This window comes from Tasmannia lanceolata, unplaced genomic scaffold (genome assembly GCF_043159265.1).
Source record: "Tasmannia lanceolata isolate RefF3 unplaced genomic scaffold, GAP_Taslan_0.1 ptg000048l, whole genome shotgun sequence".
Lineage (NCBI taxonomy): Eukaryota > Viridiplantae > Streptophyta > Magnoliopsida > Canellales > Winteraceae > Tasmannia > Tasmannia lanceolata.
Window position 1 is genome coordinate 2,397,945 of NW_027518725.1, and position 129,368 is coordinate 2,527,312.

The window sequence follows — 129,368 nt, forward strand, 5'->3', positions numbered from 1 at the left end:
TATGCTCTCTCCACTCCTGCTAACTCAAGTCTGTCACTCTCCTTCTACCCCTATCGCCCAATTGGGCTTCCTAATATTCTGTGAAATAATTTTCGATGGGTGCCAAATATGGCATTGACTCAGGTGAGAACTCGATCAAGGTAAAAAGGAGTCGACTTGGGTGAGTTGCTGATTGACTCGGGGAGTTTTTAAACAATGATGTACACATCAAACTCTGGAGGGTCATTTCCTCTTAAATTGACAATTGGGATGACAGTATGGAACATTCATCTGATTGTGCCTACATTCGCGATGTTTTTTAGCCGAAAATTATGAACAATCCCTACAATTTGATTGGAGGGCTACAATCGGTGGTCAGGATTCTTCGCTTGTTCGAAGGGCCCGCAGATCAACAGTCCAAATCATGTTGATTCCAGGAAAGTAGCTTAAGTACTGCATCTAATGAGAAGTCATAGAGAAAGTGTAACATCTCTTGAACATCGATTTCAAATGAGAAAAGCTTAACTTCTCTATGAGAAAGCCTGCATCCTCGGACATTTTATCCTGAATATCGTCAGTCAAACGGGGTTTTCACACCCTCTTGTTTGTCTTTTTCTGAAAGTGAACGTTTTTAGGAAAAGACAAATAAAAAGCGATGGAAATATCATTTCCTTAGTAAGATGATAGCCAAGTACATGTTTGGCATCTTTGATCTTAGTCCCATGCTGAAAGTAGATCTCCTTCTCGAACATTGAGACTTCAAAAGAATCAATGGCTTAAAGACATCTTAAAAGGATGTCTTTCTCATCACCCTTGATCAAGGGCCATGATCATAGGATCATGGACAACAGAAGGAAGAAAATACCAATCATAAAGATAGGGAAATGTTATCAGCACTACTGTATTTTGATGAGGGCACTCCTCACTTTCTTCAAAGTACGGTGTGGTCCGCAACATAGGATGATCTAAACCGTCTCCATTAGATGGGCCACAGTCTAAATAGGCTATGCTCCAAAAATTAATTCCATAGGTTGATTCTAACCCTCCGATCTAAAGAGGGTCTCTAACATTCAGATCGGAGGGTTAGGATCAACCTATTGAAATGATTTTTGGAGCACAACCTATTTAGGCTGTGGCCCATCTAATGGACGGTTTGGATTATCCTATGGTGGGGGGTTTAATAAAGTGAGGAGTGCCCCCATCAAAATACAGTGGTGAGTATTTTAAGTTGTTAGTGTTCAATAGTAAGAGTGCCTACGTCAAGGGCTACTCAATTCGAAATATTACTCCAAATCATGCCTCACCCAGAGTTTTCATATGGTGGTAAGGCCATACAACTATACGTTCTCGAAAAGATAGATAACCAAAAATCGTCTAACCCAAATTCTTGTCAAGACTCATTCATTATTAGGCTCATGAAAATCAACTGCAGCTAAAGGTTTTGTTTTCCCTGCTATACAGAATGAGATATCTATTGATCTCACAAACCCTGTCGCAATTCTAGCATAAATAGGAGATTACTTGACATAAAAAAGAAACATAAATTCATAAATGTAGTAGCATTAATCAGAGATGGGGGCATTTTTCTCCGTCTCTATTGCTGGTAAGCTATATATATTCGTATAATTAAAACCTTGACACCTAAAGAAAAGAGAAAAAAGTTTGGGTCATGTCAGAATGTCAATTGTTACAATCCTTAAGTAGTTTAAGGGCTTAGCCAAATGTGTTTCACGGGGCTTTTGGCGTATTGGTTAGGAACCTAACATTTGGTATCAGAGTTAACACCACATCTCGTGTTCGAGTCAGAAGAGTGACTTGTGAAAAAGGGCTACCTGGAGCAACCAAAGTGAGCCATCGGAAAGAAGGGGCAACCTAAGAAAAGGGCTACCTAGAACAACTAGAGTAAGGGTCATCACAAAGAGGGTAACTGACAAGAGGGTGAACCAGTGAAAAGGTCTACCTGGAGAGCAACCCGAGTGAAAGTCGCCACAGAGTGGGCCGCCAGGGATATCAACTGTGAGCATAGTAGAATGTTACAATCCTAAGCGGTTTAAGGGGCTAGCCCAATGAGTGTTCCATCGGAACTGGGGCTTTTGGCATGTTCGTTAGGTACCTAACATCAATCTTTGGTTTACTACTTGAAAAGGTTAGGCTTGGTGCACCATATTACGTAACCAAATAATAAATGGTGTCCTGAGAGTAAACAGACATCATTATATTGTGAAACTACCAGTTACTCCAAAAGCTTAAGCTGTTGGAGAAGGTGTTATTAAATCTTTTGTACTTTGACACTCCCCCTCACGCATGGCCCCTCTATTTGGGGCTGGCCTACACATGGCACATGTGGCCCCTCTTTTGGGTTTGGCCATTGCATGTGGATTTTTACTATCAAGGAGGTTTGAACTCAGGACCTATGGCTCTGATACCATGTGAAACTACTAGTTACTCCAAAAGCTTAAGCTGTTGGAGAAGGTGTTATTAAATCTTTTATACTAACATATATTAATCAAGAAAACATAATCAAATGATAAATGGTGTTCTGAGAGTTGAGAAACATTGTTACATTAATCAAAAAACAAACTTGTATTTACAGGGATTTAATTTCCACTTATTATACTGTTGACAACAAGCAATTTGAAATTGAAACTAGGAAACCAATTAAGTGTTTTGTACCGCCACCCAGTTGAGTTTTGAGTTTTAGTAAACAGCAAACCACTGCCAGGACCACTAATACAGTTTCAAACAAGAGGTACCTCATCATGCTTTATGTTCTCCACTGCAATTCGATTTGAAGCCTTCCATTTTTCGAGTCAATGAGATGATATTTCTCATTAATTCGTTTGTTGCTGATAACGTCTACGAGGCTGATATCGATATAACCAAGTGTTTCCTGATTGAATGGGAAAATATAATTTCAAATGGTATGGAGAAGACAATTTAGAAAATAGAATTTTTACTGAAATATTGATGATGAGATGGTTAGAAGTTAGTTTGGCTTGCACAAAAGGATTCTAAATAATATCAAGTGTAACAGAGAAAGATTAGTATAGTAAAATCAAGCAAATAAAAACAAAGATAATAGTCACTTGTCATCAACATCATCATGCTAAGAATTATAATAACGATAAAAATAAGGCGATGGTTGGCACTTGGCACCCATGCATTTTATGCGCTTCCCATGTCAGTTTTTCTTCTTTGATGTACTTGTACTTTTTCACCAATAGAACAAACTACAAGACTAATTTAAGGGTTCCCCTTAAATAATCATCATATCACCAAAGAGAACATATCTGCTACTAGGTAAATAAAAATGAATAAAGTTTAAATAATGATGACAAATATCCCTAATGTAACTGTCTTATTTGATGTACTTTCACTTTTTTAGATGTAGGACAAACTGATATGGAACAGGAGCAATTGTGAATGTTGCTCTAAAACAATCATGTATTACCAAGAAGAACATCTTTAATAATAAATACATAAAAAGAGATAAATAAATATTGAATAATATGAAAAATAACCCTATGGTCTCGATTTGTTGATTGGAATTGCTTTTGTCTGGGAATCTAGTCAAAGCATGCCAAGCATCAGAATGCATCTGCCCATTCTTTTGCATACTTTATGGATGTTGACCATTGTTACAAAATTCGGTAACATTTAGAGACATTATGAATAATTCAAAAAGATTTAATGACTTCTTATTTCCTATATTATATTATATTCCCAAAATTACAAAACTGCTTTAATTTTTTAATTTTTCATGATCTTGTCCCAAATAATGCTCAATTTTTCTTTATCGATTGCGAAAATATATAAAAGAGAGACATAAGAGAAAAGATTTGATTTAGGTTTGATCCTTCTATAAAAGCTCGTATACCAATTTGATGAAGAATCTGATCAATAGATGTGCATTTTATGACTGATACAGATCTGAAATTTATATCAGTCTAGACTCCATAGAGATCGCTCACACTTGCCAATCCACAATATATAATTATAAATTGAATATTGAAGCTAGATTACACAGCCTAAACATAATGTCCAACCTCTTTCTCAATGGAATAACCCTCTTAAAATAAATCAGTTTTATAAATAAAATTGAAGCGATTAAAACTGAGATGTACTGACCTTGAAGTCTGTTCTGACCCAAAAATCATTGACAAGTAGAATAAAAACCCTATCATAGGTGATTCGCAATCATAGGATAATACCTTTGAGAAATCCAACATCTGACGCTCTAGGTCAAACTCCATATCTTCACTCATCAAATATGAAATCCTGTACACTAGAAAGTTATGCAGAAGATGGAAACAAAAGAAGTATATCTACTTCTCCCCAAGAAAAAACCAGTGCTATTTTAGTTTCATAAATAAAAAGTCCCCCTCAAAAGAGGACTATATATCCATATATATATATGACTCTTGACAAAACCCCACACCTAGATCAGAAGACTTATTTCTTCTAAAACCCCACGAACAAAAGGATGAGAGGTTAGGACATCCTAATTCTGATAGAGTCCTAGGAGTCTGGTTAACTATCAAGTATATTACCAAGCAAAATTTCTAATGTTAAGGATTGTAAGAGCTAAACACTTGGCCCTTCCTTTTTTATCCTAGTATGAATAAAACAATTGCTCCACCCATTCCAAAACATTCACTTTGGTCCACTGATAGGCATTGAAAAGGGGGAAAAAGAGTATATTTACCTTTACACAATACTGCAGAATGTATCATGTACATATCTATTCATTGACGCAAGCTAGAGCCTACAAGGATGGCCAAGATCAAAATGATCTCAACCAAGAAGAAATGGATAGTTTCCAGGAATCCTCAATCGGAGGCAACAGACGTCACTCAACGTTGCTAATCATGGAATCACTCGACGTGACCAAGCCACAAGCTTGATTCGTAGGAGGATTCACTCAACTCCCAAGCAAGGAAACTTGTAGAGAATATTTTTACAGAAATCAAAAGTCCATCTCTTCACATGGTCATTCATGTCTATAGATATTACATCAAAAGACTTGTAGTCAAAGATTCCATAAATGTTAAACACATTTCTTAGACAAGTTACCAGCAAGTCAAAGCACTCTTTCAAGGTAATTAAAAAAAACCACAACTTACTAAGAAACTATTAAATACCAAAGACTAAATATTAAAGACTCAAAGACCAGGTGATATATGTGTTGCATGTGACTTAATTATGCTCCTGCATCATTCATCTTATTTGTAAAAGAAAAAAAGGGGTTCTGCATCACTCTGGGGCTTGGGGAACAAATAGGTGTGGGGAAGCCTTCCACTCGTCAAGTACCAATCTCTCACCAACTTTGATTTCGGTATAATAAGACTGAAATGTTTTTGTTTCCATCCCTGCCAAAACAGAATCTCAATGGATTCGTTCCTCTTCGTTATTTCCATCGAAATTTCGAAACTTGATAGAAATTATCGAAATTCGATTGACATGGTCAAAATGACAAAAAAGGAAAAATATTATGATTTACAGTGTATAAAGCTATTTTTCTTAAAAGCAAAAAAAATCCAGCCCCAACTGCAGTAAATAAAAAAAAAACACTGCAAATCAAAGGAACACAGTTTTTCTACTTTTCCATGGAGTTTTTTCTGGAAAACCCTGTAGAAAAATATTTAAGATTTTTAATCCTTGTCAACATGCTCTGTGGGCTCATTATGGTTGAATTGAAGATGGCCCACTTTTCATTTCAATGTAAAGAGTCACAGGAATTTCAAATTTCAAAACCTATAAATCATCTTAGTTGACTAAGTACAAAACGTGGAAATGTTTTTTTGTAAACGATTTTGCTCTGCATTTTATTTCATTTCATTAACGTACAGAAAGATATTTGGTAGCCAGCATAATTTGTTTTTGATAGGTAAGCTAAGCTGGGATTAGGAAGGGCCCCAGCATCATTGAACTTCACAGCAAAGTAACCGTATCTTAGGAATGGGATGTTAGATCGGCACGAGACCAATAATACCTCATAACTCTATGTGGTATTGACATAGAGTTAGGGTCCTTGGAGGGGAGACTGGTCATTGTACTTTCTTATTCTTCATTACATTTCTACTTCTTTATTGATTTTACTGTTCCAAATTGTTCGACAACTCGTGCCACTAGGTGTTCAATGTGATTAAGCCACTATGGATGATTTTCTTGTTTATATGATGGTTTCTAAGTATGTATTTGTGCTTATTCTAGCATTTCCCAAAGCATACATTTCCATGATTTTACAAGAAGCTTTACTTTTCTAGTTATCTTTAAAAGGCTGCTAAAATTCCGGGAAAAAAAAATTCAATAGTCAATCAGAATTGTCTAATGAAGTGGAACAAGCTTATCAGATACGGCTAGAAATTGAAAGGAAGCTTTACCTGGGATACGTTACTTGGATAGGTTGAAGGAAGAGAGGGTACTATTGGAGGAGGACAGAGTTGATTTATTTTTTTAATGAATAAATTTATTCAAGGGAGAGTACGACCGAGATGGTCGGAACAACAAACAGATCAACTACGATACAAAAAATCGAACAAAAGAAAAGAAAAATCAGTAAGGCATTGCGTCAAAAATCTCCAAAGCCGCCCTATCAACTCTAGTACGAGCAAGGTAATTTGCCACGCGGTTAGCTAATCTCCTTATATGCCGAAAGCAAACCGGGAACCCCGCCACTCGATCCTGGATCTCCTCAATCATATCCGCAAACCTCCACGGGTGAGGATAACTCGCATCCATCCACCTGATAAGTCTACCCAAATCATTACTGTCCTTTATCATGATCCCTTGAAGCAAGCCTCATACCTCTGCCTCGTTAGAGTCTTTAACTCCAATGAGGCCCAAAGAGGCCCACATGATGCCTCCGATCTCATCTCTAAGAATTCCTTGTACTCCGGTCAGGCTAAGGTTTCCAATGCTTGATCCATCAAACTTAAGCTTTACCGATCCTGGATCTAGAGGGCTCCATCGAGGAGACAATGTCACAACTCACAACTCTTTCCTTGTTAGAATAAATCTCTCTCCAACACAATCTGAGTATGTATTGAAGCAAGACTTGAAACAAAGTAAAATTCTAATGCAAGGTAAAATTTCACACTCAAATCAGATGCTAGGAAAGTGCACTAAGAGCAATGTTGTGATAGAAGGACTTAACATTGAAGACCCCATAAGAGGTCCAGATCGAAAACCTTTTGTCTCTCCCAGTCTTCTTGATGTAAAAAGAATTAAGTCAGTCCACAAGGACTATCAAGGAAGACAGAGTTGATAAAGTCATAAAACTAAGATTCAGAAGAAATATTGACATCTATTAGGATGTGAGGAAATGAGTTGGCGATAAAATTCAAAGGAACTTGGATTAAAAGGGGAATAAAAGCATGACCTATTTCCACTGGATGCAGATACTATAAGAGGAACGTCCGTTTTTTATTAAAAATAAGAGAATATAATGTGGAGAAGAGATAGAGGAATTGATATTGTCATGCCCCGACCCCACTGTGCAGATATTGTCCGGTTCTAGGTCTCAACCCGCCCCGGTTTTAAAACGCGTCTACACAAGAAAAAAAGGGGTCTACATATATAGCCCAGGAAATCAATTCAAGTCGCTTCACCGTTCATTGCATCCCAACTCTTAGCTCCACAATTACTGAAAACTTAATTAACAACTCTCCAAGAAAAATTAAGAAATCAAAGAGAACTGAAAACTTTATTAAAAACAATCTCCAAGAAAAATAAGACATCAGAGAGAACATAAAGCAAAAAATCTAAAGGTCTCATCATTATTAAGAGTCTAATGACAATTTATTTTTTGGAACAATCAGTGTCTGTCAGTTAAAAACCAACCAAAGCATTTGATATGTTGAGAAGATAGGGTACTAAATGTGTACCTTTGAATGAATGCCGATACTTGGAGGCCGACTGATGACTTCTATATGCATTCTATCATTAGTGGGTGGTTCTTCTAACATAAACTGGAACTCCTCTTCCCATCTTGGATCTCTGTTTTTCTTTATATGCTGCACCGACATAATCCAGGATCTTTAAATAAATAGATAATATACGTACCAAAGAAATATACAAACGTTAGAATTTAGACAAAAAACACGGGCCTACTACCCTAACACCTAGTTCGTGATACCTTCGTTTTCCTCTCCTCTCCTTTGAAAAATATCCTTACGTATGGATTTGTATGGTGCTTTCCCTCAACATCCTGCGCTTCATGAACTATAACTACAAGCAAACCACCACCTGATGGAGTATTTTCAGGAGCCTTTTCTACTTCATTCGTATCTTCACTAAGATCCTTTGGTAAGTCCTCAGTCTTAAAAGGTTTGTATGTCACTTCCACAACAATCTGCCCACGCAACTTCTCATTTTGATTGTCATTCGGGTCCATATTTTTAAGCAGATCGAGTGTCAAAATTTTTGTCTCTTCAGGGGTAAGATCTTTCAAAGGAATCACATTAAGACCCATCTTGTCATGATTTCCAACCTAGGGAAAAGGGAAAATAGATTAAAGAATTACAGAAAAGGATTTATAACTTAAGATTAAAGAATTACAAAAAAAGATGTATAACTTAACAGCATTGCAATCCAAAAAAAGTAAACAACTACATAAGAAGGAAAAGAAATCATACCTGTTCCCAATCATAAACAACAAGCTCCAAAGCTTGGGATTCCGGGTCCTTAACGACAATATTAAATTCCTCATTCCACTCAGGGTTCAGGTTACTGTGCTTCACTGTTGTTTTCTTTGATGGAAGCTTGTCTTCTGTAAGCTTTAGTTTCACGTATGGGTCTGATTTCCCCAATAAATCTTTCTTTCTAAGTTTAGTTGCTCTGACAATCTTAACATGGAGAACTCCAACTGGCCTCTTCATGGCTCTGTAAAATTCATAAGAATTTATTAGCCTCTGCCCTCTGGCAATTGTCAATTCAGCACCGAAAATGATACTTTTTGAATTTATAAACAAAATGCAAAAATTTACTTTGTTGGATCCATGATTGGTACTTCTAGAGTTCTGGGCCATAGATACATTTTTGCAACCTGATCTTTGATAATCTCCTGCAGGAAGAAGATGCATAAGGGGCCAAATTTTAAATATATCGATACATACATGAATATATATATATATATATAGAGAGAGAGAGAGAGAGAGGAAAGTGTTCCTAAGCTATAGCTCAAAAACACATGTGGCCCCACTTTTTTGGGGGATCCAAAGCATTCATTTGGAAGGCCCTTCCATGGATAGGGTGTGTACCAAAAATCAGCCCTATAGGATCATCCTAACCCAATCAAAGGTGGAGTGGAAAATGGACAGACACTGTGTGTGTGTCTATATATATATATATATATGGGGAAAGTGATTGTGAGCGGCCCCTCATATAAGCTTATATGAGGTGACCGCTAAAAACATGGTGGGCCCACATTTTTGGGGTGATCCGAACCGGTCATTTGATAGGCCCTGACATAGATAGGGGGTGCCCAAAAAATCCGCTCCATAGGATCATCCCAACCCTTCGAACTGTGGAGGAGAAAGAGAGGGAAATGGGCGGGTATAAATTTCCCCACTTACCCGTCCATTTTCTCCTCTTTCACCTCCACAGTTCGAAGAGTTGGGATGATCCTATGGAGCTGATTTTTTGGGCACCTCCTATCTATGTCAGGGCCTATCAAATGACCGGTTCGGATCACCCCAAAAATGTGGGCCCACCATGATTTTAGCAGTCACCTCATATAAGCTTATATGAGGGGCCGCTCACAATCACTTTCCCCTATATATATATATATATATATATATATATATATATATATATATATATCACACATATGAATTGATTCAAGGCGAAGACAAAAATGAGCTATCATCATCATTCTTGATTATTTATTTTTCGTGAAAGAAGAATTATTGAGCACAAAACTCCTATATGTGGAGCTGTGTCCCTCAAGAATAACAGATTTATAATTAGACATTGGGGGTCGGAGCCATAGATTGAGGCAATAGAGTAAGGATATTCTGTTTGGATGCCAAGTATTGCTCTTTCAAGCAATGACAGAAAGATCCCAGTGTCGCACATTGACAGCCCAACATTGAGTCACTTGGAAGTGAGTACGGGCACAAATATAAATGACAATTTTATTTATTTTTGAATGGCAAAAATAAATGACAAATGGACAATTGAAAAGTGCTCCTGACTAAAAACCAGTTGCAGTTGTACAAAAAATGGTGATTGAGTGGATGCTCCAATGAAAGGTGAACTAAGAAAGAGGGACTACGAAGAGGTAAGTAGGGAGGTTTTAGCTTAGAAGCAGGAATCTTCCCTTGGGGTGCCGTTCCCGACTCGGAACCTCGATTCGGCACTCCTTAGGAAGGAGCTTCCAGGGAGCGCGATCCCGAAGAGATGGAAACCGCTCACAACCCGCTCCAATTACTCTATTAGTAACCCCCTCACCAACTTACTTGCATCAAACTCCTCCAACTGTTCAAAGTACTTCATTGGAGCAAGCATGGAGGCAAATCTTCGGAAGGCATGAAGAAAGAGGCTATGAAAATGAAGACGGTTAGAAATTACTACTTTTGATGTAGTTAAATTTTGAAAGATTATATATAAGATAGTTAAAAATTACTATTTTTTATGTACTTGAATTTTGAAAGACATGTGATGAAAATATTACATAAGCGTTCCCACGGAGCTCCCAACCTTTAGACTCTTCTAGACGCCCCCCCGCTTCCCCGCCCCAACACCCGCTTCGTGCTTCTATGGGTTTTAGCAGTGAAAGATATCTTATATGTTTTAATTCTTAATTATTGATTATGAGGTAAGGTGGGATGTTTTAGACTTTTAGCAGTGAGAGATATCTTACAAGTTCGAATACTGAATTATTGATTATGAAGGACCTGATCTCCTTGTGTCTTTCCATCTGGAATTATTTTTTGGCAAGCATGGAGGACTAAATAAACAAGAGAGAAGCCAAAAAAATCTATGATTTCTTGTTAGTACGGAAGGAATCTCATAAAAAAAGAAGAAATAAAACAGTCTGGAATCCACTGTTACAGTGTTACCCATTCTCTACAATGTTTGGTGTATCTCCAAAATCCTGAATGTTACCCAAGTATGGTAATGACACAACATTGTTGAGGATGGGCAGGTACTACTAAATACTAATACATGCCAACCTCAAAAAGAGGTACAATGCGGCTGTGGTTTTTAAAATCTATTTCACTTTTAAGTAGTTTTTAAAATCTAAACATACTTTATCTTTTATTTCTAAAGTCTAAAGAATTCATGGATCTGTACAAATTGGACAGGATCAAGTCTAAGATTAAGGGGCTGTTTGGATATGTGGATTTTAGAATCCTGGTTTTAGTTTGAAAGCGGGGAAAAATTCTGGATTTTACAATCCATTATCTTGGATTTTAAGTAAGAAATCCAAGGTTTCAGAAATCTCTCCCTCATCGTGAGACTTAAAAAACCTGGAAACACGGGACGATCTCCTACTCTCTCACTCGACGAAAAGAGGGGCGAGAAATCAGAAAACAACGGGCAGTCTCCTCCTCTCGTCTCCCATCCACAATTTTGAGGAAATCCAAGATTTTAAAATATTGATATCCAAACGGCCCCTAAGATCAAGAGATTCTCCTAACATCATGACAGTAAAACCAATAAGCAATTATTCTTAGGCAAATAAACCAAAGTTTTACGAAGACTCTAATTGAATATGGTGAGCCTTTTGTATAGAGAACCAATACTTGATTTGAATTGGGTACTAAATCAACATGATGACCTAGAACTAAAAGCACCAGAACCCAGTATACATTGCACACAGTGAATCCATATAAATAACCATACATCCAGATGACATAGGAAAATTATGTACCATAAGCCACCCCGTTCTCAAACGAAACAAAAGATCTTTTTCGGTCTTGGGGTTTTGGGCATACATGCTATGAAATCATAGAAGTTGGAAATATTAACAAATAAATAAAAGCAACAAAGCATGAAAAATGGGATTAATGTGGACCTGTGATCCCCAAATCCTTTAGAAACCTAGAAAATCCAAGTATTGGATAAGGATACTCGGGTATGGGTATAAGTCTTTATAAGATACACTTCGGATACTCCTGATCTGTATCCTATTATATTTTCCTCTTTTTGACAAGTAGATGGCACTTGTTTAATGATCCTCATCCATATTAAAAGAAGCATATCATATCCTCGGATACTCCTAATCAGTATCCTATTTTAGGTTTCAATGATCCCTTACTCATATCGAAAAATGCATCATATACTCGCTGTACTGTATCCTAACACATTGGGATTTAAGGGACTCCCACACCTGATCCTTAATTGTATCAGACACCTGTACCCATATCTGGGTAACATAGATGTGGATTCCCCATCACAAACTCCATATTTTAAAAGACAAATAAAAAAGCAAAGCCTAAGGAATGAACTTTAGAGGTAAATAGGCACCAATTTGTCCAGACATAGTGATAATACTGGTAAACAAGCAGTCTGATCACAAATCAAAACAAACGGATTATATGAGAAGATCATATAATAAAAGCATTCCGCGAAAGAGAAATTAACACACCTGAACGAGTCTGTATAGACCAGGAATTGACATAACATCCGCCCCCAAAAGTTTTAGTCCGAAGTCAACATGTGGCTATGAAACCAAAGACAAAAAATTTATTAAAATAAAGAGAAGATCATGCAAGAAGTAAACACTAAATATCGAGGAAAAAGATAATTGATTTCTCCATTCTCACATACTTTCTCCATGAGAGAGACAAGTATTTTTGCAAAGCAAGGAAAACTTGGGACCAACGGCTTCAGGGTAATACGTGGTGCAGCGAAGACTTGCAAATCCACCACCTGAAATTCTCTTCCAAAAAACAATTCAAATTCTAATTCTAACAAAGGGAAACAATTTATAATTTAAAAGAAAGAGAGAACCCCTTCTAGACCTTCATGCTGACAACTTTAGGGAATTATAATCAATTTCTTCGAATTTCAAAGATGTATTTTGACAAAAAAAAAATATGATTCATCTTGACAAAACATTGAACACGTCCATAAACCTGAACAGTAGCTTTTAGCCCAAATGCTTTAACCGCAACAACGACATTTGGATTTCCTGCCCACTTTAAGGATAATTCCATTATCAACTCTTTCTCATCAGTGGAGTAGACTTTCATACCTGACAAGAATTAAACGAAAAATTATGGGTACAAAGTCTCGTGAAATAGGTTCTATACAATTTTTTTTTAAAGTAAAAGATCAAAAGATAAAACAATTGAAAAAAATATTTATACTAAATCAGAATTATGAAAGCTAACAAGCAAAATCCAGCTGAATAAAGGAAAAAGGATAAGTTTTCACTATCCCAAAATATCTTCTATGAAAAATGTGCAAGATGCAATGCATCCATGTGGCACAGAGAAAAAAAATGGCTACAAAGGAAGAATAATGCAATAACTCGTGCCGAAAGTGAGAAATACTCTTGCAAGTATAACAAGAGAATAAAACAGATGGAGCATACAATCATGTTTTGAAATATCGGCCAATACGGCGTAATGGAATCGATGGGTCTAAAACAGATTCCTCATCACAAAAAATATGGGTATCGGTCAATACAGCTCCATATAGGACCAATAGAGATCCCATCCTCTCATGTTCAAGTGAATACCCCGAACCTTTTTTTTTTTACTTTTTCTTGTCATTTCCAAAAAAGTTTTACTTAAATTTAGGGTCAAGTGACCTAAATCAACATAGATCTAGATTCAACCATACTTGTGCTCGATGACCAAAACCCACAGATGGGATCTCTCCTCCCCAAATCTCCAAAGCCATTTTACCCAATAGAGCTTTGTTCATAGCTCTAAGATTGCATACGGTATGCACCTCTTATACTTAGGAGAAAGCTGCCTTAATTAAAGTAATTATCCACACAAAGGTAAAATAGTTTTTTATTCTCTTCCAATGAGGTAATTTCTTCTCAATATGTTCCACCACGTGATACAACAGATTTTTTCTGAAGTTACATGATCCATGTCACAAGAATATGCTTACAAGTACATGTTACTCAAAGGATGATTGCATTTTCTATCTCATAACCGCTCAAAAGAGAAATATGCAAAAAAATACTAACAGTTGTTTTGTACGCAAAAATACTAATGGTTGTTTTGTTTGATCTCACCAATAAAATTGAAGATGGTTGATATAAGAGGTTAGAAATGGGACTACTGTTCATATTTGGCATCATCAAGCTCAAACAAATTTCAATACTTGGTCCATATTATGGTAAAGATGCATAAAAATACATGTTAATTAAAGGATAAATGCATTTGGCTACTTAGATATGTTTAGCAAGAAACATCTTAGCAAATAAAATGATTAGGATCCTTTATGGAATTATAAATATGCGTATTCGTTCTTCCAAAAAAGTGTGTGTATTCAACAATAAGATAACATGTAGCTTTTCTCAAAAAAAAAAGGGAATAACAATTAAAAAAATGTGTGTATTCAACAATGAGAGAATATGTAGCTTTTCTCGAAAAAAAAAAGAGTAACACTGTATTAAAAAAAAAAAAAAAAACAAAATTTCAAATTTTCATCAAAGAGCAGAGGTTGCCCTTTTTATATCCTGGCTAACCCTTGTTTTTACTAATATATCCACTAAGTCATTCGTGTATCCAGGACAAGAGAAAATGAAGGGGAATTTCTATACACATCCAAAATCTCATCAATCTACAAAGCCAATCTACACAAGGATCGTAAAGAATGAAAATAGCATACAAATTCTGTAGTTTCACCTGAAAAGTAGCATTTGTTTATGTTGGAAAAACTGTCAAGTCCATGAATGTGGTGCACAAAAATATTAAGCTAAGAGGTACACCAACCTTGAAAAGTAGGTGGCAGTGATCCTAAGGTAAGGGTTTCAAATTCAACGGACTCGATTTTGTACTTGGGGATTTGCTCGGCGATAATCGGCTTTGCAATTTCCCTTGCTGTCTTGCATATTGCCTACAAAAGGAAGGTTGGCTCATAGATAATCTATAGCAGTGAGCAAAACCACAGGCACCACTGAAAATTCAAATAAGCTTCAAAACTTTGCAGGAAAACGACCAGACATGCACACCTTATCCAGATAAGGCCACATACTTTCCAAAAATTTGTTTAGCCAATCAACCTTCAAGGAAAAAAAATGGCAATAATGAATTGGAAGAAGAAAGTGGATTTTCCAATTTTTACGCTCCCAGGAAATAAAAATAAGGTAAAGAGATTAGCCAAGAACACTAATACACATACTCGATCAAAGTCTGGATTTTTCACCCACAGGGGTATTTCTGGAAGCATGCGCTCAAGAGATTTTGTGTCTTGTTCAACAAGTGGCCGAATTGTAGGGTCCTGGTCAAGTCAAAAGTGAAAACTGATGAGTGCATGCAAATTAATACATAACTAAATTGTTTTTGAGACAAGCGCCATAGTTAAACAATTTCTACACACATGCAATTCTTTCATGGAAGCACAATAAAGATACTCATCCCCATCACCAGTACCCAACAGATCTCAATGAAGAAACAAATTGAGATCAATCCACAAAACCCGCTTATAAGGAAAAAGAACTAAATAAGTAATTTGGTTGAAAATTCAGTCAACGGAGCACCGCTTAAGATGGTTTGGGCATATCCAACGTAGGCCTTTGGATGCTCCAGTGAGAAGAAGTGACTCGTGCCAAGTTGATGGAGTAAACAGAGGTAGAGGCAGACTGAAAACAACCTGGGTAGAAACAATGAGGAAAGACTTGATGGCTAGGAAAATAACAGAGAACATGACCTTGGATAGCAGAGAATGGAAGAAAATGATCCATGTAGACGAACCCACCTAGTGTTAGGATTAGACTTAGTCAATTTGAGCCAGGTAGATCCTTTCACCTTCTTCATGAAAATTTTCTAAAGGATTCATTAGCCGACCCCAACTAGTTTGGGGCAAAGGCTTAGTTGAGTTGAAAATTCTGTCAACCCAAAAGAAAAAAAAATTTAAAAAGAGCGAATTTTTTTGTTCATGCAACTATTTGTGCCTAGAAGAAGTCGCCAACATGGCACTAAGAATGATTAAAATCATCAAAACCAGACCTCCCAAATGACCAACACTTAAACTACTAGAATTCAAAACAAGTTCATAAATATCATCAAAATTCAGATTTCCAACTGGAGAAAGAAGCATTTAAACAGATGCAATAAAAAATTCCTATAGTTATAAATAAAAAAGATTCTACAAAAATATTCCCTTCAAACATAGTACTGAACTCTCGGATGAATGCAAAAGCGAACGCTTATACTAGTGTTGTACATAGATACCAGGCATCAGATGAAGTAACCCAAGAAAAAGGCATGCCAAGAAATGTCTATACACACATTGAACGGTACAAACTGCAGCTTGAATGAAGATATGCACAAAAATAAATAAAATGAGAAGAATAGAGAGATTAAATAATTACAGAAGTATCATTCATATCTAAGGGGAAAAAACCAACGACCATGTACCCCCTCCCTCTTTAGAATCGAGAAAACTTATGCTATCATGCTGGTCTTCAAAAAAGGTTTGATTGTGTTGATGCTAGTTTCTTCAAGCAAGCTCCAGATTTTCTGTGGAAGCATCTACTCTTGGAAATGACATTTCCAACTTCATTGGTTCATGTTCAAAGATGAAGATCATAAGAACTAATCATGATTCGATTGGTTTTTCCCTCAAACCCAAAAAAACTCTGCATGCTTCCCGCTTGGAACTTGGAAAATGTTGGTTAACTGTGTAAATGCAATATCAAATCAAAATAAAATTGGTATCTTTTCAATATAGTGTTTGTCAAACAACTCCCATCTCCATGAAATGATTTCTTCAGGCCAATGGGTTCAAAACCCTCCAAGCAACAGAACTCATAGAGCTCCTTTAATAGACTGACATAGAAGGCTAGACAAGATGGTATTATATTTAACTTTTCCGAGCGATATGGTGGTCCAATCTCCAATGCTTCTGTTTGCTCTGACAGAATGGCTACATGTTCGCCATCTCAATCTCATTGCCACAGGGCACAAACAACTATGCTTTTTCAGTCCCATATCAGTTGCATCCTCTAGCCATACATTAGCTTTAACACTTGCAATGGGAAAATTCGTTATATTATGATTCTACGAAACAGAAGGTATGACTTCCTATGAACTACCTCAGTGAATACATAGAAAGATTCTGTTTCTATTGCAAACAATTAACAAACTGACCAAAAGAAATTATTAGTGGTTTTACCTAAGTTTTCATGTAATAGACACTCAACATCAGTGTTTTTCAAAGGTGTTTTGGCATATGCCACAAGGTGCGCCTCAAGGTGAGGCATTGCAAAAACGCCTTAAGGCGTAAGAAAAATGCAATTTCTGAAAGGCGCACGACTCCAACAAAAGGCTAGGCATGCTTAGGAAATGCGTGATTTTGTCGACCGGAATCTCCGAAATTTTGATTTTTTACCCCCTTTTTGCCTATTCTTCTCCTAAATACTGACTAAACTTTTCTCCCCAACTGTTTATGGAATCAAAATACATCGCTTCATATGCTTTCTTTCATCGAAAAGAAGCAAATAAAAAAAAGTATAGAACTGCGCATCTGCTACAAGGTGAGTAGTTGAAACATGATGAACAATCAAGATACTTGCACAACAACATAGATTATTATATTTTATGGACTATGACTGTGTATTTAAGTTTTTAACCTAGAAAATTAGGAAATGTACTATGAACCTGTTAATTACTCTAGTATCAAACTGTGATAAATTGATAATGCTAGGTGGATACCTTATTTTGTTAGTGTATCGACTTGCTCATTCGCCTCTGCAAGCACCACTTTACAAAACCAAAAAAAAAATCCAAGAAAGCAAATTTTATCCAAATTCAGACACAAGACTATAGGCAAGCAAAGACCAAAAGGCCAACTTTTTATGAAAACAGTAATATCCTCTTTAAACTTTAATCGGTATGTCTATATTGTAATTTGAGGACACAACATTTTGAAACTCCCCGAAAAGCCCAAAAGCAATTTCCACCCTTAAACTGTGGTTTAGGCCTCAGTGATTTCCATTGTATGCTTTGATTTTTCTTTTCTAATAGGTGCTTACTCTTTTCTCCAACGGAGAAATTCGTATCTTTCTTTAATGGGTTTTGCTAAGGGCACTCATTAAGCATCATTTAATTGCTATTGGGAACATGAATTTACACATGCTTTGATACTTTTACACATGTTTTGAGATTTTTTTCTTCAAAGTTCATGTAAATTCATAATCCCAAGGGCAAATAAATGATGCTTTATGGGTTCCCTTAGGGCACTAGTTAGCAAAACCCTTCTCAATAACAAGAATCTAAAATCACATACAAAGAAAGCACATTCCATACAAACATAAATCTTAAAGAATCAGAGCTCCAAACCAAATAAAATCAAAGAACAAATAAGAAAAGAAGGCAAAATTCCATCCAAACATAAAGAATCAGAGCTCCAAACCAAACCAAATCAAAGAGCAAATAAGAAAAAAAGAAGAATCATACAGAATTACTTCAAAGATAATAATAAAAAAACCCAAAAGAGAGACAAAAGAAACTGACCTTGACATCATTAGGTTGAAAGTATATGAACAGATAATACCCAATAACAAGCCCAAAAGAGATCCCAATTCCAAACCCACAAAAACCCAACAAAGAACTGAAAAAACCCATCTTCACAAACAACAATAAGAATCCTTCCTCTCTCTCTCTCTCTCTCAAGATCTATTTATGCCCTTCATGAGAGCATTTATTCAGAAATCTTCAACATTGCTGTAAAAAGATCAGTTAGGGTTAGAAATGAATACAAATCGGTGAATTAGAAGATCAAATGAAGAGTGTGGAATTACCCAACTTGTAAATGTTAGAGAATAAATGAAAAATTCAAAGAACAAACCAAGAAAGATTCTTTAAAAAAAAAAAATCCAACCGTTTTCTAATCTTTTCGTATTCCTTTTTTGTTGGATTATTCGATTCTTGGCGTTTTGGGTTCTTCTTTCCACAAACACACTTGTAATAAATTCCATTGATTTATACGTTGAAATCTCTTGAAATTTATTACAGTATTAATGTACTAATCTTTGTAGGTGGTCTTAATAAAACGAGATTATCTTTTGATTAAGAGGGTAGAAGCTAACGTGCGCTTGGATTTTTCTAGTTTTAAAATGCACACCGCGTGATTCTCGGTCAAACTATAACTACTAGTTAGAGGCCTGTCCAATCACTTATGATGATCGGGTCATATGTACAGGTGATATGGTGTGGGGTCTATTATAGATTGAGCAATCTTAGCCATTGATTGAGTGTAAATTGTAGGATGTGACATCTTGATGATGGGGCCCATTTGATGAGTGGTCAAGATCTTGTATTTTCTCATCTCTTTATAATTTTTAGAGAGTAGAGAGGAAGGGGGCGTTTGGATTTAAAAAGAAAATTTTAAAAAATAATATTTTCCTTAGAAAAACTAATCCTCCTTGGGAAAACTAATCCATGGATAAATTTCCAAGGTCTAATATGTCTGCAGCTTTTCTTGAAGGATATTTTCCTTAGAAAAACTACTGTTCTGTTGCAAAATGGGCATGAGAAAGGAAAGGAATGGAAAGAAAAGTGATGTGGCAAATAGAAAAGAAATAGAAAGGGAAGGGAAGGTAAGTCTGTTTTTTGGGTGTTCTTCTGCCTAGAAAGTTGCGTAGAAAGTTGCTGGAAATTTGCTGGAAATTGAAATTTGGGTGTTCTGTTGCTTGAAAAGTTGGAAGGAAAATTGCTGGAATTTCCTAGAAACAAATATTTGTTGTTTTCTACGCTGGAAAATCTGAAAAATGAAGCACCCCCTTCTAAGTATAAAATAGTCATAAATAGTTAAATACACTAAAGTGGGGAGGCAAGGGAAGGAAAGGGGTGAATACATCAATTCCCAAATTTGTATTAAGATTGTTTCTTTTTTTAGTAGGATTGCAGTTTTCCTCTAGGAAATTTTTCAATTTTGGAAAAGGAAATCCATGGCAAAAGAGTCATCGAGTGTACCAAATGTGGCGAAATTTATTTTCCTATGAAAAATTCCAAAAACATTTTTGGCTACATCCAAACAGCCCCCAAAGAAATGATTTTCCCAATTTGTAGGACTCACAAGGGACAAGTTCACCTTTTTGTTATGTGGAGGGCATTCCCCCAAACTCACAATTATAGGCTCTGTTCACTCGCGTTCCCGGGAAAGCAAATCCCTGGAAAACAGCCTCTTGTTCCCTTGACAAGACAGAATTCTAGTGTTCACTTGCTTTCCAGGGAAAATAGAATTACACATGTGGAATTTCTACAATATGTCAAAAAATGACATGGAAAAACCCATTTTGCCCCCTTTTAGGGATTTCATTTCCGACCAAAAACACTCGGATTTCATTTCCCGGTAAAACTAGTGCAAAAAGAAGGGCAAGTAGTTTCCCTAGAAACCTTTTCTTACGCAAGTAAACAGTCCAGAAACAGGGAAACCTTCTCCTGCACAGATTCCCTGGATTTCTTTTCCATATGTAACAGGTTTCAAGATGGAGATGTGTGGTGAAATAATGAAACTCACTCCACATTAGAAATCCATCTCTTTCCTTTATCCAAACATTTGTGGTTGTGAAGCTAAGGGGCCTTTGACTTGAAAGCAGCCTTCAGCCTAAGCCCTGGTTTATTAGAAAGAGATTTATGGCTAAGGTATTAGTTTGGTGCGTCATGGGACCTTCCCACATAGTGGGTCTAACAATCTCTATATCTCTCTCATCTTATAGAATTTCTTGGTGAAATTTATTTCATTAGAAACAAGACATATAGAGCATCAAAATGGGAATAAATTTCGCTTGTTTTCGATTTAAAATGACAAAGATATTCTTGTTATAAGTCGAGCCTAAAATTGGTCTTAAAACCCTAATGTATAGTCATAAGCAAACAATTCATGTCTCTCTCATCCTTGATTTTTTTTGCCTACATCCAAACAACCCTCAAAAGGAATGATTTTCAGAATTTGAATGGCAACAAACTACAAATTCACCTTTTGTTTTGTGTGGATGGCATTGTCCCAAGCTCACAATTATAAGGAGACATGCTTGCATATGTAACAGTGTCTGGATGGAGATGTGTGATGAACTAATGGAATTCACTCCACATAAGAAATCTATCTCTTAAGTCTTACCTTTGTCAAACCAAAGCATTTGTGCCCATGGAGCTAAAGGGTCTTTTTTACTTGAAAGTAGCCTCAGCCATGGTTTGATAGAAAGAGATTTAGGGCCAAGGGATTAGTTTGGAGCCTCATGTAACTTCCACAAATAGTGGGTCTCCCAAATCTCCACCTTAAGTTGCTCCACTGTATGCTCATTGGAACTGATAAAGAGATGGGCCCAACAATTAGGAAAGCCCCTGGGAAAAAATTAGAATTTTTTTTTAATGAAAATGAATTTTCTAGTGTTTGGTAAACTTATTTTTCTCTATTTTCAAGGAAAACTGCAAACCGACACCCGCAGAATTTTATTTTTCATGGAATATTTTTTATAGATTATTATTTCCACCACGGAAAATATTATTTTCCACTACTTTCTTTTCCCTAGACCCAAACATACCCTGTTTTGATTTAGGGAAATGATATCATCACTCCCTTGTTGTTTTGATAATTACACTCCTTAGTTTTAATGCCTTCATAGTTGTGTGTGTGTGTGTGAATAGTAGCAGCCTCTAGTAGCTACTGAGAAAAGTTTAAAATAAGATTAGTGGCATTATCAAAACAAGGGGAGGAATGATATTGTTTCTCTTCTATAATGTGCTAAGAATTTTAGATATTTTTTTTGAAATCTATAGTTATCTTCCTCAATCATAGACACTGCTGTCATGAAAGCAATAAAGGGAGTTGCCATTGTCCATTTACAAAGACAGAGAGAGCTCCCCACTAAGGGCAAGATGAAAGCAACATCTCGAAAGCCTAGAACCACATGAAAATTACTAGTAGCTCATGAGAAGACAAAACGACATAAGTTTAAGTTGGAAATAAAAAACTAACTACTAAAAGCTCACTTAGCCCATTAGATAAACAATAAGAAATTTGGTTGGGCTAACAAATCGTGTCGGCAGAACCCGGAGGTCAATGGTCCAATTCATTCACCAATTCGCCTTTAGTAAAGGTTTTTGGAGATTTTCAAAGAGCTTTTGAAAATAAAGGTTATACTTTTGGAAAATGAGTTGTTGAAATAGGAGTAGAAAGGCTTGTGTGAAAGCTTAATGTGGGGCCGTTTGGATAGTCGGATTTTAGAATCTTGAATTTCCTCAGAATCCTAGATGGGAGACAAGAGAAGTAGGAGACGATCTGTCGTTTTCTGATTTCTCGCCCTTCTTTCCATCAGCAAGAGACTAGGAGATCATCCCATGTTTCCAAGTTATAGAAATCTCTCCATCTCCTCCATCTCAAGACGGAGGAGAGATTTCTAAAACATGGGTTTCTTACTTAAAATCCAGGATTCTAGAGAGAAGCGAAACGGGCGGTCTCCTTCTCTCGTCCCCCATCTTGGATTTTGAGGAAATCCAAGTATCCAAACGGCCCGTAAAAGTTCAGTCGCCTATTGAAAAGGGGGAGCTATGGTGAGGATACCCTATGTCATCACAAAAAGGTGAGAAGACTGGAGAAGTGTTAACAAGTATCCCTCCACCCTTCCCTCTTGCATTTAAAGTACATTCCATTTTGCAAAGTGGTAAGACCTTAGGACGGTATAACGCAAACGTAGGCAGTTTCTAGGAGTTAAAATGGGTGTCCCCAGAATAAAAAGGGGTGAATACATGAACTCCCTTTCCCAAAGCATGATATTGTTCCTGAAAATGAATGGCTTAGATCGCCAAACTAGCAGGCCCCATCTGTACCATATAAAGAAAAAAACTCCTGATGGAAAATGGACACGCTTGTGTCAAAGGGTGTTCTAAACATCCCTCGTAATACTGCCATATGTATTGCATAGTTTGAACAATGCCTTTGGCTGTAGTTTGTACATAGTCTAAACATTGACACTGGCTACAGACGGGAAGAAGAAAGGTCAAACACATGGAATTGCCAAGAAACCAAAAAAGAGCTTTTATTCAACTAAAATACAGTTATAATACAATAAAAACTACAAGTATTACAATCTTCAGAGGTCTCAACTTGAACTCCAATATGATGCCCTTAAGAACCTTCATTGTACTCCCTCATGTTTCCTCCCTTTTTTTAAGAAGAGGAAAGAGATACAATTTCAAATAAAAAATGATAGAACAATTACAAAGATCAACTCAAATGATTAATTGGTAAGGCTTCTTAAGAGGGTTTAGTGAAATTCAAGAGGCAAGCCATCCAAATACAGCGAAGGGATAGGGGTAAGGGTACACACCCATATATTTGGTGATGAGGCCAGGAATCAGGACTTGCAGAAGGCATGGAGAGTTTCGTCAAGGGCCTTCCTATCATAGTCTCCAGTGAAGACACAATTACCAAGAGGACCTTTCAGAAGAATAAGCCTTAGGAGTCCATCAGCAACCTTCTTATCAACCTACAGTTACCAGATTCATCAAATTTAAGAATACAAATAAAGGGAAATGATATCAGCACAACCACGTTTTGATAATTGCAATGACCCATTTTGTCTTTTATTATTTAAAGTCAAGGGTTATTGCCGCTCCTCAAAAGCTCTTACAAACCAATTAAAAAGGAAAAGACCAGCTGAATTTGTGCAATTATTAAAGCATGGTTGTTCTGATATCATTTCCATAAGCGAATTGTACTTTAGACAAGAAAATATCTTCATTCTTACCGCCATGGATGCCTTAAACTTCTCCACGGTCATCATCTCAGGTGGGGCAGTTGGGAGCTTGGCCTCTTGTAAAATGTTGAGGGCCCGCTTTACTATCGAATCATCGATCCAGCCAAGTCGATATGACATGTCAACAGCCATGACCTGTCAATCAATCCGGTGCGGTTTCAATAAACAAGACAAGAAAAAGAAGTAGGGGAGGGGGGACATAAATTAAGGGAAGGGAATGGAGGGCGCACTGTTCCAGCGGCAACTGCTTCTCCATGTAGCCACTGACCGTAGCCAAAACCAGTTTCAATAGCCTGAGAAAGACATGTAGCCAGGTGAGTGGCATGATAGCAAGTAGCAAGCCGCAAAGATTTAGAGCAGAGCACGTAATATTGAGAATCACTGCTACAAGCTCATAGTTGTGATTACAAGACCTCTATAAAGCACAAAATGGAAATGACCAAGAACCACATTAACACTTGTCAACAACATTATGAAAAACAGCACAGGCGACAATGAACAAACTTAATTTTAGGACTAACCAATTACATGATGATTAATGTATGGAAGGAAAGAAAAGGCTGCGATTTATAAGGCTAGCAATTAGAGTTGAAAATGAATACAGACACTAAGAGGTTTCAGATAGAAATAAGAACTATTGTGATAAATTTAAAAACCAGCAAAGGAAGATTATTGATTCAATTGAGACTAGATATGGAAACAAAACTCTTATGTCCAATTTCTTTTGAAGGCAACCTTTGTAAATAAAGAGTAAAAGGGCGGCCCAGTTCACCAAATTGTGACCCGTAAAATTCCCGTAACACCCGACCCGTACGGATTGGGTGAAACCCGGCCCGGCCCACCCGTTTGCCAGGTCTAGAGATATCACTTTCTCCAAGTCCCTCCTCAACCTTATTCTTAAAGTCATTGCAATGATCTTATACTTCCCACCAAGTTAATGAACTTGTGAAGTTGGTGTCCCCCGCCCCCCCCAACCTCCACCACCACTCCCAAACCACGCCCACACCTCCATGACCTCTTCCTTAATCCACCCCCAACTATCCAGGAAACAAGCATTCGTGAAACCTTTAGGAACCGACACCTTATCATTAGCGATGGCAAAGACCATCTTCCTAATTTCATCTTCCTCAAAGGCTCTTCTTTTTCCTCAAAGGCTTGTTCAAACCAAGAAGATGACCTAGGTGAGAGCCTTTTGAACCTGATAGCATTAAGAGCCACCCTCAAATCTATTTGCACCATGTAGAGCTACTTGTAAAAGTTGACTACCTCCTCTTTGACTACCCTTTGGTCCTTCACTATTCTCTTACCTACTTTTAAGAACTTCAAGCTTTTTACTCTCTCCTAGCCTTGGCCATCCTAGGAAAAAAAATTGTATTCCTATCACCTTCTTTGACCCAAAGCGCATTAGATATTTACCTCCACTTGATTTCCTCCTCTCCTAACATTTCTTCATAATTAATCTCCTAGCAAATTCCACACCTGTGAGGATTCTCTCTGCCTCAATCAGCTTCATAGCCTGAAGAGCATCCATCACACATTGTTTTTTGTTCCTCTCCTTCACCATACTCTTGAAATCCATTCCTTAACATAATTCACATTTTTCAACTTTTGCATAAATAATTGCCCTTTACACCCATTTCCTTCTTGCCATCTCTCCACCACTCCTTGAGATTTTTTTAAATACCCGAACTTCATGACATAAACTCTCAAAACAGAATGTTAGGCTCGTCAAAAGAATGGACCCGAGAATAATAAGAGCATGATTGGAAATCATCATAAGAACAATCAGGTGGCCATACCCTGGGTAATGCTCCTCCCAACCCTTTGAAATCAAAAACATGTCCAACAACACCACAACCGAGTTAGGCCTGTTACTAGACCAAGTTAGGCGACTGAATCGCATGAATCTCTAGCGGATCACCAAATGCAAGTGATGCATGCAACAAAGTTGTGTTGATAGGGATCAGATCAAGATATGCATTAGAAGGAGCAAGAAAACAATCAATTCCAGGATGCCAAGGGACAAAAGGCTCAATTTCAAACTTTCCTTTGGAAGTTTGAACATGAGATGGGCCCTGCTTCGGATTTAGATGGAGAATAGAGTTATATTGGAGCCATTTAAGTCATTAAGGATATTTTAGTTTCTTTATGTTATTTTGTTCTAATTCACTTAAGTTATTTTCATAATAAGGATGAGGCCATCATCCCCATGACATGTTTATGAGGGGAGAACTTACAGTCGTAGAGTTTTGGAGGGATGGGTTTTTATTTTCATGGGATTTTATGGGGAACATTCTTGAGTTAGGGTTTAAAGTTAAAGAGCGGCCATGTTACAGTGTTGAGTCGTAGGGAAGTCACTAGAATTGAGAGTGGGCAGTCTAGAGATTGAAGAGGCCTTAGCGCCATTGACTTATGACAGAAAAAGAAAACCCTTGCTTGTGCAACGTGGATGAGAAATTACCATGCGTTGATGTGATGCCCTGACAATCCCTAGGGGTGTGATGCCCTAGGTTACCTTGGTGATGTCATGTTAGTTCTATCTCTTCTTCAAAGGCATTTATCAAAATTTTCTCTTATGATCATCTTTTACTTCTCTAATTTTGTGAATCCAAAGTCTTAAAGTTCCCGTGAGACATTTTTTTATTTCAATTATAATAAAGGGTACTCATACACCCTTGAAACCCTAGATCGTTTTGATTTCAATGGATTTCCACTACAACGAAAATTAAAGCTTAGTTTTCTACTAATTCTGCATCATATGTCTAAGACTCTTGAGTGTTTCATCCTTCAAACCTCAAGAAGGGTGGAGTACTAGCTCTAGGAGTTTGTTAGAGAATAATTTGATTGAAGAGTTTCATTTTTGAGCCCGTGGAGCTTGCTTCATGTTTCTAGAGATTTGTGGTTTCAAGTATGTGTTATCAATGTTAGATACAAGGCTTTATTATAGTGCTATTATATTAGCTCATTATAGTGCCATTCTATGTTTTTAAAAGCTTGGCATACCAGTTGCAAGAGATACTAAACTATAACCTAAACTATTAAAGTAGAGTTCCTTTGCATAATGTAAGATGAGCAAGGAGTCATCACTTTCCTCTCGAAATCTCAGTCGAGCTAAACGCCTCCTCTAGTAAAGTTAATTCCTAGCAAACATAAGGCAATGAAGTCCCAAATCACATAATATTTTCAATCGGCCAATACATCATACCCTTAATGTCACTAGGGCTGCAAATGAACCGAGCCGGATCACGAACATGTTTGGGTTCGGCTCATTAAAAGCTCGGCTCGGGCTTGTTCGTTTACTAAACGAGCCGAACTCGAGCCCAAAAATTAGGCTCGTCAAATAAACGAGCCAAACTCGAGCTTTATATAGTTCGGCTTGGACATGCTCGTGAACTTTTTAGGCTCGGTTCATAAAGCCGAGCCAAGCTTTAAAGCTCGGATTATGTTCGTTATATATATATATATATATATATATGAGAAAACGGTTCCTACACATATGTGTAGAGAGTTCTCTACACACTAGCTTAAAAAACGGTGGGGGCCCACATTGTTTGGGTGATCCAAGCCATCCATTTTAAAGGCCCTCACATAGATAGGGTGTCTACAAAAAATCAGATTCATAGGATCATCCCAACCCTACGATTTGTTGAGGTAAAATGGATGTCTTTAAACCTTCACAAATTAGTCCATTTTTTGTCTCCACAGTTCGAATGGTTAGGATGATCCTATGGATCTGATTTTTTGTTGACACCTTATCTATGTGAGGGCCTTTAAAATGGATGGCTTGGATCACCCAAACAATGTGGGCCCCCACTGTTTTTTAAGCTAGTGTGTAGAGAACTTATCTACACATATGTGTAGGAACCGTTTTCTCTATATATATATATATATATATATATATATGAGGAAAGTGTCTCTAGTCTCTCCCCTAGATAAGCTTATCTACTCCTCCCTTTAAAAAAACACAGTGGGCCCACGCTGTTTGGATGATCCAAAGCATTCATTTGATAGGTCCTAACATAGATAGGGTGTGCCCAAAAAATCAGCACCAAAGGGTCATCCTAGAACTTCGTTTTGTGGGGCACACCGTGTCCAAAATGGACGCATATAAACGTGGACGTTTATATGTGTCCATTCTGGGTACCACAAGGCCCCACAAAACGAAGTTCTAGGATGACCCTTTGGTGCTGATTTTTTGGGCACACCCTATCTATGTTAGGACCTATCAAATGAATGCTTTGGATCATCCAAACAGCGTGGGCCCACTGTGTTTTTTTAAAGGGAGGAGTAGATAAGCTTATCTAGGGGAGAGACTAGAGACACTTTCCTCTATATATATCTATATATATATATATATATATATATATATATATATAACTTAATGGTATTTATTTGATGTGTTTACTAAACGAGCTGACCTCGAACCCAACCAAGCTCGAGCCTGGCTTAGCTCGGCTCGGCTCATTAAAAGCACGGCTCGGGCTCGTTCGCTTACTAAACAAGCCGAGCCGAACTGAGCTCGAGCTTCGCTGAATTTTGGCTAGCCGAACAAGAGCCCAAAAAAAAAAGCTCGTCACGAACACAAGCCGAGCCTCGAACTAAGCGAGCCGAGCACGAACACCCCAATGTTCGGCTCGGCTCGGCTCGTTTGCAGCCCTAAATGTCACTACTCAGAGCTTGTTAAATGTGCTTGGATGAGGATTTCTTCCATGAGCTAGGTTATTTTGGCATTAGTTGGATTTCCCATACGCCAACAGTTTTCCAACTCTACTTTGATTTCATTCAACTGAGAGAGGTTAAGGCACAGTGCTATTGGAATAAGACAAGAAGTGCCATTCTTGTCTATAATATTTGTTACCCCAACTTCACTATAATACATTAGCTCATTATAGTGCCATTCTATATTTTTTAAAAACGGATATTTGTTATCCCAAATATCAGTTTTTTTTTGTGGCTATTTTTTTGTTATGTTTTTTTTTTCCATTTAAGATGAGAATTCTTTTTTGTTGATTGGAGGAGGAAGCATGTTTGCAAATATTCAAAAAAAAAAGAAGGAAGCATGTTTGCTGTCCTTTTTGGGACAGCAGCTTTTTATCTCTTTGTGCTTTTGATTTGTACATTTTCTTTTTATAGTTGCATCGACCATCTCGGTCTCTTTCCTCATTTTCATTTAATGAAATTTGCCGCCATTAAAAAAGGAAGCATGTTATTAAGAATGATAGCTTGTCGTGTTAAAATGAAACTACAGCTAAGCTAATTTTTTCTTGCACCATAGCTTTTAATAGTGAAATAGCATTAACCCCAAATCTGATCATGCACAACATTCATAATTCCTAACCTACATCAATTCAACATAAACAATAAAATACACTAGATCAGCACCTAAGTAAAACCAACAAACAGAAGCAGCAACCCAGGAGCATAATCCAAAAAGAGATCAGGAAAATGGAAACTTACATGGCCAAATGTATGACCCAAGTTCAATGTTGCCCTCAGCCCACTTTCTTTTTCATCTAAGGACACAACCTCAGCCTTGTTCTCGCATGAACGCTTGATAGCATATGCCAATACACTTGGGTCCCTGCACCAAACAATGCATTGGAATAGACAAGCAGAGGAACTAATAGTCATAAAGCGGGCAAACACAAATAATTTAATAGGGCATCATATACTAATATTATCCCAATAGTTCACAGATGTCAAAAAAATATTCATGTGTATATTCTCAAAAGCACAAACCAATGAAACATTGAGAAATATCATTTTCTATACCTTGCTAGTAATGCCTGCATATTCTTTTCCTGCCATTCGAAAAACTCTGCATCCCTAATAAGTCCATACTTCACAACTTCAGCAATCCCTGAGGCTAATTCCCTGTCTGGCAATGTATTTAACGTGTCTGTGTCAATAAGTACACATTGTGGTTGGAAGAAAGCACCAATCATGTTTTTCCCTAGCGGGTGGTTTATTCCTGTTTTCCCCCCAACAGAAGAATCCACCTGAAGCAAATATATGCTATGTTACATGTGTAACGATTTCAAAGAAGAAAGAACATCAAAAGAAAATCCAATGTACACAAAACCTGGGCCATGAGAGTCGTTGGAATCTGAATGAAATTGACACCACGAAGAAAAGCAGCAGCAGCAAAGCCACACATATCACCAATCACACCACCTCCGAGTGCGACAAAAGTACAACGACGATCCAACCGAGACTCGATGGCCTTGTCGAAGACCTTCATTAGAGTTCCCTATAAAAATCGATATAAATTTTCAGCACGACTAGTAAAACAAAAAAATTAAAAATGGAACTATAATTTTCAAATACCTACCATATCCTTGTACTTCTCACCATCAGGTAAAATCACAGATTCAACAGAAACCTTCGAGTTTCCAGAAGTTAAAGCATTGATAACTTTATCAAGGTATAGCGGGGCAATCGTCGTGTTAGTTACCACAAGAACTTTCTTCCCATGAACATGCCTGAATACAATAAAAGCAATTCAATTAAAATGTTTGTTCCATGTTAAAGCTTCGATAACTTGATTACGGTATAGCGGGGCAATAGTGGTGTTAGTTACCACAAGAACTTTCTTCCCATGAACATGCCTGAATACAATAAAAGCAAGCTTAGGAACCCCTCCAATTCAATTAGAACTTTTGTTCCATATGATTATGAAGTACAAAAGCTAATTTTACGAACTAGAAATCATAGTACTACAAATTGAAAATACACAATTGGGTAAAAGCAACTGCCTTTCTATCTTCAGTAACTAACCGTTTTTTTTTTGTTTTTTTTTTTTTTGAAAATGAGTAACTAACAAGATATTCCGCCAAAAATCATATTTTTTTGGCGTCCTGTTTTTTTACTGTAAGTAGAGTAAAACTCGTTCAGACAATTCAAACAAAATAGCAAAATAAGTGAAGATTTTTCCAGATATCAAGAAAACCCTAACAAGAAGCAGAAGATTTCGAACTTTCCATATGATTACAAAGTACAAAGAATCATAGTACTTCAAATAGAAAACATAAAATTGTCTAAAAGAGACAGAGCTTCTATCCTGTGTAACTCCTAGACCTTATTCCCCGCCAAAAATTATAATTTATTTGGTGTCCGGTTTTTTACACTTAATTATAGCAAAGCTAGTGCAAAAATCACAAGCCAAATAACAAAAGAGATTAAGATTCTTCCAGATAAGAAGCAAAACCTAACAAGAAGCAGAAGATTTTGAACTTTCCGCGCCAATCAATTCTAAATCCAAACAAATTGACCGTTTGGATACAACAATTTTACAATCCAGGATTTTACAAGCTAAACTTGGATTTTACAAGCTAAAAGTTGGGACTATTATTTTTTAAAGCTAAAACTTGGGTTTTCAGGATAGTAAAATTCAAGTTTTTGCTTATAAAATCTAAGTTTTAAACTTACAAAATCCAGGTTTTAGCTTGTAAAAACCTCATGGATTATAAAATTAATGTATTTAAACAGCCTGTTTCAAATGCTTAGGATTTTCAAAATCAATTACCTCTGAAGAAGATCGTGCTCTTCGAGGAGTCCAGATCCGATGTAAATCGGATAACTTCTATTTCCCAGATCTACGTCCACGATCGTGGAAACCTTCGTGTTCACTTTCCGCGAAGATTGCTCCATCACTTGAGCGGAATTTGCACAGATCTTAGACCGATTATGGCCGGATTTCAGAACCGGAGCTCCGATCCGGTTCAGAGTTTTCAGACCGGAACCGAATAAGGACGATCGGAGAGAGATTAGGTCGAGATTTCGGCCACGGGAGAAGAGATCTGAGGTTTGGGAGAGGAAGAGAGACGGATCTGTTGAGGTTTTAGGGGAGAAAGTGAGAGCGGGTGGAATTGAAGGAGAAACTGCCATGGATTAGGGTTAGGGTTAGGGTTTGGTAGAGAGGAAGAAGAAGAGATTTGGGAGGATTTTTGATCCAGTTATTGCTTTGCCTACCATCTTGATTCGTAGTGTTTAGCTGAAAAGGAATGAGAGAGGGAGTTGGTGGGAATTGGGTAGGTGAGAAGGAAGGTAAGGGCGCACGTTGCACAGATGTTACGCGCGTGCGAAAAAGTTTTCTGCCGTCAGATAAAAAATCAAGGGTGGCACTGGACTTCACGCTCAGGCACCATATAACACCTCGTTTCAAAATAGAGATTCTATATGGTGCCCGTCCGGCCAAGAATACTGGCAGAACATCCACCCTTGATATTTGATCCAACATCTGTAGGGCTGCAACTCGGGTCGGGCGGGTCGGGTTTTGGAGAACCCAACCCTACGCGAGAAATATATCGGGTCGGTCGGGTCGGGTTGGGTTTTTTTTCGGAAAACCCACGATTCCCAAACCCGGCCCTACCCATGATAAATCTCGGGTCAGTTCGGGTCGGGTCGGGTTTTTTCACGTTGACGCAATTTTTTAAGGAAAATTCTTGTTTGGCAAGGCAACTCAACTCATAGAAGCAGAAATTACACTCACATTACGCTTGAATCAAACAATGATGTAATTACACTCACATCACACTTGAATCAAACAATGTTGTAATTACAATCAAACAATGCTGAATCAAACACTCGAATCAACTCAACTAATAGAAGCAGAAATTACACTCACATACAGTGACAATGGGTGCGTGGGTTTTCACTTTTAACTTTTAACTTTTAACTAACAATAGAAAAAAATGTACATACTATAACTTACGTAACTCGGGTCGGGTCGAGTCGGGTCGGGCCCCTTCAAACCCGGCTCGACCCGAGATTCATGCGGGCTTTTGAATCCTCAACCCGGCTCGACCCGAAACCCATGAAACCTGAACCCAACCCAGGTTATTTTCGGGTCGGGTCGATGCGGGTCGGGTAAAACCCGGCTCGAGTTGCAGCCCTAAACATCTGTTGTACAAAATGCCTTTTGCAAAGGTCCCTAACAAATGGTTCCAATTCCCAGTGTGCTCAAAATTATTGTAAACCTAGGGGTGTTAATGGACGATGGATCCAGACAGTCTGATGGACTATCCGAATCCGAAGTTTAGTTTAATGGACAGGACCTAGACACATAACTAGGATCAATGGAAATATTTTGGATCCTTATCATAGGATCCGAAAAAATTACCAATCGGATCTAGACTACTAATAAAAGCCTATGGGACAGTCCGAAATCTGTTCTCATATTTTCCTAAAATACACTTCAATTTTTATAACATAAAGTATTATTTCAAGGGTATTTTAGTAGAAATAAGCCAGATCTATTTTTCGAGCGATTTCTATATTCAGTATTGTATCATTCATCTGTCTCAAGTCTTGAGTCAGCCTAGCCTTTAATCCGCCATCTCAAGTCTTGAGTTAGCCTCTTATTTTCCTGCCCTGACTAATGACTCTGTAATCTGCTTTGCAACTCGTCATCGTCCTCTTTTGAGAATTTTAACTCTATACAATGTAATTAGGACCTACTAGAGCACTCCAATGGACGGTCCAATTTGAAATGGATTGTGACTGAGACATGGGAAGCAGGATCCGAAGAACAATCCGGATCCGATTGGACCAATAAGGGATTTGAATGGATCGTGGATCCAATCATCGTGGATCTCTCTCTCTCTCTCTCTCTCTCTCTCTCTCTCTCTCTCTCTCTCTCTCTCTCTCGTAGGGTTAGGATCATCCCACGAAGCAAGGGCAGAGCCGGGAATTTACACTTTGGGATTTGGAAGGGGACTAATTTACACTTTGCCTGCATTGTTCATTGGGGTCCGCTTACTATTACCGGCATTCAAGAATGCCGATAAATGTGTTTCTGCCAATAAAATCTTAAATGGCCACCTCCACGCTATATATGGCTCCGCCCCTGCCATGAAGATGATCTGGGGATGCAGGATATTTACGTTGTGGCCCATCAAATGAAAGGTTTGGATCATCGTGTGAAGTCCAATATATTTCATAACATTTGACGGGCCACGACGTACCCCATAAATCATCTCCGTAGGATGATCCTAACCTTCCATCCTTCTACAATGGGCAGCCTCTGTTCAGATTGGGTAGTTAGGATCATCACACGAAGATGATTTACCGGGTAGAACCTATTTATATTGTGGCCCATCAAATGAACGGTTTGGATCATCTTAAGAAGTGGGCCCCACTGTAGTTTCTAAAAAAACACAGGACTTCATGTAATCTGTTGGGGCCTCAACGTACCTGTGAATCACAAATGGAAGAGAGAGAGAGAGAGAGAGAGAGAGAGAGAGAGAGTAATTAAGACTAGAACTAAGTGTAATACGGGTAAAAGAAAACATTAATACTATTGGTAATTAAGAAAATTTGAAGGGATTAGTGTAGAAACGTTTTGATGTAGGGGGTTTCTAATAGTTTGTACAGACTATTAGAAACATGCCTATTTTTGTATCATTTTCCACAGAAGCCAAGTGGACCTAACAAGAAATGGTTAAGTTCATTGTCTCATTTAGGAGGAATGGTCAGGGGACCAACAGGTGGGCCCCATCTTCAACTAATCCTGACCATGCATTTAGGGGGCCCTACGTCACATCTCAAAAATCACCCATAACTAATCCGATCAAACCTGTAATTTCACCCCATCGAATACAGTCCCATCACCCATATTTCCAGAACATACAATCAGGACCATCCGATTGATCTTCAAACCATCAAGATCAATCCAATATGTGGGCTCCACCACCAGGTGTTATGTGTCTGTACAGGCTGGACCCACAACAAATCTCGTCAAAAGGATTGCTGGGTCAGTAACTGAAATCCAGCGAGTCCTAAGTAACCACCCTCTATCTAAATAAGGAAACTGCACCACAACTCCCTCTACCTAAGTAACGCCATGAAACTAGCTTAAAAGGCTCAATCTTCCTTTTCTCTTTGTAGACCCACAAAAGAGGCAGATCAATCTTTGCTTCTCTCTCCTCTCAATCACATCTTTCTCTCTGAATTCGGCTGAATTAATTCATCAAGACACACCACATTTCCCTTTTCCTATCAATATCATTGACCAAAATAAAACCTTCCTAAGAGAAAATGCACCAATTATTCAGGGAAACAAGATCAAATTAAGACTACCCAGTTCGAGATTTTTGCTAATTCACTCATTAAAAGAGAATTCAATGTCTTCTCTAGAGAGAACAATTCTTCTCAATTTAGTCTTTTTGTTCATTCTATATGGGACTACTTGGGCTCACGGAGATGACAATGTGTTTTCAAATGTCACTTACGATCGCCAATCGTTGCTCATCGGTGGAAAGAGACACCTTCTATTCTCTGGTTCAATCCATTACCCGCGTAGCCCCGCAGAGGTATTCAAATAGTTAGTTAATTTAGTTTATTAGTCTTTTTATCTTATGCAATTCAATCAAGAACAAGTGTGATTATTGATGTTTGAGATTGGTTTTGAGACTACCCGTGCGGCCCCGTAGAGGTATTTGAATAGTTGGTTAATTTAGTTCATTAGTCTTTTTTTCTCCTTATGCAATGCAATCAAGAACAAGCATGATTATTGGTGATTTGAGATTGGTTTAGAGACTACCCGTGTTGCCCCATAGTGGTATTCGAATAGTTAGTTAATTTACTGGATTAGTCTTTTTTTTCCTTGTGCAATGTAATCAAGAACAAGCATGATTATTGATGATTTGAGATTAAGAACAAACATGTTTATTGATGATTTGAGATTGGTTTTGCGCCAGATGTGGCCTGACATCATTAAAAAAGCGAAGAAGGGAGGATTGAACGTGATCCAGACTTATGTCTTTTGGAATATTCATGAGCCTGTTGAAGGCCAGGTAAGGAAAAACATGTATAAAAGCAGTTTCTTTATTGTTTGTTTCTTTGAGTTGTATTTGAGAATGACTTTGATATTATAGAAAAAGAAATGTGGTCGTTACGTAGTGAAGATTTTCCATGAATTGCATTGGATAGGATGGACCGATGGATTGAATGCTTTTAGCGTTTAATGTTTATAATAGTGTTAGTAAATTGGTATTAGGAATTATTTATGGGTGATGCGATTTATTGGAATTGCAGTTCAATTTTGAGGGAAGGAATGATTTGGTGAGATTCGTCAAGTTAATTCAAGAGCATAATATGTTTGTGACCCTCAGGCTTGGGCCCTTCATCCAGGGAGAATGGAACTTTGGGTATGTGACTATGTCTATGATGCTTGCTTAACGAATTCTCCTATTGGAAAAGGGACACAATTTAGAAAAAGGCTCATTGTTTTTTTTTGTTTTTTTTTGGACGCATTTCAGAGGATTCCCAGTCTGGCTAAGAGAGGTCAAAGACATTACTTTCCGTACCAATAATCCACAATTCAAGGTGATTATCTTCCCTCCTCCAAAGCACTATCACTATACAATTTTTTCCCAACATGGTTCTTTTTCATTATCCAATGAAACATATATTATGTCTGTGTCTCGAACTCTATCCCATGTATTTTCATATGCCTTAAGGCCCTCTCTCCCCTGATAATTCAGCTGGGACCATGTGCATTTGGGTTGGTTATTCTATAAAATTCACAAACTTATACCAACCAAATATTTTTTTCATACCTGAATCTCTTTGGTCTTCAGTACTATATGAAGAGGTACGCAAAGATGATCGTGAATATGATGAAGAAGGAAAAATTATTTGCATCTCAGGGAGGTCCTATCATTCTATCACAGGTTTGTCCTTTTGGAACTTCACTACGCCAAAGAGATTTTTTTTTGTCTATGCAATCTTGTTAATCTTAATTTAATCTTTGCAAGTGCAGATCGAAAATGAGTATAACAACATACAGCTTGCATTTGAAGAGGCAGGAAAATCGTACGTTAGATGGGCAGGGAAAATGGCTGTGGGATTAAATACAGGAGTTCCATGGGTGATGTGCAAGCAAAAAGATGCTCCTGATCCAGTGGTCAGTCAACTCTCCTTCTATATCTATCTACTTGCATGATCTAAACAATTCTTCTTAGAGGTGATGAAGGCTTAAAATCTCACCTCTTGGAAGAAATCAAGCATACAATAAATTTAGCTGGTATCTTTTCTGAAACCCAAATTATAATTTGAAAATTTATCCAACGATGAGCTCTAATCAATTGCCACCTTCGAGGTGAATTGTAGCAAGAACTCAAGCGTATCTTGCATTCCAAATTTAGAAATTTCAAAAAGGTCATTGCAGGAGGAGTTTCCTATTATAGGCAAATACAGAGTGTACAAGCTAGCCTTTGTTATGCTATGATCTTTAGTGTTAATTGAAACTTTTTCTTAACTAAATACCAACTGATATGTCGATTTATAGATAACAGTACAGCCATTGGACATTGGTTATTATGCTCCTAGTTCTGAACTTTCTTTCTGGGTCATTCGAGTGAGTAATAAAAATTTTGTGTGCAGATCAACTCTTGCAATGGAAGGAACTGTGGAGATACTTTCACAGGACCGAATGGACCCAACAAGCCTTTCCTTTGGACTGAGAACTGGACTGCTCAGTAAGTAATGCATAGTAATGAGCCTCAAATAGTTAGTGCATTTATTTGTATCATGATATGTAAATATTACAGACTGAAATAGAAAGAAGAATGCTAATGACATTATCCATCACTGTATATTAGACTACAGAAAGTTCCCCTCTAAGATGACGATGGTTATAGAAATAACTCATTATTAATCTTGGTCCTAGGAATCTGTTCATTGAATATACTATTTAATTTCACTTGAGATCCTACAGTTTTGTCATTGATGTGCTTTCAGAGCTATAATTTTTTGAAAAGGAATACAAGATTCCAACAATGTAAAACACATCCCTTCAATGTGAAAGTCTCCGAAGCATTTTATCAGAATTCTTTAAACTATCTTAGATTGAAGTAACAAATCTTAGTCCTAACTCATTTTTTCATGTACGCCAATATTTTCTTTATGATAATCCTATGTCGGCAGGTTCTTACATACTTTGAAACTTCTCAAGCCACTGGTAAAATAAATTATGCACTCTAATCATTATCCACTCACAACATGCTTTAGGCCTTATAAATTACACTAAATTTCCACAAGTTCAACATGAATGGTCATTAGATATGTAATTCATGAGAATTCAAAGCTGTACATAACATCAAATAAACCAAAATGCTATGAAGGAATTGGTGAAGCTATTATGCAGATTCCACTATTTTGAATCCACACAAATTATGATCATAATTTGAACACATTCTACATTATAAGATTACATTAGAAGCACTTGTGAATTTCCATTACTATGTACAATGAAGGAGATAAGCCAGTTTATTGTTCATGGGTGTGTACTCCATTTAACATGAGAGACATGACTGTTCAAAATACTCCTTTAATCTAGGAAGTAATTTAGCATAATTTTAGTGAATTGGTAATGCATTTTACCAAGGTAAATAAGCAAAATATTTTTCGTAGAGTGAAGGTTCAGAAGAACTAGAAGACGCAATGCCTTTCTCAAAATGAGTTGGTTCCCTCTAGGAAATTCAATATTATTGATCAGATCACTTCTTCAAATTAGAGATCTTTAACAATGTGGCCTGTTTATGGAAAGAGTAATTGTGTTATATGAATTGCTTTGGCGATTGCAGGTATAGAGTATTTGGTGATCCACCATCTCAAAGAACAGCAGAAGATCTTGCATTCGCGGTTGCTCGCTTCTTCTCTAAGAATGGGACACTAGTGAACTATTATATGGTATGGCTTGTGCTCAAGTACTCTAATTTCTTCTCTCAAAAAAAAATTTCAAACAAAATAGTAAAATTGTTTCTCCTAACAGAAAGATATTTTTACTCTTATTAACAGTATCATGGTGGAACAAATTATGGTAGAACAGCTTCCGCGTTTGTAACAACTCGCTACTACGATGAAGCTCCGCTTGATGAATATGGTAAAACAACTTACGTTTCCATAGGACTTGTTGATAATCATCGCTGATCCATTACAAATACTTAGAAACCATCAGACACTTCTAAAGAGGCATCAGATTTTTTAGGACATATGGATAAAGTTCACTATCATTCCACTGTCGAGGTTACTTAACCTCGGGACAATTATTCTCAGCTGTAAGATTATAGATTAAACTATATAACAACTGATAAGTGTACAAGGTTGGTAACACTAGAATGAGTAATTAAGCATGTAAACTATTTTCATCTACACAATGTAGTTACAAAAAATATTGAAAATTAGCATTATCCACAAAAAAATAATAATAATAATAATGAATACAGTGTCATTCCAAGTTAGATAATATCAGAAGTTGACTCGAGAGGTCTGAAAAAGTGTGTGAATGGGGGAGATAATCTTATCAGTTTGTCTGCAATGCAATTGAAACCTTTTTACAAGCATTAAACATCTTTTTCTCCTTTAAGATACATTGTGATTAAATTATATTGATGTTCTCCATCTCATATCATTTTTTATGTCTTTCTTCAGGTTTGGAGAGGGAACCCAAGTATGGTCACCTGAGGGACTTGCACCGCGCTTTGAATCTAAGCAAGAAGGCTCTGCTTTGGGGGAGTTACAGTGTCCAATACTTGAGGAAGAGCTTAGAGGTACTATTACTAGAAACTTATCACTTCAAATGATGTTCAAAGATTTTCCGTACTATGGTTATTGGAAGGAATATTTGATGAATTTTACGGTGCAGGCCCGTGTTTATGAGATCCCTGGAACCAATGTGTGTGCTGCTTTCCTTTCCAACATTGCTACTAGAATAACTTTAACTGGATACTTCAGAGGTGTTGAATATTCGCTCCCACCTCGTTCCATTAGTATCCTCCCTGATTGCAAGACTGTGGTCTACAATACCCAGAGGGTGAGTTGTCATCTCACCGTCCTGTTTTTCTCATCCACTAGTAAAACTTGGTAAAGAAAGCTTACCATCGTTTAAAAAAAATCCAAATTAGTCCATGGGGTTCTATAATTGGCACTCCCATATTCTACCTCTGTTTTAAAGACATTCCCACTTGTTTATGTTGCACATTTTGTAAGCTAAGTTGTTGGGAATTACATTAATCTTTAGAATTATGGAGCATTAACAAAAAAAAATGTGGACCCTTCATGTACCCATGCCAAGGACCTTCCAATTACTACAACAAATTATATCAGTTCATGTGGATTTACAGTAACCCTTTAGTTTGTATGGAGCAGATAAATACGCAACACAATGCAAGGAACTACGTTTTGCGAGATGAATCTAACAGGAATATGCACTGGACGATGTTTCAAGAGAAGATTCCAAAACTCAAACAGTCTCCTATTAAAACAGAAGGCCCCATGGACCACTTGAACATGACAAAGGATACATCAGATTACCTCTGGTATACCACCATGTAAGGAAATTGCATTTGTGAATACTTATTAAGTAAATTTTCATGAGATGGTACACAAATCTAGCCCTTTTAAGTCATTCATTTCTTAACACAGATATCTGGATATTATATCTCAAGTATAATATTTAGTTAGCAATGTACTATTGAACCTTCAGTTGTAGAATTTGGATTGTAATTTTATTTTTGAGTAGTATCTGAATAAGTTTCATGACGATTTTAAAGATAAACTGCTAATTTGGGAACTGTGACCACTCTTATTCAGCTTTCTCATTATCTGCACTGCCAATTGACTCAATTGTATGTATTGCAGTCTGCGTTTGCATGTTGATGACCTACCGTTGAGGCATGACATCCGTCCAATAATCAGTATACAATCACTTGGCCATGCGGTGCATGCGTTTGTTAATGATGTTTACGTCGGTAAATATTTTCTTTCTTGGGATTTGCTAGGGTCCATCGCAAAAGGCATTTCACAGAACGTCTGTTGCATGAGAGATCAGAGCAGCCACATAGGCTCACTTTTCAACAGATTTTGTCATTATTCATGAGATGGCTGCTCTCTCATGCAGCATACGTTCGGCGAAATGCCTTTTGCAATGGGCGCTAGCAAATCCCTTATTTCTTTTGTATTTTCCTTGAGCTTGCTTAGAAGATTGTGGTTGAAGTTGATATTGATTATTGAACCAACATGAATGAATTCCTCTCTGAAATGACATCGTTACCGTCCCATATAAGCTAAAACTTAGAATCTGATCTTTTTCTATACCATGTTACATGGAGTCTCCTGAATGGGCAAAGTATCTGTGTCGGACACGTGTCGGTGTCTGATTCAAAAATTTCACGATTCTTTGCAACACTTCAAAATCTCTTTTCTGTTTTTTTCTGATTACTACTACCATAACTTTACAATTACTGCATGATTTGAGTTTTATCCATCCTACTAAATAAGTTATTATAGAAATAAAACATTATATTTTCTTACCTATCTAAAATTTTAATATATTACTTGTTATAAGCATATTGCAATGTAAAAAAAAAATTAATCTAAGAATTGAGTTTTATACACCTTACACGTAAGCTATTATATCTTTTTTATTTGAGGTTTATTGAATCTGACACTCGATATCCATGTTGGATTCTGAGACTCGTACCCTTACTGATGCAATTCTACATGAATACAGTTTGGTGATGTAAGAAAATTTATCACACTAACCATTTGAAGCTCATGCTCATTTTGGTTACTTGCTTTCAGGATCTGATCATGGAGACAAGATAGAGAAAAGTTTCCACTTGAAAAAACCCATTACACTGAAAGCTGGAACTAATCATATTTCCTTGCTAGCCATGACGATCGGATTACCAGTAAGAGATATAGAACATCGCAGAATCGAATTTGAAAATCATTATGAAGTCACATAGTGCCTCCTTTCAATTTTTCTTACACTTCTAAAAAGAAATGATGTGTTTTTCTTTCTACGTGAAGGATAGTGGAGTATACTTGGAGCGTAGACTGTCCGGCATTCGCCAAATAAGAGTTCTAGGTTTGAATCTTGGGACCCTGGATCTGAGTTCAAATGAGTGGGGACACAAGGTAATAATCCTTGAACTTTAATTTTGATTTACTATGTCTTCCATGTCTCATATTTCATATTGGATGCTCCAAGTTCCAAGATTTAATCACCAACTAATTAAGTTTAATGCCCATTTTTCAGGTTGGTTTGCTTGGAGAAAGACTTCAAATCTTTAATGATCATGGGTCACAGAAGGTTAAGTGGTTGAGTGCTAAGGGATCTAAAGGCACACCACTTACATGGTACAAGGTAGATCACACATGAACACCTCGTGATTCCATAAGAAAATATCTCCAACATTTTTTAAAATATGGCGATATATTTTGCAATTTTTTGATAAAATGAAATAATCCCAAACTTTTCCCGAGATTTTGAAAAGAGAAATGCTAGGGAAACCGGTTTTACAGCCGAGCACGAAACTGAACAAATCATCCATTGCCACCACATCACACGTGACATACAACCATTCCTTTGGTTTAGGAAACTCACCAAGAGGTGATTTTGGAACAAATGGTGCATTCTGATTGTTGGTTTCTCGCATTGGTCCTACTCACGGTTATCATATCATTTTCCTTCCAAAAAATCATTAAGATATCTTCATATTTTATATTTTACCGCAAAAATATCACCAAACTCAACTCAACTAAGCCATTGCAAAAAATTGACGATATTATTCGGTGTGCTAAGTTTGTTCTTAAATTTTAGAATTTTTTTTTTTCATTTTAACTATTTTATTTCTCCAATTTTCCCCTATATAAATCCGGCATAAAAAAAATTAAATTATTCCTAGATACACCTTTCGCGAGAAATTCCCAAGATAAATATTTGTTACTATGATTGAACTATAGTGATTCATGAAACGATGGCTTTATATGCAAACAACTTCATGTTTTACTATGTAGTCATTCATTATCATTCGTTGAGTTGCCTAGATTATCCCAACACTTGAAACTGGGTACTGCATGTCAGTCCAATTTTTTTCGAGACATGAACACTTGGAGAGTTTCAAACTTTCTGTGTTCTCTCTCAAGATATTCATTACATGATTCAAGCCCTATCAATGTTTTTTTGTTACAGAGATATTTTGATTCTCCCCATGGAGATGGCCCTGTTGCTCTAGATTTTAGCAAAATGGGGAAAGGCCATGCCTGGGTCAATGGCGAAAGCATCGGTCGGTATTGGGTATCCTACCTCAGTCCTCTTGGGAGCCCTTCTCAGTCATTGTAAGTATGATCAAAGCAAACAAACTTGTCGTGTCGTGTGAAACAACCAATTACTCCAAAAGCTTAAGCTGTTAGAGTTGGTGTTATTTAATCATTTATACTTCAACATGTTGGTTCCTTCTCATCATTCAAAGAAAAAGATTCATGAATAAACATCAGATGATTGCTTCTACTTGTTTCAGGTATCACGTCCCGAGGGCCTTCTTGAAACCAACCAACAATCTTCTGGTTTTCTTTGAGGAGACTGGAGGAGACCCACAAAGTGTTGTAGTTCTAACTGTAAATAGAGAAACAATCTGCGGCTATGTCTCTGAAGCCCATCCCCCACATGTGAAGTCATGGGTAAGGGAAAAAGGCGAGATTCGAGCCATCATGGAAGAAATGAAACCAAGTGTTCGCTTGAAGTGTCCAGACAAAAACAAAGTGATGAAGAAAATTGATTTTGTGAGCTATGGTGATCCTTCTGGTGTTTGTGGCAACTTCACTAGAGGAACCTGTCATTCGCCATTAAGTGAAAACATCGTTCAGAAGGTAATTTTCCTACCCTTTTCAGCATTATATATATTAAGGTTGCAACTCGGGTCGGTTTTACCCAACCTGAAAATACCTTTGGGCCAGGTTTAAAAATCAAGAGTCTTGTTTCAGTTTGGAAAACTAACCCAATCTTGGGTCGGGTCGGGTTTAAAAATAAAAAATAAAACCCAGAACCTGACTCAACTCTTATAGATGTACATTAAATTTCTTAGATAGCTCTTCACTAATATGAAAAATTATTTTCTGATATATTGAAATAATTGTGTTCATATAAGTGATTAAGTTTCTTTTGTGAAAAAATAAGTTTCCTTCTTAAATTTTGCACTTCAAGACTAACATTTAGAGATTTATTGTGGGAATACTTGCTGTCTACAATCTTTGAAACTTGTCACCATCCTAAGCTAAGCGTTAAAGAGTTTTTATATGGTGCCCGAGCTTAGAAGTAAAATGTAGGTGGTATTACATAAGCACCGCTGTCCTTGATATTTGATCCAACGACAGCCACTTAAAAAGTGGGCTTCTGTATTATAGAGATATTTGATCCAACAATAGCCTCTTAAAAAGTGGGCTGCTATACTGCAGAAGTATGTACCACCCTTTATATTTGATCCAACAAGAGCCTCTTAAAAAGTGTGGTGTTGTACTACAGAAGTACTGCCCTTGATATTTGATCAAACGACGTCTTACAAGTTACAAAGTGGGCTGCTGTTGGATCAAATATCAAGCGTGGTGCTACCTGCAATGGACTTCACACTCGAGCACCATATAAGTTCTCAACATTAAAAACCCGACCGACCCAAGAAACTATCTTGGTAGGGCGGGGTTTATAAATCTCGGGTTTTCTCATAAAGAGATCGACCCAACCCGAAATAATTTCTCGGATAGGGTAGGGTTATGGAAAACCTGACCCGCCCCAGTTGTAACTCTATGTATATTTATACATTATTTTCTTCATTGGGCTGTTCACATGACAAGTAATTGTTTCTTTGTGATCAGGCCTGCTTTGGAAAGAATAGCTGCAAAATACCAGTTACACAAGATACTTTGGGCACTTTGGAATGCCCACGAGGGGTTGCAAAGACTCTTGCAGTGCAAGCAATATGTGGTACCAAAAAAAGATCATCTGAGTAACTTGCAGATAAAAGTGGTAGGGATATCTTTTTGTTTGGGAGTTCGATTTGAACAGTAATGACATGTACTGGCTAGTTTGTGGTGGTTGAATACTAAACAGAACATTTTCCATGTTCAATAATTCCAAGAATTATAGATTTTCTTAGCTTGTATGAGTATCAATATTCATGATTTTCTTAGCGGTTTTATATGGAATATCAGGAGCATTTAATGGTAGCCTTAATCGATTCCATTTTCAATTTTGGAATATTTGAATCAAATTCATGTTTGTTTTGGATTTTGAGAACCGATTGTGAGTCCAAAACTGATTATTGGAATCAAATTTAAGTTTAATTTTGAGTCCAATCGTAAGTTTTGGACTCATTATTGGTCCTCAAAATCCAAAACAAACAGCGTTAATGTTGTCAATAGGGTATGTGTAAGGTTTCCTATTCCTTACTCCGCCTCAAAGGTTAGTTCCTTTGTTTTTTGGAATAGTAAAGAATTGAATTAATAGAGAAAGACAAATGCGGAGAACCCCTGCGAATGAGATGATCAGATCGAACGAGGAAACAACAGAAAACCATACAATATACAACAGTCAATGAGGGAGAAAGTTAAAAACTTCCAACTCCACCCTTGAAGCCCCTTCCCGAGCTAAACAGTCAGCCTCACTATTCGCCGATCTTCTCACATGATGGAATGCAATGGAGGTTCCCACCACTCGATCCGTTATCTCATCTATCCACCGAGCAAACCTCCAAGGATGGGGCCCCACTTACCTTCAACCATCTAATCATGTTCAAAAAGTCACCCTCTACTATGACCTTAGTCACTCACCTCCAATCTTATGTGAACCCAAACCTAACCCAACTCAACCCAACCCAATTTGGAAAATGTATTATTTGTTTGGGCTTATATGAACCCAAACCTAACCCAGCTCAACCCATCTATACCGAACCCAATTTGGATTAAAAAAACAGGCTAGATGGCAAAAAGGGGGCGTTGCGAGAATCGAACTCGCGACCTCTTGCACCCAAAGCAAGAATCATACCACTAGACCAAACGCCCATATCATGTGATTTCTATATGAAAAATTTACTTTATAGATTAATGTGTAAATTCACATTAATTATTTATTAGAAATGGCATCAGCATGAAAACTTTATTTTAATAGTTGCACAAATGCAGCTTGTCTTTCTTTTGTAATTGACTTCTCAGAGGCTTTCCCGTAAGTGTAATAACCTTTGACGGCTCTTTAAATGATAAAAGACAAGATGACCTAGTGCAATTATAAAAACATAGGCCGTGCTAATATCATTTCCCTACTTTTATGAGATATTGTAGGAAATGTTTTGCGTTTAATGTGCAATTCACAAACTGCACTTGCTATCAATGTCTTATTTGTATTAAGTATTTTTGGAAATTTTTTGACATTATTATATAAGAAAACAACAAGTACTCTGAAAATATGAAATTTTATAATTAATTTTTGTGAGGAAAAAATGGAGATGCTAAAAATCAATAGCTTAAAAGACCATTGATTTGGTAGGTCCCACCTTTGATTGAATAAGATCGTCCGTCTGATAGACTTTAAATTAGATGATTATGGCATCTTCTTTAATGCTTCTCATTTTCCCAAGTTTGATCCAAGAATTCATCATATATCACCGCCAAATCCTGCTTGAAAATAATAGAAGTGGGCAAAACCGGTCAATTTTGTCGAACAATATTCTCCTTTTTTGCATTTTTTTGGAACAAAAGATCACTGAAAGAACACGCTCTTAGGCTCTGGCGGCAGTTTGGCCATCAGGAATTTTTTTTCATGATAAATCAGTCTCCAAGTGGAGATGAGCATGAAGTAGCTAAAAATCAGAAAACAAAATCCAGAAAACTAGTGACTCCGATGATGAGAAATTGCTAAAAATAGGAAAAAAGTAACTCCGATTTTGAGTAGAGTTTCTTGTTTCTGGATTTTTAGCCACATCCCGTCCCCGAGACACTAGTTTCTTGGATTTTGTTTCCTGATTTTTAACAATTTCACCCACATCTCCACTTGGAGACACCAATTTGTCATGTAAAGAAAAAAAAAACATTCATGGTAGCCAAACGTGACCTTAATAAGAGGCATAAAATAAGCCAAACGGAAAATCTAGGTTGTGTTCGGTAACCATTCGGAAAGAGGATAATGAGAATCTTCCGAAGCAGATCAGTCGGTTCGGAAATTATCGCATCTTTTATGGGGATGGAGAAAGGTTGCCTAACCCAACCCTAATATCCAATAACTTGAATTTTGGTTATTGAGTGCGGACCATCCAATGACCACATTAGACAACACAAATACTTGTTCTAACAATTCATTACTAGCATGAGGAGATCCTGTAATCCTCAAGAGATGGTCAGCAAGCAACCGGAAAACAGAACCAAAATATGCATTCAATTGCTTGAACTTCTATGAATTAATATTAAGAATGGAATGAGTTGTATACATACATCAATAGCATGAAACCCAATACAATCCTAAAATCACAAACAAAACAAAAAAACAAGCTTGGCTCCAGCACTCTTAAGAGGCTCACTTCTTTCGTAAGCTGCTCTCAGCTCCTCTGTGTACACTCAGCCGCAATGACAAGGGTTCAGTAAGGAAGAACATATGGTAATGAGTATATATCGGCCTCGGCCAAATAACAGGCACGAGGCTGCAGGCAAACAGTTACATTGCACGAGCTATTGGTGGCGCCGGCAACTTTGCATCTTTTAGCCTGTTGTTTGAGTGGTTGTTTCCTTTCAAAGAGCCATTCCAGAGTATCAAAATCAGGGTGTTCAAACTGCGATGGAGGAGGGGGGTTCCAGTTCACAATTAGATCTCTGAACTGTGCTTCCATTTTCTGAGCGGCGCTCTCTAAGTAATTCAGGGAGATCTCAGTTCTGCCAGAGGAACAAGGCTTCTGTTCATTGCTGCGGAGTTTTAGATCATTGAGCTCTATCAAACCAGAGGAACAGGGCTGTTGTTCATCTTTGGGGAGTTCTGGATCCTTATGTTTGTGTAGTGGAAACCGGATGCGGAGCCCATTCCCTTCATTAATGGCAAGGAATAGAGAATAAAGTGTCAGTGCTTGTGAGAAATAGTTCATGTTAAAGTATAAATGATTAAATAAAAACCAACTCTTAATAGCTTAAGCTTTTGGGGTAATTGGTTGTTTCACAGTACATGCCCAACAAGCAGCGACCTTCGATTGAAAGGAAATACAGAAGTAACAGAACAATCCAACAATCCTAAACAGAAAAACTCACCTTGATAATGGCAAGCATTGGCAGCTGGGTCGTGCCTCTTCCTCTTGGCGCTGTTCTGAGTGCTGTCAGAAGAATCATAGTGACTTTGAATAGCAGCTAGCTGCTCGCGTTCTTCCGTAAGGCAGCTTTTTTCCGCCTGTTCGGTTTCCTCTGCAACTCCCTTTGTATGGTATCCATCCTTCGGATGAATCACTTGGCTCCTCTCATCAGTGTGCCTCTTCTCATTAGCATGTTTTTTCTCTTCAGTCATTGCATTGTCCCCGAATTTCTCATTTTTCTCTTTTTTGTCCCTCTTCTTTTCCTTCCTCCTCTCTTTCTTGGCCTTCTCCCTTTCTTTCTGGAGTTTCAGACCACCAGAAGTTTTGTCAATTCCAGAACAGAGGAGACGGAGGGGGAGACCAAAGATAAGACCAACAGAGCTCAGTGAAAGGAAATGCAGTTTTAGGATGGAATTCTGCATATTGAGATGCAACTATGCAGTCTTTCCATGCAAGCATAGGAATTCATTGGTTTAACATGCCGCAGGCAACCGGCACAGGATATAAAAAGCAAGTATAATAAAAATGAACAGGCAAATGGACTGTGAGATACTGATACGATACAGGTATCTGAACCGTGAGATGACAAAAATGTATAATAGGACATTGTAACATATGACTACATTTAACTTGGAAAAAATTGATTATACCATTCAAAAAAAAAAAAAAGACGGAACATTGATTATAAAATCAATGGGGCGGGGTGGCAATGGTTCGGTTTCGATTCTGTTTGACCCCCAAACCGAACCGAACCAAAATTTGAATCGGTTTGGTTTTATCAAACCGAAACCGAATTTTCGGTTCGGTTCGGTTCCGCCAATTTTGCCACCCCTTAGTCATAATCATTGGAAATATTCGGTTTCGGTTCGGTTTGATCCCCAAACCAAACCAAACCAAAATTTGAATCGGTTTGATTTAACCAAACCGAAACCGAATTTTTGGTTCGGTTTCGGCTCGGTTCCGGCTCGGTTCGGCCAATTTTGCCACCCTTAGGCGAAATACTATTATAATTGCAATTATGCAACACTAACAACAAAAAACCATGTTTGTTAACTGGCAGAGTGATGTTTGTAACATGATAGAATTTTTTTTCAAAGAAGAAGAAGGTGGCATGTAAAATTTGAAACAAGATAGTTGTTTTGACCAAAAATAAACAATCCATGCAGTATCTGATGTGAGCTCATGTCGAACATGGTAAATTGGGTGTAGACAAATATCCAGGTACCACAGGCTAAGAAGAGTAATTCATAGAAGGTCGAACCAAATAAATTATGCAATGCGCGTAAAGCATTTCGTAGATGAATACATGGACCAAAGTATTTGATTACCTATGAACCTAAAATATTGGAAGAGATCAAAGGTGTGCCAAACAATCAACTCATTTCTACAACTTCTAAGTGAAATGAAAGTAGTCGATTGCCTACGTACCTAAAATATCGGAATACAGGTGAAAGTATTCTTAGATGTGAAAGTATTTGTAGATGAATACATGGAACAAAGCATTCGGTTGCCTATATACCTAAAATATTGGAAGAGCTCGAAGATGAGCAAGACAATCAACTCATTTCTACCAGGGGTTGTGGCTATCACAAGTTCTACGTGAAATGAAAAGGTCATGCGAAGTCTGACAGCACTTGGATGACAATAGTTGATTTTCAACGTCTCAATCTATATCTCCACAGGCAATACAACTCCATTTATTTGCCGGAGACGTATGCTTTCCTAGTAGGGGAAGAATGATGGGGATCCACCAAAATCACTGGTCTTAATGGGACCCAAGATTGATCAGTAAAATCATAGCTCAATAATCGTTTTAGTAGTGAACTCATAAATTTAAGCTCTTGATTCTTACTACCTTTTTACGTCTTAAAAACTTAATCAAAAAACACATTTTTAATGGTAGAGAATTCTATTAAGGATGATAAAAAGAGGGGAATCCTGCGACTGAGATGGTCGATACAATACAGAAGCTAATAGAAAGAATAACAAAGCTGAGAAATACCACCCTCAAAGAGGGAGGGAAGCAAATATCTCCAATCTTCCCTTAGCAATCCTGGCCCTTACTATCAGCGTCGCGATTAGCCGATCTTCTAATATGCTGGAAGGAAATAGATGAGCCTGTCACTCAGTCTTGTATCTCATCAACACCATGAGCAAATCACCACAGATGAGAATGACTCTTTCAGCAACCTAATGATGTTAAGGGATTCTCGCTTCACTATCATTTGATCCATGAGAATACTCTCCAATATACTGATGCCCTGAAAAACGGCAAAAACCACTCAATCCTCAGCCTCATTGGAGTATGTGGCAATGGAGCTTGAAAAAGCCCACCTCATTGCTCGGTTCTCATCTATGAGAACGCTGCCTACTCCTGATGGCCCCAAATTCCCCAGGCTTTCTTTATGACGTAGGTTATCCCCACCCCATTTTAGGGCGGGAATAATCCCTATGGATGCGCGGGACGAATCCCCCATTTTAGGGTATCCCCACCCCATTCTAGCATGGGGAATTTGAACTAATCCCAAATTCCCCATGCTAGACCCACCGAAAGTAAGCTTCAGGTGGACAGGGCCAAGCGAGGCCCACCCCTAGGAAGGCGACTCGACAAGCTCACTACTAAGACATACCTCCCGTCAACCGTGCCAGATGTCTAAGGCTGAAACGAACCTAAAGCGAGGCAATGTTCTAACACGAGAAAAGAGATGGTTAGCACAATCACTTTCAAGAAAATGAATTGTGAGGTTTTGATCAATCCTCTTAATGCTTAGGGCATTTCTTTCCTTCCATACTACCCAAGTAGTGGCTAGCAATATCACGTTCCAAAGTGTCTTTCCTTTTTTCTGCCAAGTAATGAGGGACCAGCACTCCAAAAGATCAATGAGCACGGAGGGGAACACCCAAGTCATACTGAATCTACGAAGGTTTTTACTCCATACTTCCATGTCAAATCTACAATGGAGGAACATATGGTCCACTAACTCTCCTGACCTGACACATAAAGCGCAGTGATCAATAATCACCACGGGTGGTTGCACAAATGATCCACTGTCTGTATTTTGTCAAGGAAGGTGGTCAAACCAAACACACACACCCCGTGCGGTGCAGGTATGCTCCACACTCTGGCTAGAAGCGGAGACCAATGGCAGGGTGCAACCTGATGATAAAATGACTTGACACTTAACACCCATAAAGAGCTCCAAATCCAAACCCTTATCGATTTTAATAAATTTATCTGCCATTAAAAAAAAATCTGAAAGCAATCATAAGCCCCCGATAGATAAGGTTGGCATGACAACCCTTATCCTGCAAAAGAATTGCCCATCTCATTGGCATCTCTCAAGATGACTCAAAATAGAGCACATCAAACTCTCTACTCAATGCTCGGTAATATGAACAAATCCACCCAATGCTTACCTTCAAGCTCACAATGAAAAATATGAAGCCCGAAAGGTGCATAGCTTTGGACAGTGTCTAAAATTGCGGATGCGGGTCAAAATGCGGTGAAGAAAAATCCTTGTCGACTTGGTGCAGACACGGCCAAGAACGCAGTTGACGCAACTGAGTAGTCAATTGGCGTGGTCATAATCCGGGGGAGTCGATGATGACGCGGGGGAGTTTTAAAACTATGGCTTAGTTATCAATGATCTCTATTAGCAATCAGATACAAGATATGGCCTTACAACCTCTAGCCACTACAATTTCTAAAGAACTCCGTAACTATGTTCAAGGGTCCTCCTCCAAGCATTTCATGATAATTGGAACGTAAATGTGATTTTCATGCCGTGCCAAAACAAGCTTCTCCAAACCACCACCCATTAACTGTTTCCCTGTTCAAAAGAACTGTGTAACTATGTTCAACCAACATAGTAGACCAATAAGCAAATGGGTGAGAAATCCCATCCGGGTGACCCATATCCTGGCCCAGCCTGGGGCAACACAGCATAGGACCATGCTTGTAACTCCAGCTATAGAGAATTGACTTCCAGATAGATGTCCTAGGATCAGGTCATGCAACTCTCACTGGCATTTTAATGAATCTGAGCATGCCCCATGATAGAGAAACAGCGTACAGTCCAAAATTAAGAAATCAAATACACGCTAATAGGGGTAAGTAGGTCCTCCATGACCACCAAAAAATATTCAGAAATAGAGAAACTCGCTGCCCCAAAAACCGGACGGTGAATGATTTTGTAGGATGAAATTGAGTGCCTGACAAACCAACGCATATGAACTTCAGAGCCTTAATGCCTAGACAAACCAACACATGTTAACTTCAGAACCTGAATGCCTAGGAACAAGGAGCAGTTGGAGGCCACTTTTCCCTCAGATAGGGTAAATGGCTGTAGATGAGGGCCTATCAATCCCCTAAACCCCATAGAGAACTCATCTTCTCCTATTTTATAAATAGAAAAATATTAATGATAATAAAAAAGGTTAAATCCAAGCTTTCCTACCAAAAATAAACTTTCATTTCAAAAAAATAAGTTAAATAATAATAAAAATTAAGATACAAATAACCCCTACATATACATGTATTAAACTGCAAAATATATACATTTCTACAATTTTAATCTAGCTGCGCAGATATACTCATTCTATCATTTTCTCTGTTTTAGTCGCTAGGTAACTGGCTAGATGTACCAAGCACCAAAGGAGGTCACCGCATGGGCATGCTAAGTTTTTCTGACTTCCTTGATATAAACCGGCAACCTCAGCCATTAAGGATCCCACAACAAGGCAGAGAACATCATAGTCCAACATCAGAAGCTAAGGGTGTCAATTTTGGCTCGGGCTCGGAAGCTCGCTCCAGCTCGGCTCGAATCCTTAACGAGCCGAGCCGAGCCGAGCCGAGCCGAGTTAGGCCAAGCTCGGCTCGGCTCGGCTCGTTAAGGCTCGTTAAGAATTTAATATATTTAAATATAGATATTATATATTAATATATACACTAAAAGGGTTGTCTAGGGAGTGAAAGGGGGAGGCAAAATATGTCACTTCTTTTTTGGAACCCCATTTGTTACTTGGACCACCCCCCTAGTGTAAAAAGAGTAGTAAAAAAACACTAGATAGGGCTGTCCAGGGAAGATGAGGGGTGTAAAATTAATATAATTCGAGCTCGATAAGGCTCGCGAGCCGCTCGCGAGCCTGGCCGAGCCGAGCCTGGTTCGAGCCCGAGCCGAGCTTTTGAGCTTAACGAGCCGAGCCGAGCCTGGCCAAGCTCGGCTCGGCTCGTTTACACCCCTATCAGAAGCTATATGGCACCAAGGTTTTAAATCTCGGTTTCGGTTTCGGTACAAAATTTCGGACGAAATCCTGTAAAAATTTCGCCGATTTCCAAAATTTCCGAAACGTTTCACCGAAATTTCTGAAACGTTTCGGCGAAGTTTGGTACTTTTCCGACTCAATGTGAATTTCGTTTCGTTTTCCACCGAAACCGAAATATTTCGGCCGAAATTTAAAACCATGTATGGCACCTTTGTCACACCCAGTGTTTAAAAACTCGTTGGCACGACAAGGAACTCGCCATCTGTATTCCGCATTTTGCCCTACGGAGTCAATAAAAACTCCTTTGACTCTCCCGAGTTATGACAGCGTCAACCGCATTCTCACACCTCCTAATCATTGAAAGCTCTGCAAATCATAAGATCCAGTGCATCACTAAGCAAATTGAAGATTGGAACCTCTTTAAACCATGAGTTTTTTTTCTCCAAATCACACCTAATGTAAGGGCATTTCATCACAATATAACAAACATCCACTTCTCCAATTTACATATTCCTACTATTTTATTGCTCTAATTTCAGAAAAATTCAGCAACCAATCTTCCCCACGTATTTATGCTCTTGAATAGCAACACCAAACTGCATCCTGATTTATCATCTCCATCTGGCACTAAATTCCATTCAACTCTACCTCCAATAATTCTGGGAAAGGAGAAAATAAGCAGGCCCAATAACATATGCATCAGATATGGCATGCCAAGCTTACAAAGCAGCTAAACAAGGACACTCAACAGAATTGCCATACGAGCACACATATACCACAACCAGGTGGGTCAATACCACCAATGTTGCACAAGTCTGCACACCCATATCAAACTGACTTTGGTCACAAATTCCGTGATGGCAATCCTCAACACAATGCGCAAACAGTATGGATGTCTTCTAATTCCAACAATAAATCATAAACAGTATGGATCTCGATGTAATGTTCATGGGTTTCCTTCCTGATTAAATTTAAGCAAGTGTAGCACATATTATCAGCTGCTTGTGTAAGAAGCCATATATTTTTATAGCGTATAGGGAGTGTCAAACGTTCTCTTAACATGCTTTGCAGAGAGGATGCAAAACTAATGCCACATTCCCTTAAGGATCCCCTAAGATTAAGAGGGATTGGAAAATAGACTACTGCTTTTAGACAACAGATTTTTTTTCAAAAAAAAAATAAAAAAATAGTTACTGATTTGATGCAGTGCACTGTTACGTGCCTAGATGGATCGCACTAGAGTGGAATAAATTAGTTTGAATTTAGAATATATTTGATCAGATCAGATCATTGGATTACTTGGATAGTAGATTAGGCATGTAGGGTAGATTAAGCAACTAGGATTGATTTGGATACTAGTCAAGATTAGGTTAGTCTTTATTTGACTATTTCCATTTTATTTTTTTTTGAATGGCAGCAGAGATTCATTAATAAGCAAAAAGGGCAATAGAGATAGTCAGCCCCCAAGGTACAAGAATTATTTCCATCCTTATCATAAGATCTTTCTAATGGAATGAAGAAATTTATCCTAGAAATTGTGTTTTTAGCACAAAGTGGACCAACCCTTCCCTCGAAGCGGGTCAAGAGGCTAATCTTCCCTCTAAGAAGATCAATGCAGTTGCGAACCGATTTGAGTTCGTAACATTTGGTATCAGAGTAGCACGATCCAGCCTCAGATAGAATCAAATCGAAGGAATGATGGAGCAATGGGATGAGACTACAAGAGAGAGAGAGAGAGAGGCATCTCGCATGAATGCCGAGTTCAACAAGATGGCACTGCCGCTTGGCATGAAATTAGAAGAACCTCCATGTCTGCAGAAGCTAAGAGTTCAACGAGAGCACCGTCGAAAAGGCTTGCACAATAAAAGAAAAGATGAAATAGAAAAAGGGGAGAAAAGAAGATGAGAGAAGGAAATCAGAAGGGAGATAAAGCCACAAAAGAAAGGCCATCATCGAAGAATCTACCATTTTGCTCAAATTGGTCAAAGTCATAAAGAAGATCCTCGTCCACAACCATCCATGCATCAACATCCAAATCATCTGAATGAAGCTGCATTAGCCATTGATGGCTACATACGAAATGGAGACTAATCGCAAGACGAAGAGGAGAAGAAAGTGAGCAAGAGAAAAGAGAAAATTTTCAGAAAGTCCTGCACAAGATCGATCTCATTTTTCACCAATTGGCCAGTGCTTAGACGAGTGGAATGTTACGTGCCTAGATGGGTCTCACTAGAGTGGAATAAATTAGTTTGAATTTAGAATATATCAGATCTTCGAGATTAGTCTGATCATTCGATTACTTGGATGGTAGATTAGGCATGTAGAATATAGTATTCAAGATTAGGTAAGCCTTTATTTAGTTATTTCCATTCTGATCATAAGATCTTTCTAGATCTTTCTATGTTTATCCCTTGATTGTTTTACATAAACACTCATTTAGTTTCTAGAATGAAGAAATTTATCCCAAAAATTGTGCTTTGAGCACAAAGAGGACCGACCCTTCCCTCGAAGTGGGGGTCAGGAGGCTGATCTTCCCTCTAAGAAGATAAATTCAGTTGCGAACTGATTGGGGTCGTAATATGCACATAAGAAAAGAACCTCCCACCTTGGTAGCTGATTCCTAATCAACACAACAAAAATTACAAATTATTGCATTCCTAACCTCTGAGCATCGAGATCTCAAAAGAAACATCATAGAACTAGAAGGGACCAAAGAAAAAGCCATCAGGTAGACATTCTCCAATTTAGATAGCATTACAAAACCCTAAACTCATCTCCACAAGGAACCCCATTATATATACATATTCATCTTACATCCCATCTTAAAATTACAACACCAGAGCAACAGAAACTTTATACATGATATTTTCTCATTGGTTCATAGTTCATACACGCATGGAAAAACAAAGACCAATCTAATTTAAATCATCATCAGTGACTTCGTTTTGATCATTCAAAACCAATTCATTCAAGAGCAGAGAAAGAATCGATTACCAAAGCAGTTGAGCATAATCACAAAATTTCAACACAGGATAATTGCTCAACAAACCTTAATCGATTCGATCAGGCCCTCATCACGAATCTTCCTCTCATATCCCGGAGGAGGATACGGAAAGCAGCGAGACATTGTTCTCCCGCTAAATCTTCACTTAAATCCCTGTTAAAACTGCACTAGAAATCCAAGGCGAAAAAAATAGTCCGAGATTCTTAAAATTCTACTAAAATCTTCCCAAAAAAACGAGAAAAAGTAGCAAGAAAGGATTTCAAGATCGAAATCTAGGGTTTGTTAATGTAAATAAGATGAGATCAGAGATTGATCTTATGAAAACAATGAATGAAAAGCCTTGGAAAGGATTGTTGCGAACCAGGAGAGAAAAAACTAGGGTTAGGGTTTCAAGTTTGGAAACACAACAAGAGAGAATGAAAGTTAGAAATCGATTGAGAGAGGGGAAGGGGCTATTTATAGAGTTAAGAGTCCCGCAACCCGTTTTCTTAATTGAGATGACACACTTGTTTTAATAACGGCACTCCTTTCCTTCTTAAATTTTGAGTCCAATAATCGGTTTTGGGACTCACCATCGGTTGTAAAATCTCAAGCGAATTGGGCCAAGATTGATTAAAACCGATTGTCACAGTCCCAAACGAACACGAATTCTTGTTGCAAGAAAATCGCTTGGCTTTTAATTGTATGCATGACACGTGCATGCTATCTGGACCGTTGGATTCATCCGAAGACTACATTTCCCTTGGGCCCACACTCATCATTATGAAAACGCTACATTTTAGATATTTTAAAGCCATTGATTTTTGTACTCCTCGATCTTGCAGGTGAGATTTCCGTTCAGCTTTGAACCTGGAGCCCACTTGGTCTCCGTGTGATGATCCATCAGATCAACGGTCTAGATCACCAAAAAGTATTAGTGATACATTAAAAATCTTTGAAATGTGAGGAGTTCTAAACTGAAGGGCGCCCTTGCAAAAAAGGGGTGAAAGAGTTCCCCCATTGGTTTAAAATCACCGACGTGCATTAAATGGGACAAAAAGTCAAAGAACATTAAATGTACCTTTGTGATTTTCAACCAATGGGGGTGCCCTTCTAGAGAACATGACCTTTGGATGCTCCAGTGAGAAGCAAGGTTTTAAATTTCGACTGAAATCCAAAATTTCAAGTTTCGGTGGAGAACAAAACTGAAATCGGGTAAACTCGAAAACCTTACAAAATTTCTACTGAAATTTCATTTTTCCCGAAAATTCAGTCTGAAATTCAAGGAAAATCCCAATAAAAATCTAGGATTTTAACATTATTTAATATTCTCCCAAAATTTCGGGAAAAATTTCGATAATTTCGGCCGAAATTTTAGGATAGGATAAAATATCAATTTATTGGTTTCGTCTTATTTCGCTCGAAATTTCGATTTCGGTGAGGGCCGAAACGCATTCCGAAACCAAAATTTAAAACCTTGGTGAGAAAAAGTGACTTGTGCCAAGTTGATGGAGTAAAAAGAGGTAGGGGCAGAACGAAAACAACTTGGGTATAAACAATGAAGAAAGACTTTGTGGCTAAGAACATAACAGAGAACATGACTTTGGATCGGAGAGAATGGAAGAAAATGATACATGTAGACGAACCCAACTAGTGTCAAGATTTTAAACTTAGTCAATTTGAGCCAGGTAGATTCTTTCACCTTCTTCATGAAAAATTTCTAAATGATTCATTAGCCAACCACAACTAGTTTGGGACAAAGGCTTAGTTGAATTGAGTTTAGTAGGGGGTGCCCTTTCACCTCTTTTTTGCAAGGGCACCCTTTACTTCAGAACTCCTCTTGAAAAGTTTATCTTCATCAAATGATTGATTCATGCTTAAACTTACTAGCATTCTTCACCCATGCTATTCATGTGTTGAGTCTCATGATCATCACCCAAAGGCCATACATAGGTTTGAGAAGTGCTGATGGGACCTGGCAAACGGGTGGATCGGGCAGGATTTCACCCTACTCGTACGGGTCCAGATGGTACGGGCCGGGTTACATATGACCCGGAATCTTACGGGTCACTATTTTGTGAACCTAGGCCCCAGCCATATAGGTCGGATGGACATGCGGGTCACCCTTTTTTTTTGCTGTTTTTATTCCCACGCTATAGGATGATCCAAATCATCCATGTGATGGACCATAATGTAAATAGGTTGTGCCCAAAAATCATTTCCATAGGTTGATCCTAGCCCTCTAATCTATGGACGAATTGCATATATTTTTGGAAACCTCTATAGATCAGAGGGCTAGGATTATCCTATGGAAATGAGTTTTGGAGCACAACCTATTAACGTTGTGTTCCATCCATGGTTTTAAATTTCGACCGAAATCGGGGACCGAACAGAAATTTCGGTAATTTTGGTACGAAATTTCGGTAATTTTGGTACGAAATTTCGAGAAAAAATCCATTTTTAAAAAAAAAAAAGTGTTACAAAATTTCGTCCGAAATTTTAGAAATTTTGTGTGGAATTTTGAACTTAAATACCAAATTTCGGCCCGAATTTTGGGATTTTGGTGGGGTCTGAAATCGATATCGAAACCGAAATTTAAAACCTTGGTTCCATCACATGGACGGCTTAGATTAGAGCTGCAACAGGGTCGGATTTTTCAAAACCCTAGCCCAACCCTGGATCCCATTATCTCAGCCCTGACCCGGGTCAGGGCCGAAAAACCTTAACCCATTGCCCGCTCTACAGGGCTCAGCGAGGCCTTGGCCCGTCCTGATTGACCCTAGTACAAATACCTGTTAAGAGTGCCCAAAATAAAGCAATCACATATCATATAGAACAAAATGATCAATAAACAGAGAAAGGGAACAAAATAAGACAATTTGAATTCAACAACATGACGGGCAGCAGAGATAATTAATAATAATAATATAAAGAAATATCAATACAAGATAATAGAAAACATTAGCAAAAGAAACATGCATAGATGGTTCAATTCTATAATAGAAAACTTAGGGTCGGGCCGGGTCAGGCTCACCCTAGGCATTAACCCTGAAGCCGACCCGACGTTGAGTCAGGGCCTAAAAATGAACCCTAACCCACCCTCAGGGTTGGAAAATCCAGCCCAGGCCCTGTTTGGCCTCAGGGCGGGTCAGGACTGATAGGGCCAAACTTGCACCCCTAGTTTAGATGTTTAGATCATCCTACGATGTGGTCCGTACAGTACTTTCTGAAAAATACGTGACTATAAGAGCTTACACAATATAAATCTCGATCATTTGGTGTTTTACGGGCACCTGCGGGTTTACCCGGCCCGGCCCAGTTTTCACACGTTGGGTTGTGCGGGTCAAATTTCAAGGGGTCACCAGACCATAAATTACAAGCGGGTCGGGTGGACCCACGGGTCTGGGTCACTTTTTGCCAGGTTTACACAACTCATCAAAACATTGTGGAGGATAATGGGCTCCACGCGATGGTCCATGGCAAATATAAAAGTGAGAGAGCCACGTGTAGGGTAAATTTGCTAGTGCCACATGTACAGTGGAGATTAGGTTGGCAACCGAAAATTTGAAAGTCAGAGAGATTTTTTTTATAGTAAGTCGAAGAGATATTAATCATCCCTACCTCATCTTCATTCCTTTTTACCATACTAGTAAAATATGCACGTGCACCGCACTTGCCACTAAGGTATTTTACAATTTGTTTATTTCAATATTTTATTAATGAATTAGTATAACTTTTTTAAAATATTGTTCAATATTACTACGTAATTATTGTTAATTTCAGAAGAAATTTTATATTAGAATAATCAAAGAAATGGCAACATGATAAATAAGTAGAAGAAACAAGGAGAAAATTTCTTTGAAAGAACAAATAAACTTTTCTCATTTATTGGAGGAAGAAATAAATGTTGTGGGATGGCATGGATCGAATGTTTGCCTGAAACTAACTTTTTTCACTTCAGCATTCTTCTTGATAGAAAGGGGATATTTTTTTGCAAAGAGGTGAGAGTGTTTGAGAGGCAAAGAGATAAGACTGTAAACGTATCAAATACATATCACAAACCTGAGCAAATCTGCATCAAGTTTTGAATCTATAAAAAATCAAATCATAATAATAGTTCCAACAGAACCTAATTCTATCATTTCAGCAATCTATCAACATGCAATTCTCTCATTGCTAGCTTCAACCACCGAACAAGATCTTGCTATCTAGCGGTTTCTAAGAACCAAAAAACAAAAAGCATGATCAAAATCTCCAAACCCTATTTCAAAACATCAGCAGAACACGCACAACTCTCTCCGAAGCTTTTAATCTATCGGAGAGATTGGGCTCTTAGTAACAATTTTACCTACTAAGATTGATAAAAATAAAATGTAAATCAAGTTAGAATGGATACTATACAGTCTATACGAATTTTCTTTTGAAAACCATAGGCACCTGATCAGGATTTCCGACTGAGAAATAAAAAAATATACAGAAATAAGAATTCCTACAAATAACATGACAAATGGCAAGGACATTACAGCAGTGAAATGGCGAAAGCACCCTAGACAAATCCGACTTAGTGGAAACTTTTGAAGGCAAGGGCCCCGTGCGATGCACGGGCCGACAAAGAATTATACAAACCACATCATAGGTTGATCCAAACCGTCCATGTGATGGAACACAATATAAATAGGTTGTGCCCGTAAAATCATCTCCATAGGCTGATCCTAGCCCTCCAATCTATAGAGGTTTCCATAATTGTTGTTCTTCTTAAGGTGCCCGGAAGTCGTCAATATTTTTATAGGTGTCCTGCATTCGTAATATCAAACTTTCCATAATTTGACCCTCACATAGTGAATAAGGAAAAGTAGCTTTTTCGTCATCGTTAGGGGTGTAACTCGTGTGGGGTCGGGTGGGTTGAGGCCAACCCGACCCAACCCGAGGAACCCATTTTTCCAACCCAACCCGACCCAACCCGATGTCCAACCCGGCTGGGTTCAACCCGACCCAACCCGATTTCCAATTCGGGCTGGGTTGGGTTGGGTTGACCCGATTTGATATGGTACCAATTGTTGACCACCTCAACTCAAGCCGAGTTGTTTTGGATTTTGGGAACCAATATTAAGTCACCAATAATCAGTTTTTAACTCACAATCGGTTCTCAAAATCCAAAACAAACAGGCACTAACAATTAACAAAGGGAAATGTTATCCGCACTACTATATTTTGATGATCACAATCCTCACTTGATTAAAGTACGGTATGGCCCACACCATAGGATTATCCAAACCGTCCATTGTGGATTGTGGAGACTATTTCAATGTTGAAAAAGAAAAATACATGCAAAACTTCTTCAGATGGAACCCAAATTCGGGTTTCGGGTTGGGTCGGGTTGCCCGACACCCCAACCCGATTTAAAATTCGGGTTGATTTTTCCCAACCCAACCCGATTTGCGAAAAATCTTAACCCGACCCAACCCAAATTCAGGTTGAACCCAACCCGCGTGAGAACATCCAAGTAACAGCTAGTGTTAATGTCCTCACTGCCATATTTTATAATGGCACTACTCACCATATTTTGATGATCGCACTCCTCACTTTATTAAAATGTACGGTATGGCCCGTAGGGGTGGACGTGGTTCGGTTCGGTTCGGTTTTGGGCTAAACCCAGAACCGAACCATATATAATCGGTTCCCTGAAATTGGAACCAGAACCGAACCATATATGTATGGAACCGAACCGAACCAGAACCATATATAATCGGTTCGGTTCTGGGTTTACCCAACCTTCACCAATGGCCCTGTTTATTAGGCCATGTCCACCCCTAATTTCTAACAATTCATTCATACAACCTGATTGTGGATATTACTCTGTTTTTGCAGCTGTCTGTTTGTAGGCATTGATTGGATGTTTGGGATCATCCGGTGAGACTAACTTTCTGATCATGTCATGTTCACAACAGGGTCTACCAAATAAAGGGTTCAGATCACACTATCTGACATGGGTGGGTGCATATCAGGCCTCTCATGCACTTTTTTATTGTACCATTTTCCATTTTTCTGGCAGTCCAGAGTGTTTATAACTTTATATAGATAGTGGGGTGATTTTATCAAATTGGCGGGGGGTGATTTTAAGAACTTAAGGTGAGGGTCGGTTTTCGGTTCCGGAATCCGAAACCCAGAACCGAACCGAATCTGCACTGGTTCCCGGATTTCGGAACCGGAACCGAACCATATACATATAGAACCGAACCGAACCGAACCATATGTGCCGGTTCGGTTCGGTTCCTCGGTTCGAACCGGAACCATGTCCACCCCTAATGGCCCGTACCATAGGATGATCCAAACCGTCCATTAGATGGGCCACTGCCTAAATAGGTTGTGCCCTAAAAATAATTTTCATAGGTTGATCCTAACCCTCCGATCTATAGAGGGTTATAGGTTCCAAACCTTCCATGTGATGGAACACAACATCAATCGGTTGTGCCCGTAAAATCATTTCCATAGGCTGATCGTAGCCCTCCAATCGATAGAGGTTTCCATAATTGTTGTTCCTCTTCAGGTGCTCGATATCCGTCAATATTTTGTAACTTGTCCCGAATGCGTCATATAAGGTAGTTTTTTCGTCATTGTCATATGTCTATACCTCTTTTGGTAGTTTTTTCCGTAATTGTCATAGACAGTTACCATATGTCGGTACTTTTCGTATGCAATTGACGATTGTACCCTCAAATCATTTCTCATTCAAACAAACTTCTAGCATCAAAATGACGTAAATGCCCCCAGCTAATAGGATACAGTAGGAAGTTTTTCTAAAAGAAGGGCGTGGAATTATCATATGTAAATTATTTTTTGAGAACAATCAATTTATATTGTGGCCCATTAAATGGACGGTTTGGATCATCCTGTGATACAGGGCGTACGATTCTTTTGAAAAATACTTGATTGTACGGATTTACACCATAGGTTGTATGCCAAACATTATTTCCATAGGATGATCCCAACACAGTTACGAGGTTTCCAAAATATGTCATTTATCTATGGATTGTAGGGATGCGATCATCATTTGGGAATGATCAAATGGACGGTTTGGATCATCCTATGGTGTAGGCCATAAAATATTCACTCCAATTTTTGATAGGTAAGTTGGGGTTTTGTGGGGACCCCTACCAGCTTATTAAAAAATAGTTCACTACATGGGCTTACACCATATATATTGTAACAAGAATTTTGTGACAAAGCTTGCAAACCAAAAACATATTTCTTACACTCCCTATTAAAAAATAAGTATTGTATAACTTACACCATAGGATGATCCAAACCGTCCAATTGATGGGCCACGTCATAAATAGGATGTTCCCAAAAAACACATTTCCATGCGATGATCCTAGCCCTGCAATCTATAGAGGAACGCCATATTTAGGAAACATTTATTGATTGGAGGGTTGTAATTATCCTATGGAAAAGAATTTTGGCACACAACCTACCTACATTGTGGCCCATCAAATGGACGGTTTGGATCATCCTACGATGTAAGCCATACAGTACTTTTTGAAAAACAATACTCATTATAAGGACTTACACTATATATAAGAACTCTCATAATCACATCATTTACCTCTAAATCATAGGGAAACGGGTCAAACGGGCAGGGTCAAAGTGACGTGGAAAATTTTACGGGTCATTGGGAACCCGCACCGGCCCTCACGGGCCGGGTCAGCCTACGGGTCAACCAGATTTTTGACGTATGTTTTTAAGATATTTTTTTTTTTTTTGTATAGGGATTTGGTAGCTACCTTCGCCCAGCGTACCTGGCTGCTTGTCGCCCATCTTTTGCTGCAAAGATTGGTAGAAGTACGATTTGTGCAAAGGTGTGTCAGGTGGCTAGCAATAAATAATAATTATGAGGGTACCAAGTTTTAAATGAAAAATTATGGGAAAATGGATGCAAAGCTGAAAAATTATGAAAAAAATACCGAACTAAGGTACTAAGAATATGACAATAATGGAACAAAAAAGTCATAAAAGGAGACTGCTGGCGTCTTTTTTTGTCTCTCATGTGCAGGCATCTGACAAGTGGAAATGACGAAAAAGAAGTAGTGAAGCAGGACATATACGAGAGTTTCACGGAAATTAAGCCGGGACGCATAAGGCAATAGCAGGAAAGAAGCAGACGATTTTTCAGGGATTTTGATTTTCCCCCTTTAGTGGGGTTTGCTGGCAAAAGTCTAGCTTGTGACCGACTGAAAACTTGCTAACAAAATGTTATCAATTTCAATCATTCCTTCTATTTTACTTAGGTTTTTCTCTGAGTAGTGGAGTCTTTTGTATGGATTTGATCCCACTGAACATTCTCTCTTCATAAAGCCTTTTTCATTTTGCATGAAAAACCTTCATTATTTCGTGCTTTGAACATCAATTACTCATCTGGGTCATGCTCAGAATCCTTACTTTCTCCGTTTTACGGTATAATTTTTCTAGGGTTTTTCTGATACCGAACAGTTGCCTAGGGTTTGATCACGAAATTTAAATTTTCACTGTTTAGCGCTTATCCTCGTCAAAATCGTAAACATCCATATGGGTTATGATCCAAATTCAATATTTGTTACTATTTGTGTAGATTTTTCTAGGGTTTATATTATCTTTGCATATTGTTAAGTCAACCCAATTCATTAAAACCTTATGTTTCCAAGTCTGTTAGTTGCATTAAGTTTAGGGGTTTTCTAACACTTGTTTCGTTTTTGTGGAGACCACTAAGAAATTTAACTTCTTTATAAGTTTTCCTCTCCCAATTCTCGTAAAGGTAGCAAATTTCCATCTGGGTCGTGATCAAAATCCTCTGTTTCTAACTCTGTTTAGGTTTTTTTTTTGCTGAAGTCCTTAAAATCATAAGTTTCCAAGTGTCTCTTAGTTGATTTAAATTTAGGGTTTTCTCAATAATTGTTTCATTTTCAGGGAGACCGCCGAGAAATCGAACTTCTTTATCTGTTTTCCTCTTCCAATTCTCGTAAAGGCTTCAAATTTCCATCTGGGTCATGATCAAAATCCTCTGTTTCTCAATCTCTGTCTAGAATTTTGCTAAAGTTCTTTCCTTTGATGATTGCCAATTCGATAATGGACGACGGAGAACTCGATTCCTTAAACCAAGAGGTGTTTTCATGTCTAGACACGGGCGATGAGCTTCCAACAAGTTGTCCATGGGACAGCTTCTTTGATTTCCATGACGATATCATAAAGGATACCCAATGTACGCACACTCACACTTGCAATCCGCCGGGTCCCGATTCTTCCCACACCCACATTTGCCAACATGTCCACACCCAACACACCAAGATCCTTTCTGACGACACATCTGACTCTGTTGAGAAAATCTCAAAGAAACGCCCCTTGGGAAATCGTGAAGCTGTTCGCAAATATCGTGAGAAGAAGAAGGCCCGTGCCGCCTCTTTAGAGGACGAGGTTATCAGATTGAAGGCCATTAATCAACAGCTGATGAAGAGATTGCAGGGTCAATCTGTTCTTGAAGCGGAGATAGTGAGGCTGAAATGTTTGCTTGTTGATATTAGAGGGAGAATTGAAGGGGAAATTGGATCTTTTCCTTATCAGAAATCGGGGAAGGGAGGAAATGGGAGTTTAAATCCAACTCACCCAAACTTTTCTGGGTCTTATATGTTGAATCCATGTGATTTGAATGGCCGAGAGTTTGGGGTTTGTGAAATTGGGGGTGATCAATCTATCGAGAGTCCAAATTCGGGATCAAAGGAGTTTGTGGCTTGTGGGAATGGGACTGTGGTGCCCACTAGCATGAGTAAGAAAAAAAGTGAGACTTTACGCAACTCTCTTCTTTTCATTTTTGAGTTTCTGTTGCGTCTATTTTTTTTAGTGGTAGACTGGTGGTAGCAGTCAACTCAGCACTATATGACATAATTTATTGGAGAATGATTTTTCAGTTTAATGCTTTCTGCTTTTGGTTCTTTAGCTTGAAAGTATGTGGTGTTATTTCTTGATCATGAATTATCTTCGTCTTGCGACTCGTGCAGTTGTACCTATGGTTGTTTGGGTAGAAAATCATAACCAATCATTAGGTTGGATCAAATTGAATTGTGGGCAGAATCATGAATCATAAGAATATGTTGAAATTATTTAAAAATATTAATAGTAAAAAATAAGGAAAATGAAAACAATCCAAAAAAATGAAATATAAGAAGCGATTATGAAAAATAAATCATTTGAAAGTCCGCCATCTTCCAATCATTTCGTGGAAATTATTTGGAATGACTTTGAATGGAAATTGACCAATGATCATTTCACAAGTTTACATCATAATCGTACATATATGAATCATGATATATTCTTCAAAATTATGATATTATTTACCTGTAAAGTGCTTCTACCAACGACCAGAGAACCATGAGGTGCGCAAAAAAGTTAATAAGCATGCATTATGTTTAGGAAAGTAGGAGAATTGAATTGACTCTGGAAAGCTCTACGAAAAACGGATTTGGACTCTGACAAGCAGTTGCAGAAAAACCCAGTTTCCGAGTGCTCCAAAACCTTCAACTGTGAATTGACTCTGGAAAGCTCTACGAAAAACGGATTTGGACTCTGACAAGCAGTTGCAGAAAAACCCAGTTTCCAAGTGCTCCAAAACCTTCAACTCTCTCTCTCTCTCTCTCTCTCTCTCTCTCTCACACACACACACACACACACACAATCTAGCGAAAGGGGTGTGACTGGCAACAATAGGGTTAAGATGCTCATATATAAGCTTTAAATAAAAAAATAAAAAAAGAAGAAACCTGCCGAAAGCATTGGAAACACCACGTAGATTTCTGCATTTCAACAAAATCTTAGGATTCTGCTTGATTCTATGATTCAATCCTTAAAATTAAAATCATATTTTAGTGAAATTGAAATAAAGTAAAGAAATAAAGAAACAAACAATTGGGACTGGGATAAATGGATCTATTTATCCCCGATCAAATTATATTCCGTCCTACACAAATATGATGTGATTATGTTGCACCTGCAATTCTACTGTCAAATCCAATTTGACTTTAGGCTGAATTGAAGATGGAATGATACAGTTCTATAGTTTGAACCATAGTTACCAGGGTGGAAACGGAAACGGGAAAAGAAACGTGAAATGGAAACGGAAAACACATGAAAAAAAATATAGGGGAAACGAGAAACGTGAAACAATAGAAAATGGTACGAAAAACGTCTTAGGAAATGATTTGTTTTTTCCAAAATGATTTTCGTAAGTTCCACACATGTTTCCTACACGTTTCATATGCGTTTTCTACGAGTGTTGCATACGTTTATCACGTGCTTACACATTATTTACATAAGTTTTCCATATGTTTCCCATGTGTTTCAGAAATATTTCTCCAATTTTGTATCATATTTTGGAAACCTTTCGGAAACGTGTTTCCTTCATTTTAGGGGAAACGAGTTTCCCAACCGCGAGAAACACATTTTAGGGGAAACGGGTTTCCCACCCGCCCAAGGAGTTTCCAGCAACTATGGTTTGAACCCCAATTCTACCAACCATGGTTCTGTTGTTTCTTGATCTAGAGCTTGTAGTAGTTTGGATACTTAAATTTGTTTCCCACTTAGGACATTTTCTATGGAGAGTTTTTTCTTCATTTTTTTTACATTTGAGGCACTTCTTTATTGATATACTCTCTTCCCCTTCACATTTTAGGCCCTGTTTGTTTTGGATTTTGAGAACCGATTGCGAGTCCAAAACTGAGATTATTGGACTCAAAATTAAGGCCCTGTTCGTTTAAGATTATGACAACTGATTGTGAGTGCCAAACCTATTATTGGACTCAAAACTGCATTTAAAATTGAGTCCAATAATCGGTTTAGAACTAACAATTAGTTGTCATAATCTGAAACGAACAGGGTCTAAATCAGTTTTGGACTCACAATTGGTTCTCAAAATCCAAATCAAACAGGGCCCTGCTTGTTTTAGATTATGGCATCCGATTGTGGAGTCTCCAACTGCTTATTGGATGGGAAATTAAACTAAATTTAAGTCCAATAATTGGTCGGGGACTCCGCAATCGGTTGTCATAATCTAAAACAAACAGTCCCTTAGTATTTATTATTATTCTTGGTGAAGGACCTTTTTGCATTCATTGAAAAAAAGAAGACCCTTGCATCAAATTTAGGGCCTGCCCAAAATTGACTGAAGCTAGGGTTGTTTTAGCTGTAAATGGCTCTCTTTGTTTGGTTGACTATGTGACATGGTTTCGCATGTGGTTGAGATGAAAACCCCCACTTTGCATGTAAGTTGGAGCGAGTTGGATAGCTCCATCCTTGAACTTCAAGCTCCCAAAAGCATCTTACTAATCATACTGCATCTTTGTTGGTGCCTTGGTGGTACTTTACAATGCCGAATTGCTTCTTGATCACAATTCTGTTGACCCTTTAATTGATGTTCTGTCAGTTCTTATCATGGTAAAAAAACCAATAACATTTTTATCCTGTATGCATTTTCTTTATCATGGGCCTTCTTTAACTTTGATAATTGTTTGATCCCTTGATCTTTTTTTATTGTTGTTATATTTTTTTTTTTGAAAGGGATTTTTGTTATATTGATTATTATTGTGTCTCTTTGTCAGGAGCTCCAGAAGCAACAGAGGGTTGATGAACTATTATGATGGACTATTAAAGTGAGATGGCTTGAGGGTACATCATTGGTCAATAAGTAGTTTAGTAGCACAGTTTTTGCATATACCCAAATATATTTCGTGTTGTTTGGGAGGACTCGATAATTTTCCTTGTTATAAGCTAATCCTCAGCGACATTATTTATTTTCCCCTTATAGTTGCTTTTGTTGGTTCTGTTCTCTTTGGATATTATGTAAACCAGGAAGCTTGATGGATCTGTTCAGTTCTTTAGTTAGTTCACCTGGCAATTGAACTGGTGTGGACCTTGTGGTTTGTATATAAAAGGGTGGTCTTTTCAACCACAGATCTTTCTTTTTTTTTGTCAATAAATGGATTAAACCTTCCCGGTTCTGTTCAGCAATCTACATTTCCCGTGCTAGTTTCTATTTATGTAAACCAGGAAGCTTGATCGAACTATTTTGTTCTTTATCTAGTTCACCTGGCAAATGAACAAGTGTGGACCTTGTGGCCTGTATTTCGAAGGATGATCTTTTCAACCACTAATCTTCTTTTTTTCCCAATAAATGGATTGCACTTTCTCTGTTTTGTTCTGCAATCTAAATTGCCCGTGCTACTTTCTTTATACTGGTAAAGTTTTACATCTCTACATTTTTGTTGGTTTGGTTTGTATGCTACAGTGTTAAGCATCTTGGTGCTTGCTACAGGTTTAATAGGAATCTGTTGAGTCCTGCTTTATGGAAATGTTTGTTACTTGTCTGTCTTCGATTCTTTTGTCCAGTAAGTGCTGATTCTGAAGCAAAAATGGAGATGCACACATTAAATATAGGATGCAATGGCCACTTTAGCTTTTGAACCTACAAACTGCTTCGTATTCTCATTCGTTCACGCAAGAGCGCACCATATTCTTCTTCAAATGTTTACAATTTCTTTGTGTTCTTTGGTAAACGTTTGCTGTTTTTGAATCTTCAAAACGTCTTTCCCTTAGAGGTTCGTGTTTTGTACTACCCCTCTTTCTCTGTCTTCTCTACCAGCCCGCCTCTTCCTTTTGGGACTTAAAAAAGAAAGGATAGTTGAAAATGCCTAAATCCCTTCTAATGTCTAAGTGAAGTGTGCAAGCACTGGCAAGGAGCATGATTTTAAATTTTCATAGAAACCGATGCAAAGGATTGAAATATTTCTATTTTCATGACCATCGAACTGTATATTGAAACTGAAATGCATATCAAAACTAAAATCATCAATGTATTAGTGGTATATTATATTAGTGTATGTTACATAATTATATTTATATGAATTGAAGTAAAATATTGTGTATATATTATGTATAAATATTTATATAAATTACATGTGAAATGTGATATGCAAGGATGTCATTATGTGTTTGATGTTGCTAAACCATTATGATGTTTTGTTTTGCTTATGTGATAGTTTTCAAGTGCTTTTGTGTTTATTCAAGCATTTTTAGAAGTTTCATCTTAAAATTCTATCATTTGTATATGTTTTTATACGTTTTCCTGATTTTATAAAAATTTCACCTAATTTTTTTAACCGAAATTAAAATGTTTCTATTTCCGTGGCAACCGAAATAGAAATTCTGTAGCCTTAGTAAAGAACACCATAGGTGAAGCGATACAACAAATGGAGCAATGGCTAATGATTTTTATTTATTTTTTTATTTTTTTATGTTCTCCATTTTATTTTTATTTTTTTAAGGGAACTCTCTAGATGGAATTGTGTTTTGAGGTTTTCATTCCTTCATATGACTTATCACCAAAGTGGATGGAGAGGGAAAGGATAGTGGGGATTACTTGTAGGTAGCTTTAGTTTCCTCTGCGAAGTTCTTTAGAAGGATAGAGCAAAGGGTGTTCGATTGCACTGGCACATAATGAGATCTCACACAGATTTATTGGGGATTGGTTTTACATAAATTCTCTTCTTTTCACCCTGTTTATTCTTTCTACTCTTCGTCTCTCTCAATTCTTATAAGCTATTATTGGACTCAAAATTAAACAAAAATTTGAGTCACATTTGTTGGATCGAAATACTATTAAACATTGCCTGTAGATTTGTTGATTTGAGTAAGGCCACCTAAATACTACTGAGAACACCGTGACTGGATTATTCTAGTCCCTTCATCCTTCGAGCCTTGTTTAGGATTCTAACAAGAAAAGCTATATCCTAACTCGTGCATATTTGCTGAGCCAAACGCAATTGGTTAAGACTTTATGCTTCAATCTTGAGGTCGGAGATTCAATCCCAACTCATCTTTAGTTCTCTCTCATTGCTTGATAAACTAAAGCTGCATGGAAAAAAATTTCATGGCTGCCAAACATTGCCTAATGCCCTACTTGGATTGCAGGATTTTTCTGGAAAAGGTCATTCCGTACACCTTGTAAGTTTCTTTGCTCTCTCTCTCTCTCTCTCAATATTTTCTCCTATGAACAATGTTTCTTAGGTTTACTAAATTTCATCAGCAGAAGAAAGTGCAAAACCTTGTCTGTTTCAGTTCTATATATGCATTTGGGCTTGAATAGAATCACTACAACTAGAGTTTTTATTGGCTCTAGCAGCCCATATTCTCAACAAAAATCAGAATAACCTTATACCCAACTGTGGAATTAAACTGCAAATTACGTTTTAATATATACTCACATTGGGGGTGCAACTGTTGTCTTTTGATATTGTACTTTACCCATAAACTAGAGTGAAAAGACCCCAGATTGCAATTTGTGTGTACATCCATAAAAACCCCAGATGGAATTCATTAGGTGTGCATTAAGAATTCCATCATATGCTACATCCCCATCCAAATTTTAGGTAAAATCATAGTTACCCGAAAATTCCTAGTTAGATGGGACGCTCGCTTTCCCATAAGGTCACTTCGAAAGCGAAGATCTTTTACGCATTTACTATTGAGAGTATACTTCCTATTTAGGTGATTATTTTTCTTAAAGACTCATTTTAAGATTCAAATGGAACTTACGTGCATTTTTTTCCAAAAGTTTACATGAAATCTACTTGAATACAATACTTGAAACTATATAAATGCCTAAACTTGTAATTTTAATCAACCGCAAAGTCTTCTTAACCACTCGCAATTCTTATCTACACTAATCCTTTTTCCCTAACCAATAGAACCCTACCCTTTCTCTAGACTTCGTGTTCGTTTCCAATGAGGCTTATTACGTGTTTCATATTGACTTTTAGCAACACGTTCTAAACATTTCTTCTTTACTTTCTTTAGAACTTTTCACTTCCCGCATTTTCTCTTTTCTAAACCCTTTGCTTCCTGCATGGCTTCTCGCACTCACTTCCTACTCTCTCAACTGTGGGTAAAATAGCCTTTCAACATTACTGTCTGTCCTAAGCAGCTTCTCGGTTCTGAAATCTTGCACAGAACACTTGGTTAGGAACATGGAAAACAATTTAAGTGGGAAGGCTCTTCGCTCTATCAGATTAATTGACACAGTACCTAAGATGAAAGCCTGCATGGGTGTGATCTGTCAATAGTACAGATGTTAAGGCTACTAGTCAATGGTAGTAAGGAAGTAGAGGCATGTTACGAACCGATTCGGGTTCGTAACGGATTTAATCTGCTTAGAGGGAAGATCAGCCTCTTGATCCACTTCGAGGGAATGATCAGTCCTCCTTTGTGCACAAGACACACTTTCTCAAACAAGTTTTCTTCATTGATTTAAGAAAGGAAGCGTACATATTATTTATAGAAAACCCCTAATCTAGATAACCCTAATCTTTAAGAGTCCTACGCATATCAAACAACTAAGAAAGCAATCTCTAAGAACAACAAAATCAAAACTAATTTATTTTACTCCAAGTGGACCCATAAAGCACGTAACAAGGCACTCCAGCCATGATTGGAAACATATGCATCAAGATAACTGTTTTTTCATGGGTAATTGAGTCTTAGGGATTACAGATGTGAAATTTGGAAAAGCAAATGAATAAGATGTTTCCCAGGACTTTAATATTAATGGTAATAGGGTTATCAGTGTCAGGATGAATGTGTATCATTGGAGAAGCTTGATAACCTGTTCTAGCAGTTTCTGTCTCCTTTTTCTGAAGTCTCTTCAGGCATGTAACTCTGCCACCCACCTTGTAGTAATGACACAAGCTGTAAGTCTGTAACATATCTGTTCGTTCAGAGCTTAATCTAATCAATGTTTGATTCTTGTTATGAGGAGAATATAAACCATTATCCTTAAGTCCATGGGGCTAAGATTCTCGACCCAACAATGTATTGTAATTTGAGGAACATTCTATGGCGAAGAATGCTTTCAAAACCGAGCAAGAGAAAATTTATACTCTGACTCCCAGCCATAAATACTTCAGATTGGAGATTCTGATAGCAGCCTTTAAAAGAAAGCACAATAAAAAAAGGAATGACAGGAAGGATTCTCTCTCTCTCTCTCTCTCTCTCTCTCTCTCTCTCTCTCTATATATATATATATATATATATATATATATATATATATATATATCATGACAATTCTAGAGGGAGGGTTTTAGGAGTAGATTGAAGGACTGATGTGGATTCTAGAAGACTAACTGGATGAAGGCTATGCAATAGGGTTAAGAGAACCATGAACAAACACAGTCTGAGGCCGAGATATCAATCTTAAGTACTGCCTAAGTATTCAGATATGGTCTAACCATTGTATCTCTCTCAGATTTTAATCTAAGGCTTCTGATAGATTGAAAACATAGTGGTTTAAATTTGGGGTTGATAGGTTCAATCGATCACAAGGTTAGATAATTTTTCAACCACTTGGAATATAGTCCTGCAATTCACAGTCTTCAAAGTTTGAGAAACATAAACAAAGGATTGAAAAGGAGCTGGGAATAGAGTGGAAAAACAAGATTATGTTGGCTGATCTTGAAACGAGAAGAGAAATAAGAGAAATAGTGTATTTACCATAGAAAAATTGGTTCAACAAGTAAATAACTCATTGGCTACACATCAATAACCCATGGTATCACATCAATGGGTCCCAAAGGCCTCACACCTATGGGGATCAAGATATCACAACTTGAATTAGAAATCACTTCCACAAAAAATTGCTCTTAGCAGTAATGATATTTTTTTAATAACTCACCATATTCCTCAAAGTCTGCTTCTATTCCTTACAATTTATTGACTCCCCTGACTTATAAGAGTTTCCAAATTCCAAAGTATTCGTGAAGCCCTCCTCCTAATTAGGAATCCCAAAGATCCTACAACTACCCTCATTGCCCATCAAATATAAATTACCTTTATGAGACTCACTAAAATAGAAACTACTACAAAGACTCAGACTCAATTAAAACAATAGTACTCAAGAATAGAAACTCCTATAACTTAGACTCCTATCCTATCACAAAATAGAACCAAACAATCAAGAAGTTTCTTAATACAATTTCAATCAACTAAATTTGAAACTAAATCTTTAAGGACTCTCCTTTAACGGTTCCAACTAACTCCAAATCTTCGACCAAACCAAATGCAGCCCCCCACCCTCCATCTTGGAAACCCAAATAAAGGGAAACCCCATTGGCAAAAGTTTGACCACGGTCGAACTTGTAGGAAATGACAATTTACCCCTAGGATGAATTCGTGTTTACTCCATTCTTCTCATAGGGTTCTAGTGGTGGCATGTGACATATTTGGAACTTTACAGATGTATCTCATCCGTTATTGAAACTTTTTGCACAAGAAGTATATTTTTCATCATCCCAATATCCCTATGATCAATTCTAATATATTCTATTGTTCCCTTTTTTTACATATCACATCTATGTTTAAAAAGTTTTATATTCTTAAAGCTACATTTTAGTAATAAATATGAAATGGCTGAACTTTCAAGTTGGAATATCCTTAGGCTGTGTTGAACCAAATCAATTTCCTTATTTTAGAACCATGCTTCATATCGAAAATTGACGACCAATATTGAAATTGCTGAAGATCTATATTACTTCCTCAAAGTTCTCCTTGCTGTAATTTTCAATCTTGTGTTATGATATGATAGGGCATCATCATAGTGTTTTTGGAACTTGGAGAATTGTGATCTGGTGCAACAAGCATTGTTGAACTGGTAGAAGTTCAATGCAATGTTTCAAAACACGGATGAGAATTTGCCCAAGGTAAAAGGGGGTCGGCTTGAGAGGGTTAATAATAGACGTGGCTAAATTTTGATTAACATGGGTTGAGTCAAATGAGTTTTTATTGATTTGGTAGGGAAAAACTCGGAATCAGCCTGAGGTAACATCAAGTCGACGATTGACTTGGGGATTTTTAAACAGTTGTTTGATTTTCTGCAATGGTCTTGAGGCTCCTAATCAGTCAAAACAAATTAATTCTCTCTTCATCATTTTGTTTATCTGAGTCCTATGTGATGTACAACTTCCCAGTTAGATTATGATCATAGGAAGAAGATTGATCGAAGCTCTGATTTTAATCACAAGAAGTAGATTGATCACAACCCATATTTTATCCAGATTTTAACTATGGATTGGAGCCAAAGCGTGGTCCACGGTGGGGTGAAAAAACCACCGTTTGTGACCAAGAGTGAAGCCCAGTTCTGACACAGATGGGGCCCACTTCAATTTACGCCACTTTGATGTAAATGGAACTTAAATGAATTAGAATAAATGAGAGCCCACGACACCTCAGGTCACTGTTCTTAACACTTGTCACATGGTTTTGTATGAAGCTTTAAGTGAGGCTATTTTTTTTTTTTTTTTTCAAAAGTAGGGGGAGGGGGATTAGTTTAGGGTTTTAAATCTTTCTTGGTTCTTTCCTTTTCTCTACATATATGTGATTAAGTTTAGTTTTTTGGGACAATTTTGCATCTTTATACAAAAGGAGTTAAGGGTCTGGTGCCTATTTTTCCGTTCGTGAGATTTTCTTGGGGAAGAAAACTCCAAGATTGCGAAGAATTCCCAGTCAATATTGGTAGGATTTTTGTGGGTTTGATCTACATCTGTAAATTAATCTGGATTAGATCTATTTTCTGCTACAATTTTCATTCCTTTGGATTGGTTATTAATTGAAGGTTAGTTATTGAAATTTCTGCAGTTATTTAACTTCACAGTTAATTCTAGATTTGAAGTATCTTGTTGATATCTATAACCAAGAGCTTCCCATCGACTCTTGGATTTCTTTTGTTATATGTTGCATCATAAATTGGTACCAGAGTATCAATTGTAGATTTTCTCTATTTCATTTGGTATTAGAGCGTCAATCATAAATTTGGTCTACATCACTATGTTAGATGATCTTGTGGGAAGGCGCTATGACTGGATCGCTGATGGTACTTGCATGCTTTCTTGGATCATGAGCTGTGAGCACTATTGGCTCATTTTCTTTCTCCTTTTGAATGATTGCATTGTTGACTCCTCTGTCCACTACTCCTGACATATTGTGTAACTATTGTTGTTTGGCATCATTTGGTTCATCTCTGGTTGCAACAAATGTTACTCGTCTTCAACAAGGACTTGGAAATAGTGTTTATTATGATTGAAAGTTGCATTGGTCGTAAATATAAGAAAAATGAGCTGATGTTGTTCTTGTGAGAAGGGTTTCAGGAAGATTGATGACTTTTAGGGTTTATGTTAATTATCAATAAACGAGGACAAACTCTATCTGTAAATATAGCTATACAATTTTGGATTTTAATCATGATGAAGGTGATTCGCAAGTTGGTTCTCGTTGAGACTTGGCATTGCATTGAGAAGCCTGTTTTGACATATATCTCCCTGCTCTTCAATAAACTATTATCGCAAAAATCGGTGAACACAACTAACTATCATTAGCAATTTTATCTTTGGTCAAGAACAAGCAACAGATGGAATACTACGAAAGAGGAAAGGTCCCTAATAAAAAAGAAGTAATTTTTTAATTGGCACATACTAAACCACCCATAAGAACCATGTTCTAGGTTTTTTAATTAGGGAGTATCCAACATTGTTTTCCGTAGAACGAATAATTCATCTGCTCCTAGAATGACTAATGCTTTCAATTAGGCTTGGGTGATTAAATGGAATATGCCTTCATGAAAGTGAGTTTTGAAACCTTTTTTTTTTCACCTCAAATGAGACAACCCAGGGTGATGAACCAATGGTGTTAAAACCGGAATGTTCTGCACATAGTGTATTTTTTAGTAGGTTTACTTAGATTTTGGTAATTTCCCCTCTAGTTATGGCCATTCACTAGATTCAGAATACTAACTTCATAACTGTACCATTAAAAAAAATAAAATAAAAATTATAACAGTACAGACTTATCTTCGTTGTGCATCACCAGCATTGCTTCTACAGTTCATGTTTTATTCATCTTTGGAAGCAAACTGACAATTAGGGATTGAAGCCCATCTTGCAGAATTTAGACTGCTTATGTTCTCTGTTGGGGACATCCACAAATCTTTAGAAAGCCCATCAGTGCATGATTGGATGTATCAAATTGGCTATCTATTAATTCATTGATGTTAATGTCTGTTTCAACTTTCTGAGTCCTTCAGCAAAGACACCATTTTTTATGTTATTTTTGGATGCTTATGCAGGTTCTTCACTGTACAATGGAGGATAAAGTTCATGATGATGCTGTCCCTTCTAAACCCAGAGTTAAAGCAACACTCCAACTTGGCTCGGAAGTGTTTTCGGTTAATGCAACAGATGGCATCCTCTCTGGACAGTTGGCTACAATGAAAGAAGAGTGTATGGGCATTCTAAAATATTTCATAACCAAACATAATGTTCCCAATGATGTCCCTGATGAAATTATGGAGGACTCTTCTGATGACGAAAGTTCAGTAATGGAAAAGCCGCCTGAAAAAAAGAAACGAAAATGACCGACAAAAGGTGAAAGGATATAAAACGAGTTGGGAATCATTTTTTACTTGATTGAAATCCATTTCAAGTATATTATTGTTGTGGCCTTGTTGGTTTGTGACAGGAGAACTTATGTGACTTTCAAGGCAACTCGCCATCAGGTAGCTCTCTCACTTTTTAGTTTACCATTTTTTTCTCTTCTTGATAGAAACTAGTGCTGAAAACACTAAACCTCTTGTATTGCTGCTGTTATTAGACTCTAATCCAATATAGTTTAATCTAATTTGTTTAACATTCGATATTAGTATTATGTCTTACATACGTGGCAAACCCAGATTGACTTTACTATAGGACTTAATACTGTTGGTAATAGAATACTTAATTAAGCCATGAATAGAATTATGGGCCCTGGGAGATTAGCCACCATCATTAATTACTGACTTAATTAACGGGTGCCCTGGGAGATTAGTCCCCATCGTTAATTAGTGACTTAATGAATGGGTAGCATGTATTATTGGATCTAATCACATTTTGCAAGTAGCAAATGAGGTAGCAGATGCTCTAGCTAGAGGTGTATTTAGACAAGGATCATGCATCGGGTGATCTCTATTTTGTATTTCTAGTTTTGTTCTTGATGGAGAAAGATTGCCAAGTCTGTTAGCTCTCCTTGTTGGGGCTTATGTGATCATTTGGTGTCTGAAATGGAGGTTTATGTGAACCTTTTTTGTGTGGCTATGGACTAGCTTGTAATGATTCACTATAATTAGCATTCCTCACCTAGGTTTTCACTCTTCATGTGTTTTAAAGATTGATATTGCACTAACCACAAGTAGTAGAAAGGAAATAAGGTCAGGCAGCAGTGCAGCCAAATGGAATGGATGGTGAATTGTAGACAAATCTTTAGAATAGAGCGTTTAGCTCTGCAATTTAAGATCCATTTTCTCTCTATCTATATACCAGTGTAGAGCAAAAAGGTGTGGTCTAATTCCAACGGTTAAGGTGGGAGGGAGTAAAAAAGGTATGGACTAATTCAAAAGCTACCCTCCTGCAAGGATTCAAATTAAAGAGGCAGCCATAGGGTGTGATTCTTTGGAAGCTCATTTTGCTGGACATTTTTGGGTCTTATGGAAGCAGAGGAATGATCTCACTTTCAAGAAGGATGTCAAAACGCCACATTCATATCCTCTAAGAATATTTAGGCCCTTTTCATTTGAGATTATGACAACCGATGGTGAGCCCCCTAACCGATTATTGGACTCAAATTACATTAATTTTTAGTCCAATAATCAGTTTGGGGCCTCACCATCAGTTATCATAATCTCAAATGAACAGTGCCTAAGTTATATTTTGGGCTAGGATTCTTTCTTGCTTTAAGAAGTTTTTAGCTACTGATATAAGATGTCGTTGGAGGGAGGTTTGCAAGAGTATAGATTGAGAGGTCATTAGTATCCTCATATGGACTCCTACGTATGCTTGGTTGAAACTTAACTTTGATGGCTCTAGCTTGGGCAACCCTGTCCCGGATGGAATTGGACTTCTTAGAGATTGGGGTTGAAGACTCTAACAGGGTGGGAGCAAGAACTATTCTTCAGGGCATCATATCAACGGCTATAAGAGATCTGGATAATCTTATTGTGGAGGGCGGTATCATATGGTTGGATGGGAGGCAGACCCAATAGGCTGGCCCCACCTTAGATCATCTGTATCCCAACCATCAGGAGGATGGGTTTCATCTAAAAAAAAAATCCCTTCAAAATAAATATTGGTGGGCCTAACAATGGTAATGTGCTTCAATGAGAAATTTGGGCATTTACTTATTTATTACAGTGCGAATTGAAACATGAATGGTAGGCCTGTCCCAATCTACCACCAATTGGTTGGGCCCCAATATGCATTGAAATTAACGGTTGCGATTAGATTAACATAACCATTATAATTTGAGATCAGCTAGCAAGATGATCTCATGATTAACAGGTGGGATCTATCGGTTTGGCGATTTGGCTGGGCTCCACAATGGATGACTTTACAGAAATCTCCTCCATTGGACAATCCTAGCCCTCCAATTTTCAGAGATTTTTGTACAATACTTTTCGCAACGAAATTTCAACAGTTAGTTCACCACAATGGACAAGATTTGGGACCAGCAGATCACAGATGAACGGTTTGGATCATTGAATAAGTGGTCCCTACCTTTACATTTTCAGATGATATTTGAAAAAAGTAGAGCCCACACCATATAATCTCCCAAGATCCAACAGCTTAATCACATCACTGTCGTCTAGGGTCTAAGATCTTCTGAAAAGGATTCACAAACTCAATATTTTTCTTAGGCCCTGTTTGGATTGCAAGAAAAATATTTCTGATGGTATTTTTTCTTTCTTTCAAGATTTAGAGGGAAATGGTATGATTATGGTTAATCTAGAGGGATACATACCATCATAAGTAAAAGGTCCGTCTGAATAAGAATTTAATATTTTTCCTTTCCTAAATTTTTCACAAAATATTGCCATCCAAACAGGGCCTAAAAGATGATGAATGATAGAATGAAGGGTGCCTTTGCACAAACCAGCTACAAGGGCGCTCCTATTGGTCCTTTTCGCAATGGCGAAGCCATTTCCATCATAAATGGATTTTGCTGAAAAAGACCAATGGGGACCCCTTGTAGCTGGTTTTTGCAAGGGTGCACTTCATTCTATCATTCCTCCTAAAGGAATTTAAAAAGGTTCTCATATGGATATTTACGTTGCACGACTGCATGAACTATCTCTTTCTCTATGGTGCAACGCGCTGCACCATATTATCCTTCGTTATTGTTTGTTTATACGTAAAAGAACTAAACTACACATTAGAAAAGTATGGAACTAGGGGAATCCAATACAAATAATCCGACCAAAACAGCTCAATGAAAGAAGAATCCGGCAAAGGCGAGAACGGCAGCAAGACTGGAAACCTCGACTGGAGAGGCGCTGCTTTTGGTGGCGTTATGGCTGGAACCATCGGCGGCCGATGGAGCCTGGGTGGGTTCTCCCGCTGTGGGTTTGCCGGTTACCGGCGAGGTTTCCGGTGAGGACGTGACCTCATTGGAAGGTGAGGACATGACCGGAGATGTTTCCGGTGAGGATGTGACCTCATTGGAAGAACTGGTGGGTGCGCCAGCCGGAATGTCGGCATAGGGTGTGTCATTGGTTTCGGCCAAGTCGTCGTAGTCGTTATAGTCACCGTCGGTTACATTGGACGCTGGTGGGGCTGCGCTGTAGTCGTGGACGTCGATGGAGGAATAGGGAGATGGAGCTGATTTGGATGAGGCGGCGAGATGGACAGTGGAGATTGAGGTGGTGATGGTGAGGAAGAGAATAGTAAGGGTGGTGAATTGTTGTGCCATTGTTGGGTTTTGGTGTGTGGTGATAGAGAGAAGGGGTGTATATCTAAGAATGAGGGGTTGAGGAGAATTTGCCTCGAAAGTGGGGAGAAGGAAGTGGTGGTGAGATGTGGGTTTGTTTTTGTTTTCCTTATATTTGATGGAAATGGGTTGAGGGAACTTAAATTAGCTGCTGAGTTGGTTAGACTGAGTCAACAAAATGCTGTAACCCAAGAAAAGAAAATTAGGGGCATGTTGGTCTTTTAGCAATTAGGACCAGATCGATGGACGAGATCTCATCATCGCTGTTGCAGAGGGATGGACGAGATCTTGTCATCGCAGAAGTGGTACAGAGTGGGGCCGGAATCAACGGACCCAGACGGTATTATTTAGACTTGGGGTGTCGATGGACCCAGACGATCCGATGGATCTAAAGGATCTGAGCGTTAATGGGCAGGATCATGATCCTAAGGTACAAAATTATGTAGGATCATGATCCGGATCATAGTTAGCAAAACGTGATTCGCCGAAAAAACGGGACGGCAAAAATTCGAGTTTGATACGGTACTGGTTCAAAAAAAAGGTAGTAAAAAAAAACGGAAACACAAGAAAATGAGTTTAGAATTTTGTCATTTACAAAATATGGTGGGGGTAAAATTGGAAAGTTGGCCCAAAAAAAGTGTTTAAAAAGTTTAAAAAGCCTTTTAAACGTGTTTAAAATGCATTTTAAACATGTTTAAAACATTTGCCTAAAAAAACAGAGTTTTATTCGTCGTGAAAGTTTTAAACGGCACCAATAAAACGCGGAAAAAAGAAAAGAAAAGAAGAGAGTTTAAAACGGAGTTTTACAACCTATGATCCGGCCATACCTAAAAATCCAATGGAGCGCCTTAGATATGAACAGAGGGCGTCCATTTATTAAAATATTGTTCATATTTTGTTTTGGGAAAGTGATATACTCGGCCCCTGTTCTTCCCTTGGGGAGCCTCCTCTAGTGTATTTATGAATTATGACTAGAATTATACACCACAAGGGGGTGGCCCAAGGAAGAGAAAGGGGCAAATATTATTTTGGGGATGTCTAACACATCCTTTAATGACTGAAAACTAAGGCCTGCTTCATTCATCTCCTCGAGTACATTGAGACCTCTCTTTCCATTCTCATTAGCCAGATTCTCTCTGTGATCCTATTCTTTTCAAAACAACCAGATAAGAACAAAAAAATACAAGGTAATCCATCTTAGATTGAGTCCAGGTGTCTTACGAAAATCCTAGCTGACTTGGCACGGTGTGGTCGAGTAATCAGTTGACACGGCTAAGTACTTGTTTGACAAGGTCAAGAGTGGAAAAGAAGTTTTTATCAACTCTGTAGGCCAAACTCATAATACAGGCAGAACACTGCCAAGATATAAGAGTATCGACTCTGTAGGCCAAACTCAGAACACAGGCAGAACACTGCCAAGATATAAGAGTCGACTCGGGTGAGTTTTAAAAACTATGGCTGAAGCAACTCAATAGTCACTTTCTCCAAAGATACTCCTTAATCTGTGCCTCAGAGTCACTTCCTCAAAAGATATTCCATTCAGCCCGTTTACTCGGACGAGAATGAGTAACATTGTTTAACACAGCCCTTAGCTTTTGAAAATTGAGAAGGGGTTTCACAGATTCAACTTGAAAAAAGAGAGGCAAAGAAGAAGAAGAAAGGAATTGAGACGAGAGTAGTGTCTTGTTCTATGCTCGGGAAGAGAGTGAGTTCAAAGAAGGAAAAAGGAGTTTGAGAGCAGTGACCTATTCTATGTTCAAGGGAGAGTTTGCCGCAAGCCCACTCAGGTGTGTTGTGCTCACCAGTCGGGAACAAAGCTTCACGGCCAAGTAAAGAGAATGGGATACTATTTCTGTAAGAAGAAGAATGAGGTAGGCAGTTTGGATTAGGCCTGAGTTCTTATCTCATAATCGTCAAAAACAACAAGCATCTGTAAGGTGATAGTCATACAATCAAGATAAAAAACCAACATGAAGAGTTGAAACAATCACACAGTAGTTTTTAACAAAGCAAATACAGGCAGTAGCATGAATAACAGTAGCAAACGATCAACAGAGTCTTAAACAAAATGAGGTTGGTTAAAAGAACATCCAGTGTCACTACTACTGAAAAACCAACCCCTATATACACTACTACTTAAATATAAATATAAAACGAGATAATCTTCTTTTAGACCACTATGTCTGCAGATTATACTAACAACTACCCAAAGTACCACCACCTACCTTGCCCCCCAAACCATGGATCATCACAAAATAGTTCTAATATCTCCTTCGTTGGGGGGTTGATGAGCAGTCTGGATCACTCGAACGCCCACTGGTTCTCCCTCCGAACCTCTTCTTCTTCCTCTGGAGTGAAATCATTCTTGATATTGAATGTCTTGCGGATTTCTTCAGGTGTTTTTCCCTTGATCATATCAGCCACAGTTTGGCAAGTCAGGTCTAGGAGGCTCTTGATGTTCAGGTAGTTTGCAGCCTGTAAGCAAACAGAAATGGAATGTAAAATGAAGACCAGAACAATCAAAATGCATGACCCCAAATACTTTTCATCATGGATGCATAAAAAAGGGGGGCTTCGGTTCATATATAGTATAGAAGAGGAACAATTAGAGTATCATGGATGCATTGTATTTATCATGCTTCCTTTAGTAGCCCGTACCTAAGATGGTTCAATGCCCAAAAACCATTACGATTGAGTGATCCCCCCCTTTAAGACATGACTCAAATAATTGATTTTAGGATTATAGGCAATCTAAGAAATAACCTACCACGTGAAAGATTCATCTCAACTAAGGTATAAACCATGTGCGAGATGTTAAGTAATATGATGCATTCAGGAAGCATTGGATCACATCAACGTTGACTATTGAAAAAAAAAGTTGTTTTTTGACCGATATATGCTAACTGGAAAGAACGATATATGTGTGTATCTTCCAAAATAGAAAATTTTATTTCAAGGTCACGACTAACCAGTAAAGGCAAAGAGAGAATGGCCGCAATGATCAAATTAATCATTTGTAACAATGGTTACCATATGAGTATCACATTGGCATAAGAAACACATAAATATGTGGACATCAGATAAAGCTACAAGATGTGTGCTAAAAAGAAAGCCCAACAGAGCCTATTAGCATACCTATCTGTCACTAAGAATTGTCAGTTGAAGTGCTTCAAACTACAACACTAAAAGGTCAAAGAACAAACAGCATGCCGGTTTTGATAAATTGTGCCCTTTATACAGTGGAATTAATGACTGCAAAGCAAACTCAGATTATGTAAGATCAAACAGTCCCAAAAAAAATCACATTTGACTTAAAGATTTCATACTTAATCCAGGTAGGGCTAGAACTGGAAGGATGACGAGCATCAAGGACATTGACAGGTGTCAAGGTTGTTGAAAGAGCTTAAAAGGGACTGTTGTATGGTTTAATCCAGGTAGGGCTGGAACTGCAAGGAAGAGAGACTGTAGAGGTTTAAGTCGGGACTGTTCTGAAATTAACAGACAATAGAAAAGGGCTATGATTTGTAGCAGGACTGTTAGGGGGTTTCTTGAATACATAGGTTAACGTTTGGGAATTGTAACTATGCGATTTACACAGGGTCCAGCATTAAGGGACAGATCTGTAGGGTTTTATAACAGCAGGCTAACGGTCAGAGGGTACAACAAGTATTAATAATGGTTTTGATGGTGTTGGGAATCTGTAACACGTTATGATAAGGGTCTTCACAGGTAGTCAAAGACAGGTGGGTAAGTTCCTTAGCTGGTTTAAGTTCTGTCGGTGAGCTAAGAAAAAATGAAAAAAATGATGGTGAAGGCTGTTTGTTGGTTGAAGGGTTGGGTGACTGATAGACTACAGGTAGTAGTCCAAGGCATTCTTGGATTGTTCAAAGGGTAGTGAGGGATGGGTTTATAATGTAAAGTTCTAGAGAAGATTAAGTTGAGGTATAAGTTAGGGTTTTTTTGGTAGATGGAATGAGGGGGGGCTGATTTCTTTAGATGGCTTGGTCAAGGAGTCAGGACCATGTTCCTAAATTTTCACCGAAACCGACAAAAAATGGCAAAATGTTACTGTTTCGATTCCTAACGAAAAGCATACCAAAATCAAAACCTTAATTATATTGGTGGTATACTATACTACTATGTGTTACGTAATTATATTTGATATGGATTTTATGGGCAATGTGGTGTATGTATTATGTATAAATATTAATATGCACATTCCATATAAATATATATCTATTATATATAAGCAGGTTGGGAAAGTCAGAGAATTTTTCATTTTTTTTGAAAATTCCATAAAGCTGATGAGTGTATTTTGACTGCTTTTGTACCAGTCTTCTTCAGCTTCAAGATAAGGATTTAACTTTGATATCCGCATCTCTCTTGGATGAGTTCTCCACACGTCGGTTCTGTAAGAACCCTCCTCTAATACGGTTTCACCTTCTATCCAAATGCAATTTTGTCAATCCCATTTTTATCCCTGCGCTACGTGTTGCAATTTTTTGTAAATGCACAGAACAGTAGCCTTTTCTCCAAGTCCTAAAAATCCTTCCCCATCTACACGTAGAGGCGTAGAGCCCATCTCCATTTCTCTGGACACGTCACTTCTGTTGTAGTAACGTGTAGGCGATACTGCGTCTCTCTCTCTCTCTCTCTCTCTCTCTCTCTCTCTCTCTCTCTCTCTCTCTCCACCGCTAGAGCTACACCTACCCCTCCGTCATAATTCTGCCGGACATCCAACTTCATGTTACTTGCGGCTACAGATCTAGGGTTTCAAGTGTCTAACATGTTTCCGACACGCCTCCACCTTCCAGTTAGTAGCGATACAGATTTAGGGTTTCAATTCCAGTGTTTTGGCAGTTTTAGATCTCAAAATTTGAGTATAAATGAATTTCATTTCTCAGACTCCCTGCTTTGATACTTCGGGTCTGTTTATTTCGACGTAAAAATGGATGTAAAATTTGTTTTATGTTGTAAAAATGAACATAAAACAAATTTTATGTCCATTTTTACGTCAATAGAAACAGAGCCTTCATATAAAACCTAAGAATTTCCCCTTCCAGAATCTAGGGTTTTGAAATTTATGATTATGGGTTTGGATCGAAGTCCCAATCCATCACCATCTCAGTACTTCGGGATTTTTATTTTAGTAACTCATGAATCTAATATTCTTAACACTACATTGAATTGATTTAATGCTTCTGATACTTTAATTGTTGGTTTTCCTCAGACATTTCCTGATATGTTCGTGTCATTATATTATCCCAATAATTTTACAAGTTTTTCATTTCTATATATTTCCTGCTGTGTTATCCTAAAAAGAATCTCACCATCCCAGTTTACTTCCAGAACCCTATTTTTTTTCTTTCCCCTGTTTTGAGAACCAATGAAGTGGGTTTTTCTGGGTGAGAGACCAAGATGAGTAAGAGGAAGAAGTAGAAGTGGAAGAGGAATATGCAGATGAGAGAATGAAGCCCTAAATAAGCTACCCTATGGTACCTGCTATCATTAATTCTTGTTCTAGCTGACCTCAGTGTTATTTTGCAGGATATTCTAAGGTAACAAATAAAATCTAATTATTTTTTTTCAACCTTGATAGTTTCCTGTGCCTTTTATTGGTTCTTTTTTCATCATTTTGTTCTTATTTTATTAGTCTACACGAAGAAAAGTTACAGGATCTTTTTAGTAATGTTTTTCCTTTTCCTCCTTTTTATCTTCTTCCTCTTATGGGTACTGAAATTAGAAGCCCTCTTTAGGGTTGTGAAACCATGGGATTTTGTGAGTCACGTTTCTGAAGTTGTTTTCTTCTTATGCATAGTCCCTTGGGATTTTTTTGGAACCCAATAATTATTTTTTTTGGGTTTTCTTCTGATTCGGTTGAATTGATTGAGTAATCGAGCAGCCATAGGACTTAAAATGTAGTTAAGATTAAATGATTGATCATTGATCCACAATCAGTACGGGTATTCTCATTTTGAACAGTTAGAATTGTCTACCATTAACTTTGAGAGTTTAAATACATTTAAAGGTTCAATATTTTATTTGCAATGCTCATGATTGTATCTCCTTATGTCCTTTGTTAAAAAAATACTGTGATAATCCTTTTGTTATCAAACTGAAGTCAGTTTAAATACCCATTTGCTTCACCATTGGATACTATAAATTCACTGTTGTTTGAACTAAAATTAACCAGGTCCCATCCAAAATTGATAAATTGGGGTTTTTTTTACTTATTCTGAGAAGTGTCTGTCTATTCATATTATGTTTTTGCTCATTCTAAGAAGTGCCTCTCTTCATATATTGCCTCTCTTCATATATTTTGGATAAATTGGCTTTTGGTCTTTACTTGAAGTGTCTCTCTTCATGTTATGTTTATACTTTATTATTAAGCATTTAATTTTCAAAACTTTTCAAATTTTATTTATTTATTATTAGCCTCTTACTGTATGCGGGTAATATATAATCCATTGCTGTAGAAGTTTGCGTAGTCTATATATTTTTCATTCTGGTTATTATTGATACGAGGCCCCCTTACTGAATTTGTCCAGTTTGAACCCTTAAGTACCTACAAGCACCCTTGGAACTGATTTTTGCAAGGGCACCATTCATTCTATCATTTACAAATATGCAGCCTGCAATCCAAACAGGGCTTAATTTGGCATACAAGAAAAACATTTCTGATGGAAATTTTTTCTCCGACATGATATTAGAGAGGTGGTATGATATTGGTTAATGTAGAGGGATATTATCATAAGTTAAAATTGAATAGGTTTGGTTCAGTCTATTTTAGAAATAGTTTTCCTTTCCAAACTTTTAAAAAAAATTCTGTCCATGATGTAGAGAGAAAAACTGTATATATTCTATCAACCTCAAAGGAAAACCTAAATGATTCCAATCGGAATCTATTTTTCAATCTCCATCTTTTAAGAACAATTATTGACGAAACAGAGAATTGGTGTTTCCCATCCTGCAGTTTCTTACATTTTCTAAAATTTTCTTTGCTTCAAATGTAATCAGAAAAACTGCTCATTCTTTGTTTTGTACATATTTCTTCTTTTCTACCCAACCTCAGATACACATCTTGCTACCCACTCCTACCTTTTTACTATTACATTCCCCATTTCCTCCAAATTTCCACAGTTTCTCTTACTTTCTTTTAATAACAATTACATCTTCATTTTGTGTTAGTTTGAAAATTTGATATTTTTTTTATTGTGTTTTCTATATATCCATGTTTTTTATGAATCATTTAGTGTTCTTTGTTCTGCCGTGCATCGCACGGCGGGGTTTTACTTGTGTGTGTGTGTAGAGAGAGAGAGAGAGAGAGAGAGAGAGGTTTCTACACAAAAGTGTAGATAAGTTATCTACACACTAGCTTAAAATACAGTGGAGGCCCACATTGTTTGGGTGATCCAAAGCATTCATTTGATTGGCCCTCACATAGATAGGGTGTCCACAAAAAATTAGCTCCATGGGATCATCCTACCCCTTCGAACCATGGAGGCAAAAAACGGACAGATTTGTGAAGGTTTATACACGTCTATTTTACCTCCACAAATCGTAGGGTTGGGTTGATCCTATGGAGCTGATTTTTTGTGGACACCCTATCTATGTGAGGGCCAATCAAATGAATGGTTTGGATCACCCAAACAATATGCCCTCCACTGTATTTTAAGCTAGTGTGTAGATAACTTATCTACACTTGTGTGTAGAAACCGTTTTCTCATATATATATATATATATATATATATATATATATGAGAAAAGTGTAGCTACACGTATGTGTAGCTAACTTAGCTACACCGACGGCTTAAAATACAGTGGGCCCCACATTGTTTGGGTGATGCAAACCATTCATTTGATGGGCCCTCACATAGATAGGGTGTGCCCAAAATATCAGCTCCATAGGATCATCCCAACCCTATGATTTGTGGAGGCAAAAATGGATGTGTAAAAACCTTCACAAATCTATCCATTTTTGCCTCCACAGTTTGAAGGGTTGAGATCATCCAATGGAGTTGATTTTTTGGGCACACCCTATCAATGTGAGGTCCTATCAAATGAATGGTTTGGATCACCCAAATAATGTGGGCCCACTGTATTTTAAGCCGTCGGTGTAGCTAAGTTAGCTACACGCATGTGTAGCTTCACTTAACTATATATATATATATATATATATATATATATATATATATAGAGAGAGAGAGAGAGAGAGAGAGGAGTAGGTACTCCCTGGAATAGATAACTTATCTACTCCCTACTTTAAAATAACAGTTGGGGCCACATTGTTTGGGTGATCCAAAGCATTCATTTGATGGGCCCTCACATAGATAGGGTGTGCCCAAAAAATCAGCTCGATAGGATCATCCTAACCCTATGAACTGTGGAGGCAAAAAATGGAGAGATTTGTGCGGGTTTATACACGTCCATTTTTGCCTCCACAATTCATAGGGTTAGGATGATCATATCGACTATCGAGCTGATTTTTTGGGCACACCCTATCTATGTGAGGGCCCATCAAATGAATGCTTTGGATCACCCAAACAACGTGGCCCCAACTGTTATTTTAAGGTAGGGAGTAGATAAGTTATCTACTCCAAGGAGTACCTACTTTTTTCTCATATATATATATATATATGAAGAGGAAAGTGAAGCTACACCGCCGGCTTAAAATACAATGGACCCACATTGTTTTGGTGATCCAAACCATTCATTTAATTGGCCCTCACATAGATAGAGTGTTCACCAAAAATCAGCTCCATAGGATCATCCCAACTAGGGGTGGACATGGTTCCGGTTCGAACCGAGGAACCGAACCGAACCGGCACATATGGTTCGGTTCGGTTCGGTTCCATAGTTATATGGTTCGGTTCCGGTTCTAATAACCTGGAACCGATGGAAATTCGGTTCGGTTCTGGGTTTGGATCCCGGAACCGAGAACCGAACCAAGAACCGACCCACCTTAAAACCCTTAGTCAGACTGGAAAACAAGTTTTTTAATCTCAGCACTTGCCCAAATATTTTTAATCTCACCAAACAAGCCTTAATATTTTAATGGCAGGAAAGAAGATGTGGGAATCCTTTTTGTTTTTAATATTAACTTGAAAGTTTTTGTAAGTGTAAGAAGAAAGTGAAAGGCTTTTAAAAATAGTAAAATATTATGAGAGTAGTTTGTATAACGCCCCCACAAAGTCATATTCATCATTTCATTAGAGACTTTTGTGCTCTGCTTTTGCCATAATGATGATGACAAGCTGGAAACAAAAAATTATTCTATCTCAAGAAAAGAAAACCAAACATTCAAACAACTATTGTGAAGAAATTCCGTTGATTTGATGAAGATCGGGTAAACCCAGAACCGAACCGAACCGAACCGATTATATATGGTTCTGGTTCGGTTCGGTTCCAAACTTATATGGTTCTGGTTCGGTTCCAATTTCAGGGAACCGATTATATATGGTTCGGTTCTGGGTATACCCCAAAACCGAACCGAACCGAACCATGTCCACCCCTAATCCCAACCCTTCAAACTGTGGAGGCAAAAATGGACAAATTTGTGAAGGTTTTTACACGTTCATTTTTGCCTCCACAAATCGTAGGGTTGGGATGATCCTATGGAGCTGATTTTTGGTGGACACCCTATCTATGTGAGGGCCAATCAAATGAATTCTTTGGATCACCAAAACAATGTGGGCCCATTGTATTTTAAGCCGGCGGTGTAGCTAAGTTAGCTACACCAGCGGTGTAGCTTCACTTTCCTCATATATGAATTACATGTGAATTGTGGCATAAATTGAATTGTGGCACAACAACACATGTCACTAGATGCTCAATATTGTTAAACCATCATGGTTTTTTTTTGGCTAATGTGGCGGCTTTTGGTACAACTAATTATGCATATAAAGTATCTCCCTCTACATAATCACAGATGCATAACAAGGAAATAGAGCCAAAATTGCTCCTGATTTGGCTAATCATGGGAAGCTTATGAAATTTGAAAACCAAGTCGTGGGACAAACTTTCCAAAATAAACTTATTCCAGAAGATGGATGGAAATCACCCTACTCCAATCATCGGTATATGGTTTTACAAAAGGTCAGTAGTAATACTTCTGCCCAGTAACTCTTGAAGGCTGCAGACAATCTATGGAATGCTAAAAACTCACCTAGTGAACCTAAAACTAGACATTCAAATATAAGTGAGGGCCAAGAAAGTATTTCATATGTGCTCTCCAGTTTTATTGACTTGGCCAAGTTTCAAAAATACCGCCAAATATTATATTAGCCAATGAAAATAGCATGCAATTCCATAATATTTTTATGGGCCTTGCTAGCATCCATTGCAGAAGGGTTTTTGCGGCTGGTCTGTCGCACATCAGACCGGCCACCTCGTTAATGAAGACAACAGCTTTTGTTTCCATTCAAGAGGTGGCTGGTCTGACGTGCAACAGACCAGCCGCGAAAAGCCTTTTGCGATGGAGCTTAGCAAATCCCTATTTTTATTTACTCGTTACTTATGTTTCTTGAATTGACTAAGAAGCATCTAGTTCATTGGCCTTTGGGAAAGTTCCAATTCAAGTCCAATTTTAAAAGCATGGCAATAAACTTTATAAAGATCAATCATCTACAGATAAAAGTTAATTTACCTTTAAAATTCCATTTTGAATACTGATATTTTGTGAAAATAGAGCAGACACATATTTGGTTCCCCACTTTCTTCCTTCTATTCAAAGATTATTTAGAGACTTAGCTAACAATATCATAATATTAATAGTATCCAAACTGCATCATTATTTTGCCATTAATTACTAGAAAAAAACTACAATCCTTTTTAAAATGGATCGTGGAGATCAGCTTTCCCGAAGCAACTATACAAATAGTTCCCACGCACTCCAATCCATAGCTACCAAAGTGGGAAGAGAGTGCGAGAAGCGATGGGGGAAGTGGAAGCAGAAGCGAGGGATTTAGAAAAGAGATAATGTGGGAAGCATCATTGAAAATCAACATGAAGAATGTAATGAGCCTCACTTGAAGCAAACAAGTGTTAAGGAAGGAAGAGTAGGGTCATATAGAAGGTTCGAGAGGAAGGGTTAAAGTAGGTAAGGACTACTAGTAAAGAAGACTTTGAATTACAAATCTTAAGAATTTATACTTTCACATGTTTTATTCATGTATATTTAATGTTATGTTTGGGGAAAAGGATCCCCATAAGTTCTATATATATATATATTTTTTTATATATATATTTTTTATTTTTATATTTTTTAAATGGTAGCCAAATTTCATTAAAAGAAAAGAGGTCTGAGATGGTCAATATGAGGAATAAGTAAAATAAGAAAGTACATATAATCAAAAAACAACTTAACAGGGATATGAGTCAAAGAGAGCTAAAGACTCCTTAGAAACACCAAGTCTCGCTAAACTATCTGCCATCTTGTTTGCCGATCAACGCACATGATGGAGGACAACTAGATGACCTCTCTTCCAATCAAGCATCTCGTCAAAAAGGTGATCAAATCTCCAAGGGTGTTTTTTGGCCTCATTGAGCCAACAAGTAACATTAAATTAGTCCCCTTCCACGACAACTTTATTAAGCCATTCCTATGCAGGAGTTCGCATAAGTTTCATATCAAATTTAAGATGAGTTTTTAAGTTTTAAATACACTCTTTTTAGAAGAAAAAAAATAACCACATAAATATTAAACATATAATTAACTAAGGAAACAAGTACGAAGCGTGTGGGAAGCACGCTTCTCCTAAATCTGGGAAGCGAGAAAAACTCGGCTTCTGAAGCAAGCTTCCCATCCAACTAGGGAATTTTCACAATGGTAAAATCTCCTTTACTATAACACATAAGGAAAACATCCCTAAAAAAACAAATTGCTGCAAAACAATGCTGATATCAGGAAATTTTCAGAGGGAATCGATAAAATCTTCTGTCCAGATCCACTCATCAAAGGATGGACAAAGTTTTGAAAGGATTCCTAAAAAAAGTGTTCAATCACAGGATTGTTGAAACACTTTCCCCAGTATCGGCTACAGCGAAAACAATGCAATATACAATTGGGTAAATATAATCAGGTTTTTTTTCCTAATAACCAGTGTTTCAAAGTGTAGAAGCACGTCAAACGTGGTTGAAGAAAATCCTAGTTGACTTGGCACGACGTGGTTGCGTAATTGGTTGATGCGGTCATAACTAGGGAGAGTTAAAGGAGTTTTTATTAACTTTGTAGGGCAAATGCGAAAGGCGGCTAAGGGAAAAGGCAGTAGAATCGGGAGAGTCCACGATGACTCGGGGGGGTTTTAAAACTATGCTAATGACAACAGATTAAAAAACATTAAAACCCCCTTTATCTACTCACAATCGCAGGAATGGCTCTGCAATAACATTCTATAAGCAAACTAGGATGTAAAACCCTCAACCCTTTTATACCTAGCCATTCCCATATCAAAACGCCAAAAAATAGAGACAAAAAAACGTCAAGATTATGATTTCACAATCAGAGCAAAGGCACAGACACACAAACAGATTAGATAAAGAAAGCCCTGACTCTCAAAACCCTAATCTCATAATTCCAACAACACATCATCCAAGAACCAACACAAAAGCAATTAAAACCCTAATTCCATAAAAACAACCAATCAACACCTATAATAATTAAATGAATCGAACCCAAATCAAGAAACCCAAAAAAAAACAAATTCAAACAAGATAAATGAGAGAGAGAGAGAGAGAGAGAGAGAGAGAGAGAGAGAATAGATCTTGAAGCGCATTTTCTCACCAAGATAAGATCGAAAAGCAGAAAGATAAACAAAAATAAACGAATCAAACCCTAATCAAGAAAACCCTAAAAAACCCCAATTCAAAAAAGATATAAACGAATCAAACCCTAATCAAGAAAACCTAAAAGCCCTAATTCAAACAAGAAAAGATAGATCTTGCAGACTATTTTCTCACAAAGATAAGATCGAATCGAAAGCAGAAAGAAAAAACAAAATCAAACCCTAATCCAAAAGAAAAAAACATAAAAAAGAAAAATAAACAGTAAAAAGAGATCTTGAAAAGTAATTTCTCACCAAAATCAGATCGAAAAGGGTGGCCTGATCCACCTTAACAAACTCCGCATCCCAATTTTTAAGCTCTTCCTCAGGCGATTTGTCCTCGCTATTTTTCGGCAATTCAACATGCTTTTTACAGTACTCAATCACCTTAGAAAGTATCTTGCTCGTCACGTTTGGAAGAGGGATCCCGTTATCAGCACAATCATCCTCGATCATATGTTTGATCGTTTGAGATTCTAGGGCAACGATCTCATCCACCTCAAAAACCTCGCCATCAGAGCTCTTCAAAGTCACCTTCTTAGACATGGTGAAAAAACCCTAATCTAAGCAACCCTAAACGAGAAAGAGATTTTTTTAGAATGAGAGGATATTGGTGCCCTAACCCTTTTTTATAGTACGGGTCTTTCCTTTTTTTTTACGTTTAATAATGCGTGAATTAAATAAAAAAGGAGATGATAAATTCGCTCCCAGTATAGGATACTGCACACCCCTGAAAAAGCGTCAAATTCACTGTACAGCGGTGTGAATTATCCTACATAGGGTGCGAATTTATCATCTCCCTTAAAAAAAAACAGGAAAAAGGGATTTGGAAATTTTAGGGAAGGTGGAAAGCTTGGGGGTTGATCTCTAGTGGGGCCAAGAGAGCTTTAGCATGTGGGGGTAATGGTGACCGTCGGATCAATTTGCAGTTGGAAAGAAAAGTAGAAGTTTGGGACTTTTCTATTAATGGGTGGGGTCCAATTAAAACAAAGGGGGTACGGATAAGGTTGGGAGTCCAATTAAGGTTAGGAGTCCTATGATTATCAGGAGGAGGAGGCGCGAAATGGGATTTTGCGAAATTGCCTAGCAATTCACCACTTTTTATGTTTTATTTTGGGAAGTGATATATTTACCCCCTTTATTTCACAGGGCCAGTCCCCTCTAGCGTATTTACAACTAACTGTTATATTCCCAATTGGCACTAACACAAATAAACAGGAAAAAGATGGGAAAAGAGGTTGATTCTAGGCAATCGGGAACCTCCTAGAGGTTCAATTCGCGAGGAACATGACTCTCCTCAAAACAAAAAGTTTCCATTGCTAAAAAGTTCTATTCTTACCTCATTTCATTGAAAAAAAGAACTTAAATACGAACTTAAAGAGAGAACCACATCATCAACCCATTTACCCCACTAACATGACACATATTTGTGATTAAATACTAATTTTTTATTCCTTTACCGAATTTTAGTCGAAATCCAAAATTTCGGCCCAAAAAACAACATAATGTGCAGCTTTACCCAATTTCGGCTGAAATTTCAGGATTTCGGCCGAAATTTCAGGATTTCGGCCGAAATTTCAGGATTTCGGCTAAAATTTCCGTTTCGGTTACCCCGGAAATTACCTCCTAGACCGAAATTTAAAACCTTGGTTATACACTAGATGGGGCTGGCCCAGGGAGGGGAGCGAATAAATATAACACTTCCCAAAATAAAATATTAAAAGTTAGGATTTGCTAGGCAATTTCACAATATCCTATTTATGACATATTATATGTTAAGAAAGGGGCTTGATTCTCTTAATATATCATTTCCCTTATTTTATTAATATAACTACCCTCTTGGTTGAGGATCAAAGCCCTTTGCCAACTAGCTATCATTTCCTTTATTTTCTTCATACAACCACCCTCTTGGTCGAGGAACAAAGCATTTTGGCAGCGAGCTAGCTAGACGCTCAAGCCCTTTCTTAAATAATAATTATAATATATACTCTGTCATAAATAGGGAGATGGTATTTTCACTCCTTAAGCGCACGCTCCCCTTATAACGTGATTTGACTTGAAAAGTGGGCAACTCTAATGCTTTTTGACGTCAAATCACTTTATAAGGGGGGCACATGCGTGATGCGGGGGGTGAAAATATCATCGCCCTTTTTATATTGTATTTTGGGAATTGTTATATCCGCTTCCTTTTCTTCCCTGGGCCAACCCCCTCTAGTGTATTTATTTATTTTGATGGGTGCCTCTAGTGTATTTATAACTGCCCTTTTACACTACAAGCCGGGTGGCCCAGGTAAGAGAAAGGAGCGAATATATCATTTCCCCCCTTATATATATATATAAAGCGGAATCCTCTAAGCTGTGGTGGTGCCACATGGCACCCCCTCCTATACACGCAAGGGCTGCCTATAGCAATTAAAAGCTATTAAATCTCCTATTATATCTCTTTCTCTCTCCTAAATCTCTCTCACCAATTAATAAAGTTTTCTCTTCACGTTTGGTAGGCCACGATGAATCACGATTCATAAACATAAAAATAGCGCATCTGTTGAAATAATAATTAAAAAAGCCATTCCATATGTGTTGTTTCTTATATCTGTATTTAAAGCTTCGAGATGATATTGATATACTTTTTCCAAAAAGCATGTTTCCATTTATTTATAAGAAATCAAATAAGGAACGGTTGTTTTATGATTGGCTGCCTTTTGCCATTCCATATTTCTCTCTCTATACGCATATCATTCCTATATTTTCGACCTCTCCTAAATTTCTCAAACGCGTACACGTTACGAGATCACTATCTAATCTTTCTTCTATATGGTATTAAAGGCAAGTAAATTTCCCATTCTCAAAACGTTTCCCCAATAAATCCTTTCGTTTATCTTTTTCAATTCTACATTAAAATTCCATTTCCAATTCGCCATTATATCAGACTATTCTTATAAATTTCTTCATGTGGTGTGAGGTAAGAGGAAGAGAATGCAAATCTGAGAATGATCCATTCTCAGCGAAAAGAGGCGTCTCTTTCACAAATTTATATCTATTCCAAACACCTGCTCTCATTTCTCTGTGTTTTTTTTGTCTTTTCATATTATTCTTCCAATGCATAAATGGGTGTTGTATTAGCAAGTTAACGCCACCGATGTGTTGCAGAAGTTTGACCGATTCCATTGTAAAAAGTGCTTGCATTTCAGGTTCATCTCTCCTGTTCATTTTTTATTTCGTCTTTTTATTTTTTTTAAAAGTAGATACATATTTAAAATTTTCATTTGGGCTAATTGCTATTGATAAATTTAATTAATCTTGCAGCCATGTGTATGCATTCCTCTCATGCATTCACCCTTTAGCAAAAATTTCATAATTATAATAATATAAGAGCAAGTGAAAAGGCAATTTGGCTGAAACATGGGCTTCAAGCCCGAGAGAAAGCTTAATTGGCCTTCGAATCACATGTTGATTTGCCATTTTCAAGGTCCTTGATAATGACCTTGGTTGAAAATTTTCAAAGATAACCTTCATAATTAGCCATCGAATCACATGCTGATGTGTTATTTTGTCCATCCACTCTCACCTTATTTCTCTTGGAGCTCTATTATTGTATGCGAATTACAAATCTATTCACCTAGAAATTGAGATAGTTTCACTTCATTTTTTTTTTTTTTTAAGGTCCCACAAATTTTATTTTATTCAGTTTATTCGCCATTTACAAATATGACTGCTTTCTTATTTTCTATTTTCACTTCTATGATTTTTCATGTGTATGTTGGGAAATACTATTCTTAGTTGGAATCTTTTATTAATTGCTAAACTGAAGCATCATTTAGAAAGATTTGATCAGTTACTATAGAAAATTCATTTACTAATTTTTACCTAATTATATGCTGTTATTAGGTATGATATTTAGCTCAATCAACTTTCCCTTTCTATGGGTTTCTTTCCCATCAAAATTAACATTCAACCCTTGCATCGCACGGTTGGTCCCACTAGGTTTTGTTAACAGAGAGGTTAACGAAATAAGAGATTTTTCATTTCTTCTCTATGGTCATTGAATGGGTTAACGATTAGGAATACTTATTCGTCATGAATTATTTTCCATTGTTCTCTCTCTACCTTTTCATTAGTTGTTAGAGCGACAGCTTTTCCCCTCTGTTCTTATGTTCCTATACAGGATCAAAGTGAACCCTAAAACATGATCACCTTTTAGGTGATCGAGATCTGCGGCCAGATAAGAAATCTGTTAGGAGAAAAAATCTATTAGAAAAAACTAATTTCACGCATAAAAGCTGATTTAGAAATACTATAAAAGCAAACAATTTTTCACTGTCATATATTTTTAAAACTTTAGTTTCTTCTAACGCCGGTGCGGGTCTGCAACTAGTTTTCTTAATATAACTACGCTCTTGGTTAAGGAACAAAGCCTTTTGCCAATGAGCTAGGCTATAGGCTCAAGCCCCTCTCTTAATACATACTTCATTATAAATAAGATAGTGCCAAGTTGCCTAGCTAATCCCCGAACAGGCATCCATGCGTGAAAAAAAAGAAAATTTTAATATGTAGCACACAATTTTCTCTACTGGGCCCCACCACAGATGGGACCGAGATCAAAGATCTCCGGCAAAGGCAATCCTGACCCTCCGTATTGTCAAGCAATTTTTTTAACAGTCTAAGCCGTCCATCTTCCTTCCAACTTTAAGAACGGTTAAGACCATGCATCCGAGAATTTGCTGGGCCACTGCCAATCTATGATGGGGACCCACAAATTAATGGTTAGGATCATTTGAAAAGATGGTCCTCATATGTACTTCTACCCACACCCTTTCTAATATGGAGAATGATAAGATGAGATGCCAGACCCATGGATATACTCCAAAGAAAGGTCCTACCAGATGGACGATTAGGATCAATCAAAGGTGGGACCGAGCATGACATAGTGAGAATAGCTCCTTATATTTACAACTGAAGAATTTCATTGCAAATGGTCCAATTACAATAAGCTAAAACTGAGTTCTGTTCTCTGATTTATCAATTCAAGCAAATCCTATTCAATATATGGATAAATCTATGATACATGATATCGACACAAACACAAGTATACAACAAGTGCACTTTTTATCAAAACAAATAGCACAAGAAAGTATGAGTATACCTTCAAATAATTGGAGCAACTAGTTGTTACCTTTGCCTGCATAATTCATTCAAGGGGGACTGAAGTATTCTTGTGCTAGTCTCTGATGCCTTTAAGACTCCATGTATTGGGATGCTGGTGGGCTTATTTTGGTCTGGTCGAAGCCTGTAAGTTCGGTCAATGAGTCAATGCTATATAATAGTCTATGTTTGGAAACCATTATTTTTTTTTCATGGAATATTAGCTTTACCAAGTGTTGAAAGAGGGGCAGGGAGAGTAGGAGAGGGAGGGAATTTTGAGAGGGCATGAGTGAGGAGATGCTGTGAAGTGGGAGAAAAATAAGGGAAAATAAAACTCTATTCAATGGCTGCAACCCTTCTTGCCCCTCTCCAACCACTTGATAAACCAATATTCCATGGGAAACAAAAAAACTTTCATGGCTGCCAAACATGGCCCAGCTGTTTATGCTGAGATGGAACAACTGATGTTGATCTCTCACACCCTAACATCAGGCCATAAAACTTGACCCAAATAATTTTGTTATTCAACTTTAATGGGAGTTGGAGAGCGTACCATAAGCCCCACGGATCTCCACTTCTCTCCATTCTTGGACAAGGGCACAGCAGCAACACAACAGATGTGAGAGGAAATCATCGCATAGGCCACCCTGAAAATGAAGCAGTACAACAAAGCAATCATTGGTGAATGAGCAAAATGTTAAAGATAAGTGGCTCAACATAAGGTTACACAGACTGAACAAATTTCTTTTGCCCTATTTCCTTTTCCATGATTTGTTTTTTGGACAAAGAAGCCCAATATAATGAGATTCCATGAGTGTTTGCAGTAGATCACAAGTGGTAGATTTCTCATGAAGTTTCATAAACATATGATTATTTTAAGAAAACACACACAAGGCTGCGATATTGAATGTTATGGAACATTTCACTCATCTAGAAAGTCGGAAGGGCATTGCATTATTTTGCTAATAGATTTCAACTAATGTTTATGAATTCAATAAGGCAAACACTGACTTGACCGAGCCTAGTCAATCAAAGCCTCATTTAACTCGCTCGAGTAAATCAAAACTAGTTGGGTCAACGATTAGGTTGCTGAAATCAACCCTGGGTGTTCCTTGGGCATATGTTCTTACTCAGTAGTCAGTAGTCAGTAGTCAGTAGTCAGTACAGCCTTTAAACATTGTTCTTAAGCATTTCAAATACTTTCTCGGGCCAAACACGCAACCTAGTTGCCTAAGTTTTACCTTGAGTAGTTAATGACAGGGTAGAAGTTTTTAAACCTTGCCTTTGACATATGCTCATATGGCGAGCCAGAAATTGAATCAAGCCTAGCACAAACCAAAAATGTTTCTTTAACTTAGGGATTTTCATTGACAATCACTTTTTTTTAATGGTTTCATGATCATAGCTATTATTAAAATGATAAATGAAAATAAACAATCAAATGAATTTGAAGGTGGGCACTTACCATCATTGTTTTAAATTTCGGCTGAAATTTCGGATTTCGGTGGGGTCCAAAATCAATAAATTTTGGATTTCGGTTTCAATTTCGCCCGAAATTAGGTCATTTTGACCGAAATTGGGTCATTTAAATCCATGCTTACTATGATGAATAGGTGCAACTTCTCTTTAAGAACTTGCTATATCCGCAAAGTTGAATTATCATAAATTTTAACAATTAAATCAAGAGCTGGAAAATGAGTTGCCATGGGGTAAACTTAAAAAATTAGATCACGAGCTAGAGAAAGAGTTACCGTGATGTTCAACGTCTTGCGGAGCTTCCTCCTGATGCAGCAAGTGTAGCAACAGCATGAAAATATCAAAGAATAGGCCATCAGCTCATTGCATGCATCTCCTGGAGCTGATAAACAAAGCATCCAATGTTACAATTAAGATAGCTCCTATGACATATCTATTGCTTCAAGTATGCCATGACTATTGCTTCAAAGATGGCAATAAAAAATATGCCTCGTTTAGTCATCTTGAGAGATAACTAGAAAATTAAAATATCACAACAGGGCAAAGATTAGCCCACACAAGGTCAGCCCTATAACAAGAAAATTTCACTCTTTTTTTATTTTTTTATTTTTTTGAAAATTAAAAATTTGGACTATTCTTCTTTTTTTATTATTAACTCGTCTTTAATGTATACTTGTTGTTATCCCCACTCCTCTAAACCTATATCACTAAACAAACACTTTTTCAATATTATTTTCAGTGTATCCTATTGGTATCTCTTTCTCGATGCATATTGGAGAGGGAAGATAACTAGATTAGATTGATGAAAGCATTGTTATTTAACGATCTCATGTTTCTTTGAGACTTATATGTGCTTAATCTTAAGATTTTATTAGTTTGCTAAATAAATATCGTATTTATTCTGTTGCAAATTATGATCAATAGTCAGTGATTTTATATGTAAATATGCATACGGGCATGCCCCCATTTCTATATTTTTATGGATTGTCGTGTGGTACATTTCTGTCGACACTCGACACACGAATCCGTGCCCACAGATCATAGCTGAATTGGCTGGCTTAGTTGAGTCGAAGATGGCCCAGGTAGGGTCAAGGCCAAAACCAGTTCAGAGAAGATACGAACTTAGTACTGGTCGTTAAGATACACCCGACATTCCAATGCATTGAGGCCACGTTTGGATACCCACAAGATTTAGATTTGGATTTCTCACATTTGCAGTTAAATTTGGAACTGGATCAGATCCTTAGATTTCCAAATCAGCTACAACAATGAAAAAAAATCCGATTTTCAAATCTGTTCCGCAAGATATTATTTGGAAATCAATATTTGTGGCAATTACCTTCACCCTCGCTGCTCCTCGACCTTGCTGCAGCAGCAGCTAGACGCCCCTCCCTCCCTCTCGTACAACAAGAGCATGAGGATGATTGATGTATTTTGTATCCAAAACTCAAATCCAAATACAAATACAAAAACAAAAACATGAGGTATCCAAACATGGCCTATGTGAATTAGATGGCCACTATGCTCATTCTGATGTATAGAGTTTTCTGGAACATGAACAATAATTGTTTCTATCTGGGGATTTTCTCAACAATAACTATGTTATTTGTTCAAGTTCCGTAGTGGAAAAATGATTGGTAAAGTTACAAAATATACATAATTTTGATTTCATTGTGCTAATAAGGATCAAAAAGCCAAAGACTGCTCAAAAAAGACAAAGCTTGGCCATGAACATACAAATAAACCAGGGCGATCAACATAATAGGGATTTTTATAAGCCAAACAATTACATTAGAGGAAACATCTAATTAACAAGCTAAGATCAGCCACAACATGCTCTTTCTGTCTAGGTTTACAGATCAACTCAATCAGCCTAACAAGAATTCCGTGAGGTTACCTGTCTAGCTTCTGTTAAGAGCGGGACATCCTAAAATGGCTTTCAGTTTACAAACTAATTCAATCATCCTCACAGGATATCTATGAGGTCATTTGTCATGGTTCTGTTAAGAGCAAGACATCCTAAAATTGCTAAGATTACAAAATATTTTAAAATCAAACAGTTCATAACTCCCAGGTCCCAGCAATGACTATAAAAAAATCAAGATAAATTATCTGTAACAATATTAATATTTACTTACACATATGCCTGTTAGAGGCCACTGTAGCTATCTTTGAAAATGTTCCACAGGGATAGAAGAAAGTCTTAATACCTGCAAAAGAATAATAAAATGGATGTGAAATTTCTTACCAGAAAAAATTCTAACAGTGCAACATGGATACGAACTTTTTTTTTTTTTTTTTTGGAATGGTAACATCAATATGAACTTAATCAGGTAAGTTCCAAATGAATACCTTTCGTCCAAGAAAAAGCTTCTCGTTCACTAGTTATACAACTAATAGTTGAGAAACCATTATTTAACATACCAAACAAAAACTCACAAACCATCATTCAATAGATAGAACAAAAACTCGTGGAAGTCTAGAAGAAAGCTATTGCCATGGCCATGCAAATATGTCAAAATGTGAATGGGGTAATTAAAAGTGGTATTTAAAAGGAAAGGGCAACTGTGTAGATACTAAGCTATATGGATACAAGAAAGAGTTAAAGGTGTATTATTGAATATAATGTAGCAATCCTACTAAAAATATCTAGTTTGAATATGAATAATTAAATAATCTAAGAGGTATATAAATTCATAAGAAAAGACAAAGACAATCCCTCATTGCACGAACTCCCTTATTTCTGAAAATAATAACCTCACTAATTAATTGTTGTCCCAAAAGGAGAGTTGGGCTTTTTAATGCCTTTCAGTTCGGCATGACATGATCGTCTGTGCAGATCATAGTGACCAGAAACGACAAGCCAAGACATATATGGGAACTGGGGACGGGTTGGATATACAGGCCTTCCTGATTTTGGGAAAGTCTGTGGAGGAATGATAGGAAAGATGGGAAGCGCAAAGTGCAGAGATGAGAGAATATGGCGTAAGTGCAGAGATGAGAGAATATAAATCTTGTTATAAGTAGAGACAATACACATTGGCTAAGCATAGTAAGCATACTTTTTGCTCACAGTTATAAATCTTGAATAACCTATACTGTACATCCAAAATAGGAGGCTAAAGCACAAGGGCAAGCGTGTTTGGATCAGGTAGCATTCCAATATATAATATTCTCAATTAGGCCTTCTTCTAAGGTTCTTCGGCCATGTTTTGACGGTGTGCATATTTTGTAAATACAGTCAGCAAAACGTTTTTAACAGGTGACTAAATTTTAGTACTAAAATGCAAAAACAGAAGTAAAATGGAAGGCTAAGATGCATACCCTAGAAATAACAAAAACCCAAAACAGTTCATGTGGACAGACCACTACACAATCAACTCTAAAACTGGTAAGACTATCTATCAGTCATACTGTTGCCTTCTCTATGAATGTACAATCCTCAAATCCGTGGATATATATTTATACTTACGATTTCAATTTGGTAAGAAGAAACGAGAAAATTCTCAAATTTAACTAATATCATACGAGGCCTTCTATGAGGTCCCCAACATGAACAAATTTAACTTCTACCAAACTGGAAACTCAGAGGCATCTGTAAACAAATCGTGAGTATTGGATATAAACAAATCCTGATTAATAAGTGGATCTCATTGTAGTGCACACAGAAAATGCAGCAGACCAGGCAAGGCATAAGACAAATGTGTACTAAGAAGGAAAAGGCATTTAACTAATGGCTCTCAACTTGCCAATATAAAGATCGCTGGGTTGTGATTTTACTGTATGGCTTCAATATAATGGAACTGGCTATTGGGCGGTAAGTGAGAACTTACATAAGTATGGCTCTGAACAGCAACCAAGTAAATCTGAATGCCATTCTTCATGTCGATGTGATCCTCTAGCTGATACCAGATCATGTCCTGATGAGATTGGAGAAGCATTCCTGCACAAAGTCAATATGGTTTCAGAGACCTTCTATATAACATCGAACACTCAAACACATACAGTCATTTAAAAATAACAAATGCCATTTTAATACACATGAGTTCATATAAATTTAATTCTGTTGAATCATTTCCAGATAAGTAGAAATAAATCAATGTAACAAATATAAAAGTAAAATAATATAAATAAAGATTTGAGCCAATACAGTGTGTGGTTGAGTAGCTTGTTATGATGCAATTTACCTGAAGATTTTGATGGCAAACACTCATTTATCATAGTAGGATTAAATAACACTGCCCAACTCAAACAAGGGTAATTTCATAATATAGTTTTCTTGAAAGGTTTAATTTAAAATCTCTCTAGGGCAGAAGAATTAGTTTCCTCGGTTTGTATTAAATTATTCAACATGGAATTAAAGCACCACTAGTCATGAAGTTTCTTCTTCTTCATTTTTTTTTTTTTTTTTTGAAAGGATAGCTGAAATTAATTAAAAGAAAAGAAAGCTACAAGGGGTCGAGGTTGCCCCTCATAGAGCGCCTCTCAACAAACACAAGATTTAGCTAAAAGTACTTCCTATTACTTATCCTGCACTGCCATTAGGGGTTGGTGTGCCGGCTCCATACTTTTGGGATCCAGTAATTGAAAGAATGGAAAGGAAACTAGCATCATGGAAAAAGAAATATCTTTATTTTGGTGGGAGATTAACCTTATTAAGGCAGCAATAGAAAATCTTCCAGTCTTTATACCGTTACATAAGTTACCGGCTAAGGTGGCAAGTAGAATGGAAAAACTACAAAGCGATTTATTATGGGAATGAGGTGAATCAAACAAAGGTTGAAACATCTAATGAAATGAGAGAAAGTAAGCAAAAATGGGATACAGTTATTGGGGAGAAATATGGAAGCGAATTGGGGAATGGGGAGAGTAAGGACCTTGGTAAAGGTGGTGCATGGGTGATCCATTCGTCTGTCAAGATTAAAAAAAGGTCTAGAGTTGGAATTAGTGTGGGAAGGGGGAAGGGTAGTAGGTTTTGGGAGGATTTGTAGTTAGGAGAGCCTCTGCTGTGCCATGCATTCCGGAAATTATAGCTCCTAGCAATGGGCGAGAGCTTGTGACTACCTTGATAGAAGGGGGGATGGGTCTTTCTTTTGGGACATTAGGCATAGGAGTAATCTAAAACAAATTGAAATTGATGACTTCTCTAGGATGGGTCTTCCTCTTGGGACATTAGGCATAGGAGGAACCTAAAACAAATTGAAATTGATGACTTATCTAACCTACTAGGAGACCATGGCATACTTTACTTATCTAGTCATGAACCGGAAAAAAGAATATGAACACCAGACATGCAAGGAACCTTCTTTGTTCAATCATTTTTCCATGATGTTCTAAACGAGGAAGGTAGATTTCCCATAGCACAAATCTAGAAGGCGACCATAGCACCACCTAGGTTAGTGGCTTTCACATGGACAGTTGTGCTAAAGAATAAGATAAACATGTGTGATAGTCTCAAACATAGAAATTTTAGACTTATAAGTAGATGTGTGTTTTGTTAAAATATGGAAGAAAGTCTCGATCATCGATTGCTTCATTGTGTTTTTTGCTCGTAAAATATGGTGCATGATCTTACATTGTTTTGGGATTTCATGGATATTCCATTCCTAAATGAAAAATAAATAAATAATAAATACATAAATAAATAAAGTTGTTCTCGATTGGGGAAGAAATTCTTTTTGTGGGGTTGGGAAATCAAATTAGAAAATGGTGACTTATGTAATAGGTTGGCATATTTTTGGAAGGAAAGGAACAATCAAATATTGAATGAAAGAAGTAGAGCTTCAGGACGTGCCATTTCGGATATAAAAATTAGCCTACTCGTATGGGCAAATGGTAGCAAGAAGTTGCACTCCTATCGGATGGTTAAAAGGAATTTTGATGGAAGTTCAATAGGCAAACCGTGGATGCCAGGTATGTGAAGTTTTTTCGTGACTCAGATGAGAGAATTATCAATTCCTATTCATGGCTGTCTGGTGTTTCTGATTCGAACGAAACAGAAGTAGCGATGTTAAGTGGTCTGAAAATTTTCTCCCCCTCACTTAGTGGACAATTGGTACTAAAAGTGATTCTTCAAATGCAATCAATTGGACAAAGAGATTGGAGGCTGGACCATGGAAGCTAGCGGGGGTCACTATGAAGATTTGAGACTAATGCAATCAAATTCAACTACAGATCTGGCACCGGCATCGGTATGCAAATGCATTGGCAGATGTACAAGGATTTTGGAAGGATTCATCTGCGTATTCAGGGCTGTTTTTTTTTTTTTGGACAGTACGTAGCTTGGAGAAGGGCATGCATTGGGCCTGTCTGTAATTTTGTAACATTTTTTGTGCGGTACCCCATCTATGGGGACTCTTCGACCCAATAATTGTGATTTTTCATTTAAATAAATTAATGCTATTTTTAAAAAAAGAAAGAAATTAAGCCTGTGATTGGGTCCACTGCAGCAGAAGAACCCTAAAAAAGAATCCACTTCCCCTCGAATCATTCACTGCACTAGAAAGTACTCAATAAGCCACTCAGAATAACTATTATTTGTTTGGTTTGACCAAGACCTGAGCAACCAAGAGGCCATGTAAATCCAAGAGCACGAAACCAATCTCCAAGCTACATTTCTGTTTAGAAGAGAGAGAGAGAGAGAACCAAATCAGAGCTAAAACCACTTAAAAGAAATCATAAGCCTTAAGACTCTTACCTTCTTTTTTTTTGAATGGCAAAGACTCTTACTTATTATTATCCCTTTTGAGGAAAATCTCTAGAAAAAAGAACTCACATGGGTGGTGAATCATCAGCTTTAGCCAAATCGACCGGATTGTGGCCTACTAAGTCAGCATAGGCTTGCCAAAGAGAGAGGAGAACGATGGAAGAACATGGCAATAGAGTAGGTGCCATGAACAAATCTCACCAGCAGAGGAACCATCGTAAGATAAATGGCTTGAGTCGCCAGAACTAACCAGCTGGGTACTGAGCAAACCAACGAGCTTGCTGACTTATTCAGCATTCACCAGGACTAACACAACTAGCTCACCGCCTTTCTTTCTTGATCAGTTCTTGATTTTTCTTCATTCCATGTGAGATTATGGAAAGTGTTAAATTTTGTAATATGATTTTTCATTTTATTTTTTTGTGTTTATCACCTTTCCTTTCGCCCTGGAGGGTATTCAGACTTTCTAGATTTTTTTTTTTGTTATATACAATTGGACTGATTGAACTAATCATTCATGATGCTAGAATCAAAGAGGAATGCCTCCAACTTACAGTGGAAACAGGAAACCATAAGATTCGCAAATTAATGAACTCTTGCTTACCCATTCAATTTTTGCAGCTATATGACAATGACTGTAATAAGCACATGAATACAACATTATAAATGGAAAAACAAATAATTAACAAGCATGCTTCACAATTTTTCACTGTCGTACAAAAAAATAGAAGCAAACCTCGAAGCCGTATGTGAATCACTATGTTGTCCAACATAGGGTACCATGGCGAGATGTCCTTCATCATTGGCATCGGAATAATTGGGCTCTACTTTGTTTGAATTTAGGATATTTGAACTCTTGTCTGGTAGAGAATTTGCCACAGATTCTGTGACATCAATCAAATGCTGAATCACTTCACATTGACCAACATCCATATTAGCTTGTGATATTTGTAGTTCAACTTGGAGCTTCTCATTCTCTTTTTGAAGGGCTTCATCAAAAGCCAAGTTTGGATAAGGACAAGAAAGAGACTTTTTCAGCACCATTGCGTCATTTGTTGAGGGATCAGGCTTTAAAATTACATCTTGAACCTTTCTGTCATCATCATCGAAAGTGTATTCACGTTGATCCCTCTCAATATCTTCCAATCTTTCCTGAAAAATGGGAAATTTTGTGAGAAATATATCAATAAAAGAAATATTAACATATCTTGCAGAGTTTATCACCAAGATAGCGGGGAACAAAGTAGTGGGCATTCCCCTTGGATTCAACATAATGACTTTCTCATTGATCGCTGCATAAATAAATAAACAGAAGTGGTGTTCAAAAGCAAAAATTTATGTTGATCTTTTATTAGTGTGATACTATCCCACCAATCAAAGGGAAAAGGGACATTGACTGCCCGTGAAGTAAGATAAGCAAGTCTGAAAAGTTGCTAGAGTAGTGAAAGAAACTTTTGACATCATTTATAGGTTCTCGACTGACATGCCTTATGGATAGAGCTGATCTTGACACAATGTTTTTACTCAACACACAAAATTGCCTTAATTGGAAAACCATTCATGATAAGCGATGTTCGGGTCACTATTAAAGCTCTGGAAAACTACTGTCGTTTCCATGTTCCCAGGCTGGGACAATGTATCTTTCTCTATCTTGAAAATAATAATCTATCATTCTATCCACTGTCAAATGTTTTCCACAAAATTTTATGTTCCCTAGAGGCCATGTTGGACTGAATCGAGGATGAATTCTAAGTATCAAAGCCATAGCACTACATAATGTTTATCTGACTTAGTTCCAATCTTTTGTTATATGCTCGCGTCATGTTCCAGGTGAAAGGTGCGGCCGATAAATGATTTCAAAATTTCTTTTAGGCTAGAGGCAGCAACTAAAAAGCAAAGTGACTACAATTCATTTTTTGTTCATTTGTCCATTTTGGTAGGTGAGTTACATTTAAACACCAACCAAAACTAGATTCCTCTGGGCCTCATACCATTACACCCATGACAATGGCCTTTTCACCCAACAGTTACTTGGTAAGTTCAAGAGGAAGATGGCATGGAATCAAGTGTTGTGCCCCAGCAGTTAGGAAGTCAAATATAAACTCATGTGTCGGATTCTGGCTAACACACCCATAAAACAAAACAATAATAAAGAAAAAATAAACAATAATAAAGAAAAAATAAAAACAAATGAGTGAATAGTTCTCAGGCATCATTAGCAGCTATTGGAACTAAACAGACAGAAAACAAAATATGGTCACCTACCAGATATCCAATCAACAACAACAAAATATTAAGAATTTAAAAAAAAAAATAACAATCAGCAATACTAAAAGGACAAAACCACAAGTCAGATCCAGCCCAAAGGTAATGAATTCTACAGAATACAATCCATCACCAAGACAAAAAAATATTGTTTAGTTGTTTACCATAAGTTTTGCTAATCAAATCTAACAATAAACAAAAAACCATAACCAAGAAGGGTGCAGTAACTTTGCAGAATTCTGACAAACAGAACAGATAAAAACCCACAAAATTCAAATCGGAAATCCTGAATAAAATTACCTTAAACCTTGCATTATCTACAAGCGTGATGAGCGGGACAATCTTTAAGTAACGATCAATCTCTCCCTGGGCCTTTCTGAACTGATAGACAATGTTCCACCCCATTGCCAGTAGATAAAGATAACTCCTATCCTGGCAACTATTCACCAATATGTAAGATCTTCTTAACGCATCTTCGAGCTGCTCCAATGGCTCACGGGTCTCTGGATACCTCTTCAGCTCTGAGATTTTGAGTTGCTGAAGCAAGTTTCCAATCAGCTTAAGGTGCTGTGCAAATTGCCTGCAGTTCTTCTTGTGCATGCGAGCCGTGTTCGCTGCCTTTACTATCATTGCAATCAGACGGACCGCATCTATACCCATGAGCTGCGCAAAATTCGCAAACGCACCCATGTTATCGCCCATCGTTTTCACCAACTTTCTGTCAAAACCTAAACCCTAAATTCTCAGCAATATCTGACTTCCATCTTCCTCAGACAGAGGTACATTCCATAAGACTTTCTATTTGTATCAGAATTCCATTGAAATCTCCAACAAGATGGTCAGAATTCACAATCCTGTGTGACTGATCACAAAGAAAGACACAATTTTCCAATCGAATTCACCTTTGATAAACCCTAATTTTTCAATAAGATAGTCAGAATTCACAATCCAGTGAAACTGATCACAGAGAAAGATTCAATTTTTCCCAATCGAATTCACCTTTGATAAACCCTAATTTTTCAACATCTTTTAGCAAACCTCTACCTTCCACCACCAATTCCAAAACAAAATCTTCATAAGATACTACCACATACAGTATTTCCCTACAACTGAGTCAAAATTCTTGATTTTTCAACCTCCTTCACCACTCGTGACTCAGTTCTTCAACGTTCTAGCCACTTTAACCTTCCATTCACACTATTCACATCCATCTTCCAGACAGAAAAAATCATTTCACCTAATGAAAACTGAACTTCGCCCAAAATCGAAGATTTCGGTTAGAGATGCATTGAAAGCTTCTGATAAACAAAAGATTTTCACAAATTTAGGTAATTTATCAGTTTCTTCACCGCAATTTCCAAATTCCAGATAGATCAAGAGCTCCTTTTCAAATATCATTTACAAACGGCCTGTTCCTACCAGATCTTCAACAGCAGAAGCAAAAAAGATAGCAAAATTCAAAATTAATGAAACAAAAGACCGATAAAAGATCAAAATAAAATTTCACTACTCTCTTTCCGTAACATTTCATCAAAAACTCAAAAATTAAATACGTTCTTCAACAAAAAAAATGAAAATTAAAAAAAAAAATCACCTAAATAGTAGCCTCATCTGCTGAATCCCCGCATTCCACAAAGATCAACCGCTCCTTCCACGAAAAATCCTTCAAAAATCGTCTTTTTTCACTACAAACTTCAACAAAAGGAGGTGAAAAAGTGCAAAACTTCCGAACGCTCAAATCTCAGAGAAAACCCGTGGATTTGTATGTTTCTTTCTTCGTTTTTCAGATGCATTCACTTTTCATGTCTCATTTTTCTTTCTTTTGTAGAAGAGACGAAGAAGCTTTTTTTTTCGTTTGTATTTTTATAAGTGGAGAGTCAGTCCAAACGAAGCCTTCTGCTTTGATTTCTGTGAGTTTCAGACATTGCTTTGCGCGAAAAAAGTTTTTTTCTGAGATTTTTAGGGTTCTGAAGGAGGAAGAGAAGACTGAGAATCACTCAAATGCTGTTGTTTTTTTCCTCTGCTCAGTGGCAGACACACTCACCTCTCTTTGGCTGTTACAGTGATAAAAGACGATGAAGGTTAATGGAGAGTGGACTGAGAAAGCCCTTTTGTTTTAAGATATTTACGTAACTGCCCCTCCTTATTTCTTGATGTCATAGATTCGCGGCGAGAATGACGGTAGGGGGATGTTTGAGTTTTTATATGGTTTAAGCCCGTATAGTCCGGTATGAGAAAGTACCGTACGGGCTGCACCATAGAATGATCCAAACCGTCCATTTGATGCGCCACAATGTAAATAGGTTGTGGCCTAAAAATCATTTCATAGGAGGATGTGGCCCATCAAATGGACGGTTTGGATCATCCTACGGTGTAGCTTTGCAGTTGAGAGAAGTGAATTTTTTTATCTTATGCGGTGTGTGCGCGTGAAGACCAGTTGTTTCAAAAAGTATAGTGGGGCCCAACAAATGAATGGTTGTAATCAGTAGATCGTTTCCAATTGGACGGTGTATGGCTGGCTCAACAAATGAAAGGTGTGGATCATCCTATGAAGTGAGCCCTACTTACTTTATGAAAATTATTAGGCTTCAAAGACTCAAATTTTGATTTTGATCTTAATAGTCAATTATTTTTTAGAAAGTACTGCGGAGCCCACTTCATAGGGTGATCCAAACCGTCCATTTCTATAGGACAATCCTAACCCTCCTAATGGAGATGATCTATGTGGTAGCTCTTACTTTTGAGCACCAACTACTTTTTCAAAAAATACTGGACTTCACGCCCACAGAATATGTGAAAAATCCTTTATTTGTACGACTTTATATGAGCTGTCAGAGATAATTTGTCCCATTTGAGACATAATTGGGCCCACCCACATGATGTTAGTACGATCTAAATTGTTAATCTGGTGAAAATTACAATCACTATTTGATAATCGTTTATTGCCATACAAATTAAACCGCATCCACATAAAAATTATGAAAGGATAAGGGATTTGAGAGAGACATACCCTGATGAGGGCACCATAACCTTTCATAGGTGGGTCCAATTGTCACGTAGATGGGTCCAATTTGGGATGGGGGTGGGACCAGATTTAAAATCTTTTACATGTTAGAGGGTTGGTCCAACTACTTAGACCAACCAAAGTAGCTCCTCCTAAGTGCTTATAATAAGACAATAAAATTGCACGTTCTAAGCAAGTGCGTGATTCAAGCAAGATAATTGCTTTTTTGGCTCCTATGTTTTTTCGACGTAAATTAGGCTTAAAAGAAATTTTACCCCACTACTTAGACCTTCAATCTCACATGACATGTGTGTGGGTCCCATAAGATGACTTACATGGTATTGGTCTCACAGTAATATATTTAATTTTGCTATCAAAAATAGATTTTCATTTAATTTTGTTGTTTTCAATATAAGACGAGAAATGTTATCAGCACTACTGTGTTCTGATGAGGGCACTCCTCAGTTTATTAAAAGTACGGTATGGGCCGCACCATAGGATGATCCAAACCATCCATTAGATGGGCCACAGCCTAAATAGGTTGTGCCCTAAATCCTAACCCTCTGATCTATAGAGGCTTATGATCAACCCTCTAACATTCAGATCGGAGGGTTAGGATCAACCTATGGAAATGATTTTTGGGGCACAACCTATTTAGGCCATTGCCCATCTAATGGACGGTATAGATCATCCTATGGTGTAAGCCATACCTTACTTTTAATAAAGTGAGGAGTGCCTTCATCAGAATACAGTAGTGCTGATAACATTTCCCTATAAGATACTCAATATCGACTATATTTATACGGTCTTTACTACTTCTTGTTATTTAGTGCATTTTTAGCAACAAAAAAAATATTTTATAGAAATATTCATGACCCAACAGTAAAAGAGGAGCTGAGAAAAGAGGGAGTGATGGAGACTTTGGTGGGCATGGGGGAGAGAGCATAAGAAATATTTTAAAAATAGTGAAAACAAATATTATTTATTTTGTCACTAACTGCACATTTCTTACAGCTAGTCTCGCTAATATTCCATGGAAAAATTTTCACAGTTGCCAAACATTCACTTGAAGAAAAAAATTTCTTAGAAAATTTATTTTGTTTCCTTAATTTACAGGGAAATGGAAATTTTCAGGCCAGCTACTGGCTCTACCATGTTTTGATAATTGCACTAACTCACCTTGTCTTTTCTTTTAAAATTGGCTACTCAGATAAATGTAATAACATTTGCAGGTAGTTGAAGAGTAAAAACAAGGGGAGATGATATTTAGAATTTTAAACTCTCCCCGTGGATAAAGGGTATACATATGGATAATATAAGTGAGGTTGAGGGTTTCCTGTAATTAAAGGAAGGTTTGAGGGTACTTAATTTCTTATTCGACATAAGGTTTCTATTACAAAAATCGCCGTTAAAATTTTAATAAAAATTCACTATGCAAGGGTATGGCCGTATGGCTTTTGTAATCTTGGAGTATCACTCAAGGATGAATTTTTTTATTTGACCAAATCGTCCCTGTTGTTTTACATTATTTCCACCCCTGGAAAGTGTTGTTTCCTTAGTTTGTGCTCTTCCTTTGTTTGGTACTTTGGTGTCTCCTTTCTCCGACATAAGAGGGCATTATCGTCATTATAAGGGTAAACAGATGGGGACTAGCCGAGCCCTGCTGTTACAACTTACAAGTTACAAACTTACAACTGTTATGTGGGCCCACCACTAACAATACGACAAAGATAGAAAAGGATTTTCAACTTCTCTGGCCTCGCGTCTTCATCTTTCTCCGAACCTAATCCTAGCCGTCGCTTTCTCTCGTACGGAATTGATCATTGAGCACCACGTCACCAGCATACCTGTCACAGATATTCTGGTGCCACAGTTAGGACATAGCTGTCCAGTGATCCGTTCATTTGGTGGGCCATAATGAGACCTTTTTTTTATTTTGCGGGGCCCATCTTGATTTGATGAGTATAGCCCTAGATTAACACCTTTAAATTATTTTTTTATACAATTTAAAAAGGGCGATGATATTTTCACCCAATCTAGTACCCATTCGCCCCCCCCCCCGGGGGTCTTTTTAAAGTGATTTGACGTCAAAAAGCGTTAAAGGTTAACCCTGTTATAGGGGGGGGGGGGGGGAATGCTTACTGCAGAGGGGGCGAAATGTAAAAGGAATATCGTGTATTTCCTAAGTTTAATGGAGAGCGACTACGAACAAAAATGCGTGCGTCACATTTTTGTTAGGTGATAGGTGTCATTGATACTGTTAGAATATACGAGATCTCACCTTTAGGTTAGGATCTAACCGTTGGATTACATGCTATATGAGGAAGGTAGGCTAGATTAAGCAGCTGAATTAGATTAGGGTAATCGTCTTTGATTGTTCTATTTATCTTTCCAAATTAAGAAAGGGGATTATCCTAATCTAAATCAGTTGCCTATTCTAGCTTACTTTCCTCATTCACTTAATTTAACGGTGAGATCTCACACACTTAAGAGATAAGATGGAAACAGAGTGGGACCCATGGGTCTAGGTTTGATGTCCAATGGAAATATCTTGATGGGTGCGAAAAAATCAACGGCTTAGAGACATCTTCAGGATGTGTTTTTCACCATGCTCAATCAACGGTCTTAAATCATCAGTACATTTACTATCAATTTTTCACGACGGAAATATCCAAATTTTTCTCATTAAATTCCTCTGTTTGGCTGTGGATTTGGAATGTTCCCATGAGACTATATGAATTCACCAGGCCAGGGTCCACAAATTATATAGAACAATCTAAACCATCCGATCAATGGACTTCTGCATATCTATTTTTGCTTCTAATCATCCAATCAAAAGATTAGGATTGGGTCAAAGCCACGTCATGTAGGGGCCTCTAAATGGACGACCCAGATTGTCTAACAATAGTTCCACATGTACCTGGTGATGAAAGTGGGCCCACGTTAATATTGACTTATTATTCCTGGCTTTGCTAGGTGTCTCACCTGAGATCTTCCCGACTAATGTGAGGGGTATTATCGTCATTAGCAGATTTACGGATGGAGACTTGCCACCCTGGCAGTTACAACCTCCAATCTGTTTGTGGGCCCACCATAAAATACGACAAAGACAGAAAAAGCGCTTCACCATCTTTAGCCACGTGTCGCCAACTTTTCCTGACCTAATCCTAGTCGTCGCTCCATGAACGAATCATTGAACGCCACGTCATAGTACACCTGTCACAACCATTCTCGCACTACCGTTAGCACATACCTGTCCCCCACTTACAACTCTAGGGGCATTTTCGTAATAGCAGAATTAGGAAGACGCATCATGTACGTGGGACTCTTGCGGGTGATCTGATCCGTTTATTTGGTGAGCCATCATAAGATCAATTTTTTGTGCTGGGCCCAACTTGATTTGAGGGTTCGTAGCCCTTTTTTTAGCATTTTAATCAAAATTATTTAGTTTTATGATTTATAAAGGGCGATGATATTTTTACCCCCTGCATTTTGCATGCACCCCCCCTTATAACGTGAACTGACGTAAAAAAGCGTTAAAAGTTGCCCACTTTTCATGTCAAATCACGTTATAAGGGGAGTGTGCGTGTAATGCAGGGGAGCAAAAATATAATCTCCCTTTAAATAAGCATGATATTTCCCTAATTTTGACGGAGATCGGGTAGGAAACACAATCGGGACCGTTGATATAATGGGCCATAGGTTTGGTGTGGAATAGAGATTCCATTTGTGAGATTGAGGCATCCTAAAATCAACGGCTCAAAGACAACTTAAGGATACATTTTCATCTAATTCAATCAACGGTCTAGAATCATCTAACTCGATGATAAAGGATACGTAGATTGCAGACAAGAGAACAAGATGTATAACAAAGAAAACCAAAGGGATTTGAAAGCAATCTTTAGTCTGCCTCTAAAGAGACAACCCAACTGACTAAGAATACGAGCAAAAATGGAATAAATCCTGAATTTTACTCTTTACTGAGCAGCTCCGTAAGAAATGGGGGTGAATATATCATTTCCCTTTTATATTGACATGCATGTGGTTTGATGGTCCCACATTAGAGAATAGGTGTCTTTGAAGCTTCACGTGGAAACCATAAAGTTATTTGTTTTAGCACAAAAGATTGTGTCGATTAAGGAGGTGAGGAACAAAAAACTGTTGGGTTAGGTGGTTGGAAAATGAAGGTTAAACCATCACATGCAACAGTCCTAGAAAACAATACTTAAATAAGGCTTGGGTTGAGATAATGATATATGCATTTGCAATTTTGTAAGGGCTACAGTAAGTGGGAACCAACAACACTTCTAAGTAGGGGTGCAACTCGGGCGGGCTCAACCCGAACCCGACGGGTTCAACCTTAGGGGTGCAACTGGGGAAGGCTCAACCTGAACCTGACGGGTTCAACCTGAAAAAATGTCGGGTTGGGTTGAGTTCAGGTCGGGTTCTAGTTCGGGTTGAGTTCGGGTCTGGTTTAGGTTGAGGGCTTGGGCAACCCGACTTGAGTGAACCCCTACATTTTTAATAATTTTAAAAAAATTTCTATGCTTAAAATCCCAGGTCGGGTCGGGTCGGATCAGGTTCGGGTTGAACAACTGGTTGCTTGGGTCGGGTTCGAATTGGCCTGCACCCCTACATCTAAGTTTAAAATGTGAGGACTGAGGAGGGTTAGTGCTTAGGAAATGCTACCATCTCTTTATGTCCTTGCAAAGAAAATATAAGAAGCAGTGCAAGTGCTTAGGAAATGCATGCTAATATAGTGTTGTTTAGCTTAGAAATACTTCCCAATGCCCTTTTATGGCATTTATTCACATAAAAATCGTAGTGAATGGTTCTATAACAGGGAAAAGGGTCTTTGGTCTTCCCTTGGAAATCTATCGGATATTCAATTAAGTTTGCCCACAATTCTATTAAAAGGGGGGTGCATAATCCTGCAAGGGCGATTGAAAAAATCATCACCCTTATTTTATTGAACGACATTGATTCAATAAAAATTCTGGGGGTAGAGTGAGGTTGGAATAAGTGGTAGTAAAAATTCAAGTACTTGAAGAAAAGAAGAAATTGTAACGAATAGAAGTGAGGGATTTCATACTCCACTCATCCTAATTTTATCACACAATCATGCATAGAGTCGCTGGCTAAATTTGAATATAGGGCCCCAAGGCTTACAGACTAATAGGTAAAAACCTAGCATACGTCTCGAGAAGGGTTCATTCTCTAGTTACGAGATTTAGAAGGTGTTAGATACCAAACATGCCCGATAAACCAGTCTCTACGCATATTTATTTCTGTTCTTATTTGTAATGACTTTTCTAAGTGTCCAAAATTGATGTCTAATTAAGCTACCATAGAGAAGTCACTTCCATCCTCATAGAATGATTTTCAGTGGGGCTCGGGCCATATGACATGGTGCAGACTTCACCTGAATTTAGAGAATGTATATATGCTTGGAATAGAGGAAAAACTAACATACATAAACAATTGTTGGAAAAGAAAAACAAGTAGAAAAAACGAATCGGAGCAATCTCATATGCAAAATGCTCCTGACTGACCTAGTTATTGGTGGGGGTTCGAGTCGAGAAATTCCTACCATTCGACGGTTTCGGAGTTCAATGAGTTGCGGACCAATAAAAGAGGAATAAAAGCACGATATAGCAATAAAAACTAGGAATGGTTAGTTGAAGGTTTGACAATCGATTAAGTCTTGGCTGAGGGGCTCAAGGGGAATAAGTGAGATTGGTCATGTTGGGTTTGTTTGATACAAAAGATTAAGAGGCCAAGTTCACAATTTCTCTCTTATCCTTTGTTTAGTTCAAAACTCTCCCACATCATGTGGACTCCTTGAAGTCCCCTTTTACCTCTGCCACGTTCTTGTTCGATTCGGTGTTTTGCTTTAATCCTTTTAACTCTCTTGAGTTATGACCGTGTCAACCGAGTAGTCGACTATGTTGTGCCTGCTTTGGTTGCATTCTAAGTTATGACATGCAAACACATTTTTAAACATCGGTATCACTATCCCCAATCTAGTTTGGATCACCCATGGTTTTAAATTTCGACCGAAATTCAAAATTTTGGATTTCAGTGGGGTCTAAAATAGGTACCGAAACCGAAATTTTAAACCTTGAGAACACCCTCTCCTTTGAAGCATTAAATGTGACCTCGAGATAAATAGGGTTATATTCTATCCATGTCGAATAAACAAATCCTATCAAAAAATCTGACACCGGTAAGGATAAATATAGAGTACAGTATCCAATGCTTCCGTGCCATTACTCACGTGCAATCTACTTGTTTTTGTGTAATTTCTCATATATTTCATGTAGATTTTACAAATCCTGATCCAGGATCCCATTAATTTGATATCTAATAAGAATCCGAGTGTTTTTAATCAGTGTTTAGAGCATTGGATACCATTTTCTAGGGATGTTAAAACCAGACGACAAAGTCTCTGAACAATCAGACGCATCAATCACTATGCAACAATTATTACTTCTCATGTGTATGTAATTAAAACACTGTACTTTATGAACGATTTGGATCATCAATATGAAGTAGGCCCCACCGCCCGACTGAACTTTATGAAAAGTAATGAACGATTTGGATCATCTTATGAAGTGGGTACCGAATTTCGGTCAAAATCTGGTACAAAAATCGAAACCAATATTATATTCAATATTAAATTTCGGCAGAAATTTTGGTGAAATATTAAATTAAATAAAAAAAAACAAATTTTTTAGGTCAAATGTTGGAAAAACTGAAATTTCGACTCCCCATGTGTCTTTCTCTCTCTAACCCAGAGGAGAGAGAAAGACACATGGGGAGTCAATTTAAGATATTTGGGAGTCGATTTATCACTGCCCTAAATAAATTACCATTTTGATTTTGGGTGGTTTCGGTGTCGGTCTCCTATGAAATCTGAAATTTCGGATTTCGGTTGAAATTTAAAACCATGATTAAAACACTGTACTTTATGAACGATTTGGATCATCTTATGAAGTGTGCCCCCACTGTACTTTATGAAAAATAATGGACTTTACACGCTCACAACATATAATTTACCTTTTAAATAGGGGGAGTGATAAATTGACTCCCCATGTGTCTATCTCTCTCCCCTTAAAGGAGAGAGAAAGACACTTGTGGATCCCACCTTTTTAAGTAAAAGATCTACGTAAATTTTACGAAGAGATAAAAAATGTAGCCTTGCGAAGAAAAACTACCCAAATAAAAAAAGGTTAGGGTAACCCCTTGAAGCTAAATGGCCTGTATATTTGAACAAGTGCCCTCCATTTCTACTTTTGCTCAGTTGATTTTTCTAGGGTTTCGTTTTTCTTGCTTCTTCTGAGATTTTTCTTCGTTGTTCTTAGGTTTCTTCTAGGTGGTTTTGATTTCTTCTTGGTTGTTCTAAGATCTTTTCCCGTTCTAGGGCTACATTTATATGCCTCTTTCATATCTATTTGTATGTTCTTTTCCTGTACTCAGATTTGCCTTGTACTTTAGTTTTTGTTTCCTTTTGTAATAGGGTTTCGGATTTTGTGTGTGTTGATGATATGTGGTTGGATTTGTGGGTGCTATTGTTTTGGATTTGTGGTTGTGGCCTTGTGGGTGTTTATGATATGTAGGTGTTTTGGACAGAGAATAGCCACCTAGATGAATAAATTGAATAAGACAAAATATGCTGAAAAGTGAGCTCCGCGGCTGCTCTCTTGTACAAAAGTCAGCCGCGAAATGGCTTTCCTTGAAATTGCCTAGCAAATCCCTATAATTGATTAGGTAATTCTTTGCTAAACATATTTAATTGACAAAAGCACCCTTAAATTGGTTTTAAATATAGTTCATTCAATAGATTTCTTAATATCTAGGGAAGGGTATTTTAGACTTTTTAACCATTAATATCTTTACTTAAACCGTATCTTGATTATGTGAAATGACAATTACTTAGAAATGCTTAGGACTTGAAAAAGCGGATCCCGAAAAATCCGGAGGTTTCGAGCCCAATTTGGTCATTTCCATGAAAAAATTAATTAATTACTAATCTTAATTTCCCTCCATAACCCAATTTTAAAAACTTAAAAACAGAGGATCTTAAAAAATTCTATCCAAACTCTCTCGACCGTCCGATTAGACCACCTGATGACGTCAGCAAGACAAAACCGCCTACACTCCCTCGTGCTCTCACAAATCTTAATCCAATAACAACACGCCACGTGTTATCAGGTCATGCCACGACTATATCTTTTTAGATTCGGACGGTTTTAGGGTTTTTGTTTCTTTGTAATCTCTCAAATGTTGATTGAATATTTGGCGGGCAATTGTGAGATTTTCAAAATTGGAGCAAACCTAGGGTTTCCCTAAGGTTTGTTCTCTGAAACCCTTTTCTCTCTAAGGTTTTGCATTTCTTTTGCATGTAGTTTTGCTTGATCTTGATTTGGGTTCAGTTTATTTTACTAGGGTTTCATTTTTCTTGGGTTTTTTGGTCCTTTTTTTTATGTTTTTTTGTTTGGGTTTTGTGTTAAGTAATCTAAATGAAGTTCCTCTATGGGTTTGATGATTGGCTTTGTTAGTTTTTGGTCTTATTTATGTTTGTTTGTTTGGGTGTTGTGTTAAGTAATCTAAATGAAGTTCCTTTATGGGTTTGATGATTGGGAGGAAAATATAAGATGGGAGGAAAAGCTGATTGTCATGTAAATTTACTCTTGCAGAAAGCTTTTTTCCCCCCCTTTAAATTTATCAAATATATGACCCATTTCTGTTTTGTCATGGGATTTCATAGAATTTTTGTCTGGGTTATAGTGAATATGATGGATTCCTTCTTTTGTTTTCTGGTAAGGGTGTTCTTGGTTTCTCAAGGGATTCTGTTGAAGTTTATCTGCATTTTTATGTATATGTTAGGTATCATTTTATGTTTTCCGATAAGGCCCTGTTTGGTTTGCAAGAAAAACATTTATGATGGAATTTTTTTTCTTTCTACGATTTAGAGGAAAATAATACAATCACAGTTCATTTAAAGGGATATTACCATAAATTGAAGGACCTTCTAAGTAAAAATTAAGTAGGCTTGGTTTAAGTCATCTTTTTGAATGTGTAATAAAAGTAGAAACTTTTATAAAATATTTTCCTTTTCAAACTTTTCCAGAAAATTCCTGCAATCCAAACGAGGCCTAATACTTCCATTAAAATGTTTTCTTCTGTGGAAAGTTTTCTACTAATTTATATTGGGGTTGGTGATTTTAGAAAAAAATGCAGGATTTTTTGAAAAAAAAAATGATATTCTTCTTCTCAATATACTACAGATACCATTTTAAATGGAAAAGGGGAGAAAAGTGCTTTTTCCTTCACCCATTTCAGAAGTTGTATTATTTTCTCACATTTTATTTTCTTTCGAAGAAAATTTCACTCTGAATCTTTGCCCAAAAAATGAATTTGTTATTGACTTGTCAAATACCCAGTGGGTTTTGGTGGGTTGTATCGGCTGGAAAATATTGGAGGATTGGAAACATCTTTGGTGTTTGTGGCTTTCTTATACATAGAATCTTGGGTTTGCTTTTTGATGTTTTGGAAAGATGATTTTTTTCATGGTTTGAGTTATTTCCTTTTACATCTGTTTCTTTTCTGATATAGTTCAGTTTAGTAAGTCTTGCTACATGATTTTAGTGTGAGTAACACTATGGAATTTGAACTTTGGATACATCACCATTTGTCTGCTCTAACGTTTAGCAGGTGAGGGTATGTTGGGTTCCACATCTTATCACCATTTGCTCATTTATCAGACACTTATACTTTTCAAACAAAATTAAAAAAATGTTGGTGTCTTCCACACCAGATTGATCCTCTCGTTATTGACTTTTATGACTATTCTTAATACTATTTTGAAGTTAGTATGGGATCTGATGTGAGGTCTAATAGTTTTCCTCTGTTTCTTTTTTGAAAATTGAATCTATGTTAAGAAAAAGGGCCCAGGTAAGTGATATCAAAACTGAGCTCATCTGTATCTATGGGGAAAACTTCTCCTGAGCAATCCATGACATTGAAGCACAAGAGACAATTGAGGAATGCGAGAAATAGGTATCTAAAGCCTGGTGCTCTTGCCCAGCTTCGATACACCAGAGCTATCACCAGATCGTGTACTGACATAGACAAGAAAAGGGATGCGGTGTTTGCTTCTGAGAAGGTTGAAAATGACTTACTACAAACCAAGGTTGCTAATCGCAGTCCAATGTTGTCACCTGAAAAGGCCAATTTGAGGCACTTTATAGGATCGACGGACGGGAATAAGCTGCACAAACTGCCCGGAACGCCAAAAACACCTCGAATTTCAGATTGTGATTCTAGATCGATGCTTGAATCTCTTCCCATGGATATACTGGTATTCCATATTTTAGACCCTTATTTGTGTTTCTTTGTTTTAATAGATTAAGGGAGATGATATTTTCACTCCCCCTGCATTACATGCACGCTCCCCTTATAACGTGAGTTGATGTCAAAAAGCGTTAAAGTTGCCCACTTTTCACGTCAAATCACGTAATAAGGGGAGCGTACGTGTAATGCAGGGGGAGTGAAAATATCATTGCCCTAGATTGAACTGATTTTCCAGTTGATATTTGATATGGAGTTCCTGAGAAACTGTCTGATCTAATTATCTTTTATATTTATGAAGGTAAAAATCCTTTGCCATTTGCATCATGACCAACTGAGAGCTGTTTTTCACGTTTCTTGGACGATTAGGAAGGCTGTGAGTGCTCTCTTTTTCCTTTCATTTTCATCATAGATTTATGTCTAATTTTAGTTGAGGTTGGGTAATGAGTTATGCTTTGGATCAGGTCTTGGTTGCTAGAAAATGCTATTTCAATTATACAACTCCAGATCGGTCACGGCTGGAGATGTTAAGAACAATGACGCCTCTTCCCACTGAACATTGGCCATTTGTAAGGTATAAGAAATGTAAATTGCATTTGGGGGTAGTTAAGATGGCCACTTTTAGCCACTTTTATGTTTATTTTTACATATTTGCAGCAGGGGGAATGGAAAGGGTTTTATGGGTTCAGTCCCTCATACTCCAAAAGCTCCTAGACATGGGCGCCGCCCTCCTCCACGTCTTAACACGACGGAGATGCGGCAGATTGCTGCAGTCCTCTTTCAGGAATCCACGTTTCCTTTGAGGTATATGGTGCCGCATGGCTTGCCGAAACCTCCTTGCAAGTCTATGGCTTCTAACAGGGTTCTTTTCTACGAGGATGAGTTATGCCAGGCAGTAGTGCAGAACAAGCTTCGCTAATGTTACCTACCATATTTTCCTTTATGTTTTCTTTTCCCATTGTATATAAGTCCTCCTTTCCTTAGCCATAATAGGATATAGAGAAGCAGTTTCATACTTTGCTATGGCTGTTTTTTTGTTGTTGTTATTTTGTAGTTTTGTATGGCTGCATTAGGTGTTATGAAAGCTATAAGACCTGAGTTGAGAGTAATAGAATAATCAGCATAAAACACAAGTATTTTTCTTGTATAGTGTTATTTATTTTTATTTATGTTTGATCTACCTGCTAAGTTCAATGTAATCTGTTCTGATTTTGATATTCGGGATTCTGAAGTAGAATTCTTAACTATAGGTTTTATATCTGAATCCCCTGCTTTGGAAGTCAGGTATTCATTGGACGTAGTCCATCAATATGGCTTATAATTTTAATATGCTTGTGGAATTCTGTTTTGGCTGATGATATTTTGTACTTATTTGGTCCATGAATATTTTCTGATATTAAGCTAATGCAGTCTTTTCTTGGTAAGCAGATTAGTCGCATATCTAAACGAGTTGCTTTAAAGGAGCTACTGGCTTTACTGGCATCTTATAGAACAACTGTTTCCCAAAAGGGTATCTTATGCTTTCAGAAAATCTATTGTTGAGCAAACTAGATTAATTTAGGGAAATGATATTGGCACAATCATGTTTTGATATTTTCGCTTACTCATCTTGTTTTTAAGTATTTAAAGAGCTGTCAAAATTTTGTTTCAAAAAAAGAGAGCTGTCAAAAGGTTATTACAGTTCCCCAAAAACTCTCACAAGCCAATTTTAATGGAAAAGTCAAGCTGGGTTTGTGCAATTATCAAAACATGGTTGTGCTGATATCATTTTCCTTAATTTATAAGCATGGTTGGATCTTAAGTTTGGTCACCCATGTCATGTTGACCACCCATCCTTCTGTAGAATTTCTACCGAATCTTTGCATTAGTTCTCCTTGAATGTGAAATCTGCTAAGGTCTCTGACTCTACAACGTTTCCTTTTTGGGTCTTCATATTCTGATACTCAGATTTTCCTGTGCTTTCATTAAAGTCTTGTTGACCTTTAATTAAATACCCTGTAATCTAGTCAGTTTCACCCTCAATAGCTGTTTCATCCCTAAGCCTGATTTATTGTCAATCTAGGCTTTCTTTCCCAATAGTTATTAGCCTATCAATCAAGTTCACTCATTTTACATCATTAACAAAAAATTCAAGTTCATTTTTTAGGATGTTGTTACAGAAGAAAGTTGCCTCCCAATCTCTCCATTTGTGCTTAACATTTCCTATTTGTATTTTTTCTCATGCAGCTACCAGATTTCTGATTTAGTTGGATTTTCAACCTTTATTCCATCATTAGTTGCCTTGTTCCCATCCCCTAGATAGTTCTGCTACTAATTGGAAAGTACCCAGATGACCTGCTATTAGATAGTTTAGAGGATGGAGGGAAATTCATGCACTTGAATTTCTAGTTTGCGTGGAGTGAAACTAGACCTCATAAGAACAAACAAAAGAGTCTGCAGAGTTGTGCCATATATTACTTCCCACTACAAGGATGGGCAATGCCCATATCTGAATGATCCTAATCCATTCGAGAACTGGAGATTTTCTTATTGAAGTTGGACTTATTCTTTTTATCTCTCTTACCATCCATTTGTATGTATTCCATGAGCTTGATTTCTTTGCTTACTCTTATTTTTCCTTAGAAAAGCTGGGTATGGCACCATACAGTTCCTCTTTCAATCAGTTTGTGGTTCTAGACCTGTTTGTTTGGGATTATGACAACCGATTGTGACCCCAATCCAATTATTGGGCTCAAAATTATGTTCTGGTAATAGTTTTTCGGTTTTTCCAATAACAATTCAGCATAAAGGGTAAAGTAAATGAATTCCTGGTAAAAAGAATGACAACTGAAAATTTTACTCAAGAATCATGCCAGAAACATGAAGGAGCTTCAGATCATTAAATTCTTCATACATACAATTGATTTCTCCTCAGAAAACCACAGATCTGATCGATCTAAGCTTTAAATTCAATAAATATGAAGAAAGCAAACCACCCAAAACCGAAACGGTCATTTATTTCGGCCGAAATTTCTGAATTTCAGTTGAAATTTAGATTTTTCCGAAATTTGACCCAAAAAATCTGTTGTTTTAAAAATTAATTTCCTCTACCTTTCATTTCTCAGTAATTTCATCGAGCACTTCATGTGCACAAGAAACATCTATGGAAAATCAAGGGAATTATACTAACACACTTTCCCAACACCTAATACCACGCAATTCTTTAAGCAGAATGTGAACCCACTCTGGATACATACTGTAATATTCCATAGAGTTATCATGGAGCCCTAATGTCCCTAAGTGATGAAACTCAAAATTCAACGAAGGGTCAGGATTTCTGTAGTAAACTACGAAAAATTCAACTATTGATGCCTACAACTTATATGAAGTTAAGATAGATACAGGTAAAGCGAAAAGATTAAACTTATTTTACTGCATCAATGGTCATTCTAAGACTCCAGATTTGGTGGATTCCTTATCATGTGACCAGCATGATGTTAGGTACCTTACCTATACCCCAAAAGCTCCAGAGCTGATGGAACGCGTTAGGCAAGGCCCTATAAACCTGTCCCATACCAGGCTGGGTCCCACCCAGTCCCATACCTAGGCGGGCCCCCACTTAGGATCGTAACATACCACCACGCTTTTGCATCTGCTGTCCTCGGCGGCCCACTCTGTGACGGCTTTCACTCAGGCCTTTTTTCCAGGTAGCTCTTTCCACATGGCTGCTCTGATACCACGCGTTAGGCAAGGCCCTTTAAACCTGTCACATACCAGGCTGGGTCCCACCCAGTCCTAGGCAGGCCCCCACTTAGTATCGTAACACATGATTCTGGGCCCATGTATCCTACACAGACCATCTGTAAAATCAACAACAGCAAAGATCAAAGATTTGTTTCGTTTGGTTGGCATTTAAGGATTCCTTATTTAAGTGAAGTGATAAGTTTGCCCCCTTTTCATTATCGGGTCACCCCTTCTAGCATATTTATGACTACTCCATTTACACAAGAAGAGCAGTGGTGTCAATCGGGTTGGATCCACCAATGTCTCAGTCACGATCCATTCAAATCCCTTATCAGTCGAATTCTTGGATCCAACTTCCCATGTCTCGGTCACGATCCATTTCAAATCGGACTGTCAATGGGAGTGTCCTAGTAGGTCCTATTTATATGTCCACTGTTAAAATTCTGAAAAGAGGGCAAGGGCGAGTTGGAGCAGCGATAACAGCAGATTACAGACTTCAAGTCAATGGTTAGAGAAGGAAAAGAAGAGGCTGACTCAAGACTTTGTGAGAGATGAATGAAAAAATATTGAAAAATAGAAATCGCTCGAAAATATATATGGCTAAATAATATGGGTACCTAATAATATAGTAATATCGAATTTAGGACTATTCCGCAGGCTTTTATTAGTTGTCTCCATCTGATCGGTAATATTTTCGTCTAAAGTAAACCCTATGGTGGCCCCACTGCGATCTCACTCGCATTAGGTTAGTGGCCTCCATCGAGACGTAACCCTAAAGATGACCGTCAGGGGAACTTGAAGTGATATATGCACTCTTCTTGTTTTGATAATGGCACTCCACACTATTTGACACTTTTTTTTTGTTTAGCGGTTGGAATCATTTGGGGGAGTTTTTTTAACAGCTGACAGAAAATTTTAGAATGAAGAGAGGAGTGCTGATATCATTTTACAAAAGGTAATAAGAATGGTGTAAAAGTATAAGAGTGGAGTGTCAGTGCTGAAAAGAGGGAGTGCGTAAATCATTTATCATATGATTGACCCATTTGTTTGAGTACAAATAAATGGTTGTAGGGTAGCAATGTTGAGATCACATCCTCCACACCTTCAAACAGTCAACGTTGAGAAAAATTGTCATAGGAATTTGTTTTGTTCTCTTAGAGGGAAATGAAAAGTTGAGGAATGATAGATACAAGGGCCCTCTTTATGTAAGGGCTAAAGAAGGGCTCTGGAATACATCACATCATTAAGTGCAACCGAATTCAGTTTCTCAACCGAATTTAAAAATGATGTGGATCTATTCCAGGGCCCTTCTCCGGCCCTTGCATCTATCATTCCTCTCAAAAGTTTTAGAGATGCTAATAAAAATTAAATAAAAATTAATTTGAGTGGTTCAGTTCACTTTTTTCATATCTAATCAAGCAGTATTACCCATGGTAATATGGTATGGTGTAAAATTGTGGGACCCATCATGTGCATGGATTTGGGTGGAGATGGCGGGCTTACACATGGTGTAAAAAAGGTGGGCACCGGTGTATGCATGGATTTGAGTAGAAATGGTGGGCCCCGCCATATCAAAACCTGAAGTGTAAAGTGGTGGGCTCCACCATCTATGCACGATAGGCCTGCACAAGGTTCAGTTCGATTCAGTTTAGGAAGGTTTTTTTGAATTGAACCGATCCCATCGGTTTGAAGAAAATCCAAGCTGTAACCGAACTGATGGGGGTATAACCGAGCCAAACCGAACCGATTTTGACTGATTCGGTTCGGTTCACGATTTATCCGGTTTTTGGTCTAGTTTTAATATAGATCCAAATCAAGTAGTTAAAGAAGTTTATCCTCTCACTGCAATATGTAGCTTTCCACCTCTAACCCTAGCTCCAACAAAAAAAAAAAACTCGCTCAAATGAGGCTTTAATATTGCATTTATATCTAGGATTGATACCCTTAGGGTGACTACAATGACATAATTATCCCTAAACTACCCAAAATGGAAAAATGCCCTTTAATAAGAAGACAAAAGAAAGGAGGTGCAATTTTGGGTTAGGTTGGGGGAGGGGAGCAAAAATGGGCGTCTACAGGGGTGGCCAAAATGGGGTGTCTACAGTTTCCCATCAATTCGGTTCGGTTTGGTTCGTTTTTCGGATTAAAACTCAAAAACCGTCAACTGAACTGATGGCATCGGTTTAGTAAAAGTCTTAACCGTGACCGAACCAATGCCTAGAAAAACCGAACCGAACCAAACTGAAAGGCCCGGTTCGGTTCGGTTTATCGGTTTGGCCGGTTTTTTATGCAGCCCAAATGCATGTGAAGTAAAATGATGTGCCTCATCAAAAATTTTGTTGTAAAATGATGGGCCCCACCCATCCTATGTATGAGGTGTAAAAAATCTACTATAGGAACTCTAGAAAAGAAGTTTAATATATAATCTACCATGGATAATCTGGTCAATGACAAGACTCGATTTGTAAAATTCTTCTAGAGCCTGATGCCTTTATTTGTAAATTGGCAACCTAGAAGACTGCTTTTGCAAATAAGGCAACGTAGGAGAGAGATGAGAGAGAGTCAAGGTGTACCCAATTAAGCTGTTTATCTGACCAAATCAAACTCATTTTGTTTCAAAAAAAACAGCAGTATCCCAAATCCTTCCAAAAGCAACCAAAAACAGGGGCGATGTTAAGGGGAGGGGGGCAAAAATTATAATAATTTTTTTTCTCCAAACAAATGAAAGTAATATTATAGTTTCCAAAAAAAAACCCTCTATATATTCCATCACCAGCGGAGTAAACATCACTTCGGCTAAAA

General features: G+C 37.6%; 8 protein-coding genes and 1 non-coding gene across 17 annotated transcripts; 3 read left to right on the forward strand and 6 right to left on the reverse strand.

Moving 5' to 3' along the window:
- Nucleotides 1-2,525: 2,525 nt before the first annotated feature.
- LOC143864398 (synaptotagmin-2-like) lies at nt 2,526-19,148 on the reverse strand. Of its 2 annotated transcripts, none has more exons than XM_077375331.1 (13): nt 18,997-19,148; nt 18,630-18,839; nt 15,295-15,393; nt 15,125-15,175; nt 14,886-15,009; nt 13,065-13,183; nt 12,757-12,858; nt 12,575-12,649; nt 8,967-9,043; nt 8,616-8,862; nt 8,117-8,470; nt 7,866-7,994; nt 2,526-2,869 (listed from the first exon to the last, which is right to left on the reverse strand). In XM_077375331.1, the coding sequence occupies exons 2-13, from the start codon at nt 18,738-18,740 to the stop codon at nt 2,744-2,746; spliced, it is 1,614 nt and encodes a 537-aa protein (XP_077231446.1). In that variant the 5' UTR covers nt 18,741-18,839; nt 18,997-19,148; the 3' UTR covers nt 2,526-2,743. The 2 variants fall into 2 exon arrangements, with proteins under 2 accessions (XP_077231446.1, XP_077231447.1); XM_077375332.1 differs by lacking the exon at nt 18,997-19,148 and adding an exon at nt 18,922-18,944.
- Nucleotides 19,149-23,130: 3,982 nt separating this feature from the next.
- On the reverse strand, nt 23,131-31,889 carry LOC143864111 (3-dehydroquinate synthase). The gene is made up of 8 exons (XM_077374906.1): nt 31,401-31,889; nt 30,207-30,357; nt 29,958-30,125; nt 29,648-29,874; nt 29,333-29,456; nt 24,106-24,168; nt 23,867-24,010; nt 23,131-23,605 (listed from the first exon to the last, which is right to left on the reverse strand). The coding sequence occupies exons 1-8, from the start codon at nt 31,760-31,762 to the stop codon at nt 23,474-23,476; spliced, it is 1,371 nt and encodes a 456-aa protein (XP_077231021.1). The 5' UTR covers nt 31,763-31,889; the 3' UTR covers nt 23,131-23,473.
- Nucleotides 31,890-34,719: 2,830 nt separating this feature from the next.
- Nucleotides 34,720-44,813, forward strand: LOC143864110 (beta-galactosidase 11-like). The gene is made up of 19 exons (XM_077374904.1): nt 34,720-35,187; nt 35,575-35,670; nt 35,912-36,024; nt 36,136-36,202; nt 36,457-36,549; nt 36,639-36,782; nt 37,262-37,356; nt 38,464-38,569; nt 38,678-38,762; nt 39,311-39,429; nt 39,525-39,692; nt 40,028-40,209; nt 40,520-40,629; nt 41,462-41,571; nt 41,693-41,800; nt 41,922-42,029; nt 42,858-43,003; nt 43,186-43,534; nt 44,534-44,813. Exons 1-19 carry the CDS (start codon nt 34,999-35,001, stop codon nt 44,666-44,668), a joined length of 2,523 nt encoding a protein of 840 aa, XP_077231019.1. The 5' UTR covers nt 34,720-34,998; the 3' UTR covers nt 44,669-44,813.
- Nucleotides 44,814-45,646: 833 nt separating this feature from the next.
- TRNAP-UGG (transfer RNA proline (anticodon UGG)) lies at nt 45,647-45,718 on the reverse strand. Its single transcript has one exon. It is a non-coding gene; the product is annotated as a tRNA-Pro (tRNA).
- Nucleotides 45,719-47,087: 1,369 nt separating this feature from the next.
- LOC143864238 (uncharacterized) lies at nt 47,088-56,682 on the reverse strand. Its single transcript, XM_077375137.1, has 3 exons — nt 56,294-56,682; nt 47,942-48,278; nt 47,088-47,723 (listed from the first exon to the last, which is right to left on the reverse strand). The coding sequence occupies exons 1-3, from the start codon at nt 56,369-56,371 to the stop codon at nt 47,284-47,286; spliced, it is 855 nt and encodes a 284-aa protein (XP_077231252.1). The 5' UTR covers nt 56,372-56,682; the 3' UTR covers nt 47,088-47,283.
- Nucleotides 56,683-64,350: 7,668 nt separating this feature from the next.
- Nucleotides 64,351-77,980, forward strand: LOC143864173 (basic leucine zipper 23-like). 6 transcript variants are annotated; one of them, XR_013241114.1, is made up of 5 exons: nt 64,353-66,032; nt 68,845-68,911; nt 71,213-71,245; nt 77,409-77,706; nt 77,801-77,980. XR_013241114.1 is itself a non-coding variant. In XM_077375047.1 (3 exons), exons 1-2 carry the CDS (start codon nt 65,309-65,311, stop codon nt 68,868-68,870), a joined length of 750 nt encoding a protein of 249 aa, XP_077231162.1. In that variant the 5' UTR covers nt 64,351-65,308; the 3' UTR covers nt 68,871-68,895; nt 77,409-77,980. The 6 variants fall into 6 exon arrangements, 3 of the variants coding, with proteins under 3 accessions (XP_077231162.1, XP_077231161.1, XP_077231160.1); XR_013241115.1 differs by having other exon boundaries at nt 64,351-66,032; nt 68,845-68,895; nt 77,409-77,980; XR_013241113.1 differs by having other exon boundaries at nt 77,409-77,980.
- Nucleotides 77,981-83,054: 5,074 nt separating this feature from the next.
- On the reverse strand, nt 83,055-94,519 carry LOC143864412 (SKP1-like protein 1B). The gene is made up of 2 exons (XM_077375349.1): nt 94,153-94,519; nt 83,055-83,551 (listed from the first exon to the last, which is right to left on the reverse strand). Exons 1-2 carry the CDS (start codon nt 94,441-94,443, stop codon nt 83,378-83,380), a joined length of 465 nt encoding a protein of 154 aa, XP_077231464.1. The 5' UTR covers nt 94,444-94,519; the 3' UTR covers nt 83,055-83,377.
- Nucleotides 94,520-98,822: 4,303 nt separating this feature from the next.
- LOC143864104 (cell number regulator 13-like) lies at nt 98,823-111,640 on the reverse strand. Its single transcript, XM_077374898.1, has 8 exons — nt 111,081-111,640; nt 109,787-110,910; nt 107,958-108,373; nt 104,349-104,458; nt 102,654-102,725; nt 100,791-100,897; nt 99,593-99,686; nt 98,823-99,184 (listed from the first exon to the last, which is right to left on the reverse strand). The coding sequence occupies exons 2-8, from the start codon at nt 110,186-110,188 to the stop codon at nt 99,132-99,134; spliced, it is 1,254 nt and encodes a 417-aa protein (XP_077231013.1). The 5' UTR covers nt 110,189-110,910; nt 111,081-111,640; the 3' UTR covers nt 98,823-99,131.
- Nucleotides 111,641-120,724: 9,084 nt separating this feature from the next.
- On the forward strand, nt 120,725-124,060 carry LOC143864235 (F-box protein At4g35930-like). 3 transcript variants are annotated; one of them, XM_077375130.1, is made up of 5 exons: nt 120,725-120,843; nt 122,435-122,853; nt 123,145-123,219; nt 123,308-123,417; nt 123,501-124,060. In XM_077375130.1, exons 2-5 carry the CDS (start codon nt 122,482-122,484, stop codon nt 123,760-123,762), a joined length of 819 nt encoding a protein of 272 aa, XP_077231245.1. In that variant the 5' UTR covers nt 120,725-120,843; nt 122,435-122,481; the 3' UTR covers nt 123,763-124,060. The 3 variants fall into 3 exon arrangements, with proteins under 3 accessions (XP_077231245.1, XP_077231247.1, XP_077231246.1); XM_077375132.1 differs by having other exon boundaries at nt 123,504-124,060; XM_077375131.1 differs by lacking the exon at nt 120,725-120,843 and adding an exon at nt 121,092-121,171.
- The last annotated feature ends 5,308 nt before the right edge of the window (nt 124,061-129,368 follow it).

Coding starts and splice junctions, on each gene's coding strand:
- LOC143864398 (XM_077375331.1), bottom strand. CDS start 18,740: ATGGGTTTTTTCAGTTCTTTGTTGGGTTTTTGTGGGTTTGGAATTGGG. Junction 13,184..14,885: donor ACTGCCACCTACTTTTCAAG/GTTGGTGTACCT, acceptor AATTCTTGTCAG/GTATGAAAGTCTACTCCACT. Junction 7,995..8,116: donor GAGAGGAGAGGAAAACGAAG/GTATCACGAACT, acceptor ATGTCGGTGCAG/CATATAAAGAAAAACAGAGA.
- LOC143864111 (XM_077374906.1), bottom strand. CDS start 31,762: ATGGCAGTTTCTCCTTCAATTCCACCCGCTCTCACTTTCTCCCCTAAA. Junction 24,169..29,332: donor TGGGTCATACATTTGGCCAT/GTAAGTTTCCAT, acceptor TGTCTTTCTCAG/GCTATTGAAACTGGTTTTGG. Junction 23,606..23,866: donor AGTTTAAGGCATCCATGGCG/GTAAGAATGAAG, acceptor TGGTAACTGTAG/GTTGATAAGAAGGTTGCTGA.
- LOC143864110 (XM_077374904.1), top strand. CDS start 34,999: ATGTCTTCTCTAGAGAGAACAATTCTTCTCAATTTAGTCTTTTTGTTC. Junction 36,025..36,135: donor CAGGGAGAATGGAACTTTGG/GTATGTGACTAT, acceptor GACGCATTTCAG/AGGATTCCCAGTCTGGCTAA. Junction 43,535..44,533: donor GTGAAAACATCGTTCAGAAG/GTAATTTTCCTA, acceptor CTTTGTGATCAG/GCCTGCTTTGGAAAGAATAG.
- LOC143864238 (XM_077375137.1), bottom strand. CDS start 56,371: ATGTCTCGCTGCTTTCCGTATCCTCCTCCGGGATATGAGAGGAAGATT. Junction 48,279..56,293: donor GCCTGATCGAATCGATTAAG/GTTTGTTGAGCA, acceptor CTGAAACTCCAG/AAAGAAAGGGAGAAGGCCAA. Junction 47,724..47,941: donor CAATGCTTGCCATTATCAAG/GTGAGTTTTTCT, acceptor CCATTAATGAAG/GGAATGGGCTCCGCATCCGG.
- LOC143864173 (XM_077375047.1), top strand. CDS start 65,309: ATGATTGCCAATTCGATAATGGACGACGGAGAACTCGATTCCTTAAAC. Junction 66,033..68,844: donor TAGCATGAGTAAGAAAAAAA/GTGAGACTTTAC, acceptor TCTCTTTGTCAG/GAGCTCCAGAAGCAACAGAG.
- LOC143864412 (XM_077375349.1), bottom strand. CDS start 94,443: ATGTCTAAGAAGGTGACTTTGAAGAGCTCTGATGGCGAGGTTTTTGAG. Junction 83,552..94,152: donor CCCTTTTCGATCTGATTTTG/GTGAGAAATTAC, acceptor GTTTGCTTACAG/GCTGCAAACTACCTGAACAT.
- LOC143864104 (XM_077374898.1), bottom strand. CDS start 110,188: ATGGGCGATAACATGGGTGCGTTTGCGAATTTTGCGCAGCTCATGGGT. Junction 104,459..107,957: donor GATTCACATACGGCTTCGAG/GTTTGCTTCTAT, acceptor GACTTTGTGCAG/GAATGCTTCTCCAATCTCAT. Junction 99,687..100,790: donor GCAAGACGTTGAACATCACG/GTAACTCTTTCT, acceptor CTTCATTTTCAG/GGTGGCCTATGCGATGATTT.
- LOC143864235 (XM_077375130.1), top strand. CDS start 122,482: ATGGGGAAAACTTCTCCTGAGCAATCCATGACATTGAAGCACAAGAGA. Junction 122,854..123,144: donor CTCTTCCCATGGATATACTG/GTATTCCATATT, acceptor ATATTTATGAAG/GTAAAAATCCTTTGCCATTT. Junction 123,220..123,307: donor CTTGGACGATTAGGAAGGCT/GTGAGTGCTCTC, acceptor GCTTTGGATCAG/GTCTTGGTTGCTAGAAAATG.